General features: G+C 43.6%; 3 protein-coding genes across 6 annotated transcripts; 2 read left to right on the top strand and 1 right to left on the bottom strand.

The window, feature by feature from the left end:
• The first annotated feature begins 17,971 nt into the window (after positions 1-17,971).
• Positions 17,972-44,077, top strand: natd1 (protein NATD1). Of its 2 annotated transcripts, XM_055651334.1 has the most exons (4): positions 17,972-18,197; positions 30,706-30,824; positions 40,134-40,313; positions 43,344-44,077. In XM_055651334.1, the coding sequence occupies exons 1-3, from the start codon at positions 18,098-18,100 to the stop codon at positions 40,275-40,277; spliced, it is 363 nt and encodes a 120-aa protein (XP_055507309.1). In that variant the 5' UTR covers positions 17,972-18,097; the 3' UTR covers positions 40,278-40,313; positions 43,344-44,077. The 2 variants fall into 2 exon arrangements, with proteins under 2 accessions (XP_055507309.1, XP_055507308.1); XM_055651333.1 differs by having other exon boundaries at positions 17,973-18,197; positions 40,134-44,077.
• A 2,808-nt stretch (positions 44,078-46,885) lies between these two features.
• Positions 46,886-67,781, bottom strand: shmt1 (serine hydroxymethyltransferase 1 (soluble)). 2 transcript variants are annotated; one of them, XM_055651328.1, is made up of 12 exons: positions 67,699-67,781; positions 64,118-64,244; positions 61,789-61,934; positions 57,769-57,884; positions 56,989-57,149; positions 56,078-56,159; positions 54,690-54,902; positions 53,100-53,216; positions 50,515-50,637; positions 49,567-49,683; positions 48,400-48,510; positions 46,886-47,423 (listed from the first exon to the last, which is right to left on the bottom strand). In XM_055651328.1, the coding sequence occupies exons 2-12, from the start codon at positions 64,205-64,207 to the stop codon at positions 47,251-47,253; spliced, it is 1,449 nt and encodes a 482-aa protein (XP_055507303.1). In that variant the 5' UTR covers positions 64,208-64,244; positions 67,699-67,781; the 3' UTR covers positions 46,886-47,250. The 2 variants fall into 2 exon arrangements, with proteins under 2 accessions (XP_055507303.1, XP_055507304.1); XM_055651329.1 differs by having other exon boundaries at positions 67,602-67,744.
• A 3,015-nt stretch (positions 67,782-70,796) lies between these two features.
• On the top strand, positions 70,797-95,586 carry zfand2a (zinc finger, AN1-type domain 2A). Of its 2 annotated transcripts, XM_055651335.1 has the most exons (10): positions 70,797-70,964; positions 76,335-76,448; positions 78,286-78,380; positions 79,362-79,493; positions 81,370-81,521; positions 82,881-83,003; positions 85,880-85,928; positions 89,768-89,838; positions 92,815-92,893; positions 95,204-95,586. In XM_055651335.1, exons 2-10 carry the CDS (start codon positions 76,394-76,396, stop codon positions 95,246-95,248), a joined length of 801 nt encoding a protein of 266 aa, XP_055507310.1. In that variant the 5' UTR covers positions 70,797-70,964; positions 76,335-76,393; the 3' UTR covers positions 95,249-95,586. The 2 variants fall into 2 exon arrangements, with proteins under 2 accessions (XP_055507310.1, XP_055507311.1); XM_055651336.1 differs by lacking the exon at positions 70,797-70,964 and having other exon boundaries at positions 76,333-76,448; positions 79,362-79,488.
• The last annotated feature ends 48,593 nt before the right edge of the window (positions 95,587-144,179 follow it).

Consider the following 144,179-nt stretch of genomic DNA (forward strand, 5'->3'; position numbering starts at 1 on the left):
GATAGTCAAAACATGATTTCCTATAGTAGAGGAATCCAACACAAATGTGCATGGATGTAGAGTAAGAGGAGGTATTTGTAAAGGGGATTTGAAGGGAAAGTAGTTATTACATATAGAGTGGTTGATATCTGGAACTCGTTGCCAGAGGAGGTGGTGGATCAAATACCATCACTGCATGGCATATAGAAGGATGATGGCCTAATGTAGTCAAGTGGCATTAGTGCAGTTGGGCAAAAAGGTCAGCGTGGACGCGAGAATCAATGGAACAGAAATTGAGAGGGAGGGAGAGAGATAGGGTCCGTCTATAAAGGGTGGCAGCAAGAAATCTCAGTTCAAACCTTTCATCCAACTCAAGGTTTGTAAAAGAATAAAAGGCAGTTACATCTGGATTCCTCCGAATGCTCCACAAATATGTTTCTTCAGAGAGCCTCCAACTAAGTTTGCAAAGGAATTGAGTCACCCGTGCATACTGTGCAAGCTCCTTGTATAGGCATGCCACCTGCTGGGCAAAACACAGCCACAATTTTCATTACGTTGGGAGGTATTAGTTGCCTTTAAGTTCCAATTCTTCACTGCAAATCACCTCGCAAATTTAAATCACGTGCTATGCAATCGAACGTCTAATGCTCAAGCAGGCTTTATTGCAAAACCGTCTGCCTCTTCTACGGCATGAAGAATCAGCTAAACACATAATGCATTGATGCAGAACCAAATGCACTTCTACAACATTTTGGAGATTTTTGGTTGAAGTCCAAAAGCAAGTTAAATACTTCAAAGTTAGTGGATGGAGTAAAAAAACACATTGCCACAGATTTTACATAAATTGTGAAAGGTCAGGGTGTGGTATTATACTGGAAGCATGTGTTGCTTTACATGTAGTATCCAAAAAGCTTAAACTCATTTAGGGTCAGCGAGTTTGTATTAAGTCATGGGTTTGCAGACAGATGAGAAGAGGAATGAAGTGCGGTTTCTAAAGAACACTTATCAGAAAACACTGATGAGAACTGACAGAAGACAAAATCTGTACTTATGATCTCAGGGAATGGTAAAATACTCTACAGCCAATTAAATATGTTCTGAAGGAAACTTGGCAGTCAGTTAGAGCACAGCAGTGAAGAGAACATTTATCATCTGATCCAATAGATGGCAGCTGCAAAGTTCCCTAATTGGATCCAAATAGAGCATCAGACTGGATTTTTGTTCCTGACAATGGACCTTAAACCACCATCTTTTGGCTCAGGGGCAAGGATGCTCTCAACTGAACCAGGACGAATAGCAAGAAAACAAAGGCCGGCATGTAGAACTTTATCCAAGGGCTTGCTGATGTCCCTATAGCCCTGTCCTTATCAATGTATTTGGTTACTTCTTCAAAAAACCCAATCAATTGTGTAAGACACAATCTCCCATGCACAAAACCATACTGTCTAACTCTAATCAACCCTTGTCTTTAATGCATATGGGTATTGTAGATAAAAGTGAATATATCGCTCAGTAGTTAAACTAAACCTACATTAAATATTTGGCTTCCAACCAGATAACTGTTTCCATTTTATGAATGAGATGAGGGTATTGCACATATGGTTCAGGGTGCAGATAGAGTTAAATTAATGTTCAGGAGAGGCTGGGAGAACAGTAGAGAAACTTAATATGAGATGTGATAATGGTGTTTAAAGTTACGACTAGGTTCATTAAAATACATGGAAACTGTCCTCTTTAGTGGAGATGTAGCAAGGGTTCCGACTTCCGACCCAAAATGTCACCTGTTCCTTTTCTTCACAGATGCTGCTTGACCCGCTGAGTTACTCTGGTATTTTGTGTCTATCTTCTCTTTAGTGGAGGGTCTGATTTAAAGCAAGGAAACATTTTTTTTTATGCAGTGGATATTTAGGATTTGCATGCGCAGCCTGACAGGCTGGGAGATAGAAATGTAGTTGTAATCTTTTGAAGCAAATTGGAGTAATATATTAGAGAAGGATTAGAATTTAAAGTTTAAAGTTTAGAGATACTGTGAAAGGCCCTTTGGCCCACCGAGTCCATGCTAACCAGCTATCACCCCATACACTGGCACTATCCTACATGCTCGGGACAATTTACTATTCTACAGAGGCCAATGAAACCTGCAAACTTATACATCTTTGGAGTGTGGAAGGAAACTGGAGCACCCGGAGAAAATCATGCCATCATAGGGAGAACATACAAACTCCGTAACAGACAGGGCCCGTAGTCAGGATCGAACCCGGATCTCTGGCACTGTAACGCGGCAACTCCACCACTGAGCCACTGTGCTGCCCTATGGATGTTGCAAGGATATGGCAACTTTCAGGGGAGCGGAATTAACTGGATTGCTCTGCAAAGAGCTAGCTTTGTCTTGATGGTGCAAATGGTCACATTCCACAACTCCATGAGTGAAATATTTGTGAGTTCTAACCCCGCTCAGGGAGAGGGCCATGATCTAGGATGCATTTCAGAGTTCAAACCCTCAGCAGGTGTCCTAGGGGGAACTCCAAGTACAAGCATTCAACATGAAAAGCCCACACATGCAAATTCAGAAAATTACCCCAGGAATAGGATTATCCCAGGATTATTCCATTCCAATATCATAGAAACATAGAAACATAGAAATTAGGTGCAGGAGTAGGCCATTCGGCCCTTCGAGCATGCACCGCCATTCAATATGATCATGGCTGATCATCCAACTCAGTATCCCGTACCTGCCTTCTCTCCATACCCCCTGATCCCCTAGCCACAAGGGCCACATCTAACTCCCTCTTAAATATAGCCAATGAACTGGCCTCAACTACCCTCTGTGGCAGAGAGTTCCAGAGATTCACCACTCTCTGTGTGAAAAAAGTTCTTCTCATCTCGGTTTTAAAGGATTTCCCCCTTATCCTTAAGCTGTGACCCCTTGTCCTGGACTTCCCTAACATCGGGAACAATCTTCCTGCATCTAGCCTGTCCAACCCCTTAAGAATTTTGTAAGTTTCTATAAGATCCCCTCTCAATCTCCTAAATTCTATAGAGTATAAACCAAGTCTATCCAGTCTTTCTTCATAAGGCAGTCCTGACATCCCAGGAATCAGTCTGGTGAACCGTCTCTGCACTCCCTCTATGGCAATAATGTCCCAGGATATTGGAATGGAAAGCTGAAGTGGATAAAGAAGAACTGCAAAGGTAAATTGGCTTGGTATAATTGTAAATTGTCCCTAGAGTGTGTAGGATAGCATTAGTGTGTCGAGATTACCTGTTGACACAGACTTGTTGGGCCAAAAGGCCTGTTTCTGCACTGTATCTCCCAAAATAAACAAAACAAAATCATGGGTAGGAAGGATGCTGGTGCTGGTTTAAACCGAAGATAGACACAAAATGCTGGGGTAACTCAGCTGGACAGGCGGCATCTCTGGAGAGAAGGAATGGGTGACGTTTCGGGTCGAGACCCTTCTTCAGCCCAAATCAAATCAAGGTTATGTGACACCTTTTACACATGACTTTAGCTGTGTTGTGTGCATATAGATGCAATCGGAAAGTTATTCCTACATGTTCCATCCAACCCTATGCAAAGCGATGAAATCGCTAAACAGAATCTAACTACTTGCTGAGACACAGGAGACTGCAGATGCAAGAATGTTTTAGCAAAAGAAAAACTGCTGTTTCTTATCTTACTATCTGCTGCTGTTTCCTCAGCAGCCACCAGGTGGACCACTTCTATCAGACGGAGGAAGTGGGCCCTTTCCTAACGGAAGAACAAACTGCTACACAAATCTGGCTGAGATGGAACCACATGTTACATCTCAGTGCTGAACACCTAGTGGCAGAGCAAAAAAGGTTCCTGAAACTGAAATGCAAAGGCAATGATTTGCTTCTTATCAGGAACCTAAGCAAGGTCGTCACCCTGGCATTGCCTGTGCATATGTGATGCAGGATATTAGAACGGAATTAATTTTTGTGGCCTAAGGTAGACACAAAAAGCTGGAGTAACCCAGCGGGACAGGCACCATCTCTGGAGAGAAGGATTGGGTGACATTTCGGGTCGAGACCCTTCTTAGGAGCCTTGTGGCATCATCTTGCCAAGCAATGCCCCATTGGAATCGGTGGCATTATCTGGGCAATTACTGGAAGCTTACATAAGCTGCAAATATGTAAACCCTCGCTGCAACAGACAGTGGTGGGGGTGAATGGTACCTGTTATTGCCGATTGTCTGTTATAACCGAGTAAGGGATTATCATTGTATAAGTAGTAGATACAAAAACTGCAGATGCTGGTTAACATGCAAAAAGACACAAAGTGCTGGAGTAACTCAGCAGGTCAGACGGCATCTCTGGAAAATCTGGATAGGTTCCGTTTCGTGTCGAGACACTTCTTAAGACTCGCGGTCCGGAACTGGGTCTCGACTCCAGGCAGCCGAGCCTGGAAGAGGTTGGGGGCGCCACTGGTAACCCAGCCTGGCAGTGAAGGTCGGCAGGTCCCTCCGCTATGACCGAAATGCATGATAAACGGGTCCTTAAAAACGAGGCTTAAGAAGGGTCTCGACCCGAAACATCACCCATTCCTTCTCTCCAGGTATGCTGCCTGTCCCGCTGAGTTACTCCAGCATTTTGTGTCTATCTTCGGTTTAAACCAGCATCTGCAGTTCCTTCCCACACTTTACTGTTTTATTTCAGGTGATAATACTTCAGGAAGCCTTGACTTTGTCTTCACTCTGTGGAGCAGAGTCTGGAGTTCAAACCAAGCTCATATAATTTTCCCAGTCATTTATTTTGTCTTATTTTGCATTTACAATAAACCTACAGCAGTGGGGGGTAAGACGGACATGAAGAAAGGGCCAGTTGTGGGTTGGTAGTACTGCTCAAGGAATGGAGCACCTTAGTCGGTATGGACAAGATGGGCCGAATGGCCTGTTTCCATGCTGTCTGACTCCATGAATGGGATATGGGCTTTTGCATGTGGGTGCAAGGTTTAGTGGGACAAGCTGTGGCTGGAAGCACTAACAGGCAGCAACAACGGGAGAGGGAAGATGGCTGAGCAATGGAGCTTAACAGGGCGGCACAGTGGTACAGTTGTACAGTTGCTGCCTCACTACATCAGAGACCCATGTTCGATCCTGACTATGGGTGCTGCCTGTATGGAGTTTGTACGTTCTCCCCGTGACCGGCGAGGCTTTTCTCCGGGATCTCCGGGTTTTCTCCCACACTCCAAAGACATACAGGTTTCGAGGTTCATTGGCTCATGTAAAATTGTAAATCGTCCTTAGTGTGTCGGATAGTGCTGGTGTACAGGGATCGCTAGTCGGCGCGGACTCGGTGGGCTGAAGGGCCTGTTTCCGCTCTATATCTCTAAACTAAAACTAAACTAAACAAAGTCACATTCATGGAAAGGTTCAGCTGACAGTTCACACGGATTCCTTTCCCGATTACTGATGAGTTTGGTAAAACAAATGTGCCAGAAAGCCTGTTGGAAAAATGTCAATGGGAAAGTAGGGGAGGATTAGTTCTGCAGAAATGTGGGTGATATGGCATTTGTCTGTGAGTTTCTTTGTGTATTAAATATTAACTCACCAAAAGTTAATTGGAGCCAATACTCTGCACACAGTTATTTCAGAGCACGTGCCAGTTTTCATTGGTGGGTCGGCAGTAGAGAGAGAATTAGCAGCTCCAAATTCCTGCGTGTGAACATCTAAAATGACTTATCCTGCGCCCAGTATATGGATGTCACCATGAAGCAAGTGTCCCAGTGTCAAGCCTTTCTTCGGAGTATAAGGAAATTTGGCATGTTACCAAATACTGTAACAAACCTCTATAGATATACTGTAGAAAATATCCTAACTGGTTGCATCTTAGCCTTGTACAGCAATTACAATTCACAGGAGGTTATGGGGAGAAGGCAGGAAAATGGGGTTAGGAGGGAGAGATAGACCAGCCATGATTAAATAGCGGAATAGACTTGATGGGCCAGAGTGAGACCACACCTGGAATATTGTGTGCAGCTTTGGTCCCCCTAATTTGAGGAAGGACTTTCTTGCTATTGAGGGACTGCAGTGTAGGTTTACAAGGTTAATTCCTGGGATGGCGGGACTGTCATATGCTGAGAGAATGGAGCGGCTGGGCTTGTACTCGCTGGGGTTTAGAAGGATGAGAGGATATCTTTTTGAAACATATAAGATTGTTAGGGGTTTGGACACGCTAGAGGCAGGAAACATGTTCCCGATGTTGGGGGAGTCCAGGACCAGGGGCCACAGTTTAAGAATCAGGGGTAAGCCATTTAAAACGGAGACGAGGGAACACTTTGTGAGTCTGTGGAATTCTCTGCCTCAGAGGGTGGCGGAGGCCAGTTCTCTGGATACTTTCAAGAGAGAGCTAGATAGGGCTCTTAAAGATGGTGGAGTCAGGGGATATGGAGAGATGGCAGGAACAGGGTACTGATTGGGAATGATCAGGCATGATCACATTGAATGGCGGTGCTGTCTTGAGGGGCTGAATGGCCTACTCCTGCACCTATTGCCTATTGTCTATTATCTATTGTCTATTGTCTATTGAATGGCCTAATTCGACTATACCATATGACCTTGTGAAAGTGAATGGCTGCAGAGAGTGGTGGAGTAGCCCAGTTCATCATGGACACAGCTCTCTCCATTATCGAAAGCATCTGCATTGCCTCAAGAACTCGGCACCTATCATCAAGGATTCCCATCATACGGGTGTCATGTGCATGTGTTTCATATTGACTGGACATTGTATTCAATTCAATTCAATTCAATTCAATTGTTGATCTCATGGAGCATAAGTTTCTAAGTTCATAGGTTATAGGAGCAGAATAATGCCATTCGGCCCATCAAGTCTACTCCATCATTCAACTGATCTAACTTTCCCTCTCAACCCCACGCTCCGACCTTCTCCCCATAACCCCCGACACCCGCACTAATCAAGAAATTGTCAATCTCCGTCTTAAAAATATCCATTGGCCTGGCCTCTACAGCCTTCTGTGGAAATGAGTTTCACAGATTCGCAACTCCCTGATTAAAGAAAATCCTCCTCATCCCCTTTCTCAGATTCAGATTCAGATTCAATTTAATTGTCATTGTCAGTGTACAGTACAGAGACAACAAAATGCATTGTCACCTTCTAAAGGTGCGTCCTTTTATTCTGGGGCTGTGGTCTCTGTTCCTAGACTCTCCCACATGGTTTCAGACTGGAGAAACAGGAAAGAAGCACAGTGCTGTATTCACCTGCAGCCAGCCCAGTCAACAACGTGTGCTGACCCTTGGGCGAAAGAGACAGCTGTTCTCAAACTGGTTGAGGAGGGCTTTCACCCACTGAACGCAAGCAGCGCAAGAACTTCACCAGAGCCCTATCTTGAAACAACATCATTTCCTGTTATTCTCACAATGCACCGACAGAAATTGAACATTTGCCAGAACATGTGGTAAGTAATTTATTGTATTTTCATTCAAATTTTCAACACTGAGAAGTAAGGGGAGGTTGTTTATGCCATAAAAGCACTTGAAACTCTGTAAAAACATAACTTGAATGTACGTCCACTAAAATACAAGCTATGCAAAAATCATTCTTCTCCTTCCCCAGAGAAAATGGACGTGTTCAGTCCTGAAAGTTGTGATTATGTAGGCTGACTGCTGGGCATGATGGAAACAATGGCTGCTTTCCCTATTGCCACATCCAAGATAGTGGGCATGTTTACACCGCATAACAATAACAATGACACCACAGAGAACAACTTATTTGTTTCTATTTAGATCAGAGATGACGTAATTCAGAGATGGAGTTAAGGCAGATTATTTCACTGCCTGTGAAACTGTCCCACAATCCAGCATCAAACACTCCCAGATCAAACATAGAAATTGTTCAGTGCCCACACAATCTCACGGGACATTTTAACTTAATGTCAAATAATGTCACCAGTTATACATTCATCATGTGTGTTACCAGATGGAATATGTTTTCTCATTGCATTGTTGCTGTTGCCCAACATTAAATATCAATTTTAAAATTTTGGTTGTTCAATTGCAGCAAGGATGTGGAGGCTCTGAAGAGGGTGCAGAAGAGATTTTCCACAATGCTGCTTAGATTGGAGGGTATTCAAGATTCAAGAGAGGATGCGCCAACCAGCCATCCCCACACACTAACCCAATCCTACACACATTGGGGACACCTTACTATATTTACCAAACCAACTAGCCTACAAACCTGTACGTCTTCGGAGTGTGGGAGGAAACCAGAGCACCCGGAGAAAACCCGCGCAGGTCACGGGGAGAATGTACAAACTCCGTGCAGACAGCACCCGTAGTCAGGATCAAAACCGGGTCTCTGGCACTGTAAGGTGGCAACTCTACTGCTGTGGCACCGTGCCGCCCTGCTTGATGACAATTCCATCACGCCTGGTTGTCCAGGACACAACAAGCATCCTGGATTCCTCATGGACAGGGTGCAGGTTCAATGGAGTCGAGGAACCCTTAGAAAAAGAAGGGAAAATCCAACAACGTTCTTGTGCCTGTACTCAACACCTGATTGCTTTTCTGCTTAATGCAACTGACATTTGTTACTCTATTCATAATTTACTCTCTATATTGACATTTAGCCTTCACAACAAACGGCACACCTTCTCCCAGCTTGACCATATTGCCACCCTTGTAAACCTTTGAACTCCATTTGCCAGCAGAATCTATTGTTAGATGTACCCAAAAGCTGCAGTCAAACTGGCACAGAGCTGACCATCCGTGCAAAGAGGACTTGACTTATCTACAAATAGCTCATGATAAGTGACCATCTAATTAACTGTTGCCTGCCACCAGCAGTCAGCTGTTCGATACCAAGTAACACATTGGAGAAATCTGAAAGTTTCTAAATGCAAATTCTTTAACTGGTAATGAAATTAAATAATTCCTTTGCTAGTATCAAGATGAACCCAACTCCTGGTACTATCGCCTGGCATAAACTCCATCAACCCAGTGCCCTGTGTAACCCAGTGATGATTTTCCAGGGTTACATCTGCGCCCGGGTGGTGCTAGAGAGGGACTTTGCACTGTCCACCGGCAACCTGGGGGATTTCTGGGACGGCAGGGGGTGGAATGCATCCTTGACAAGGATGGTAACATCGCTGTTTAATACTCAGTATCGTTGATATTTAAGAATATTTGTTTTACTATGGTGGTGGGTTTATTGGTATTGTATTGTACATATTATTCTTGTAAATAATTGATTACATTTATTTTTGGTTAAAAAATAATCACCCAGTGATCAGTCCAATGAGTTTGACAGAACCTGCCCAGCTCTGACCATTGACCAGTGCTTGCAGTAGTCTGGCACAGATGACTGAGAGTTGGCATTTTCATCCTGCCACTTTTGAACAGTCTTGGCTGAAGCCAACAAGCTGTAAAAAAAATGGAAAAGTAATTTCATAATTCCTATTAATGCTTTGCACAAGGATGTTAGTGCCATGCTGAGCAAGTTTGCGGATGGCATTATAATTGGAGGTGTGGTGCACAGTGATCTATGGTTACAACACAACTTGAGGCAGCGGTAGAGCTACTGCCTTACAGTGCCAGAGTCCAGGGTTCGATCCTGAGTGCGGGTGCCTGCCTGTAAGGAGTTTGTATGTTCTCCCAGTGATCTGCATGGGTTTTCTCCGAGATCTTTGCTATCCGCCCACACTCCAAAGAAGTACAAGTTTGTAGGTTAATTGGCTCGGTATAAACGTAAAATTGTCCCTAGTATGTGTAGGGTAGTGTTAATGTGCGAGGATCGCTGGTCAGCGCAGATTTGGTGGGCCGAAGGGCCTGTTTCCACGCTGTAACTCTAAACTAAACTAAATTAAACTTGCCTAATGGGCAGAGGAATGGCAGATGGACCTAAATTCTGATGAATGCAAGGTGTTACATTTTGGCAAAACAAATCAGGGCAGGACTTACACTGTAAGTGTTTGAGTCCTGAGGAGTGTTATAGAACATAGAGACAGGTAGAGCATTGGTACTTAGAGCTTTCCATGAAGATGGTGACACAGGTGAACAAGGTGGAAAAAAAGATATTTGGCATGTGAGATTTCAAAGCTCAGGCCCTCGAGTCCTGGCAACATCCTCGTAAATCTCATCTGTAGCCGTCCCAACTTCAGAACATCTTTCCTATAACATGGTGCCCAGAACTGAACATAATACTAAAGTGCGGCCTCACCAACTTTTTTTCAAACTGCAACATGACCTCCCAACTCCTACACTCAACACTTTGACTGTTGAAGGTCAATGTGCCGAAAGCCTTTTTGGCCACCCCATCTACCTCTGATGCCACCTTCAAGGAACTGTGGTTCCTAGAGGAAGTGGTTGAGGCATACTCTCAAACTCCACTGGCAATCCTATAATATAGTAATCACTTTTCCTTGAGGATCCTTTACTTTAAAATTACTTTTTTAAATCATCTCACTACACAAGTTAATGTTTAACCAAGGTTTCATTAGTTGGGTCCAAGACATATTGTCCCCACAAAATGTTCCTAAATGCATTCAAATGAACTCATTATAAAGACTACCTTTGCAAATTTGATTTGCCTGGTTCGTATTAACGTTTATAACCCCAGGCGGCATTATTTCTTCATGTTTTAGTGAGTTTAGGGTACACAAAAATGCTGGAGAAACTCAGCGGGTGCAGCAGCATCTAGGGAGCAAAGGAAATAGGCAACATTTCAGGCCAAAACCCTTCTTCAGACTGATGGGGGGTGGCGGGGAGAAGAAAGGAAAAAGTGAGTTTAGTGAGTTTAGTTTTGTTTAGTTTCGAGATACAGCGCGGAAACAGGCCCTTCTGCCCACCTAGTCCGCACCGACCAGTGATCCCCACACAATAACACTATCCTACACACACTAGGAACAATTGACATTTATACCAAGCCAATTAACCTACAAATCGGTACGTCTTTGGTGTGTGGAAACAAAGCCCACGTGTGTCACAGGGAGCACGTACAAACTCCTTACAGACAGCACCCGTAGTCTGGATTGAACCCGGGTCTCTGGCGCTGTAATGCAGCAACTCTACTGCTGTGCCTCCGTGCCACCCTTACATGTAAGTAAGTTGCTCATGGATGGTCATGTATAACAGATGCACACCTGTGCAGTGTTATGAATGTATCGGTTACATGTGTTCTTGTTGATCATGTCTCTTTGCGTTTCTTTACATACTCTGCTCTGCTAGGGTGTCGAGTGAGTAACACATGCACACACATACACCACAAACTGGTGACAAAGGCAGAAGGTCAGCATCAAAAAAAACCTCTTCGATTGCATAGATAAGCATCAGTGAACAGCTGCTGGGGTGAGCTTGGAAACCCACAACTGTTGCTTTTACATTGAGGGAGTTGTCCAGTAGGGCTGCCTTGAAATCAGGCCCAGACATAGCACTGGGAGAGTGCAGAAATATTCCAGGGCACCCACAGTGGTGTTACAGATCACAATGCCGAGATGCGTACCAAGCCAGGTATCAAATCAACCTTCCTCCCCACTTCCCAGTAGTTGAACATTACCAATTCTGGACATTTCTGTTCAATTTAATTTCATGTTTGTGCAATATTACATACGTGCTGAGCAATAGCTGATCACTTAAATTTTAATATTATTATTATTATTATGTACTTTCAATGCCTTGTAACTGTATCTTTTGACTGGAGGCAGACCAATTTCCCGCTGGGATAAATAAAGTGGTATCGTATCACATCGTACACACTGAAGAATCTAGTGGACAAGAGTTCTATTAGTTAGAGTGGGTCAGAGGTCAAGTGACAACAAGCCAGAGAGACTGGGTAACACAGTGTACTTTGCGGGATAAGACATTTTGACTATATGGTGATTACAAGTTGGCATAGTTCTGACAGTTGACAAAGAGCAGAGCCCACTGCCTACGTCATGGGGTTGATGTTTTGAAGATGGCTGGAATCAAAGTTTTCGCCAAACCAGATCTGTCATAAACTCAGCTGAATCTGCAGAGTCAGAGATATTTGAGAATTTTTTATTACACTTGCCTTTTTCGACAGTCCTTCCAAGCAGGGTAAATACAATATAACCAAGATAAGATCACTCACTGCCCGTCCCATCAAGATCTACTGATAGTCACAAGATCCAGAGAAGAAAATATTTGCATTTTGGAGAGGAGTTCAGGCAGCTGTGCAAAGATATTGCAAAGCTCGAAAGAGTGTGAATTCACACACGAGGAAATAGTTTGTCTTGAGCTAAAAGTTGTTGTAAGTAGATTGCAACAGGTCAAAGAAAATTGTGAAAGCAAGGACACATAATAGCATTGCAGAACTGAGGTCAGAGGCACGATACAGTACTACAGCAGATGTTACTCGGTTCTCACAACATTATTGAGAAATGGAACTGGGGCAAAGGGCAGTGAACAGCCCATGACTTACATCACTAGAGACTGGGAGGTGAGTCTTTGTTTGTTCACTCCAGTAAATCGCTGGTGTGTGATGCTTTGTATTATGAACTGGGGTGTGTAATCATAGTCACATGCTGGACCATAAAACAAACTGCTGGAGGGATTTAGTGGGTCAGGCAATATCTGTGCAGGTAAAAAGATAGAAATGTTTCAGGGTAATTTGACCTTGTAGGGTCTCAGCCTGAAATATCGACTATCCCTTTCCCTCCACCGATGCTGCCTGACCTGCTGAGTTTGTCGAAGAGATTGCTTTTTGCTCCAGATTACAGCATCTGCAATGCCTTGTGCCTCCAAAACAGTTAAGAAAAAACAATTATTTTGGCATCACTAACATGGATGAATAGGGAGAGAAACCTGGCCTAAATAATGAAAGAGTCATTAGCAATTGTGTTTGGAGTGAACATTTTTCATAGATTTGGATTCGCTAGTGTGTCCTGCAGTTCCTTTAGACTTGTTGGCAGGGAGGATGTATAAATGGAGAGGCAGGGATAGATGGAATGGCCATCTTGCGAGCAGCCATTTTGAGATAACATGCTGCTATTGAGGTCAAAGTGCGGGCTTTGGTGAGTTTCAAGCTTAGTTGGGGAAGGTGAGTAGTGATCGGGTAAGGTGTTTTTTTTTCCTTCTCTTTCTGAGTACTGGGCATAATGGATAGACCATAGAACATAGAAACATAGAAAATAGGTGCAGGAGTAAGCCATTCGGCCCTTCGAGCAAGCATTCAATATGATCATGGCTGATCGTCCAAAATCAGTCCCCAGGTCCTGTTTTCTCCTCATATATCCTTGATTCCGTTTGCCCTAAGAGCTATATCTAACTCTCTCTTGAATACATCCAGTGAATCGGCCTCCATTGCCTTCTGTGGCAGAGAATTCCACAGATTCACAACTCTCTGGCTGAAAAAGTATTTCCTCAACTCAGCCCAAAATGGCCTACCCCTTACTCTTAAACTGTGACCCCTGGTCTAGACTCCCCCAAAATGGAGAACATTTTTCCTGCATCTAGCCTGTCCAATCCCTTAAGAATTTTACATGTTTCTATAAGATCCCCTCTCAACCTTCTAAATTCCAGTGAATATAAGCCCAGTCAATGTGCTGTGGTACGCTCTTCTTACTGGATGTGGGAGATTCAATGTCCCCGGTGGCTTTACCTGGAGAGAATATGTCCAGTTGTGGTTTCTGTGAGTCCACACAGAGTGGTGCAGTTGAACTCATTATGGAGCGTCTAGGGTGTGGACAATGTTGTAAATGCCACTGTTAGAGATTGGGCATTAACCTGGCCTGGGAAATTGGATGATGAAGTGATATTGGAAGTGTGGACACAAGGAGATATAGGAGACAGGATTAGAAATCTACACATAAATCCCCAAATTCCTACAAGAGTTACCGAGGGAAATTTTCAAAGCTGTATGATCAGGTTAGGTCCAATGAGGACTGTGGAAGAAATGAGGGAGGAATCTGCTGAAGTGAATCCAGGAAAATCTTGTGTAGTAAGGAACTGCAGATGCTGGTTTAAACCTAGCACTAGTCTGAAGAAGGGTCTTGACCCGAAACGTCACCCGTTCCTCCTCTCTAGAGATGCTGCCTGTCCCACTGAGTTACTCCAGCATTTTATGTCTATCTAAGGAAAACCTTCCTCAATCAACACTTCCGTTTCCGGAGATCAAAGAAACTCCTAAAACTTGTGACCGGGTTAAATCTGCAACTAATTTGGATTCATGTATAGTCTTACTTTCTCAAAAAAATAGTGATGTATAAAACAATTATAGTGTCAGGAGCGTAATGCACGATGTACATGCATGATGTTTATGCAAACATGCAGGGTAGTGACGTAACGTGATTAAACACACCAATGGCATGTTCTAGCAGGTTATCATGTTTATTCATGTCTCTTTATAATCTCACCATAGCTGGGATTTAGGGTAAGAAATACCTGCACACACATGTATGTTACAAAGTCTCCTTATTTCTGGAATAATTGTCTCTCCAACTGTGCTGATGTTAGATAGACTACCTATGACCGCGGTCTGTGCTATTTTTCCCTGCTATCTCTTACATGCACCACACAGATTCGATTTCCTATTCTTCAGGGCTGGTCTATTCCCAACTTACTCTATACCTTATCATTTTCCTTTAAATATTGTTATCCCTCTATAAGGGATCAGCTGATGTAATTTTCAAAGAAAACACCCTGACTAAAGTACAACTCAATCTATATTAATACCCAGATCACTTAAATTATCCAGGTATTCAATAAGCCCTTGTAACTCTTTAAAGCTTGCATTTAGGTAACTGTACTAGCTTGTGACTCCATGTATTAAATCCTACAACTCAAGACTTAGATACTACCCATGCAAGATGAACAGGATCAGTTCGAGAGGTCTTTACTGAGTTCCAAAGCCAGTTCCGAGTTCTGCATTGCGTCGTTCTTGATCTAATCCTCAACATTTCTTCATTTACACATTTTTACACTAATCTTTCAGAATTCTAGGGCTCCCTAACCCGCCATCAGAGACACAATAGATGGCAGATGCCAGGATCTGAAGCGATTAACAAGCCACGAGAGGAACTCAGTGGGTCAGGTAGCATTCCTTGAGGCAGAGGGATAGATGACATTTCGATACGATACAATGCGATAGAACTTTATTTATCCCAAGAAGGATATTGATCTGCAAACAGTCATAAAAACACAAAATACATGAAACATGAAATTAAAATAATGCGTGCAGAAGCTTGGGGAATGTGCAAAGATTGGTGGGGGGGGGGGGGGGCGGGGGGGGGGGGGGGGGGGGGGGGGGGGGGGGGGGGGGGGGGGGGGGGGGGGGGGGGGGGGGGGGGGGGGGGGGGAGTTAGTCTCGGTCTACTCCAACACAGAAGGGGGGGGGGGGGGGGGGGGGGGGGGTTGTAAAAATTTGACAGCCAAAGTTTTTGGGCCAACAACATGCAACAGGGCTGGGTGTAATGGGGAGATAGCAGTTTTAAGAGGTGAAGGGGTGGGATGAGGCAGGAACGGGAAGGTGTCAGGTGTTAGGTGCATCCAGGAGAAAAAGACGGCGGGCTGGTGCTGAACCAATTGGCTACAGAGGAGCATGAAATTGATTGCTTCTCTTATGATCAAGTCACCCCCAAAGAGGTCATTCACTGTTTGCACCTAGGCCTCGAGTTATAACTTATTGCCACAGTGGCAATCAGCTCTTCCACCTGCTGTCGAGGTCTTGGATATCTTGGGAGATATTTAAGTGGTTCTTATCTCACTACCAGTTGATGAAATGCAAAGGGAAAAAAGTTGCAAGGCCATAGAGAAATAAAGAGGGCAATGGGACTGGCGGGATTGCTCTGGTGGGAGTCGGCATGCTCCATGTTGTGGCTCCTTCTGTGCCACAATATGTAAAATCCAATGTGGTCGCAGCAAAACTGGTCTCCACAAACTGCATCATCTCCCGCCATGCCAATTCAGTCTTGTCCTATGCATCCAGTTATCATCCATGTCCTATGCATCCAGTTACAATCCATATTCTCGGGGTATCTAAATCTAAATTTTATCAGTTATTTATGTTATGACATCGGATGGAAGCTGCATACCAAATCTCATTGCGCTTATGTGCAATGACAATAAAATATATTATTATTATTATTATTATTATTATTCACATTTCTTCTTGCATGATATCCAATTGGCTTTTTAAAGAATGTTTATCTGTTAAAAGTTCATTGTATTCATTGCACCTTTTAAATCCAGTATAACATTTTGTTTCTCACCAACTCCTTTCGAGCGCTAAATAAAATATTCAAAACACAGAAATTATAATTTATCATACAAGGCAGCACTTCTATCACCCATCTCAAACAAATCCTCACACGACTCAAATTCCCAACGGACTCCCCGTTAAAGTAGCACCTCATGGAAGCTTGCTCTAATTAACAACTGCTGGGTATGGGTCTCTGTATGGACTTGCGTGAGGCCAGGTATGCACAAGTGTTTTATTCCTTATTCGGAATAAAAAATATATACAGAACAAAAAACACTGCAAAAACTATTCATGCGTTCTCCGTATCTATACCTCATATTCAGTATTACCTGCAGAGTCATAAAGTCATACAGTGTGGAAATGGGCCCTGGGCCAACTTGCCCACACCGACCAACATGTCCCATCGACACTAGTCCCACTTGCCTGTATTTTGCCCATATCCCACTAAACCTGTCCTATCCATGTAAAACCAAATATCCTTGTCATTTATGTGTTCTACCCGCTTATTCTACCTTACAGCGTCAGAGGCCTGGTTTTGATCCTGACCTGGGGTGCTGTCTGTGTGGAGTTTGCATGTTCTTCCTGTGACCATCCCCCTTCCCTTGCAGGTATAATTTTTTATTTCCAAAAAGAAAGTTTATTCAAATATATACAAAACAAGAACAGTACAAAAACTCCTTCTGCATTCACAGTGTTGACAAATTAATTAATGCCATATTTGATGGTGTTCGCAACTATCCTTAAACCAAGCAACCTTGCTCCCCGAGTCACCATACTAGCTTCACTGCCGTCCTGTTGAGTTTCACTGTGTATATATCTCGTTATCATCGAACCCACAGCCAACAATGGACCATTGTGTGTTCCACCCTTCCTAGATCGTTGTTGCTTTTTGCAGATCTTTCATTCCTGTTCTATCTCTCTCTAAATCACCGTTGATATCTCTTGTTTCCCTTTCACCTGTCTCGGTCTGAAGAGGGGTCGTGACATATCCCTTTTTTCCTGAGATGCTGCCTGACCCGCTGAGTTGTTCTAGCCATTAGTGTCTACCCTTGCCTGTCATGTGGCACCCCCTGGGGTAATATCCCTTCCCTTGTTTGAGGGATGTCTCCACAGACACTGCCCCTCAGTGTGTTGGTAGGTGGGTGCATCATTTGCAAGTGCATCATTTGGCTGGAGGGTCTGAGCTATAGGGAGAGATTGACTAGGCTGGGACTCAACTCCTTGGAGCGCAGGATGATGAGGGGTGATCTTATTGAGGTGTACAAAATCATGAGAGGAAAAGATCGGGTAGATGGACAGAGTCTCGTGCCCAGAGGAGGTGAATCGAGGGCCAAGGGACATGGGTTTAAGGTGAAGGGGAAAAGAGCTAATGGGAATCTGAGGGGTAACCTTTTCACACAAAGGGTGGTGGGTGTATGGAACAAGCTGGCAGAGGAGGTAGTTGAGGCCGGGACTAGCCCAACATTTAAGAAACAGCCACATGGATAGGACAGGATTGGAGGGATGTGGACCAAACACGGGCAGTTGAGACAAGTGTAGCTGGGCCATGTTGAGCGGTGTGGGCAAGGGGCAAGGGACAAGGGACAAGGGACAAGGGACAAGGGACAAGGGGCAAGGCGAGCCGAGCGGCCTGGATCCCACATTGTATCCCACACTGTATCACTCCCACACTGTATCACTCCCACACTGTATCACCCCCACACTGTATCACTCTCGGTGTGAGTGCGCCCCGGCGCTTTAAAGGGCTGGCGTGGAATGTATCCGAAACTGATTGCGGTGGAGCGATTGGGCGCCGGAGCCCCACGTGTTGTCACAGCTGATTTCCTGTGGCAATGTTTATGTCAGTTTCCCGAGGCGATCGGCGAACATGAACCCCTGAAGGAGAGCGGAGAACGGAGAGCGGCGGCGGAGGCTCGGAGCCGAGATGGCCGAACCCAGCTCGCTTGTTGTGCAGGACGAAAACAACTGCCCCATTAAAGTGGTCCACGACCGCAGGAGAAGGCAGTTCCAGGTCCGGCTGAACGGTGAGCATTGAGATCCTCCCCGAGTCGTACCTTTGTTTTCGTCCAAAAGAGAGATTATGATCCTTAAAAGGGCACACGCCTTCGCTGATAAAACCTCCTTATCCCCGGCTTCCGAGACTAAGCCCAGCGCCAAACATTTGGCTGCCTTTCCATTTACACGTATTATTGTGTGTGTATCTCTCTGTAAAGTTAAACATCTTATTTACCAAGCCATTTGTAACCGCACGGGTTGAGTCGTTAATTCTTTACTCGCCTCTTTATGGGCCATTTCCTGATTTTTCGCTCTCTGTAAGTTTTGTTTTTGTTTTGTTTTTTTCCCTCGGAGACTTGACCTCCCCACCCCCACCCTCTCCTCCCTCCCTCCCTTCTCTCCCTCTCAACAAAAGCAGAAGGGATTCGCTTCCCCGCAACTGTGGACGCAAATTGTTGACCAGCAGGCCGTGCCTTTTTGTTTGGCCTGTACTCGGTGCATTGACAAGTTGATTAAAAACATATATCTATCTATATATATATATATATATATTTTGGGGGAGTGCCTGGCCGTGTGACAATTGGGGAGTTTCCTCTGGTGGTCACAGTAAGGGAGTGGAATGGCTGCCATTTCATAGCGCCTGTCGCCGCCCTTCAAGAATGCCCCACTGCCTTTAACAGCCAATAAAGTACATTTTGGAGTACAGGACTGTCGCCACAAGCCATCACAGACAGTAGCTGGAAGGGAAACTCTTCTCCCATCATGTTCAGAAAGGGGTGAACAATAACCTGGATACCTTGATGATGCCCTTTTTGTTTGGCTATATTGTTGTAAGGTGAGTTGCATCCTGAGAGAGCATCCAGACTTATGGCAATGGTTATGGCAACCCTGGTTTAATGTAGGCACTAACAACTGCAGCTGCTGCAAGCTTGCCAAGAATACAAAGTGCTGGAGTGACACCGCAGGCCTGTAGCATTACTGGAAGACATGGATAGATCACATTTCGGATCAGGACCCATATTCAGATTTCAGCCTAAAATAGGGTCCTGACCCATATTGTTCTTGACCGTGGTTTAATGTCCAGCCTATAAAGACTCCATATTTCTACATAATGAACGCCCATTTTGCTCCACAGTGTCAATACCAGCTTGCATTCCAATAAGTTTAGTTTAGAGATTCGGTGTGGAAATGGGCCCTTCGACCCTCCAAGCCCATACTGACCAATGATTAACCGCACACTAGTTCATTCCCATACACTAGGGGCAATTTACAGAGGTCGATTAACCTACAAACCCGCACATCTTTGGAATGTGGGAGGAAATTGGAGCACCCGGATATATAAACCCGAGTGGTCACAGGGAGAAGATGTAAGCTCCGTACAGCCAGAGCCTATAGTCACAATTGAATTCAGGGTTTCTGGCTCCAAGGCAGCAATTCTACGGCTGCGCCACTGTGCTGCCCCTGCCACCGTGCCACCCCAAATTCCTCCACCATTATTTCCTGTAACCAATTCTCCCCACATTCCATCAATGCCCCATTGATTCTACCAACCGTGTACATGTCAGTGACAAGTAACAGTGATCAGTTAATCTTCCAACCCCCAAGACTTTGGGATGTGGAAGGGAAACCAGAACACACGGGGAAATCCCACGAGGAACTCCGCAATGGCAGCACCAAAGGTCAGCGTTGAACCTAGGTTTCTACATCCTGAGAGAGCATCCAGTGAACCTACATCCCAGTGGCAAAACTAACACCTGGGGAAAACCCACAAGGGACTCAACACTGACAGCACCAGAGGTCAGCATTGAACACAGATTGATGGAGCTGTAGGTTGTAGCTCTGCTAGCTGCACCACTGGGCCACTCAACAGTTGAGAACAAGACTGGTGGATAATGCAGGGAATGATGGATATCCAGGATAATGCTAATACTAAGTCGTTTTCTCACCCTGGGGAACCCTCATAGAATGGAGCTACAAACAATCTGCTCGTGGTACTCACCAGGCCAGGCAGCATCTATGGAGGGAAATGTGCAGTTGTCGTTTCTGGTCAGGACTGGTCTTCACCTGGACTGAAAGGGTAGCAGGAAGATAGCTAGTCTAAGGAAGTGGAGGGGTGGGGCAAGAACTGCCGAGGAGGCATTGATCGGCAGGTGGAGTTAGATAGGGGAGGGAAAAGTGTAAATAGCAACAGTTGGGGAGTGATTGGTGGAACCAACAAAGGCCCACTGATGATGTAATCTGATTGGAAAGGAAGCAAGGAACGATGGGAGGAAGATGGGACCAGAAGGGGAGGGGAACCAATGGGAGTTCACAAGTTATAGGCATAGAATTAGGCTATTCGGCCCCTCTGAGTCTATTCCGCCATTCAATCATGGCTGATCTCTGCCTCCTAGTCCCATTATCCTGCCTTCTCCCCATAACCTTTGACACCTGTTCTAATCAATAATTTGTTATCTCTACCTTAAAAATACCCTCTGTGGCAATGAGTTCCACAGATTAACCACCCTCTGACTAAAGAAGTTCCTTCTCACCTCCTTCCCAAAAGAGTGCCCTTTAATTCTGAGAGGAGTGTGTGGATGAGTGGTTGACGTTGGTGAAGCATGATCACAAAGATGGTATTAAGGATTGCCTTAAAGGAGGAACAGCATGGAGAGTTCTGTTGCAGGAGTTCCGATAACTTAAAGGTGCAAGAAGAAATAATGGGGGAGATGTGTGAGAGTTAGAGGCGCATGTTGTTACAAAGCTGGAGGGGGGTACAGAGATCCAATGCTGGAAGACGTGACTAGGTTGAAGAGTTCTTTCTTTTCAACGGCCCCAATGACTGCCTCATGTGTGGTACATTTTCCATGATTCTGTGAAGACTTGGTACATGGGATAATTGTAGAGACTTGAATGATCTCAGGTTTATTGAAGAGGATAAATCAGAAGGTGTGTAGGCGAGCCTAAGAATAGCTGCGTCAAAAAATCAAAAAGTGTTTGGAAAAACTCAGTGTGTAGGGAGGAACTGGTTTAAACCGAAGATAGATACAAAAAATGTGGAGCAACTCAGCTGGTCAGGCAGCATCTCTGGAGAAAAGGAATATCTGATGTTGCGGTTCGAGACTGAAGAAGGGTCTCCACCCGAAACGTCGCCTATTCCTTTTTTCCACAGATACAGCCTGACCCGTTGAGTTACTCCAGCTTTTTTTTTGTCTATCTTTGATTTGAAACACTCAGCACGTCAGTCAGTATCTGTGGAGAGATAAAGAGAACAAATGCTTCCTTTGCACAGGTGCTGCCGAGCTACTTTGTGTTTCCAGCAGTTTGTGTTTATTTCAGATTTCCAGCATGTACAGTATAGTTTGACTTTTAATTTAGTTGTGTTGATGACCTTGAGGGTCAATTACTTCAATGAGGGTTGCAGCAGCAGAAGGCGTGAGGCTGTGCCAGAGACGGCTGACGTCGCAGAGAAGGGGAGTTGGCTCACTGTGAGATGGAGAAGGAATGGGGCCTGAAGCTGACGCCAGCATTGAGAACAGTTTAGTTTGCGGAGAAGCAGTGGAAGGGAAGAGGATATGGTTTGTGACTCCATGGTTTAATTCAGCACCTGAGTTTCAAAGCCTCTGTGTCATGAAGCACTTCCCTGAAGTGACATTTTTCTGGCATTCAAACCTTTTGGTATATTTCTGAGAAAGCATCAACGTGCTACAAATACTTGTTCCTCTTAAAATGGAGTTTAGTTTAGTTTACTTTAATTTAGAGATACAGCGCGTAAACAGGCCCATCGGCCCACCGAGTCCGCACCGACCAGCGATCCCCGCACACTAACACTACCCTACACACACTAAGGAGAATGTTACATTTATATATTTACACCAAGCCAATAAACTTACAAACCTGTACGTCTTTGGAGTGTGGCAGGAAACCATAGATCTTGGAGAAAACCCACGCAGGGCACGGGGAGAACGTACAAACTCAGTCCGGGCAAGCACCCGTAGTCGGGATTAAACCCGGGTCTTTGGCGTTGTAAGGCAGTAGCTCTGCCGCTGTGCCACCCTGCTGCCCCGATGTTGCCAATAGAGTTGACAACACCTCGGCAATGGATGGAGGTGGGCGATCGTTGTGTCATGCCAGCACACAGTAATGCCCGATGGAGGTGGGCAATGTCTGGATCTTGCCAGCTCACTGTGATGCCCACTGCAAGTGTCATTGACTATATCCCTAAAAGTTTACTCATTTTAATTCATTCTCCGCATGCAGGCTTCACTGACAAGGCCATCGATTATGGTCCATCCCACGTTGTCCTAGGTGCGGGTCCAGCTTCTTGAATTGCTGCACCCAATGTTTCATTTTCAACCTCTTGTGAATTTTGCTCATTGGGTCATCTCACAGGATAACACACTAAGTCACTGACAGGATCTCCTTGCCTCCAGAGGATTAGTGAACCATTTGAGTTGTTATATCAGTCTGAGAGCACCATGGTCACCTTTTATTGCTTCCAGCTTTTTGCTCCTATATTCTTACACAGGGTTTGAAATCCTTTTGCTCCAATGGTGAAATTGGCACTGCCGTTCTCTTGATTTGTTGTGTATATCCCAAAATCTAAGCGAAGCAACTGCTGTTGTATTCGACTGCTGTGAAAAGTGACCACATGCTCTTTGGTCCTTTAGCTTTGTAAATTAACATTTAGAGGGGCAGACACAAAATTCTGGAAGGTACACAAAAATGCTGGAGAAACTCAGCGGGTGGAGCAGCATCTAGGAGCGAAGGAAATAGGCAACGTTTCGGTCCGAAACCCTACTTTAGACTCCACTGAAGAAGGATTTTGGCCCGAAACATTGCCTATTTCCTTCGCTCCTAGATGCTGCTGCATCCGCTGAGTTTTCCAGCATTTTTGTGTACCTTCGATTTTCCATCATCTGCAGTTCCTTCTTAAACACAAAATGCTGGAATCTCAGCGGGACAGGCATCTCCTCTCAAGAGAAGAAATGGGTGACATTTCAGGTCGAGACACTTCTTCAGTCTGATGTCAGGGGAGTGGGTGGTACAGAGATAAAATGTAGTCAGAGAGAGTAAGACTGGTGGGAAAACTGGGAAGGGGGAGGTGATGGAGAGAGAGGGAAATCAAGGGCTACTTGAAGTTAGAGTTCATACCGCTGTGGTGTAAGCTACCCAAGCAAAATATGAATTGCTGTTCATCCAATTTGCACTGGGCCTCACTCTGACAATGGAGGAGGCCCAGGACAGAAAGGTCAAATTGGGAGGGGGTTTTAAAATGCTGAGCAACCGGGGGATCAGGTAGGTTTAGGAAGACTGAGCGGAGGTGTTCAGTGAAACAGTCAACGAGCCTGCGCTTGGTTTCGCCGATATACAGGAGTTGACACCTGGAACAGCGGATACAGTAGATGAGGTTGGAGTTGCTTCACCCGAAAAAACTGTCGGGGTCCTTAGACGGTGTCGATTGGGGAGGTAAAGGGACAGGTGATGCATTTCCTGTGGTTGCAGGGGAAAGTACCTGGGGATGGGATGGTTTGAGTGGGAAGGGACGAGTTGACCAAAGAGTTGCGGAAGGAGAAAGGGGTGGATATTGGAAGATGTGGCCTGTAGTGGAATCCCGTTGGAGGTGGCGAAAATGTCAGAGGAGTACATGCTGTATGCGCCGGCTGATGGGGTGGAAGGTGAGGGAAAACTTTTTTCACACTGAGAGTGGTGAATCTCTGGAATTCTCTGCCGCAGAAGGTAGTTGAGGCCAGTTCATTGGCTATATTTAAGAGGGAGTTAGATGCGGCCCTTGTGGCTAAAGGGATCAGAGGGTATGGAGAGAAGGCAGGAACAGGATACTGAGTTGGATGATCAGCCATGATCATATTGAATGGCGGTGCAGGCTCGAAGGGCCGAATGGCCTACTCCTGCACCTATTTTCTATGTTTCTATGACAAGGGGGACTCTGTCCTTGTTACGAATGGGGGGAGAGGGAGCCAGAGCAGAGCTGTGGGATATTGAGGAGACCCTAATGAGAGCCTCATCTATAATGGAAGAGGGAACCCCCGTTCCCTAAAGAATGAGAACATCTCCGATGTCCTGGTATAGAAAACCTAATCCTGGGAGCAGATGCGGCGTAGACAGAGGAATTGGGAGGAGGGGATAGAGTCTTTAAAGGGTGGAAAGAAGTGTAGTCTAGATAGCTATGGGAGTCAGAGGATTTGTAATAGATATCAGTCAATAGTCTGTCTCTTGTGATGGAGATGGTGAGATCTAGATTTACTGGGGCAATTCTGTTACGCAAAGGGTGGTAGGTATATGGAATGAGCTGCCTGAAGAGGTAGTTGAGACGGGTACTATCACAATGTTTAAGAAACATTTGGAAAGGTACATTAATTGGAAAGATGTGGAGGGATATGGGCCAAGCACAAACAGGTGTGACCAGCATAGATGAGGCAAGTTAGTCGATGTGGGAACATTTGGCTGAAGGACCTTTTTCTATGCTGTATGACTATGAATGACTATAGATTTATAACATCCCAGCAAGGACTAAGTGGATCTGTGGAATCTGCAGGAACATTAAACCAGGAACAATGATTAGTACTGCACCAGGGAGACAACAAATGCAAAGATGCCACGAGTGTGTTTGGTTCATTTGGCTTACAAGATGTTTCTTTCCCACAGTTGGAATGGGTCACCAAGGGTTACTAGTTGGAGGTTGACTATCAGTTTACGCAATACTTGGAGGATGGTCATGTCGATTATAGAAGCCGGCACTGATCAGTCATCATGCTGAATATTCCTGCCTACATTCTACTGGCTGCAAGTTGCACCACTCCAAAGCAGGAGCACCAATCCTTGACAATCTGGCTAATCCGCTTCAATGCGTGCCCGCGAAACTTGGATGGGCCATGATCCAAGTTGAACGAGAAGTTTGCAGTGTCCACACAGATCCTGCAGGCATGTTCCTGCACTGATTGATGTCAAGGTTCCTGCTCTAAAGAGGAAGCTCCTTTAGGAAGTGAAAGTGCTGTCGTCGTCTGATCAGGTGTCTGGTAGGAATGTATGCCCAGAATTAAAGAACGTTCATCAGAATTCAAGGACGTTCTTTTCGGAAGGAGATGAGGAGAAATTTATTTAGTCAGAGGGTGGTGAATCTGTGGAATTCTTTACCACAGAAGGCTGGGGAGGCCAAGTCAGTGGATATTTTTAAGGCAGAGATAGATAGATTCTTGATTAGTACAGGTGTCAGAGGTTATAGGGTGAGGGCAGGAGAATGGGGCTAGGAGGGAGAGAGAGATCAGCTGTGATTGAATGGTGGCATAGACTTGATGGACTGAATGGCCTAATTTTACTCCTATCCCTTATGACCTCTAGAGAGGAAAGAGCTTTCTCCCCATCTCTCAGATAATGATCACAGAATCCTCAGAGGGGTGGAATGGAGGACTCCAAAGAAGGTGAGGTGATTATCCTCCCTGTGAAGTGCCCTGCTTCTGGGAGCAAGAAATTCCATAAATGCTTGAACACCCAGACCTGCATCTCGACAATGCTGCCTTCAAACACAACCAGCTGCAAGAGCCACATTTGGTCACAGGCCATGGTGGCATTATTCCGATTCCTCCATGGCAGCTAGTGTACTCTTGTATCACAACCTTCCCTCACAGAGGCACGGACACCCCACACTCCCACGTACACAGATACACCTCCCCTTTGTAAACGGTTTTCACCATTGTCTTCCAGACCAAAGATGTTCCCAGTAAGTAACAGAATGGAGCATCAAACAAAAAGGGAGTCCTTCCTGTCATGGGCTAAGGTTGGAGGAGTGTACTCTTCTGATGGGCTTTGGTCTCAATCAAACCACAGTCCCCATGCAGCTGAGGGGGTGATTGTTTCCCAGGGTGTAGGTTCACCAATATCTGTTGGATCTTTGCCATGTGTCCAATCATCATGTGTAAACGTACCCATGAGCGTGGGTCATATAGCATGGAAAGAGGCCCTTCGGTCCTTCCAAGTTTGTACTGACCATCAATCATCCATTTGTACCAATCTTGCATTAATCCCACATGCTCATCAACTCCCTCCCCCCACCCGCTAGAATCTGCCACTCGTTTACGCATTAGTTCCTGATTAACCCACCAACCCACATGTACCTGGGATGTGGGAAGAAACCAGAGCATCCAGAGGATGCCCACAGGAATAAGATGCAGACCGACAGCAGTTGAGGTCAGGATTGAACCTGGATCTCCAGCTCTACCAGTTGCGCCACTGTGCTGCCCCCAGGCCGCAAGTGGGTGGCATGAAGCCAAAGACACAAAGCGTTAAGGAGCCAGTTCCGGGGAAAGGGAGATCACCTGGCAGTGACGCCCTAGAGGAATTGCATGCGGACATCGGAAGGAAGACGTACATGGAAAGGATACTGCAGATACGTCTCAAACGCCTTGGCCTATGGTCCAGCCTAATAATGCTACAGACACCTGGAGGCATCTCTAGTCTCTTGCAGGATCTTGTGCAAAGTCCAGATTGCCTTCAGCACTGGTCGGCGAGCGGAGAGCCAGGAACATGAGCCGAGAGCTCATTCCAAGCAATGTTTACACTGGTTCTGTGCTGCTGAGGCTGAAGGCTCAACTGTCAGAGGGCATCCAAAGTCTTTGTACCTGTGGGCTGGCCGAACACGGGCACACAGAATTTGAATGCCCTCCAAAATTATGGTGTCCTAGTACCTGATTCCACCAGCAAGAGATGGTTCCATAGGAGCAGGGCTGCAGTTCTCGAAAAGGAGGGAGTTGACAATCAGGAACACACAGCTGCTGTCGAGAGTTGATCATTAATGTCGGCTGGAATCCTGGGACTTTTCACAGCACGTTTCCCCACCTGGATTGCATCCAATATACAGCTTGCCTGCTCAGACCCAGCAGCGTGTATTGGCATAACAAAGCATGAAACGGGCATAGTCTTCAATGATGATCAAGGAAAGGTGGAGCTCACAATGGTCCATTGTTGGCTGTGGGGTAGGTGATATAACAAGTTATACAGACAGTGAAACTTAACAGGACAACTGTGAAACTATAGGTGGGGAAGGGACGGGACAGAGAGAGTGGATGCAAAGTTACTTGAAGTTAGAGAATTGTGGGCTCCACCTTCCCCTGATCATCGTTGCTTGTTGCATATCTTTCATTCATGTGTTCTATACCTCTCGCTTCACTTTCCCGAAACGTCACCTATTCCTTTCTCCAGGGATGCTGCCTACCAGCTGAGTTACTCCAGCTTTTTGTGTCTATACTCTTCAATGGTTCAACAAGATGAACAGTGAAATTTCTGTTCTTTTGCATACAATGCTTCATTTGCATGGTGGCGCAGTGGTAGAGTTGCTGCCTCACAGTGCTTTTAGCGCCAGAGACACGGGTTCAATCCCGACTACGGGCGCTGTCTGTATGGAGTTTGTACATTCTCCCCGTGCCACATGGGTTTTCCCCGAGGTCTTCGGCCCAAAGACGAACAGGTTTGTAGGTTAATTGGCTTGGTATGAATGTAAATTGTCCCTAGTGTGTGTGTGTGTAGGGCAGTGTTAATGTGCGGTGATCGCTGGTTGGCGCAGACTTGGTGGGCCGAAGGGCCTGTTTTCGCGCTGTATCACTAAACTAAACTAAATTCAGTAAAGTATTGCCAGACCTAAGCATAACCCCCATTTTGTGCAAAGTGCATATAAATAGTCCACTGAGACCGCATGCAAGAGTCGTCAGTTTTTGGCTCCATTTTCAAAGTCCGGTCCGGTCCACACGCTCGGTCTTCTAAAGTGACGCATGATCCATCCAAGCCCCAGGCTACTGCAGGGCCTGGAGCCAGTGCTCCCATCCGGATTGTCCAGTGAACCATCGTCCTTCTCATAAAATCATCATTTAAAATTGTTTCCATCATACGTCCCATTGTATAAAATCATGAGAGGAATAGATGCACAGAGTCTCTTGCTCAGAGCAGGTGAATCAAGGACCAGAGGACATAGGTTTAAGGTGAAGGGGAAAAGATTTAATAGCAATCTGAGAGGTAACTTTTTCCCCACGAAGGGTGGGGGGTGTATGGAACAAGGTCGTTGAGGCAGGGACTTTCCCAACATTTAAGAAGCAGTTAGACAGTACTTGGATAAGACGGGTTTGGAGGGATATGAACCAAACGTGGGCAGGTGGGACTAGTGCAGCTGGGACATGTTGGTTGGTGTGGGCAAGTTGGGCCAAAGGGCCTATTTCTACACTGTATCACTCTATGACCTAGCCTCCTTCAGCCTTTGTATCCCAGGGCACCACCCGTGGGCAACCTTGAGGGCGCGGAGGGTAAGGGCCGGTTCACTCTCTTCCCGGCCCATTCCCTTGCGTCTGCCGCTCCTTCCATCTTCCTCCTCAGTTCTCCATTCCTCGGGGGAAGAGCAAGGGCTGGGCTCGGCGGCTCCCTCTACAGGCCACAGCCCGCCACCTCCTGCCTTCCTGCCACACAGTGTGTGGCCCACTGCCTCCTGCATTGGGTCATTGGCTTGTCCGCTCCCATCATGGATTCTCATCTCAGTTCCTCACCCCTCAATCTCTTGGCCAGCTACCTGGACCACGATATTTTATGGTGAGATGGTGCTGTCACCTGCTAGATCTCCCAGCGCTGGAGTTATCTGTGGATATTCATCACTGCCATCAGCAATCCAGCCACTCAACCTGGGGAACCCATCATGCTTGCTGCAGCCACACCTTGCTGGGTTGCTGAGTGTCAGTTCCTGAGATACCCTGTCTACCTCCCTCAGCAAGGAGAAGGAAATGTTGCAGGTGTAACACCAGTCATTCTAAATCTCCTCAGTCACATTGACCTCAGAAGACAGAGCTCAAACCCTGAGTCTTTCTCTAGAGACTCTGCTGCCAAAGCCAATATTGGAGCTGGACATGTGGTCCTGTTTTTTTTGTTGTTTTTTTAGATGCCCCGTGGCCCAGGACTGGGGTCTTGGCTCCTTGAAAGGCCCGGTGGTCCAGGACTGGTGGGCACAAGCCCTCCTTCCCCATTTCCTCCTATTGCTTACACTGGGTCTCCTGGTGGACCACCCAGCTTCCAGTGCCTGTGATCCACCCAATGATCCACTGCAGAAGCACCATGGTGAGGAGGTGATATGCAGTTATGGAGATAACACAATTATCATTGAGGTGGGTAGCTTTAAACTCAAGCCCCCCCCCCCTTTTTTTTTAAATAAGTTCATGTTGTACAGATCCTCCCTGGGATCATAAGTGATTGGAGTAGAATTAGGCCATTCGACCCATCAAGTCTACTCCGCCATTCAAGCAGGTTACGGGTGCCTGACTCATGAACACTCAATACAAATGAGTGAGCTTTTTGGGAGATTGGTGGGATTCATGGTGATGGGTTTTCTGGCATCAGCAAGCCTGCAGGAATCTTCTACCAAGTGGGAACAGAGCATGTCATTGTGCTTTCTCTCCCCATTCACCCCCAAAGGGGTAATTAATGCCCACATGAGAGAATAGGATTGTGTTGGGGTTCTCAATGGGCCTCTTTTTATAACTTAAAGAATTATATATGTTTCACCAGGGTTTTATGTAGGCATCACTGCTCCCATTCTCAATGACTTTTGCAACCAATGCTAACATATACCTTTCCATGGGGAAATGAACTATATCGTTATCTCCCAATAATTTTGGCTTTGGTTATGAAGCCAAGTGATAGTGGAGGGGAAATTGCAGGGAAGAATGGCTGAGAGGGACCAATGAAGGAATAGATTTATTCAGTGCCCTTCATTGCCTGAGACTTCTCAAAAGTTGAAGTGCAGTCACTTTTGTAATACCTTGGTGGTGTAAGTTGAATTTCAGCAAAAATGCATTTACCCAGGACCACAATATCCATTCATGGAAGCACCACCACACAAAGTTGCCCTTCATCGAATGCCTTCACAAGATGGATATTTGCTAATGTTTCTTTTGTGGCAGCAATGATGAGACTAGGGAATGCACAGTGGTGCAGCTGGGAGAACTGCTACCTGGGGAGAATAAACTACGCTGGGTCCAGATCTTTGGCGTGGGCATTGTGGGCTAAAGGGCCTGTTTCCATGCTGGAAATCATGTAGAATATAGACGACTACCAGATATTGGAGTGCTCTTGGGTGCTTGGGAGTCATGAAATGTGCTTTATACAAGGATGTCTACATTTCACCCTCTATTAACATCCTGCACTGAGGTGGCATCATTGCCACGCTGCATTTGGTTTGTCAGTGTAATTTTCTCGTGGGAGTGGGCCAGGTCATGTTGGCTCTGTCAATTAACACATTTATGAACTAATAGAAAAAGAATGATCACGCTGCGTCCACTTGAAATTTGAAAAATGCCTGATTGCACAATTGTAGATTGTCGCTTCTCCAAACCTGAGGCCGTGCCCTTGTAACTTGACAGAAACTAGTTCCTTTGGCAATGGAGTAATTGGAGATTGTGGATTAAGAACACGAAAGCCAATGTTAATTGAAGCCCTTGAAATTTTGACCCTCATCTAATGGGCATCCATCTACTTGCAATGGTGACCATTTCCAATGTTGTTCCCTGCCAGATTCGCATGAGCGAGCGGTGCTTTTGTATGAGTACGTGGGAAAGAAAACCATCGACCTGCAGCACACTGAAGTCCCTGATGCCTACAGAGGAAGAGGAATAGCCAAGCTGATGGCTAAGGTATGGCATACACCAGGGGACTGGTATCCAGGTATTTAAGTGATGAGTTTACTTGGACAATACTGGGAATGACACAGACGTCTGTGCATCGGAATACTGATGAAACTGCTATAAAACAATAAGGATGGAATCCTAATCATTGCAAATGGAGCCAACGAATGTCCTGCTAGGTCATTGTTTAGATTTGTCTACTCAGAACAACGTCCTTTAGGAAGGGTGTTAAAGTCCCTCTTCAGAGGTGCTGTAAATAAGTGGCATCGGAGATTGGACCATTTATGTGAAGAAATTGAATAAATTGAGGCAATTGACTTGGGACACGGGTTAAGGGAGAAGGAAAAAGTTCAAATTGTAAGAGTGGTAAAGGACAAGGTGACCCCTCTGGCGGAAAGGATGTGCAGGGAATGGCGGGATGTGGATTATGTGCAGGCAGATAAAAGTTGATCTTGGCATCATGTTCGACACAGACCTTGTGGGCCTAAGGACATGTTCTGATGCTGCACTGTTCTATGTTCTGTTTGTTTGGCTTTGGCTCAGGTGGCCTGAATCTAAATCTAATCTCTGCCATCTAGTGGGAGATATTAATTACTAATTTTATCTGAGCTTTGTTATTTATTTTCCTCCAAACCAGAGGTCACAGTTCAACTCTGATTCACTCAGTGACTCCATCTGCTGACTGTACGGTGACTAGGATAACTTCCTTATTTGTGTTTCAATGATCCTTTGATATCTTCACTGACTACCCGAAACACCAGACAGGAACTTCAACTAAACGTCTCATCTAACAGTGCAGTCTGCACTGATATGATCTGCCCGGATCTTTTTGCGCTCATGTCTCAAGGGGTCGCTCACCAAGATGTTCCTAAAGAAGCAAACATTTTCCAATTAATATTCCTATTCTGGTGAAGCAAAGCTAAAGGCAGGGGCTGTAAGGCCAAAGTCAGTAGAAATAGTTACAGTGAAAATTGTACTTGGACAAAATGATTATCTAATCTCGACATCCAAAGGGGATCATGATGTAATCCCTACTTTTTGCCGCTTTGCCAGTCTTTATTTAGAAAGCACAATATGCAAGTACTTAACATCTTATCATGACACACATGTACATTTCACAACTTTGCACATTCGTTGTATTAATTTGCAGGTATGAGTCTCATGTGAGCGATAGGTTAACAAACCATCCAGTGAAGATAGAGACAAAAAGCTGGAGTAACTCAGAGGGACAGGCAGCATCACTGGAGAGAAGGAATGGGTGACGTTTCGGGACAAGACCCTTCTTCAAGCCCTTCAGAGTTAATGACCAGTTAATAACTTCAGTGGCTGAGACTCAGTAAGGAATGATGGCAAGGATGAGAATGGCCTCCTCTGTCCATGATGATGTACAAGACCACAAGGGCGCCCGGCATTCACATTTGCAGGGAGACAAAGTTGTTAAAATGTGTTAACCGAAAGTTGCACCTTTACCACCTGCTGCATTGGGGTAATAGACTGTCCTCCGGCAGCTACTGCCCACCTCACCCACCCCGTCCTTCCTTTCAAAGGATGAGATCAGGAGCAAAACAACACCATAGTTGCACCATGAGTCATTGAATACACAGCCAGACCATGGCACACTGAATGTGAAAGGCCATCTGTACAGAGGGGAAAACAGAAGCAGAACCCAGATCCTGGTGGTGAAGGAAACAGAGAGAGAGAGAGAGAGAGAGAGACACACACAAACAGCAACTTTCATGCACCACCCAGTGCTTCTATAAGCTTTACTTTTTAAAGTTTGCACTTGAAGCGATGTTGATAGCCATTTTGTTCTCGGCAAGCTCCAATAAACAACAGTGCAGTAAATGAGCTGAGACGGCTCTTCAATTGTTTCTTTAAACCTCTATAATTCCTGCTCTTCCTTATAACATGTTCCTTAAAAGCTGCTCCTTTGATTAAATGTTAAGTTCACCCCTTGTGCCCGGAAGTCGTTTCTGTACACTGGCTGGCGTGCTTCACTTGTTGAAGGTGCTGTGGGGCTGTAATTGTGTTAGAAACCTGTTTTTGATCCAAAGCATTGGAATATGAGCACCTCTTAGCATTATTTCCCTCCATCTCCCCCCCCCCCCTCTCCCCTTGCAACAGTCTCTGATTAAATCAAAGGTAGATCCCTTGAGGTGGGGCAAAAAGCATTCTTGGTAACCACTGGACAAAGGAAAATATTCAAGTGTTTGGAAAAAGTCCAAAAATATCTCAGAAACACTTGAATAATTGAATCGGGCTCCAAATGTGCAACAGAAACTCTCAGATTTCTTGTCACACACTTGTTCAAGTTATTTGGTACACCTGGAAAATCCACACCAACTTTCCACTTGCATTTGAGGCCAAGATTTTGTTTAGTTTAGTTTGGAGATACAGCATGGTAAACAGGCCTTTCAACCCACCGAATCTGGGCTGACCAGCGATCCCCGCACACTAACACTATCCTACACACATTTGGTACAATTTACACTTATACCAACCCAATTAACATACAAGCCTGTATGTCTTTGGGGTGTGGGAGGAAACCGAAGATCTCGGAGAAAACCCACACACTCACGGGGAGAATATACAAACTCCGTACAGTCGGAATTGAACCCGGGTCTCCGGCGCTGCAAGCGCTGTAAGGCACCAACTCTACTGCTGCACCACCGTGCCGCCCTTATCGTCCACGTTCAAGATCATTCACTGAAACATGTGATTCAGTAAAGGAATGGTCCAGAAAACTGGCTTATAAAATATATATTATGTTTGGGTGTCAGTATGTGGACTGAATCCTCCTTGAAATTATCAGACTGCTTTTAAAGGAGCAATAACATGTGGAATGAGATTTAAAGAATGGCTATTAGATTGTCTTTTATTTTTTCAAAAATGTAATATTTCACAGAAATGGTTGATGGACAGAGTGGACTCTAAGATGACGGTTTACATGCTGCATCTCCCTATGGCTCTCTCACAAAGAAATGTTGGTAGATTAATTGTCTATTGAGATCCCCCCCCTCTCGGTGTAAGGAATTAACAAAGGTATCAAAGGGGAAATGGTGGGCAGAAAGAAAACAGGTTGCAGGGCTACAAGGAATTGGGAGAGGGGGAAATGGCCTGATGGGATTGCTCTGTTGGGAGCCAACATTAACTCAATGGGCCAAATGGTCTCCAGAGTCGTTATAAGCATGAAATAAGAAGTGGATGCAGTCACGCACTCTTTCCCTGTACACCTGCAATCTTTCTTCCTTGCAAGCATTTGTCTAATTCCTTTTTGCAAATCTGTCATGAATCTGCTCCCACCATCTGTTCAAGCAGTGAATTCCAGATCAACAGCTATGTGCTGTCTTCAGTGGAAATGAAAGAAGGTTTTATTTAATTTTCTAAAAGACTGTCTTAAATAATGAAAGACTAGCAATTCTAAAGTGCCTTTCACGACTTCAGCAAATTACATGTCTAAAGGCTCATCACAGTTGTGACTTGGTTTAAGCCGCAGCTAGGTTATGGATCGCAAGCTCCGAAAGCAGCAATGCTGTTTGAAATTAATGCAAAAAATGCTGTAAATACTCAGCAGGTCACGTAGCACCTGTACATACACTAGGGACGATTTACAATTTTACCAAAGCCAATTAAGCTACAAACCTGTATGTCTTTGGAGTGTGGGAGGAAACCGGAGTACTCGGAAAAAACCCACGCAGGTCAGGGGTAGAATGTACAGTCAGCACCCATGGTCAGGATCGAACCCAGTTCTCTAGTACTGTAACACTGCCACACGACCTTTCCGCCTTTAGTTTGGAATAATATCATATGATCTTAACGCGACATGAAATTGACACAGAAACCTTATGTGAGATTTTGCAGGGTACCTGATACCTGTTAAGCACTTTAAATAGTGGGAGACGCTGTAAAGGTTGCCAATAAACAGTTGCCAATAAATGTTGGCAGTTCTCTGTGGATCAGGCAGCATCATTGATGACAAGGACAGTGCTGGCCTTTTGTCAGAAGTGGGAATGGCTAGAGATATAGTTAGAGATAGCTCTTAGGGCTAACGGAATCAAGGAATATGGGGAGAAAGCAGGAACGGGGTACTGATTTTGGATGATCAGCCATGATCACATTGAATGATCATAGCTCAAAGGGCTGAATGGCCTACTCCTGCACATATTTTCAATGTTTCTCTGAACACAAGGGAAGGGAGGAGGAGATGGGGAAGAACCAACTAAGTTGATTGGGGATAAGATGAATGTCAGGAATGATTAAATAGAAAAATAGATTAAATAAGAAAACTTGTGATGGATCCAGGCAAAAAGGGATGGCAAAGACACCACAAAGGTTGCGAGTCTGGGGGAGATGCAAGTACCAGAATCTCTGTCCACAATTGATGAACGTCAGGTTGAGGTTGGAGTGCTGGAATATGTTCAGTCAGAAGGTAATATGCTGATGGTTGTGGTCGCATGGGGGGGGGACCTCCATAGAATGAGTGTATAAGGTGAGGGACAGAAAGGCCCTTGGGCGTGAGCGAGGGATTACAGCAACAGGCAATTGGGAATTCAGGTCATGCAAAGTAACCGCCCGTTCTTTCAGCAACCGGTATTCTGGACAGAGAACAGTGTCCACACTGAGAGAGCAGTACAAGTGAACTGATTCACCTGCAATGCGTGCTTTAGACCTGGAAGGTGGAAAGCGTGGGAGAGAGGATAGTGGGGATGGAGGGACCATGAGAGAGAGAGAGTGAGAGCAAAGGAGAGATAAAGTGCGGGGATAAAGAGGTAGGGGTATCTAGGAGGAGAAAGAATGGGAGTATGAGTGCGGAGAAATGGCACCCAAGGGGTGAGGGAGAGCGTGAATGGGGAGGTGGTGAAAGGCAGGAGACGGGGGGGGGGGGGGGGGGGGGGGAGGGGGGGGGAAAGAGAGAGAGAGAGGAGGAGAGTCAAGAAGATAGAGAGGGAGAGAGGGGGAGCAATGGGCAGGCAGAGTTATGTGAATGTGAAACTAAGCAGCCCTGTAGCAGGACTGATGGAAATCTGTCCTTCCAGTTGGTCTCACCATGCCCTCTCCTCATCCATCTCATCCCTCCTCTCCGAATCCACCGAATCCCATCCCTCCCCATCCTTGCTCTTCTACTTTCCCCTTCTGTCTGGCCCGCCCACTCTCCCCGTCCCTCTTGCCTCCTTCCCTGCCTCTCGGTCTGCGGGCTGTAACACTGGAGGTGCTTCAAGGTAGGGTACGGATCTAAGATGCTGACATTTTTCCGCTCTATCATTAGAGATTATTAAAACACTGGAGCTCATTCGAAAATCAAAGGCAAAGCTTCTTTCGCCCCCCCACCCCAAATTATTGTTATTAGCATTTAACAATGCGATTGGAACTGTCGTTAATCCTGGCCATTTTCTTTAATCACTCAATAGCCCTTTTAATTAATCTTATAAATAATTCAAGAGAAATGCCTTTAGCCAGAGGCTGATTGGAACGTGGATCTCGCTCCCACAGGGAGTGGTTGAACACCATTTAAAAGGAGACTGGGTATGAATGCAAGAGGTAAAGTACTTACAAATCAGACACTGTCAGTCGCTCTGATGGTACAGAGAGCCACAGAGATATACAGCCCAGATGTAGGCCCTTCAGCCTATTGAGCCCGTGCCAACCAACAAGGCCCCATTTTGTTTTTTACACACTAATCTCCCCTAAACTTTTATTATTCTCCTCGTGTTCTAATTAATTCTGCCAGATTCTACCACTAGCAGCAATGTACAGTGGCCAATTAACTAACCTACCCCTAACTAACCCACACGTCCTTGGGATGCGGGAGGTAACCGGAGCACTCGGAGTAAACGTGTGAAATTTTTTTTTTTTTTTTATTAGAAGTACAGTAAATTACAGTAATACACATCACATATATCTTATTACATTTGTTGTACCACTTCATTATTCGAGCTTTAAAAAAGGGTAGAAATAAAAGAAGTAAGGAAAGTGAGCAAGAGTCGTGAAGGTGCAGGAAAGTGTTGGGAAAAGAAAGCCCCTTAGAGAAGAAGTTAGAGAAGGAAGTAAAGAAAGGAAATAGACCCTAGAAAGAAAAGAAAAAAAAGGAGAAACAATCGCTCTATTATAACACAAAACTCTGCAAAAAAAGGATATACCAACCGTGTTTTTTTTGGGGGGTTTTTACCGCCCGTTACCAGATCCTGGTCCCATTTATTTTTTAAATTACTATTGCACCTTATGCTTGTAATAGTTCCATAAATGCAGACCACGTCTTTTGGAAGTGGTCTGCTTTGCGTGCTAGGAGGAGTCTCATCTCTTTCAGGTGTAGTGTTTCGAACATGTTTGAAATTCACATTTTTATTGTTGGTATTGGAGCATTTTTCCAAAATTTGAATAAAAGCTTTTTTCCCCATTATTAGCCCGTAATTAAGTAAGTTCTTTTGAAACACGTTTAATTCGGGGTTACCTTCCGATATTCCAAAAATGATCCATTCTGCTTTTGGTACAAGTTTTATTTTAATTAATTTTGTGAAGATTTCAAATATTTTGTTCCAGAATTTTTGGATTTTTATACAAAAAACAAAAGGTGCGCTATGGTAGCTTCTTGTGACTGACATTTATCACAAATGGGTGAGACATTGGGGAAAAGTTTATTTATTTTAGTTTTTGAATAATATAGTCTATGTAATGGTTTTGAATTGAATTAGAGTATGTCGTACGTTGATCGAGCATTTATGCACATATAGTAAGTGTTTATCCCAGCTCTCTTTTGAAATTTTTATAGCTAGTTCTTGTTCCCAGTCTCTTCTAATACCATCGGTTGGAGATATTTCTATATTTAAAATAATGTTGTATAACTATGATATTAGATTTGCTGATTCGGCCTTTGTCTTCATGGCTTCATCCAATAAGTCTGGGGGCAACCAACAAGGACTTTGAAAAGATTTCATGTGGTAGGCTGTTCTGGAAAGTCAGATGGAATGAGATCCAGGGAGAGCTAGCTAACTGGATATACTGCATAACTGGCTTAATGGTAGGATGCATAGGGTGATAGTGGAAGGTTGTCTTTCAGACTAGATTTAAGAAGCAAGTGGTGTACCTGAAGGCTTGGTAGTAGCCCTATTGTTGTTTGTCATTTATACAGTAGCAACGATTTGGGTGAGAATGTAAAAGGCATGATTAGTAAGTACGAGGTGTTACATTTTGGGAAGTCAAATCAGGGTTCATGATTTAGAGTGACTGGTAGGGCAGTGTTGTAGAACAGAGGTACCCAGGGTGCAAGTAGATACTTTCCTCAAAATATACAGGCTGGTGAAGAAGGCTTTTGGGATGCTGGCCTACATCAGTCAGGGCCTTAAATATAGAAGTGAGGCCAGAGTGAGCAACACCGGAAATTGGAGGAACAGCACCTTATATTCCGCTTGGGGAGTCTGCATCCTGCGGGCATGAACATTGAATTTTCCCAATTTTGTTAGCCCTTGCTGTCTCCTCCCATCCTTCAACCCTCGGGCTCCTCCTCCTCCTTTTTCCTTCCTTCTCCCCGCCACCCCGTATCAGTCTGACGAAGGGTTTCGGCCCGAAACGTTGCCTATTTCCTTCGCTCCATAGATGCTGCTGCACCCGCTGAATTTCCTCCAGCTTTTTTGTGTATCTTCGATTTTCCAGCATCTGCAGTTCCCTCTTGAACACATTAAATATAGAAGTTGGGAGATTATGTTACAGTTGTACAAGACATTGGTGAAGCTGCACTTGGAATATTGTGTTCAGCCTTGGCCACCAAGCAATGGGAAAGATGTCATTAAGATGAAAAGAATGCAGAAAAATACATGAGTGTATGAGGCCTAGTGATGATCTTATAGAGGCCTATCAAATCATGCAGTGCATGCATGGGTAGATGCGTGTAACGTTTTATTTTCACACTGGTTCGGGGAATCATGAACTAGAGAACATAGGTTTAAGCTGAGAGGGGAAAGATTTAATAGGAACCCGAGGGGGTACCATTTTCTATATGAAAAGTAGTATATGAAACTAGCTGTTAGAGGAAGTGGTTGAGGCAGGTACAATAACAATATTTAAAAAACACTGGCTTTGAACTTGTATTTATCTGCACTTTCTCTGTAGCTGTAACGCTATAATCTACACTCTGGATATTTTCTTTTTTGCATTCCCTATATTGCTTGTGTATGACTTGTATGCTATGATTTGCCTGGATAGCACGCAAACAAAATGTTCACTGGATCTCAGGGTATGTGACAATAATAAACCACTGTGAATACCAATTAAGCTTTATGGTCTGTGTAATGAGTGATAATGGAAAGGTAGATAACAGGTAGATAAGGTAGAAGAAGCTGTTCCTGAATCAGGTGGTACGTGCTTAGAAACGTTTGCCCGACAGAAGAGAGGAGAAGAGTGAATGACTCGAATGTAAGTTGTTCTTGATTATGTTGGCTGCTTTTCTAAGGATGTGTGTAGATGGAGTCAATTGTGGTTAGTCTGGTCTGTGTGATAGGCTGGGCTGCATCTACAATTCCACGCAATTTCTTGCAGTTTTGGGCAGAGCTGTAAAACGAGGTTGTGATGCATTCTAATAGGATACTTTCTACGGCAGCTTAGAAAAAATTGTTGAATAATTGGAGACATGCCAAATTTCCTTTTGAGGTGGTACAGGCTATGATATGTTTCTTGACTGTAGCATCAATATGGTTGGACAAAGTCAAATTATTGGTGATATTTACGCCCAAGATCTTTTGAATTGTTGAGCATTTCCATTTCAGCACATTTGATGCTGACTGGGCTGTGTACGCCACCTCAATTGTTTGTTGACTATCTCCTTCATCTTGCTGACAATGAGGAAGAGGTTATTGTGCTGACACCACGTTGCTAAGCTCTCTATCTCCTTCCTGTAGTCCGTCTCTTCATTGTTCATGATCCAGCCCAGTACGGTGGTGGCATTTGTAAACTTGTCAATGTTTAACAATGTGTTTAAAATGTCTGTGCTTTAAAAAAAAAAAAACATGGTGTAAAAGTAAAAGTTGCAAACTGCCATCATTAAGCTGTTTTGACTCGTTCTATCATTGGTATTCCCTATTTTCTATGCATCTCTTGCCCACCATCTCTCCTGTCCAAGACTAACTGGCACCTCTTTCCCAGTTCTGATGAGGGGTTGTTGACGTTTTCTCTTTCCACAGGTGCCGCCTGACCTGCTGAATTTTTCCACCATGTGTTCCTCTTTGCTGACATTCCTTCTCTCTCCCTCTGCCACCGACCCACCCACCCATCCACCTTCGCCCTGTGCACTTTTCCAAGCTCACTTCACCTGTGTTCTTCCACACATAGGCTGCCCTGGACTTCATAGTCGAGGAGGATCTACGCGCTCATCTGACCTGCTGGTACCTCCAGAAGTACGTCAAGGAAAACCCACTGCCTCATTACATGGAACGGATACAGCAGAGGGCGCCCACGGATTTTCACCTCCGCTAGAATCCCGGAGGTCCTGCCTGCAGGGATAACTGCTACGTACTTGACATTTCCTTTCTTTTATTTTTGGTGGGTGGTGGGGATAAGGGCGTTGTGGGGTGTTGTATTAGTGTTTGCCGTGTGATTAAAAATGCAAAAAAAAAAAAACTTTTGAGTGGGGAGATGCAAGTAACATTTTCTGAACCTGAGTTTCCATTGTGCAGGATGTGTCCCTTTCAATATCTGTTGGAATCTTGACCACAAACAGATTGAATTTCCTCGTGCAGCGAGATCTGTTACTGGCCAGGATTGTACTAAATTGTAGGTTCCAACGTCATTACTAAAAAGGGATTATTACTTTCCGTACCTTGCCCATTGAAGTGGTGAGGGATAGTGTGGAGGGAGGATGGGTGGACTGGGGGAGAGGAGGAGAGTGACTGAGGAATAGTGATCTGAGAGAGATGAAGTGGAGGAAAGTAGTATGGACTGGGGAGATGGAGGCAGGGTGGATGGAGGAAACTAGGTTGATAATGGAGAGAATCACTGTGGAGTAAAGGGCTTTAATATGCCTGATGGATACCAGTTACATTGGGTCTGAGTGATGGAAGCAGCCAGACAACATTTATCAAACATTACCACATTCAAAAACAATAGAAATAGAAAAACAGGAGGAAAAAAAACAGCTGATGAAAGGAAGTGAGCAATCGGAATGAAATGAGTGAGGGGAGTGACAATGGAGGAGGGTGAATTGTGGTGACAATCCCTGAGTCACACACGGACTGAAGGGAAGGCAGCCAAGAGGCACTGAGACCACCTGAACAGAGAGCTGGAGAAGGATGATGGGAGGGCACAAGTTCCTGCTCGAATCCAAAGGTCTCTAAGCCACAACAAGATAAAAGTGACCTGGACCCCAGCGAGGCAGCAGATTGGCTTTGAGAAGAATGAGAACATCAACTCTTGTGCTTGTGCTAAGACTCTAATGCACCAGAAACACCCGTGTTGCTTTAGAAGGGCAGAACAATGTCAAGTGGACTTTTGCCAACTGTTTCACTTTTCTTGGGGGGTATTTAAAGAAAGAGCTAGATTTTAAATCTAATCTTTTATGAGCTTGGAATGCTGCAGAGTACTCGCGACCAAATAATTACCTTTTTGAAGTGCAGTCAGTGTTGTAAAATTGCTACATGAAACGGCCACTTTAGACACAGCAAGCTCCCACAAGCAGCTCCAAGGTAGAAGTGAAGACCTTATCACATTGAGGGTGCACCTACACTGAGGGTGTACCTACACTGAGTGTGTACCCACACTGAGCGTAGGCCACAGTGGTGTAACCTAACTCTGACATGTAGGTCAGACGTGCTAGCCTACATGTAAGACATTAGACTGAGGCCCCCCTGCTCTCTCAAGAGCCTGTGACACTATCATGGACCCAAAGGGATTTATTCCTGGACTTCTGGCCAATATTTAACCTTTGATATGACTTTAGCAAAGCAGAAGATAGAGTCATTATCATATTCCAGTTAATGGGATCTTAGTCTGTACAAATGGACTGCCATGTTAATTGACATTCCCAGAGCAACTCCAGTTGCATTGGTTGCACAAAATTCAGATTGTGAAAGTTGCTCCAGTTAAAAATCAACTTCATGCAGAAGTTAAATTTAAAAGATATATGTATTCAACAGTTCTGGTGGCTACATGGTGATATAAGTAGTAGTGAGAAAACAGGGGGTTGCTTTCCTGTTGATGTGCAACTAGTTATTCAAAGGAACCTGGACATCATGGTTTAACAAAGACAGCTGCTCCAGCAGGGAAGCCCTTTGAACCTAAATGGAGATTTTATATTAGGGTGGTGCCAATTACCCGATTTACTCATGTACCGCCACATTGGAGAGAAAATAAATTACTGATGGTAAACTCATTCTGGGGTTTGTAATGCACCTCCTGTAACTTTATTTACCTACATAGCATCAGTTAGGGACAGATCTGGAACAAATGCGTTGGGTTCCTCTTGCCAGTGGAGCAAACAGCTGTAGGAACAAGAGCATGCCTGATGCATATTACAGTGAGTTTTTTTAAACCTTGCGAGAAAATATCATTGCCTTTTGCTTGAATGCAAACAATGACCCCATCACTTTAAATGAACACACTGAAGCTTTGGTGAGTAAAGGAGACTACTCCAACCCATGGATAATGTTATCTCTTTTAACTCTTCCTTCCACCTTATAATACCCAGGTAATAAAAGTGAACCCATAATTCATCCCGACTCTTGCATCTTTAACACTCGGCTATTTGACTGCAAGATTCTGGGCTGATAGACCAAGAGGTGACAGATGAATTACTTTAAGGAAAGGTAGACACGAAGTGCTAGAGTAACTCGGTGCATCCGTCAGCATCTCTAGAGAATAATGATGTGTGACATTTCGGGTAGAGACCCTTCTTCATGTGAAGATGGGTCCTGACCCGAAGTGCCACCCATCATTTTTCTACAGAGATGCTGCCTGATCCGCTCGGTTACTCCAGCACTTTGTGTCTATCTTCGGTATAAACCATCCTCTGCAGTTCTTTGTTTCTAAAATTACTTTTAGGAGTTTTTAAAAGTTTTCCATATGCAGGAGTCAACCCAGGTGGGAATTGGTAATCTAATGGGCTCTCAAAATTGATGCAATCTGATGCAATCGTTTTACTCCAGGAAGACCCTAAAGGATGGATAACATTTCCATAGGTGATAGAGTTTAACTCGGGATATTCCAAAGGAAGACTAATGGATGGATGACATAATGGGTGGGGACCGTTCTGAAGTCTTCATTCCACATTTTGTGTTCCTGGGGTGCAATGTTCTCCAAGATCTGCTGCATTTTCACTTCCCTCATCTGGGAGCCTCTGGACCGATTTTAGTGACGTGTTTTATCCAAGAAGTCAAAAGAATTCCCACCCAAACAGAAAATGAAGGGCTAATCCAGTTGAAGGTTTTAAAAATAGAGACCCACACACACCCAGTCAGGCAGCATCTGTAGACAGAGAAAGAGTTAATGTTTCAAGTCAATGATCTTTCATCCGAAGAACTGAACCGTTAACCGTTTCTCTCTTCACAGATGCTGCCTGGTCTGCTGAGTGTTTCCAGCACGTCTGCTTTTATTTCAGATTCCGGGCAGTTTCTTGAGTGTGTTTACCAAGTTTGAAAGAAATTGTTTTTTTTGTGGAGGAGGCTGGGGTCTGGATCAAGAGTCTTACACTTAGAGGCAGGCTGATGAGGAAGCCTTTATTACAATGTAAATCAGGAACCCTCTCCATCTCAAGAAACTGGGCAAGACAATATTCCAAACTAAAATTACGAATTGGTGGAGTCTGACGAAGGGTCCCAACCTGAAAGGTCTCCTATCCATGTTCTCCAGTGATACTGCCTGACCCGCTGAGTTATTCCTGCACTTTGAGTCTCTTTTTGTAAACCAGCATTTACAGTTCCTTCCTTCTCCATTGGCAGTTGTTGCTTTCAAAGGATGTAGAAGCAGAATGAATAGATGGGGTTAAGGAACAGCTCGGGAGATGAACCCTGAGGAGATGGCCTCCTTCCATTCCCTGCCTGCTGCCCATAGCCCACCTTTCTGAAACCTGATATCCCCAATCCCATCTTTCAACACCTACAGTCTCTCCAGTCTTGCCCACTGTGTTGATGCTATGTAACGTTCTCTGTGGTGAGATGATCTCTCCAGTGTAAACTTTTCTGAGTGTTATTTCATACCTTTTTATGTATCTTTTATGCACAGAATCCAATTATTTAGTCTTTAGTTTTACAAAGAGAGCAATAAATTTCTAGCAAATGGTATCATATTGGTTGTCCTGGACTTTATTTCACATTTGTCTGAACTTCTCCTGAACAAACATCTGAAAGGCAGTAGATGGCTCTGGGGCTTCGGAACCAGGATACACTGTCTTGTAATCCAGGGCAAGTCGTCTGGGACTTCACGTGGGATGATGGAGCTGTAGAATTCTGTACTGCAGAGATGATAGAGAAGTCACCGAGTATATTTAAGATGGTGATGGATCAATTTCCAGACAAGAATCGAGTATTATGGGGAGAAAGTGGCACTGATATAGAGGGCCAGCAATGACCTTGGCATCCCACTGCTCTAATGAACGCAAAGCACTGGAGTAACTCAGCAGGTCAGGCAGCATCTCCGGAGAAAAAGGGTGGTGTGTTACTCCAGCACTTTGTGTCTATCTTTGGTATAAACCAGCATCTGCAGTTCTTTGTTTCTACAGTTACCCTGATATCACTGGCTGGATCTGAATGCTGCTGTTTAAACTAGATGAATAAAGGGAGGGATACGGTACAGGAATAGGCTCTTCAGCCCACCGAGTATGTCCTGACCATATGAGACCCATTCACTCTAATCTCATTTGTTAAATTATCCTCACTTTCACAGCAAATCCCCTTCTGATTCTTCCACCACCTACACATTTTGTATAATTTATAATGGCCAATTAACCCAACAACCCCTCATTTATGGAATGGGGGATCAAATCACCTGCATAGTCACAGGGAGAATGTGCTCCACACGGACAGCTCTAGAGGTAAGGATTTAATCTAGGTCTCTAGTGCTGAGAGACAGGGTCTATTAGTTGTGCCAGGCTTGGCTAACTCCTGGAGTTCTGAACACATGACAGCAGATGGGACTGACTAATGGGGATGGTGGGTGGGATCTGTTGATCCCTTCTGACTGGGATCTATCACGAGACACGTGGAGCCTGGTCTCACCCCGAGTCCCCAGCTCTCAGCCTCTCTGTGCTACACAAAAGAGCGGTTTTGGGAAGGAGCCTCACTATGCAAGAAGAGACTGTAGCCTGGAGATTGGGTGCTGCAAGATTGCCTCTACCCATCAGGACCAATCCATGGGGGTAGGAAGGAGAAGGAGCAGGGAGATGGTGTATGCTGCAGACTGTTGCAACAGTAGGCAAACTACTTTGGATCAAGGGTGGCCGGGAGGCTGGAGTAAATGTGTGCTATTAAAATTATCTGGAAGCATTTCATGATGGTGGATGTCAGAGCCACTGGATAGTGGTCATTAAAGAATGTTACCGTACCTTTCTTCAACACTAGGAATAAACCCCCTGCATTGTTCCAGTCTCCCATTAATTGTCTCAAAATCATTCATTTCCATCATGTCATCTGGTAGCCCTTCATGGTACCCTGGTTATAGTGACTTAAAACGTACTGCAGGAGACAGGCCTTTCAGCCCACTGAGTCCACACTGGCCATTATACACCCATTTATTCCAATCCCCCATTTCCTTCTCATAGTCTACCATTTACCTACACATTGGAGGCAATTTAGTGACCAAATAACCCACATATCTTGCATGATGTGGGAGAAAAGCAGATCTCCTGCTGGAAAACCCATGCAGTCGCAGGACGAGCATGCAAATTTCATATGGACAGCACCCTAGATCATGATTGAACCATGGTCTCTTGTGTTTGAGGCCGCAGCTCTTCTGGGTTATGTTAAGGATTGGTACAATTGTTCCTTCTAAACCTTTCCCCCTAGATTTGTAAGATGCATTCTATTCTATTCAAAGTTCCTCTTAAAGTTGTCCCTCTTCTGTTGTCTAACTCATCAGTTCGCCAGTATCCTGGTTTCAGAACTGACCTCAATCCCCTCCAATGCTCTACCTTTTCCCAGCATCACTCCATTTCCTCCAAAACTATAGATAATCAGGACAAAAAGACCTCGCAATCCAAATCCCAGACGTTCTTGACGTTTAAATACGATGGAAGTGCCGGTATTTTCAAGGCTACTGGAGATTCAAGGTATGTGTGTGTTAGGTACAAATGATCAATGTGACAAAAACTATATGGGGTTTTTAAAAAATCTTTATTCCTTTATTTGTAACAGGCACCAAGTGTAACAACATATTCTGTAAAAGTTGCAAATTACATTTTGAAAGATATTATTGACCTCAAGGGCAGGGGAGGGAGGTCTGCCAACCTTCGGGGAAGTTCAGTTCACTCAGTTCAGTTGAAAAGAACAACACAGGAACAGTCCTTTTGCAGCTTCACCTGACAACGAAGAGCTGTTGGAATGCCAGCATCTGGTTCAGGATGATATTTACTGATTTCTTATTGCAGAAGGAAGAAAATGCACTATTATGAATGAGAGGTGGGTGGCATTAGCAAGGCCAGCAGTGACTGTCTTTGAGCCTACCCCTAATTGTCTTTGAGAATGTGGTGGGGAGATACCTTCTTGAATGCCTGCAGTCCTTCTTGAGAAGGTAGTCTTAAGGGTGATGGGGAGGGAATTTAAATCCAATGATACTGAATGACTGGCAGTATATATATATTTATTTATATATATTTATATTGGCTTGAGTTGGCCTTACCATCTGCCTGCTGCCCTTGTCCTTCTAGATAGTGTTTGAAGTGGGGACAGATAGGAAGAGGGAGGTGGTGGAGACAAAAGGTTCAGAAGACCAGGTCAGAAAGGTGAGTGCCTTGATAGAAATTGATGTTACATTATTTTATGCATTCTCGTTTCTTGACAACAACAAAAGCTGTCTTGGAAATAATAATAAACTGCGTTAATTTTTAACGAGTATGCGTTAAAAAAACCATTGTTTTTGAAAATTCTGTGGAAACAGGTAACCTCCCCACAGTAATCTGCCACCATTTTCTATTCAGAACAGTTTGTCAGTTTCACTGTGGATGGCCGTTGAAATTGATAAGTTTCATTCCTATTGACACTTGTGCAATTAATGATGCCCTACTGATCAATGTAATATTAAGCCTTTAGTCATTTTTTTTGCACTAACAATAATAAACTGCGTTAATTTTTAACGAGTATGCGTCAAAATTACTGATCACTATGGATGGAAAAATCTGTAGAAATCCTGAAGAACCGATTACTAAGAAAATGATTTAATTTATTCAGTTATCAGTGGCACTGCTTGCAATTTATGTTTTGATCTCTGTTTTTACATTTGGGTGCTTCCACACTGGACTCTCCACTTAGAGATCTGGCAATCCAGGAATTGGGAACTTGGATGCAAATGTCTCCACAGCCTCCCTCAACTGAGTGATCTTGTTTTGATAGTTCTTGTCGGTCAGCATTTTCTCCTTGAATTCTTTGAGGGGAGCTTTTGCCCCGATGTCCCTCTGGATCTCCAATGTTATCTCAATCCCTGTGGAGTCAAAAACACCACGGATTTCAGTATTCGGAACTGGCTTTGGTTCCATGTTACTGGACCGTGTAGATATTCTCAATTACACAGAGTCACAGATCATACAGCATGGATATAGCCTACCAAGTCTACACCGGACTATCGAACATCCACTTGAACCTTGCTGCATTCCCATTGGGGGAACCCAAGGAGGATACTCTGTGCACAAGATGCCAACCATGGAACGGTACGTTGCGGCACGATGGCGCAGTGGTAGAGTTACTGCCTTACAGCGCCAGAGACTCGGGTTCGATCCTGACCACGGGTGCTGTCTGAACGGAGTTTGTACGTTCTCCCCGTGACGTGCGTCTTCTGGATCTTCGGTTTCCTCCCACACTCCAAAGACGTACAGGTTTGTAGGTTAATTGGCTTTGGTAAAAATGGTAAATTGTCCCTAGTGTGTAGGATGGTGTTAGTGTACGGGGTTCACTGGTCAGCGCGGACTCAGTGGGCCAAAGGGCATATTTCCGCGCTGTATCTCTATACTAAACTAAATTAGAAGACTCCCCTTAGCAAGGACTTCAAACAAGGATCAATGTTGCTGGGATTGTTCCTGACCCCAATCCTGAGCCCCCCCCCCATCCCATCCCACCAAATCCAAATCAACTGATGGGCAACTTGACTCCAACTCCAGCTTCCCCCCAACTCCTACCGGGGGTCCACACTACCCCCATGCTTCAGCTTGGACTGACCCCGACCCTATCCCCTGGGATTGGTACATGCATTAGACAACAAGAACAGAAGCAACTCCTTTCCTGAGTTGAGCCAGTCACTGCCCAAAGAATCCCGGAAAATCTATATCATAACGGAGAATCCGTCACCCTCCAGAACATTCCAGAAAGTAGCTATTCGTGGGAGAATATGGTCGCTCTGCAGACAAACTTGGGCGTGACCTTAATGTTCCAGAATGGCCCGGTGCCGAGCAAAGGCGAGTTACCTCTGTGAATGAAAGCAGCCACTTTCTTGAAGTCGTTCTCCCGCAGGTCCCGGGAGGTGAGGGCCGGTGTCCCCAGCCGCAAGCCGCTGGGACGCAAGGCACTCTTGTCACCTGTGGGACAACAGCAGGTTAAAGCTGAGTCGCGCTCCCTCTCTCCTCACAGCCCTGCATCCATTCCATGTACCAGACCGATCATATATCTGACCCCAACTCTGCTGCGTTTATTGGTTTAGGGACAGCCAAGCACATTTTCATCCTGTTCCACAATTAAAAGAGCTCTGTTGAACTTCATCAATTGGCTTCATCACACCAGAGCCATTGCTGTATAAACATCAATCAGCCATGTCATCAGTACTTGTACACAAGCCCCAGTAACAGCTCCACATGTGCACTAGCCCATGTCCACTCAGCTGCTAACATGATACTTCAACAGCTGGCGTCTGACTTTATGAATGGGCCTACTTCTTCTGGCCAGTGGAAACTCTTCCATCTCATCGACCCCATCAACTCCTTTAATCATTTTGATCCTTTCGTCAACTCAACGAAATGGCAACTAGCAGTTCCCCTGTTCTCATCTGGATCAACTCTGGAGCCTGCTTTTGTTTCTTTACTCTTCCTCATAGCCTTGCACTCCCACCCTTCCTTTTGCCTTTGCTGTTGGGTCATGTAACCTCTCTTGCCTTCAATGTGATCCCAGGATCCCCTCCCCTGTCCTCAAACCTCTCAAATTTCTTGGAGGTCTAATAAAAGGAAGAGAGCGTTAAAATCAAGATGTGACGAGGCCAGGATTCAATGAAGGATATATCCGAAATGATCAGGGCATACTATTCAAACCCACAGGGTCCCCCTTCTCCCCTTCATCAACCTGTTAAGTCCTCGTATTCAAAACTCTCCATCGCATCAGCTCTCCCCATCTCTACATTCCCCACCACCCCAAAAATGTCAATTTCACACGCACTCAATTCTAATCCATGTAGCTGCTTATGCATTAGCTCTAGAAACCCCCCACTGAAGCGACCCTTCTCTCTGCCTTCCTTAAGACACTTGATGAAGACTAGAGCATAGTCAGACACCTTGACCATGTCCCAGTGCATGGCGCTGCTGCTGATTGCTCTCCCGCCACTTGCTTCCTGATGCTCTACCACGGTAACACAAGTAGCAGCCTACCTGGACAAGTGTTCTTGTTGCAAGCAATGGCGCACAGTTCCAGAACCTTCTCAGCTCTGCCTCCATCAGTTCCTTGTTTACGTAAATCGACCAGGATTAGGTGATTATCAGAACCGTCTGCACGAGGATGACAAAGCGGAGTGCATAATGATTTCACACAACAGTCTGGAACAGCTTCAAGCTTGCCAGTGTGTACCACAAGGATAGAGGCGCTTACGGGCTCAAGGTGAGTAACTGGAGAGAACACTTTGTGATCATGGCACCAGATACTCAGGGGAATGTGAGGATTTAGTTTACACTGGCCACTTTGAAGACCTTACCATTGAGTGGGGAAACCCTCAATCCCATGATAAAGTCTACAACTACAACTATAGCTTTGCATTTAGTCAAACACAGATTAATCCAAATCCTTTGATTAAAAACAAGATCATGGCAAATATTTTCAATTCTTGATTTACTAAAATTTCACTGGCAAGGTTATATTAACATTCTCAATTGAATGAATGTCAAAAAAAAGACTGTAGATGTTGGAAACCTGAAATTAAAAACAGAAAGTGTTGAAAACACTCAGCAAGTCAGGCAGCATCTCTGGAGAGAGAAGCAGAATATTCAACCACTCAACCCTCAAACATTACCCCTGTTTCTCTTTCTACAGATGCTGTCTGGCCTGCGGCGTGATTCCAGCAATTTCACTTTCTAATTTAAGGGCCTGTCCCACTTGGGCATTATTTACGGGTCACGACGAACGACGCGCATGGTGACGTAGGCAGTCGCGTGCGGCACCCCAGGATTTTGGGATTCACAAAATCTTCGCGTGCCACTTGTGTGACGTGCAAATGCGCCTTTTAGAATCTAGTTTACTACATGAACCCATTTGATTTCACCTTCACAATGAGCCTCTGTTTCTGGCAATCCTTGCCCCTCCTTATTTCTCCTCAGTGCACTCACCGGTAACAACCTTGTATCCCAGGTCCATCATCGCTGTCGAAAGAGCCTTGCAGTTAGACACAACCTGCTTCTGGTAGACCTTGAACTCCACAGTCATTGCCTGTTTGAGTGCCACAGCAACCCCTGGCCAGACACACATGTGGAACATTTTAGTTACAACAGCACGAAGACAAAAACCCCAATGATGCAGAATCTATCTGCAGCACAAAACACAGCAGCATCCAGCTTATAATAGCAGAGGGGAAGGGAAGCAAATGAAGAGGGAGTAAACGGGGAACAAACCGAGAGCAACGTCATGTAAACAAGCGGGCATTGAAGTACGATTAAAATCAGTAAACTACAGGAAATCTGAAATAAAACCAGAACTTGCTGAAAACACTCAGCAGCTCAGGCAGTATCTGTGGATGGAATAATAGAGTTAATATTACAGGTTACATACCCTTCGTCACACATTATGTTTCCTCTGAGTGCTTCCAGTACTTTGTGCTTAAATTTATTTCACTATCTCAGGGTATCCCAAAATAGTTGAGTCATCAGTACTTTTTAAGGCCAGTTACAGTTTGTATCCGTTGAGACGCAAACTCCAATTTGGCAATTGCTGATAATCAGCTTTGGCAATTTATGTCCCAGTTGAGGGATACCAATTTCACACAAAAGGTGGTGGGTGTATGGAACAAGCTGCCAGAGGAGGTAGTTGAGGCTGGGACTATCCCAAAGAAACGGTTAGACAGGTACATGATTACGCCAGGTTTGGAGGGATATGGACCAAAGGCAGGCAGGTGGGACTAGTGTAGCTGGGACATGTTGGCCGGTGTGGGCAAGTTGGGCCGAAGGGCCTATTGCCACACTGTATCACTCTATGACTATGGCCTGGGCATGGTGTGGATCTCTCGTGTTGTGGGTCCTGCCTATGAGAGGTCACAGTTTCACAGGGAAGAGCCAACAACTTCACAGCCAGTCTCAAGAAGGAACAGATAATTTTTTTAAATCACAAAGCCATATCAGTTTAAAACCAAGTCATGGTCACTGGCTTTATATTTGCCTAGTCGGCTATAACTTCCCTTTGTCCTGGAACCTGTCACAATCCCCCCCCCCCCCCTGTAACTCATAGACCCAAATCCAGGCTAGTGCAGATATGTCACCCAGCGAGTCTGACCTGGAACCCGAACAGAGGATTGACTGTCTTTATACCTCAGCAGCAAAGCTATATTCTCACACCAGACACCATTAATGACAAGCCACTGGGTCTTCACAGGACAAGGGGTGACACAGTGGCACAGACAGCAGTGCCGCTGGCTTGTAACACCAGAGGCTTAGATTCAACCCTGACCTTAGGTGCTGAGTTTGCAGATTTTCCTTGTGACTGTGTGGGTTTCCTTCAGGTGCTCTAATTTCCTCACATCCCAAAGACATGCAAATGGTAGGCTGACTGGCCATTGTAAATTCGCCCCCTAGTGTGTGGTTGCATGGTAACCACAACATGGCAACAGCTAAAGGGCCTGTTGCCAAGTTGTATCTCTTCTTCTCCAATAGGACACAAGTAACTTGCAAGGAATTACTGGGAATCACGACTCAAATGAAAAGGATGAATTGACGGAAATCAGTTTAAAAAGTACTGGAGAAATCAAAGGGATGAAAGCTAATACATTTGTTTGGGCTGACAATGCATTCGAGAGTAGAAAACATTGGATGCATTGGTTACCATTTTCCAGAGTTCAATGGAATATTTGGATTTATTTTAAGGGTGTAAATGATAAAATGGATAACCAATTCATTTTGTGTATTTGGGTTTTCAGAAGACTGTTAAGGAAATCCCACTAGACATTTGTGTGCAAAATAGAAGCACATGGGATGGAGGTCATATACTGCTATGGACTGAAAATTGACAATAATGGCTTCTCGAAGACTACGGGGTTCCATGGTTAACACTGCTGTGGTGGTTCGCAGGGTTGGACTTGTCTACTTTATAATAATAATAACTTTATTTGTTAAGCACCTTAAAAACAACCAAAGCTGACCAAAGTGCTGTACAGAAAAAAGAAAACAAGCAAGACATCATAAAACAGGCAGAACAACAGAACATACAACTAACATGAGGCGCATAAATTACATACGAAAATCCAAACAATAAATTAAAAAACATAAAACACGAGTACGAACAACGCAGCAAAACCAAGCAAATAAAGTTAATAAACAATTCAACACCTCACTGGTCTACAAAGGCCACGGAGAATAGATATGTCTTCAGGAGTGACTTAAAAACAGCTAGAGAAGGGGCCTGTTTAACGTGCAGAGGCAATTCATTCCACAATCTCGGAGCCGACACAGCAAAGGCACGGTCCCCTCTGAGCTTCCGCTTATACTGAACCTTGTTCACTTTCCCCATGAGATGGCGAGATTAAAGTTGACCCCAATGCTCTACTCTTTTAGAATTAATTGAACGGTTTCTGAACTTGGACCAAATTTGGAGGAAATTCTCACTCCCACCTCTCACATGGAGATTCCAGTGCACAAATGAAGCACTTTTGAGTATTTTTGAGTGTATGTCTCCTATCAACCAAAACAAAACCAATTTTGTGGCTTACCTGCGATGGCATGGTTGTGTGGTCCACCTTGCAGCCCCGGGAAGACTGCCTGGTTGATGGGACCTTCCAAGTTGTACATAACCTCCTTGCCTGTCTTTGGGTCGACTCTGCGGATTCCTGAAGAGGAAGCAAAGCAGAACCAAACAATGGCATTTAATAATCTATCTTTGAAGAGTTTTGGTGCAAAAATTAATTTATAAGTGTCACTGCCAACACTGTATTCAGTCCCCATGGCTAGCTGCCCCAAGGTAAGAAATTGATGAACCAGACTCTTGAGGTAACAAAGATTCCTACCATTGGAAACTACCATGCAAGAACCAGAAGGAAGGAGACAGGGAAAGTCATTAGGAGCTTCCAATTCTCAAAAAAATGTACCATTCTGTGGTATATATTTTTAACTCGTGTCTCTTTATGGTCTGGTTCTGATACAATATCATTTCTTCTATGTTGACCACTCTCCAATATCTCTCATCAAGATGCAAGGATATCCAGCCTCCATTAACACTCAGGGACAAAGCATCCCTGTTAATCACTACCTGTCCACCACCCGATTTATTCCACCACCAATGCACACTGACTGCTGTATTCACCATCTACAAAATGCATTATTATTTGTCCAGGTTACTCCCTAGTAGTGGCCAAACCTGCAAATGTTAGTACCAAGAAGGACTAGGGAAGGCAGGTATATGTGAACACCATTTATTGTTGGTTCTGCAAAAAATCACAAACATCCTTTCTTGGAAATATATTGCTGTTCCTTCACTGGCACTGGTTTCAATCCTGGAACTCCCTTTCCAATGCCAGGGAAGTACTTCCAGCAAGTTGGGAAGGCAGCAGTTCAGGGAGGCAGCTCCTCATCACAAAATGAGTTCTCAAGGGAGTTAGGGTTGAGCAATAAATGCAGCCTTTGCCAGTCCTGCCCACATTTCACAAATGAACAGGTAAAATGAAATATGGCTTGCTTTAAAAAAAAAAACAAGTGTCAACTTCAGAGATCCCTCTGCAAAGTTTCTAACAGGACATGAATGACAGGACAGTTTGATCTGACACTGATAACTGAGCAAGTGTCCCATTGATCAAACTCAGTGATTGCTAATTCCATGAATGTAATATGTGTAAATTACAACCTCAGGCCTGGCACGCTACTTGAGAGGTGTGTCTGGGATATTCTTCAGACAAATATTTTATCCTTTGATAGAGACAAAATGCTGGAGTAACTCAGCGGGAGAGGCAGCATCTCTGGAGAGAAGGAATGGGTGGCGTTTCGGGTCGAGACCCTTCTTCAGACTGACTCGGGGGAAAGGGAAATGAGAAATATGGTCGGTGATGTAGAGAGATATGGAACAGAATAATGGAGGATGAGCAAAAACGTAACGATTATAATGGAAACAGGCCATTGTTAGCTGTTTGCTAGGTGAGAACGAGAACTTGGTGCGACTTTGGTGGGGGGAGGGATAGAGAGAAAGGGAATGCAGGGGTTACTTGAAGTTAGAGAAATCAATATTCAAAACTCCAGCATTTTGTGTCTTTCTTCAGTTTAAACCAGCATCTGCAGTTCCTTCCTACACACACCGCAAATTTTATCCGTACCTTTTCGATAGAAGATCATGCCAGACCTGCAGCCACGGAGTGTCTTGTGTGTTGTGGTGGAGACCACATCACTGTACTCGAAGGGGGACGGAACTACCCCGGCTGCCACCAGGCCGCTGATGTGTGCCATGTCCGCCATCAGGTAGGCACTGTTCTCATCCGCAATCTGCCGCATCCTGGCATAATCCAGATTCCGGGAATAGCAACTAACACCTGGGAACACCAACAGAGCAGATCAGCCCACTGAGTAAATGCAAAATCAGAACAAAAACTGCAGATGTTGGAAATCTTAAACAAAGAACAAAAAAAATGCAGGAAACATTCAGCAGGTTCGGCAGCATCTGTGGAGAGAAACAGAGTTGATTTTTCAGGTCCCAGACAGATCTCTTCTGTCAGGAAGAGATATCCCCTACCTCTGTGCCCTGTACCAACTTCAGAGGTACCTCTGTAAAGTCACTCATTCTCTTTGCCTCAAAGCTTATCTGGCTTGAGGTCTATTTTATACTTTAGAAAGGAGACGCGGAAGAATTTATTTAGACAGAGGGTGGTGAATCTGTTGTATTCATTGCCTCAGGCGGCTGTGGAGGCCAAGTCATTGGATATTTTTATGGGCGGAGATGAATAAATTCTTGGTTGGCATGGTATCAAACATTATGGGGAAGTGGCAGGAGAATGGGGTTGTGGGAAAGAAAGATAAGCCATGATTGAATGGCAGAGTGGACTTGATGGGTCAAATGGTCTACTTCTGATCCTAGGAAGTTAAGTGAGAGCCTTCTTTGGATTCACAACTGTTTTAAGCCCCCTCTGCCTCTATGGTCTAAAACTCCTTATCCCTAGTTTCTTCATTGTAGGGTCACAGAGAGATATAGCATGGAAACAGACCCTTCAGCCCAGCACGTCTTCACCGACCACCAACCACCCAGTTTCACTAATCTCAGATTTTTCTACTCTCCACATTCTTATCAACTACTCCCATCCCGTCAAATCCACAACTCACGTACACACTCGTGCCAATGTACAGTGGCAACTAACCTAGTAACCTGGACGTCTTTAGGATGATAAAGTATACCAGTGCACTCAAACTCCACACAGACACCAACTGAGGTCAGGATTGAACCTGGATCTCTGGCATTGTGAGACAGCTACTCTACAAGCTGTGCCACTGTGTCTCCCATGCATTCGAACCCAAGTGCAAAGGTGGGTTTGAAACTCTGGGTGAAACACGGCTCCTTCGACAGCTGCTGGCCTTCACTTTCAGCACGCTTTAAGCTGGGAACCGTCAGTAAGGACGCGGTCCGACAACATTTTTCTTAGAGCCCCCTTCCCCCCCCTCCCCAGAGCCAAACTGGCTGTGGATGCTACAGACCTGGACCAAAGAGGACTGTTACCTGCAATGATGAGTTTCGGGTGGAAGAGACAGGCGTTTTCTGCTAGTCGGTCATAGTCAATGTAGCCGGTCTCAGGGTTTACCTAGAGAAAATGAACAACCTGTTACCCATGTGTGACAACACTTGAATCGATTCATCTCAGGGAAAAGGGAAAGGGTATTTTCATTTAGACAGCATGTAGCAGGACCCAAAAGACTTCACAGGCAACCCAGAACAGATGACTTGTCGTCTCTGTTGTAATGTACAAAATGGCAGTTATCTTACTGGTCTAACAAGGTTGCATTCTCATCCCCATACCATACTCCATATTTACTCGTGATTGTGCAGCCAGAATCTACTGCAACTCCATCTACATGTTTGCAGATGACACTGCTGTAGAGGGCTGCATCGCAAACAATTACAAGATGGAGAACAGGAAGGAGATAGAGCGCTTGGTCGCATGGTGTCTGGACAACAGCCTCTCCCTCAATGTCAGCAAAGCGAAGGAGCTGGTGATCAACTTCAGGAAGTGGGGTGGAGTGCACAACCCCAGTCTGTATCAATGGTACTGATGCGGAGATAGTCGAGAACTTCAATTTCGAAGGTGTAAATATTGTCAACAATTGGCCTGGTCCAACCACACTTATGCTATGGCCATAAAACACACCAATGCCTCTACTTCCTCAGAAGGCGAAGGAAATTCATCAGATCTCCAATTACTCTTACTAATTTCATTAGATAGAAAGCATTCTATTGTTTGGCAACCGCAACCGAACCTAAACTTCAAGAAATTGCAGAGTTTTGAACACAGAGTTTATTCCAAGTTCCTCCTTCCTTTCTGCCCTTCTGCAAGATGTCTTTCAAGTTCAAAACAAAATGCAGAGGTGTTGACTACCAATTCAGTGATGAGAGACCTTTCCGAAGGTTCTTACCTTGTATGGCATGGACTCGAAAAAGATGGAGGTGGCAGAGATTTTCTTCTTCTCTGTCATGAAGCCATGTGTCAGATGTCCACCATCAGGAAGGTCCAATCCCATGATCCTCCCATGTGGCTCTACCAGAGCTGTGTACACGGCAAAGTTTGCTGGTGAGCCTAGAGGGGGCGGAGAAAGACACTGATTAAGACACACCATTACAAATGTCCAATTACATTACAAAACAATCGGGAGATTGTCCTGAAGTCTGGGCAGCCCTTCCAAAGCACTGCCTGCACCGGAGAAATTCCACCACCAGCCACAGGTATGCAGCTGTCTGTCCACCTCTAAGCAGATGTGAGCAGTCCACCTGTAGGGGGGCAAAGCCCAATTGCCATATAGAGCAATACTGGGGCCAATGAAGGAAGGAGCTACAGGGAGAAGGCAGGAGAGTGGGGTTGAGAGAGAAAAAAGATCAAATGATGGAGCAGACTCGATGGGCCGAACGGCCTAATTCTGCTCCTACGTATTATGATCCTGTACTCGGGGTTTGAAAAGTCTGTATAACCTTGGGATTCGTTAGAGGAAGAAAAGATGGAACAGAAATTGAGGTGCAGACACAAGGTCAGCTGAATACGGAACAAAAAACAAACTATTGGAAGAACTAAGAGGTCAAGCGGCAGTTGTGGAAACAAACGTGTTGGGTCAAGCCCCTGCGTCAGGGCTGAGGATGTAGAGGAACGATAGCTTGTCCGATCAAAGTGGGAAAGAGGTGGTGGATGACAGGTGCAATGTTACCTGAATATGGCTGGACATTAACCCCCCATTTCTCTGGATCGAGGGAATACAGATCCAATGCTCGTTTCTGGCACAGTCGCTCCATCTCATCCACAAACTCTGTGCCGCCATAATATCTAGAGAGACAAGACATGTTGCATTAGAAGCAGCTGGGTAACCAACAAATAAAGAAGGGTCTCGGCCCAAAACGTCACCCATTCCTTCTCTCCATAGATGCTGCCTGTCCCGCTGAGTTACTCCAGCATTTTGTGTCTATCTTCGACTTAAACCAGCATCTGCAGTTCTTTCCTACACAACCAACAAATAAGTCAAGTCTTCTTCAGGGCGAGACCAATTGCAAATTGGAGGAACAACACCTCATATTTTGCTTGGGCAGCTTACAACCCAGTGGTATGAATATTTCCCCTAACTCTCAGTCTGAAGAAGGGTCTTGACCCAAATAGTCACATATTCCTTTTCTCCAGAGATACTATCTCACCCGCTGAGTTACTCCAGATTTTTGTGTCTATCGTAAGATAAATAGGTGCAGGAGGCCATTCAACCCTTCGAGCCAGCACCGCCATTCAATGTGATCATGGCTGATCATCCACAATCAGTGTCCCATGCCTGCCTTCTCCCCATATCCCTTGATTCCGCTAACCCTAAGAGCTCCTAACTCTCTTTTGAATTCATCCAGTGAATCGGCTGCCACTGCCTTCTGAGGCAGAGAATTTCACAAATTCACAACTCTGGGTGAAAAAGTTTTTTCTCATCTCAGTTCTAAATTACTGGGTGGCGCCAACAGCAGTGGCCGCCTCGCCAACAGTCTGTCTGTCCTTTCTTCTTTTGGTCATTTTTAGTATGTGTTAAAAAGTATGTTTTAGTGTTCCTTGGTTTGTTTTATGTGGGGGGTGGGGGGAATTTTTTTTTCCAATCTCTTACTTCGATGGAGATACAATTTTTTTCCATATCGTATCTCCGTCCCCACTGCGGCCTAACATGGAGACCGACCCGGCGCTCCAAGCCGTAGGGGTCTGCGGGCCTTTAACATTGTGGAGCTTGCGATCGCTTTACCAGGGATCGAAGCTCCAATCGCCGAGAGTTTCAATGCGGGAGTTTCGATCACCCCAAAGGGGGCTTTGATTGTCAGCTGTGGGGGCTTTGATCGCCTCGATTGCGAATGGTTTCACCGCCCCGACCGCAGAAGAACAAGAGGAAGAAGATTGAACTTTATTGCCTTCCATCACAGTGAGGAATGTAATGGCCACTGTGATGGATGTTTATGCTAACTTTTATGTGGTTGTGTGTCTTGTTGCTTTTCACTTGGTATGGTTGTATGGTAGCTCAAATTTCACTGTACCCTAATTGGTACATGTGACAATAAACTGACCTAGAAACCTTAAATGGCCTACCCCTTATTCTTAAACTGTGGCCCCTGGTTCTGGACTCCCCCAACATCAAGAACATGTTTCCTGCATCTAGCGTGTACAATCCCGTAATCATTTTATATGTTTCTATCAGATCCTCTCTCATCCTTCTAAATTCCAGTGAATACAAGCCCAGTCGTTCCATTCTTTCATCATATGACAGTCCTGCCATCCCAGGAATTAACCTTGAGAAGCTACTCTGCACTCCAATAGCAAGAATGTCCTTCCTCAAATTAAGAGACCAAAACTGCACACAATACTCCAGGTGTGGTCTCACTAGCGCCCTGTACAACTGCAGGAGGACCTCTTTGCTCCAATCTCAAATTCTCTTGTTATGAAGGTCAACATGCCATTAGCTTTCTTCACTGCCTGCTGTACCTTCATGCTTACTTTCAGTGAAAGATGTACAAGGTTTCACCCAGGTTTCATTGCACTTCCCCTTTCCTAATCTTATGTTTATTGTAATATGCAGAAGTGTGGTAAGGGGTTGATACTTTGGAAGTTTTCACCTCGGTCTACTGCAAGCCTTTTCATATGCCTGTAGTCCTGGGCATGCATCTTCAAGGGTTTTTTTAGGTGCTCGTGTCAGTTCCAGCATTCCCTTCTGCCATATTCAATGAAGCAGAGTTATCTCCATGGCTTCTTGCTAACAGTGGAGCCGGGATAAGCTGGGTTACGAGGATACAGATGGCGGTGAACATTTCTGCTACTGCACCTACTTCACCGCATGGTTTTGTGCCAGCAGAAATGTTTCAGAGCTTTTGCCGTTTAGAACGACTGTAGTGCCACACCACACAATTAGAGGGAGTCCTTGGTGTGAAGACGAAACCTTGTCTCCACAAGTACTGCGCGATGTTTACTCCACAAACGCTCTCATGCAAAGAGTCATCTGACACAGGTAAAGTAATAAAGTAATTAGGAAGGAGTAAGATAAACGGCTCTCAGAGACACTGAGCTGCTGTCGCAGCTCTGCTGAACGGGCAGATCACTGAGAGTGGTGCTGTCGCTGCCTTTGACCCGAATTTAAGTAGTTGTACAGTAAGGGGATCAGAGGGTATGGAGAGGAGGCAGGTCGTTGATAAGCCATGACCATAGGGGGCAGGCTCGAATGGTGTCCATGGCCTATTGTCGATATTTTCACTATAACCAAGACCAAGTAAGGGATTACCCATGATAAGAGAATATCATTATACAAGTAATAGAAACAAAGAACTGCGGATGCTGGTTACACAAAAAGACACAAAGTGCTGGAGTAATTCAGCAGGCCAGACAGCATCTCTGGAGAACATGGATAGATGATGTTTTGGGTCGGGATCCTTCTTCAAAACTATATGCAGGAATGAATGTTCCTTCATATCTGTATCATTGCTGCTGTGCAGGACCTTTCACAGGTGCGGACACACCTAAGAGTGCACACCATTGCAGCCTGTTCTTCACGTCCGCCAGCTCAGACCATGGGATTTTGCCAAGTGCAGGCATGGTTTAATGGTGAGCTCTGCACACAGTGACACACTCAGTAAGAGTAGTCCAGCCCGGTCAAGGTTGCCCTAGAGCCCCAAGTTGGCTCACGAGTTCAACTTCAGGAGACAGACCTTGGACTAAGGCGAGGAAGAACACAGCTTACACCTGTGATTACAAACGGTTCACTTGTGGTGTTGGGAATTCATGAAGGATCCATGAGCATTCGTTGAACAATGAGTCAATTATGCTGGATTGGAGAACTTCAGTTCCGGGGAGATTGGATAGGCTTGCCTTATTTTCCCTGGGACAAGGGAGGTTGAGGCCTGACCTGACAAGAGATACAAGAGACACAAAGTTCCCCCGTTCATTGTTTATATTCTAACACTTGGGAGATGCACAACTTTAAAGACACTTTATACATAAATAAATATCCATATTATACAGTAAAACTCTGATAAACTGGCACCCTTGGGACTGTGACGATGCCAGGCCATTGGATGTTAATGCCCAAACACACTTCTATTTCAGTTTTTTCCACATGATACACAGTGGTATCACAAATGTTTCATAAACACTGTGGAACACACCAGCATTCCAGATCCATTCTCCACTCCTGAACCCAACCCTGTTCCTCATTCCTGGAATGCACAGCTCATAAATCTACTCATGAATGAGCCAGCTCAAGAAGACCAGGATTCCAAACCATCAGGTGATCGGAATTTATCATGCTGTACTTATGGACATATGGGAGAGTTGACGGTTTTCATCTTAACTTTTATTCTGCAGCCTCTTTTCCCATCTTTAACTCATTTTCATGCAGTAATGTTTGAGGACAATATTGTCTACTGTCTCGACCCAAAAGGTCACTAATTCTTTCTCTCCATAGATGCTGCCTCATCTGCTGAGTTACTCCAGCATTTTGTGTCTACCTTTGATTTACCAGCACCTGCAGTTCTTTCTTAAACATTGTCTATTGTCTATGACAACTGTTCCGCCCTTTCTCTTACATTCCTCCTCCCTTCCCCTCATTCCTCCATCCTTTCTCCCTTCCCCCTTCCCAACTTCCCTGTCTCTTCCACCCCCCTTTCACCCATTCATCTCAACCATTTCCCTGCTCACCCTCACCCCCACCAATTGCCTGCTGAACCCATACCTCTGGCCAGGGTAACCTTCTGAATATTTGTTATTCAAGCAAGAGCCCAGAGCCTCCAGCACTGCTCGGCTCGCAAAGTTTTCCGAGGCGATGAGTTCCAACCCCAGCCTCTGGCGACTCTTCTCCTTCTTAATAATCTCGTACACCTGGCGGAGAGCAGAACAACAAGCCGCGTGAATGCCCTTTTTTTAGCAAAGATCCAAAGGTCAAGAACCATTCCCACAGAGCAATAACAAGCCCATCTAGTCCACGATGATGTTCCTGCCGTGTTGCTTATGTTTCTCAGAGACGCTTCCCACGAATCAACATGTCTTTTCTCCCTCATGTTTTGTTTAGTTTAGTTTAGTTATACAGCACGGAAACAGGCCCTCTGGCCCACCGACTCCATGCCGACCAGTGATCACTGCACACTAAAACTATCCTCCACACACTAGGAACAATTTATAATTTACCAGCCCAATGAATCTACAAACCTGTACGTTTGTCCTTATCTATGACCTGCATCTGAACTACTATATTTGATGGTGAGTTACATATTTCCACAACTCTGGATAATAACCATATAACCAATTACAGCACGGAAACAGGCCATCTCGGCCCTACAAGTCCGTCCCGAACAACTTTTTTTCCCTTAGTCCCACCTGCCTGCACTCATACCCTAACCCTCCATTCCCTTCTCATCCATATGCCTATCCAATTTATTTTTAAATGATACCAACGAACCTGCCTCCACCACTTCCACTGGACGCTCATTCCACACCGCTACCACTCTCTGAGTAAAGAAGTTCCCCCTCATATTACCCTAAACTTCTGTCCCTTAATTCTGAAGTCATGTCCTCTTGTTTGAATCTTCCCTATTCTCAAAGGGAAAAGCTTGTCCACATCAACTCTGTCTATCCCTCTCATCATTTTAAAGACCTCTATCAAATCCCCCCTTAACCTTCTGCACTCCAGAGAATAAAGACCTAACTTATTCAACCTTTCTCTGTAACTTAGTTGTTGAAACCCAGGCAACATTCTAGTAAATCGCCTCTGTACTCTCTCTATTTTGTTGACATCCTTCCTATAATTGGGCGACCAAAATTGTACACCATACTCCAGATTTGGTCTCACCAATGCCTTGTACAATTTTAACATTACATCCCAGCTTCTATACTCACATCCCAGCTTCTATACTCTATACTTCTATAATGTGGTTCTCAATTAATATTATTTTTAATGCTCAACCTTATATTTATAGCAACACATATTTATGTATCAGATTTCACCAATTTAGACCTTTTTGTCTTCCCCGTGTAAGAAAACAGCCTACAACCTTGGAGATAACCTTGGTCATCTCCATACTTGACCCATCTGCTAATCAACCCCACCTTGCCTTGATCCACTTGCCAGCTTTTGTCCCACTCCTTCCCCTTATTTTTCCACCAGCTACCTCCCCTCTACTCCATCAGTCTAAAGAACGGTCCTAAACCAGTCTGAAGAAGGGTCCATTTCCATCCACCAATGCTGCCTGACCCGCCGAGTTCCTACAGCATTTTTATTTTTTTGCTTATATTTATCGTCCTCCAGTTTTGGACTTACTCACAGCTGCATTGACCCAGTTCAATCCTGACCTCCGGGGCAACCTGTATGGAATTTGCACCTTCCCTTGGATTTCCCCCAATCCCAAAGGCATTACAGTACGTTATCTGACTATTACAAATTGCTTCTGGTGAAGATGACTGGTAAAATAATCAGGGGAAAATTTCATGGGCATGCGAGAGAGAATAGTTTGCAGGGAACAAGTCAGGGAATAAGTCTAAAGGGATTGCTCTGAGATCTGGTATGAACTTGATTGTTTGAATGACCTGCCATGCTTCTGGTAAATTTGAAAATATAATCTTCAAGACCTCATTAAGCAATCCCTGTCTAAAAAAACCACAGATAACAGTTTTTTGTGGTATTAATACCCCAGTTCTAACATCCAAATCTTCAGATTATGTCCAAATATAAACTGCTGGAGGGATTTGGCAGCTCAGGTAGTATTTGCGGAGGGAAATGAGCAGATGACGTTCTGCGTCAGGAACCTTCTTCAAGCAAATTGCTGGAGGGATTCAGCAAGTGAGGCAGCATTGGAACCCATCTTCAATCATTTCCATCCACAGATGCTGCTTGACCCACTGAGTTCCTCCAGCATTCTGGTGTTTTTTGCTCAAGATTCCACTATCGGCACACTTCTGTCGTCAGATCAGAATGTTTGGATTCCTCTACAACAGTGGGACACATGTTCAAAAATAAATCATGTCCTTGGAAATAAATATTTTAGTCAACAAAGTTTTGCTTTAGTTACCTCTGGGTCGTTGGTGCAAAGAGGTTCCACCATCTGTGCATTGTGGGATTCCCAGATATCCACACACTCATCAACCGCAATGTCTGCCATGGTCAAATGCCCTGTTCTCCTCGGAATTTCCGTGAAACTAAATATAAAAACATCACAAAATGAACACGGTTGGAGTCTACTTTGTTACAGGGCACCCACAGAAATGTTTAATCCCACTGTAACCAGTATTTGAACAATCCTTGGTAATCATTCACAGGGCAGTTTGCACTTTGGTATTGCAATCCTTGGGCACAAACCAGATGAAAACCCTTTCCATCATAAATATCTCTGGAACACCTCCCCAAATCCTCAGGTTTAAAAGCACGTGACCATTTGGCACATTCATCATAGGGGCCCTGCTCCAGAGAAGCTTAGAGTCATAGTCATAGAGTGTGGAAACAGGCTCTTCGGCCCAGCTTGCCCACACCTACCAATATGTCTCATCTGCATTGGTCCCACTTGCTTGTGTTTGCCCCCTATCCCTCTAAACCTGTCCTATCCATGTACCTGTCTAATTACTTCTTAAACATTGCGATAGTCCCTGCCTCAGCTACCCCCTCCAGCAGCTCTTTCTATACACCCACCACACATTTCGTGTAAACGTTACCTCTCAGATTCCTTTAAAATCTGTCCATCTTCACCTTAAACCTATGCCCTCAGGTTCTCGATTCCCCCACTCTGGGCAAGAGACGCTGCGTGTCCACCCAATCTATTCACCTCAAAGCTATGCCCTCTAGTATTTGATTTTTCGATCCTGGGAATAAGATTCTGACTATATACGCCTCCCATAATTTTATATATTTCTATCAGTTACTCCCTGTTAGCTCTGGCCCTTCAGAGAAAACAATCCAACCTCTCCTTACAGCCAATACCCCCTAATCCTGGTAAACATCCTCTACACCCTTTCCAAAGCCTGCACACCTCCTTCTTGTAATGGACGACAAGAACTGCACAATGTTCTAAATGTAGTCAAACCAGTCTTATATAGCATGTCATATGCCTAAGGTAATGCTTCTGAGAGCTGCTTTTAAACTGGTATACTGTACATATGACTTCAAATCCCAAATAATTCATCCTCAAGCCTCTTTGGCTTTATCCTCTGATTGATACCTACCTCTCTAAGGTGACATTTGCTCAAACATCTCTCTCTGTGCCATGGTGTTACATTTTTGTTTGATAATTCTTCCATATACCATTTTAATTGTTTCACAGTATTAAAGATGCTACATTCATGCAAGATGTTATGCAGACACAAGATTTCATTGGACAGCAGTTGAGGTTGAAACCAGCATAAAAGAAGCATTTTTCCACCAGTACAGATACAGCAATGGAATCAATGAGTTAAGCCCAAGACACAACTATAGGAGGGCCATCAGACATATATTCAGAGCAAAAGTCCTGTCAGCAGATACAATGTTAATCAGAGAAGATCAACAGTGCACAGATCACATATCAACTGGCACTCCTTTTGTTTGTGAAAGTTGAGTCTTCCCCAAGGACAGGATTGCACAAGGAATGGGTAAATTATTTTACCTTGTTACTGATAATACAACAGTGCTTTTTACCCTCACATGCAATGTACTTTTCACCCTATGATAACCTGTCCTTAAATAGCAATTGCTACCCGATAAGGTGACCTTGCAAGCGTTTCAGGAGACCAGTCAAGCAAAGGAAAAATGTGAGCCACAAAACAAATATTTGGAAGGACAACCAAGAACTTGTTAGCTGTTTTCTCATTTGTTACACAAGTTTTTTTTCTCGATGTGATTTGCACTAATATCTTGTTTCTTTTAAACTGTCTTTTTCCTTTCACGGTCTTGGTGAATTAGTTCTATCATTTATGTTTTTGAGTGTTGCATGAGTCTACATGCCTGTAATGCTGCTGCAAGCAACATTTGTATTTGCCACTCAACCTCATCATGCTTGTTTAGTTCATAAGTGATCGGAGCAGAATTAGGCCATTCGGCCCATCAAGTCTACTCTGCCATTCAATCATGGCTGACCTATCTCTCCCTCCTGCCATCACTCCTGACCCCCACATATTAATCAAGAATATATCTCTGCCGTAAAAAAATATCCATTGACCACCTCCACAGCCTTGAACGTCAATGAATGCCACCAAATCACCAACCTCTGACTAGATTTTAGTTTAGGTTATTGTCAAATAAACCAAGGTACAACGTTTTATTGCTTGCTAACCAGTCAGCGGAAAGACAATAAAATATATGGCTGCTACAATGGCAGTAAACAGGACTTGACTGGTTACCCCCAGTAACCAAGTCAAATACCTAATCTTCGTTGGTGATCTATACAAATGGTGGATTTATGGCATATTCTCAAAATGCGTTTTCAAATGCTTCAAACGATACCGTGACTACTAAGGACAGAAAATGCTCGAGTAACTCAGCAGGTTAGGCAGCATCTCCGGAGAATATGGATCCTCAAGCAGCATATTTGGAGAACATTCAGACCTGAAACGTCACCTATCCATGTTATCCAGAGATGCTGTCTGACCTGCTGAGTTACTCCAGCACATTGCGTCCTTTTGTGTCTTAACTACCATCTGCAGTTCTTCGTTTCGCCGCAAGCATTAAGGTTCCGCTAATCAGCAAACGGATTCTATCTCTAATAGAATCTGGATTTTCAGGTTTGTCGCCGCTCCCAGAACAGGAGAACACCTGCTTTGGACCAAAGATCCGAGATCTTTGTTTTGGACTGTGTCTTGCAAGCTGTAGTGGAAGCGTACGGCACATTGCGTTGGAGCTCGTTATCCAGATTTTGGGTCTTCAACTATCCAAAAGTTTCGGAAACACGATACAGCCCCAAGTCCCAGTAAATTATTCAGCACGGCCTTTAATAATAAACGCCAAACTCAGCTTCCCCGCCCTGCCTACCATTTGCAACTAACTGGTTTAAGGTCAGCTTGGATCCTAGCCTGCAAGAGAATATCTAGATCGATTCCAAATGCTAGAATGACTCCGCGGGACGGGCAGCATCTATGGATATAAGGGATGGGTGAAATCACCCACTCATTTTCTCCAGAGATACTGCCCGTCCCGCTGAGTTTACTCCAGCATTTTGTGTCTTTCTTCAGTTTAAACCCAAAGATAGACCCAAAGATCTCCCTTGAAGATAGACACAAAAACCTGGAGTAACTCAACCGGCCAGGCAGCATCTGTGGATAAAATGAATGGGTGACGCTTGGGGTCGAGACCCTTCTGTCTCACTTCACCCATTCCTTCTCTCCAGAGATACACGCTGAGTTACTCCAGCATGTTTGCATCTATCTTCGTTTTAAACCAGCATCTGCAGTTCCTTCCTACACAGAATATCTAGAGAGGCAGGGTCATGCAAGGGACTTGGCCTGCAGCCCCGGGGGCTTCTCCTCCTTCTCCCTGCCCAACTTAGAAACAGTTAATACAATGCAATGCAATGACGGTCGGTGCAGATTTACTTTCCTCTCCTCCCAGCAAAAACGTTATGGGCACGGAGTTGGGCTGCAACTGCAGACCGTTTGTGCAGGAGGGAACCGCTCTCCGCCGCCAACTTACCCGCGTCCGCCGAGCCCTGGAGCGGTAGCTGGCGCGCTCCGGCCAATCACGGCGCCGCTGCCGTCTGCCCAATGGTAGGAGGGAGATCCTCCCACCGCGCAGCCAATCGCAGTACGGGTTCCGCTTCCGCGTACCAATCAGCGAAGGGCAGGGCGGGTTCCTGGGGCACTGCAGCCAATCACGAGTCAGCCTCGGAAGGAACGTGCAACTTTCCAGAAGAATTTAGTTCAACAAAGAAACTGACAAGTTACTAAAGAACTTTTTGTGTCTATCATCGGTTTAAACCAGTATCTGCAGTCCCTTCTTACACAAGTCATAGACAATAGACAACAGGTGCAGGAGTAGGCCATTCGGCCCTTCGAGCCAACACGGCCATTCAATGCGATCATGGCTGATCATCCCCAATCAGTACCCCGTTCCTGCCTTCTACCCGTATCCCCTGACTCTTTAAGAGCCCTATCTAGCTCTCTGGTGACACCATGGCGCCACCAAAGAACTACAGAGCGCATGGTGACCAGCTCTTCTGATTCAGTGCTGTTAATTGAGGGGTAACCTCTGTGCCGTTTAAAGAAAACGTAACAAGGGATCCCTTCATCCTGAAAGAGCAGACAGGTCCACTTTGGAAAGATACAAGTAGCTTGTTTCAACAGTTTAGCGCATATCATCAAATTGGGCAGAGATAGACAAGTTCTTAGCAAAAGATTCATAGCAAAAGGGTTTGAGTATAGGAGCAGGATGGTTCTACTGCAGTTGTACAGGGACTTGGTGAGACCACACTTGGAGTATTGCGTAGAGTTTTGGTCTCCAAATCTGAGGAAAGACATTCTTGCCATAGAGGGAGTACAGAGAAGGTTCACCAGGCTGATTCCTGGGATGTCAGGACTTTCATATGAAGAAAGACTGGATAGACTTGGCTTGTACTCGCTAGAATTTAGGAGATTGAGGGGGGATCTTATAGAAACTTACAAAATTCTTAAAGGGTTGGACAGGCTAGATGCAGGAAGATTGTTCCCGATGTTGGGGAAGTCCAGGACAAGGGGTCACAGTTTGAGGATAGAGGGGAAATCCTTTAGGACTGAGAGGAGAAAAACATTTTTCACACAGAGAGTGGTGAATCTCTGGAACTCTCTGCCACAGAAGGTGGTTGAGGCCAGTTCATTGGCTATATTTAAGAGGGAGTTAGATGTGGCCCTTGTGGTTAAAGGGATCAGGGGGTATGGAGAGAAGGCCAGTACAGGATACTGAGTTGGATGATCATATTGAATGGCAGTGCAGGCTCGAAGGGCCGAATGGCCTACTCCTGCACCTATTTTCTATGTTTCTCTGTTTCTTGATTAGAACGGGTGTCAAGGGTTATTGGGAGAAGGCAGGAAAATAGGATTAGGTGGCAGAGATCAGCCACGATTGAATGGCGGAGTAGATTCGATGCGCCGAATGGCTTCATCCTACTCCTATAACTTGTGAAATTGAACTAGACTCTTGAGCGATATCCGGTTTAGCTGTTGCCCACACCTCCAGGGACTTGGGTTTGATCCTGACCTTGCAACCTGTTAGTGTGAAGCTTACATGCTCTCCCCACGATCAAATAAGTTTTGTATGGGATCTCAGTTTTCCACTCCTATCCCAAAGACACGTAGGTGTGTTTATGTTATCTTAAGTGTAGATGGGTAGAAGTGAATCAGAGTGAATTTGAGTTTGAGTTGATGAGCATGCAAGAGAGAGAAGGTTACATGAAAATAAGTGGGAGAAGTCAGCTCATGGGATAAATCTGAGAGCCAACATAGACTAAATGATCTGAATGCCTAATGTGGATTAGGACAATGGTGGTCATGCCATCATGCTGAAGTTTGAGTGCAACCGCAACCAAGGTGCATAGGATAATGCACAGAGTTGTGCAAAAACCCAGCAGGTCAGAGAGTATTGGATGGAAATGGACATTTCAGATTGGGATCTTTCTTGGGACCATCGAGATTCCAGTATATAGTCAATAATTCCTACACCACAGAGGCAGGCTTTGTGATCCCAGCTACAAAGACAGATGTGTACAGCAATTCGTTCTTCCCCCGCACAATTAAAGCATTGAATAATCTCCACCCAACTATAGTTACCCAACCAGATGCAACTAAATTTAAAGTAGCTCTTTCTTCCCAATACCCCTTTCTGGCTTAAGTCCTCCCTCCACCACATCCAGTTTAAATTCCATTTTGAATATTTTGGAGGACCAAGAAACCAAGAACCAAGAACCAGGCCCTGCAGCCCCACTCATTAATGCTGACCAAAATGCCCAATCTAAGCTTGTCCCATTTGCCCACATTTGGTCCATATTCCTCTAAATCTTTCCTGTCCATGTACCTATCCAACAGTCTTTTAATACTTATAATATCTGCCTCAACCACCTCTTCTGGCAGCTCATTCCATTCATCCATGGCCCTCAAAAGTTGCCCCTTAGTTTCTTATTCAATCTTGCACCTCGCACATTAAACCTATGCTCTCTGGTTCTTGATTTCCCTAACCATTGGTAAAAGACTGTGCATCTACCCTATCTATTCCCCACATGATTTGATATACCTCTATAAGATCACCCCTCAGCCTCCTGTGCTCCAAGGAATGGCAACAGTGACAGTGCATTTTATGCAAGAACAACAGTGACAGTGCAATTTATTCAATGGCGAGTGACTGTGCATTGTGGACAGGAATGTTAGTTAATGCGCATAATAATGAATAATGAGTGACGTGCATTTTACAATGGTAAGACAGCAATGCTGGATTGTATTGAATAATGAGTGAAGGTGGACACAAAATGCTGGAGTAAGTCAGCGGGTCAGGCAGCATCTTTGGAGAGAAAGAATGAGTGAGGGTGCATTTAAAGCGGGACTGGACGCAGGAACCCCCGGGCTCTGGGGATTCCCCCGTTGCCCACAGCTGGACGGTGACGTCACCGGTGCGTAAGGGCAGGACTGACGTCGGGCGTCGTCTGATGTCATCGGAGGCGCCGGGCGCGATGACGCGACCTCTGCCAAATAACCATGACTGCTGATGCGATTGGACGCTGCGCGGCGGGTGGGCGGGGAGAGGCCAGCTGGCCAGGCCCAACGATCCTATAGCAAGCCAGGCCCGCGGCCGGAGGCGGACACCCCACACCCCACACCCCCACCGAGGCGGAGGCGGAGGCTGCCATCAACAGCCAGGCCGGGCCCTCGGCGTCTATCGTCATTACAGCGCGTCCGGGTGTGGGTGGAGGAGTGTTCGAGGCGACGGCGGTGCAGGTAGGAGCCGAGGGGGGGAGAGGGGAGTGGGGGGAGAGGAGGGGAGAGAGAGGGAGGAGAGGGTGGGGAGCAGTGAGGAGGGGGGAGAGATTAGTGGGGAGAGGGAGAGAGGGGAGGGAGGAGGTGGGGAGGGGGGGGGGGAATGGGAGCTGGCGATCGGGAGAGAGAGAGTGTTTTGGTCTGTGAGGAGAAGAGGAAGATATGGGACTGGGGGACTGGAGAGGAGGGTGGAGGGGTGGGGCTTTGAAGAGGGGGGGGGGGGGGGAGACGGAAGATCGTAGACCCCTGGGGACGGGAGTGAGAGGACGAAGCTGGTGGAGATGAGGGTTTTGGAGGATCAGGAGGTTTGTGGGAAGGGGGAAGATAGAGAGGAAGAGGGAAGGCGTGGCGTGGGCTTTGATGAGGAGGTGGGTTGGGGAGGTTTGGGGGTGGGAGGAGGTAGTATAGATCGGAGACCAGGGACGGAAGGGAGGGGGGGGGGGTGGAAGATGGAGGCGAGGGGGGCTTGGAGGAGGAGGAGGGGGGATGGGGGGGGGGGGGGAAAGACGGGGTAGGGGGGGGGGGGGGGGGGGTGGAACGGAGGCGAGAAAAGCCTGGGGTTTGAGAAATAGGAGGTGGATTAGGAAGTGCGAGAAGGAATAGGAAATTGGATCGTGGTGGGGTGGGGGAGTTTCAGATCGTGTGTATCAAGATATGGGAAGGGGGTGTTGGTGTTTGGTCATGTGAGTTGATGACGGTGAAATGCTGGAGGGGAGGGAATGAAGGAAATGATGAGGTTAGTACTGGCTCTATCCTTTGACTCGGCAGTGGGGTGCCAGGAGCTGGTAATTTTGGGCGGTGGGTAAATGGATTGTGCAGTTGAAGGTTGTGGGGGGCAAGGAGGGGGGTTCGGGGAGCTGGCAGAAAGGACTATGGCCAGGGAGCTGAGTCAGATGGCATTTACTAAGCCACGTGAAGTGGTTGGTGAAGTCTGGCGAGTCAGTGAAAAGTTGAAATGCTGGAAAGGTTGGGGAGAGAGGAAATAATGAGGTTAGTGGTGGCTGTTTCCTGCGACTAGCAGTGCATTAATAGCTGCAACATCTGTCAACTGGAACTCCAGTGGTGCAGCTGTAAATGAATCACTGAACTATACTTGCATCAAACTATAGGAAGTTAATGAGTAGCTGAGAACTCGTGCTGGTGCCTCGTCCCTCCCTACTTACCATTTCCCTCCTTTCTTAAATAACTTTATTTGCTGCCTTCCAAAATGTGATTATTCCTGAATCCAGGAAATTTTGAAAGATCATCAGTAAAATAGAGAATTTTATGTTAGCCCCAGCATTGTTGGACAACATGTCTATTATGTGACAAAAATGGGAAATGCTCCTACATCTCAGCAGGCCAGGCAGCAACTGTGAAAAAAGAAGTCAATGTTTCTGGTCTGCGGCTTTCAATCTGACTGCGTTTCTTTTCACGGATACTGCCTACCCTGCTGGTGTTTCCAGCATTTTCTGATTTTGTTGCACACATCCAGCAACTGCAGTTTTGAATTTTATTTTCATATTCTGTATTTTGCAAGTTATTTTTTAATAAAGCCTTGAATAGAGCGGATGACCATCCAGCCTACTCTTGTCAAGAAAAGTTGTCAATTGACAACTGCTGAAGATGACACGTCAGTCTTACTATCTGGATGCCATGGCCTCTTATTGATTGCTAGAAAAATAAACAATTCAATCTAGAATTGGATGTCCCCTCTAATTTCAGTGATGAAACGGGGTGTTTCTCGGGGTGCTCCGTTTTCTTCCCACACTCCAAAAATGTTAAGCTTTGTAGGTTAATTGGCTTCTTTAAATTGTCCCTAGTGTGTAAGATGCAGTGGGATAACACAGAACTAGTGTACGGGTGATCATTGACTCGGTGGGCCAAAGGGCCTGTTGCCATGCTATATCTCTGAACTAAAATGTAAAGTTGATGTTTGCTCCAAACTCTTAATGCAAATTCTGAAGATTTAAGAAATGACATTCAAGGTTCATGTGTGAGTTTACTCCTAATATTATAAATGTCCTGTCATCATTTTGAAGTAGTGCACTTGCTGGGATGCCAGATTCACCAAGTGCTGTGCAAAACAAAAGCAGGCCCTTGCTGATTTGATAATGAATTTGCTTATGAAATTGTTATCAATGAACATTTGTCTTTTCACCTCTGTTACAGCATTTGGCTTTGCAACATTAAAATAGCTTTGTATTAATTTAGACTATATCACATCTGGGTTGCTTTGGTTATCACATTACCTGTTGCAAGTGCAGTTTGTTTGAATCACATTTAATCATTCTAGTTGCAAATAACATGGCCTATATGGATAGAATGGTTGAATTACTTTATAACAGAATATTTTTCTCACTTGTTACTGGTTTATGCTCTGAAATTTCCATAATGCTTGTTTTTTAGACAGTCGGTTCTGATTTTTTTTTAATGCCTATCAATTGACGTGGGCATTGCCCCAATTCTGCCATCTTTCACATTGGTATCGTAATGTTAAGGCAAATTAAAAAAACTCACTAATGACCACACACCTGAAATAACTGTCTTGCTTAGCATTTGAAATAAGAAGTCCTGGTTATTTGTGATAATCAGGGTGCCTTATTTCAGATGCTAGGCAAGGCGATTATTTCAGGTGTGTGATCATTAGTTATTTTGGTGCGAGCAGTGGAGTTTATGCATATTTTTAAGATGGAGTGAAATATGCGTTGGTTTGGTGAAAACTGACATCAGCACAGGAGAGATGAAATGAGTATTAAAAGTAAATACAAGCCTGAATGTTCATCCGTACTGCTCGATCAGTTTTAGTTCTAAGGTCGACACAAAATGCTGAAGTAACTCAACGGGACAGGCAGTATCTCTGGAGAGAAGGAATGGGTGACGTTTCGGGTCGAGACTCTTCTTATCAGTCAGACCCTAAAGAAGGGTCTTGATCTGAAACATCACCCGTTCCTTCTCTCCAGAGATGCTGAAGAAGGGTCTTGACCCAAAACGTTACCCATTCCTTCTCTCCAGTGATGCTGCCTGGACCGCTGAATTACTCCTGCATTTTGTGTCAACCTTCGATTTAAACCAGCATCTGCAGTTCTTTCCTACACAGTTTTAGTTCTAATATTCAGTAAACACGTGCTTTTATTCCCATGGGTACTTCCAGCACCACTAGCATTTATCTATGGGACTGTTGAAAACATGTTTGTTAAAATTGAGATGTTACTGTTGCTGGTCTGATGAGTACACAAAGTAAACATCTAAAGTGTTGTCTGCTGATGCTGAGTCACTTGGCTGAGAGGGCCGTGGTTGCCTTTGCTGATACAAAGAGCTATAGAACACTAACACTAGGTGTGGTCTGAAGACAAAATAATTGTTATACAGGACAAAGTTGTTATTCCTATCATGACCATTTTTATGATGAGCCTTGAAATGTTTGGGACAAGGAAACTGCCCTAATGCCCTGGCTCAATCTCTTTGACCACATTTTGTCAAACTGCTTGCTGTTGATAATGCAGAACCTATACATAATGGGGGAAGAGGGTATCCGTTATTGCCGATAGTCTGTTATAAACAAATAAGGGAGTTCATATGTACTGTACTAATGGGAAAACGGCCAATAAACATACACTAAACAATAAATGGAAAAGGAGATAACATTTCCAATACTTTGGGACGGCACAGTGGCACTGGGTAATGTTGATTCCATACTACCTGACAGCGCCAGAGACTCAAGTTCGATCTTGACCTCGGGTGTTCCCTGTGGCAGCGTGGGTTCACGCTTGGTGCTCGGGTTTCCTCCTTCATTGCCGAGACGTGTAGGTTTGTGGTTTGGTTGACTTCCGTGTAGGTGATGTCGGTTGCGGGTGGAGACATTGTCTCGCGGCACCGATGGGCCAAGTTTCATCCCGATTTTGGCCTCGCGTGCGTGCTCCTTATGGCCGCGCGGGTTTCCTCTGGTGCACTGGTTCTATCCGACACATTGCGGGTTGTCCCTTGTGTGTGGGGTGGAGCTGTTGTGCCAGGACTCCCGGTTTGGGGTCCATGCAGTCGTGATGGGATCTCAGGAACAGGGTCGGTCGGGCATGGGTCTCTGGCACTGAGCAGTTTGTGGAGAGCAGTTGGGCTGCAGGCCTGCACGTCTCTGTGGTGTGGCAAGGTGATGTGGGGGATCCCACGGTGTCAAAACGTCTGTCTTTTTGCAATGTGCTAGAAAAGATAGAACCACTACAGTAGTTATGTCGGAGAAACTATAGAATCACTGCTGTAGTTCTAATCTTCACACTACGGACAATTCACAGTATGATGGATAAAACCAGTGTACGTGTTTCCATGCTGTTTCCCCAAACTAAACTTAGTTAAAATGGTTCAAAAACATGATTCAAAATGTGTAATTCTCCAAAGTATTCAAAACGCTTTTATTAGTATAGTAGTAAGGATTGTAGAATAAACGGAACAACAGTATCTCTAACAGTAAACTAAAGAAGAATCGCTCATCCACCTAGTGGTCATTCCTTGAAACAACAAACTGTCCACAACAAACTTGGTCCACTGTAACCAAATCCATTATAGAGAGGGCCATTAAGAGGAGGGTTTACTCTATATTTACTATCAACTATTCCACTTTTCGCTTATTGTTTGAAGTAGTAAATGGCGTCAATTCTGTCAATAAATTAAAACTCCAATCAGTTGATCTTATTTACTAATAAGCTGAATAATTGACTATTTATGAAGATGCCTAAACTTTAGGCTTTTCTCTCCAACATTGTCTAGTTTTGCCCTCACCCTCGATGGGTGGTCCTGATCCTTTCATCAATACAATGCTTGGGGGGATTCATCTCTGAACTCCTGCAGCTAGCGCTGGGGACTATTTCTTTACAAACGGCTTCCAATCGGAGACATTTTTAACCCCTCACCATGTTATTATTCCTGACCAGTTTGTTAATAATATTTAATATTTAAACATTTTGGGATTGGCTTCATTGTTAATTGTTCTCTGTTTTTATAATGGCAGGCCAATTGTATTTTTTTTTTAGTTTTCAATTTCCATATCCAATCAATATGGAAGAGAGAATTTTTGAAAGTTCCTTAGTTATTTCTTGCATCACATTCTACCTGTGTAAGTTCTCTTGCGTATCTCACCCCAAACAACTTTGGATTTCCCTTCAACAAGGTTTTAGCTTGCCTCTGCTAAATCTCATGCAAAATACTTGGTGTCCTGCCTTTTCCCCTCTAGCTTCTGGTAATTTTGCTTTTAAAGTTGCTCTATTTAATCCAACTGATCTGTTTTGTCTCTGCCACTGTGTTACAATCTACACCAATGTAGATATTTATCATAATAATTAGTCTCATGCATTATTATAGGTAACACTTTTGGAGGCACCAGTACAGAGGAATTATACCGAACGCGTACATGTCTGAAAATGGAATTTCCTGACCTGGGAGAACACTGTTCTGAAAGTTCCTGCAAACGGCTGGGTAAGGGTAAAATTTGTATCATTTATGCTCCATCTATCACATTTGTGAAGCACCATTTGTGCTTTTTAGGACAGGGATGATAAAAAATGTAAGCAGAGGGTGTGTGTGCGTGTACAAAGAAAATGTCTGACAGATGCCTGTAAAGTGAGGGGTGGTGTGTCAGACAGATGCCTTGGAAAGAATGTGGACATGCAGAATTGTAGGTGGTACTAACACATTTTGTCTCTACCACTTCTAAATTATTACAAAGAAAGCCATGCTAGTTAAAGTTGATAAACTAAAATGCCCAACTCTCCTTGTGTTTTTTGCATTTTTAGAAACGTACATGCACATTTGATTGCCTATTTTCTGCTAAAACATAGTGGGCTGATAGTTCACTCCTACTAATGTGATCCTGTTTTGTTTTTTAGTTAAGCTAATATTGCTTTATCAATAAATCGTAAGCATCTTATGCTGATAAATGTTAGATTTAAATATTTGTACATTACTTATTTATCTGTAGGAAAGAACTGCAGATGCTGGTTTAAATCGAAGATGGACACAAAATACTGGATTAACTCAGCAGGATAGGCAGCATCTCTGGAGAGAATGAATGGGTGACGTTTTGGGTCGAGACCCTTTTCCTTCTGAAGAAGGCTCTCGACCTGAAACGTCACCCAATCCTTCTCTCCAGAGATGCTGCCTGTCCTGCTGAGTCTCTCCAACATTTTGTCTCTATCTTTGACTTATTTATCTACTGTTTTTCTCTTGGTAAATACTGTCTTTAATTGGGAATGTTCTGCTGCCACACTTTCCTTTCTTTCTCACACAATCATGCTTGCACGTGCCTATTTGTGCCTTGCATCAAGGAATAAACAATGAAGCCTTGTCAAAAAAACTTTATTCCCCAGGTTTTATTTCCCCAGCATTTCAAATGCATGCCTTTGTCAATTGTGACCACCACCTCCTTTCCATCTCTTTATCGGTTTCTGCCTCCCTTACCCCTCACACAACCTAGTCATCTCCTGGACTCTCTTCCCCAGCCTCAGTTGTCAATCCAACTCTCCTGTCTTCCACTCATGTTCCTTCCTTCCTGATTTTTTTAATTTATTTTTTTGCTTTTCGTTCTCTCTTTCTCTTCCCCTTCCTGTCAAAATTACCATCCCGCCCCATGTTGTATCTCTGATCCTCTCCTCTTCCCTGTATGATGCTGGCATAAGATTAGGAACGAAAGGGCCTTTTAAATTGATTGCCTCAACTCCCCCAATTACTGAACATTTGCGCAGTTTTTTTTTATTTTTATTTTTTATTTTATTTTATTAGAAGTAAGCACAGTCATATGGCACCAAAGTGCCTAATATATATTTTCATAATACATTTTATGTACAACTTCTTTATTTTTTGTTACATTGAAAAAAGATGAGAATAAGAAAAAGAGGTTAGATAGTAAAGGATAGAAAAATGTGAAATATATAGTGTGTGAAGAAAGAAAACGAGTAAATGAAGAAAGTTGAGAGAGAAAATAGTGAAAAGAAAAGGAGATCATTATTTATAGTCTTGACCAACCCTCGTCCAGTCCTGAAACAGTTATTTTTTACAATAGTTGAGGCAATCTTTCAGCTGTTTGAGCTCTATATTCTGGTATTCCCTCATTAAACCTTTCTTCCTCCTGTATACTTTTAAACTGTTCTCCAAAACCTGGTTATGGCTTTTATTTGCATAATGTCACTTTGTGCATGGTGTTGCTTTTACTTTACTGGGTTACAATCATAATATTGAAAAGGAAGATTTCCATAATGCCATCAGATGCTAAATCATATTTTGCTTGTCTTGTTAAGATCACCCTTGTCTCTTTCAGATTTCCTTCCTATGAAGTGTGATGCCTGTGCACAGATCTTCTGCAAAGACCACATCAGCTATGTGCATCATCAGTGCACCTCCTCTTATAAGAAGGTTTTTGTGCCCTTCTAAAATATGTACACATCTATAAAGAGGATCTTTGTTTAATTTTGAATTAAATTGTTTTGTTGTCTGATATTTTCCTTCTGACTTACCTTTCTAAAATCAGTAGAATTATGAATATTAAACAAATCACGATTAGCTACAATCGTATTGAATGGCACAGGCAGAAGGGGCCAAATGGCTTCTGCTTCTGTTTATTTATTTTCTTCCTCTGGAATAAGTCTAGGAAACTGCAGCCTGTATTTTTTTATTTTTTTTTAATGATTTTAATTTGTCGGGACCCATCTTCAGACTGAGTCAGGCAGGGGGGAGATACGGAGATATGAAGGGTAAAGTGTGAAAACAAGACATAAAAGGAAAATTTAGAATAGATCATTGTTCGCTAATATAAGGTGACAAAATACAGAGATAAAATGTAATCGGGGACAGTCAGACAGTCAGAATGGTCAGAGACTGGGGGGTGGGGGGGGGGGGGGGGGGGGGGTAGACAGAGGGAAAGCAAGGGTTACTTGAAGTTAGAGAAGTCAATATTCATCCTGTTGGGGTGTAAGCTGCCCAAGCCCTTAGTCACCTTGACCGGCAACAATTGGCAGAGGCATTGAAACAGCTACTTCCTGCCAGCTTTGAACTAGATTATTTAATTGGCTGGAGCATTGTAACCACATCCAAGTTTATCATTAGTTTGCATTCAAGATAAGAATTAAACGTCTCTAATGGACCTATGTTCAAATTGTATTTGAGATGGTCTTCATTTGAGGCACATATTATGTCTTACATTTGAAAAAACGTTTAAGGTGTTGAAATTCTTGCAGATGAAACAAGGAAAACCATGACTTTGTTTTGTTTTAGTATCTTGTTTGCTTAAGTCTTTGTTGGAGAAGTTGGTGATGATTCTCTCACTGATGGTGGTATCAGTGATTTAAAGGGAACCATTAACTGGACTGTTTTTAATATATACTCGATTCATTTCAGGATGTACAGGTACCCATGTGCCCTCTGTGTAGCATGCCTGTTCCTGTCAAAAGGGGAGAAATGCCAGACATTCGTGTTAGCGAGCACATCGACAGGGAATGTAAATCCGATCCTGCCCAGAAAAAGCGTAAGGTGCGGCCATTATTTACAATTCATATTCATTAGATTGTAAATCTCATAATTATTTTCCACCACTCTGAAATAAACTGCATTGGTATTGGTTGTCATCTTTAAATTGGTATTAGTTTATTTTTGTCATGTGTACTGAGATATAGTGAAAACCTTTATTTCCTTGCTATCCAGTCAAATCATATATACACGAGAACAATCACGCCATGCAGGTGGTGCAAAGAGGAAATGCCAGGGTGAAGAATATATTGTTACAGCATCGTAGCATTATAGGAATGGAGAAAATGCAGCTAAAAATAAATGCAAGGTCTGCAATGAGGTAGTTTGGAAGATTGGGATTACACCTTAGTTTATGGGAGGACCATTCAGTAGTCTGATAACTGGGGAAGAAGCTGTCCCTGAAGCTGATGGTGTGTGCTATGGGAGAAGAGGGAATGACTGGGGTGAAAGTCGCCTTCAATTATATTGACTGCGTTCAAACGTGAAGTGTTGATGCAGTCAATTTGGGGGAGGTGGGAGGGCAGTGGGAAGCTGGTTTGTGCAATGGACCGGGCACATCTATAATTCTCTACTATAATTTGGGGTTTGGGCACAACTATAATTCTTTACAATTCATCCCGATAGGATACTTTCTGTTGCCCTTCTACAGAAGTTGGTAATGGTCGCTGAACCTATGCTTAGCTTCCATTGTCTTTAGTTTAGTTTACATTGGGAAACGGGTCCTTTGGTCCACCTAGTCCACACCATTGGAGCTCAGGCTTTTATTCTCCAATCTACAGTAAGAGATTCCACTGTCTTTTATTCAACAGGCTGGCTTTAGATAGTAGTTGATATGGTCCATTTTAGTGCTAAGGAACACCAAGCCATCATGTAGCAGCAATCATGATCATACAGACATGTGAATCGTTGCGAGGATTGGTCACTTGGTTCCTTGAGCTTGTTTTGTCACATAACAAGATCATGACAGATCTATATTTCTGCCTTGCTGTAGTAACATTTCATCCCGTTATTTATGTTTCTGTCTCTGCTTTAAAAATATTCAAATAATCTAGGAGAGGAAAGAATTGTCTCATCTGTCTTAACTGAGACTCCCTTGCGTTCTAAACATTATCCCACTAGTTCCGGATTCTCACATATGAGGAAACATTCTTTCTATCCTGTCCAGACCTCTCAGGACCTTGTATGTTTCAAGCTACCACTCACTCTTCTAAATTTTACTGCTAGCCTCCCCTGTGTAGGCTAAAGCTGTGAATCATGCAGTTTGACACCCTAATCTCTCCACATAGCAGAGTCAGCAATCACATGAATCATTTTTTTATTTTCATGCCATCTTGCCATAAGTTTCCAACATTAAACTCCAACATTCTCTACTGTATTGGTTGAAATACACTGAATCTCTTTGACGTTTCCTTCTGCCTTTTCAGACCTTCTTTTCCTACCCATTTCATGTGACGATAAAATTTAGGATCCATACCATTGGAGCCCTAATACAAGTCTCTTTTATTAATTGTAAAATTGAACCCCCTGCTCTGATTCTTGGAGCACACAATTTGTTGCATCATAACAGAAAAATACATATTTCTGCCTGCGGTTCCTGTTAGCCAGCCATTCTTCTCTGCATACCAAAATAATCCCTTCTGCACCATGAGCTTTTATTGCCTCCAATAACCTATCATTAGCACCTTATATGCCGTCTGCAAATGTTAGTACATTGACTGTCAATTCTTTATCTACAACATATGTAACTTCAATTGGTAAAAAAATGTTTTGTGAAAGGGAAATACATGCTGACTGATTTATTATCTTGTGTCTGCAATTGAGATGGAAGCACAAGTTATTTATTTTGGAGTGTGATCAAATTGAAATAAATGTGTTTCAGATCTTTACGAACAAGTGCTCGAGTCCTGGGTGCAAACAGAAAGAGATGATCAAAGTGACATGTGACCAATGTCACTTAAATTTCTGCTTAAAGCACAGGCACCCCTTGGATCATGTGTGTGCAGCTGATGGAAAGCCTCTCTCCAAACCAGGGTAAGAAGCGAGAGACAAACAAACTTTTGCCATTATTAGGCTAGTGGATAAAGGCATCAAATGGGGGAGAGAGTAATCTCATGAGGTAGGATTTCTCGTGTGAACCAATACACGGTATGACTGTATGGAAAATCAAATTCCTCGTATGATTTACATACTTGTTTTGTTTTCATACTTGGCTAATACATTTTTTTTAAATCAACTACAAGTACAATTACCTCCACAGTTTCTGCTGCCTGGGTTAATATCTGCCATGGTCGGGTATTCGGCGACTAACCCGTCTCTTCCACCTGATTTGCCAGGTGAGGAGGGGACTGTGGACCCCCCAGCAGGACCAAAAACAAGACCTGTCAAAGGGCGGATGAGCTTCTAGCGAGCCAACGGCCATCCACACTTCAGTAGAAGTTGCGATCACTATCGTACATAGCATTGTAAGGAATGATGATAAAGCACACACACACATCAACATCCTCTACTTCCAGCGGCAGAAGTCCGCAGGAATGGAGGACAGAGATGTGTGGAGTGTCCGTCACCGTTCCTGTTGGAAACCAGCACCACTGCATAGCTAATGTTTTCAACGATGATGAATGTGATATCTTGGATTAAGAGGCTGATGTAGTTTTGCTGAGTTCACTAGAAAGTGTAATGTTAGTAGCTGGAGATCAGCTGATCTACTTAACACTTGTAAGCAATACACCAATGGCCTACTAGTCGGGATATGTAACTTTGTTCAACTTGCTTAGGCACCTTTAGATTTCCTCTATTAATTTGAACAAAACTTTCCTCTTGGGTATTCATACTTGATGACTAGTTGATTCTGTTATTTATTTGGTAGATTGCCTTGAAAATTAGTTGTGGTGGGGCAGAAACATTGCCTGGGTTAATATCATGCTTTCTTTGCCTTCAAGTTTATTTTGTAATGTTCACAATGATTTGTGCAACATCCAAAATAGCTTTCAAAAAGATACCGACAACAAGTATTAGCAATCAGCACTGAAAACTGAAAAAGTGGTTTCCTATAAAATTATCCCCCAATAGAGCTGTTGAAAAGCACACAACTGAAATATGCTTGAAGGCTTTAATTTTATCGGTGAAGGAAATTAGTTCCATTTGTGAACTTGTAGCAATCTAAAATTCTGGGAACTCTTTCGTAATCTACAGTGCTTTTAGTGTTACACAGTTGAGGAAATGGCAGCAGATTCTACTGTTACATGAGCTGTGCAGGACAAATCTGTCCTCTCTGTGGTGATGATTACCAAGGATCCAGGCTATAACTAAAGCAAAACGTGCGATAGCTAACTACAATGTTGTGTGAAATTATTCAACCAAATTTTAATAGATTTTTTTTCTTTCTGAAAGTAATGCCGCTGTTATAAGGGCTCGGGGAAATCCAAAACCCAGCGCAACGCCATCTACAAGCAAAGATACATCGAGCAGTCGACCAAATAGACTGAATACATCAGCAGCCCCACTCTATAAAAGGTAGACTTTCACTGATATTACTGAATATCAATAAAGTCAATAATGGTTATTAATTGATATGAAATGGATGCAGAGTGGGCAGCTGAGTGGGTACATTTGTCTTCCAGTTGCATTGCCCTTCCATCAATACACAGCTCCTCTATTTTTAAGATCTGTTAAAGACCACCAATTGACCACGAATACATGCTTTAATACTGCGGCTGCTATAGCAGATCAGAAGCTGTGGACCCTGCAATGAGCAACCGGATGCCTTAAAGCCTTCCCACCGTCTATAGGGCATTGGTTAGGAGTGCAATTGAGTACTGTGCAGTTACCTGAATGAGTGCAGCGCTTAATAAGAGCTTGGAAGCTCAACACTATCCAGGAAACTTGATTCTCTGCAGGGGAAAAAGCAACTTGTTTGATATCCTATCCGCCATAATAAATATTAATTTGTTTCACCAGTGTACTGGGGCAGTGTGTGCCATGTGTAGAATGCATTGCACTTACAATATCCATTCTAACATAATGCACAAAGAAGGACAAAGTCTACCAGAGTATAGTAACACCGCTACCTGACAGTTCTGCTCCAAGGCGTGCACAATCTGACTGGGAAATATATTACTGTTCTATTGATGGTGTTAGATCCAAATCCTGGAATTCCCAACCCAGCAGTGTTTCCAATCCAAAGCAGCCTCCCACCACCACCATCTTGTGGCCACTTAGGGGTGGGCAGAGCCCTGCAACGCCCACATCCTGAAAAATTAATAAAATACTTGGGTTTCAATTTTGTTTGATAATGCTTTAAAGTACGCGGCTTTACGATGTGTTGTCGTCTGAAGGTTGTTCTACATAATATTGTGGCGAACAATTTGTGCTTTCCCCCATTCCATAGGCATTGTATAGAAATGTCACAAAATTTTGAGATTTTAAAAATCAAGCCTGTAATTTATCCCATTAGTTAAAGCATACAAAGAACTTTAATTTGATACCTAATTCACTTTCATATCGTCAGTATTAAAAATAATTATGGCCATTTTCATACTCGGAAATTAGCATCTTGTTCCCTATTTAAAAATAAGGAGCAAGCCATTTAGAACGGAGACAAGGAAACGCTTGTTCTCACAGAGAGTGGTTGAGTCAGGAATTCTCAGCCTCGGAGGGCGGTGGAGGCAGGTTCTCTGGATGCTTTCAAGAGAGAGCTAGATAGGGCTCTTAGAAATAGCGGAATCCGGGGATATGGGGAGAAGGCAGGAACGGGGTACTGATTGGGGATGATCAACCATGATCACATTGAATGGTGGTGCTGGCTCGAAGGGCCGAATGGCCTACTCTTGCACCTATTGTCCATTGTCTATTGTTCTGTTGCTTTTCCATTGACTTAACACAAAAGCTGTGATAGAGGGCAGTCAAAAGCCCATAACTTTCTTAAAAATTAAGAGAACTGAATGAAATTTTCAGTTATTATAGATTGAAGCATTCTGAAACAAATATAAAACATCTTACTTGGATGACCTGAAATTAAAGCATTTAATTAGTTAGTTACCTAATTGTAACTAATTACAAAATTGTGACGGAAATAGTAATAAACACCCAGACTGCCTTGACAATTGAAAAATGTGATATTCTCAAGATCAGAACTTTAATATTATTGTATTAAATGCTGTAAGTCCATAACAGGTAGGTAAATAAATTACAATTTCTAGCAATAGACCAAGTCTTTATGGAGAAGATTAGTTGTTAGCTGGTACATTGGCATATCATAATCAGTAGCATCATACTCCTCAGATTGTAACCATTAAGCAACTGTACACCTTGTTCTTCCTCAACTGTTCAATTTTGGCATTGTAAACTACAGGTTTTTGCTCTTCAAACCACGCATGACATGCCATTCTGCCCACTACTTTCCCATTAAGAATGTCCTGTAGATCATCACATTTGGAGTAGTCCAAATTCGGATAATCTCTGTGAATGCTGTCTAAATCAGTCACTTTTGCTGGGCATTTGGATTGACAATTTTGGATCTCTTCTTCAGAGACATCTGTTTAAAATGTAAATGGAAAAAAAACACTGAGCAGCATTAACAGCAACAAGTTATTATTTGTAGTTTTAGAACAAAGGTAGAAATGATAAAGTTAAATGTGAAAACAAATAGTAAATACCCAACAAAAAAATCATATTCATCAGTTTCATCAAATCAATTAAATTCATCCAATTCATCTAAATTCAATTACCAGATCTAAACATCTATCCATTTCTTAAGAAAAGGCTAACATTTTTAAATAGCCTAAGTATACAAATAACAAACTGATCCCACTCACACAAGAATTCACAATATAATATGATTTTTAAATCTCACTGTCATGAACTTATATGCCAAATGGAAGGAATTTAATGTTTAATTCCCATAAATTAACCTATAAACATCCATTCTCAATATAATCAAAATTATTATTTTTTGCACAATACATGTGACTAAAACTGTTGTGGATATTTAGTATAAAAATATTGATTATGGATAGACAATAACACAAAATATAGATGTTAGATGCTCTTATGACATGATTGTCCAAAAAAAAAGAGAATTTAAATTCGTATGGGGCCTAAATAACATTTTCGCATCATAAGATTTGTTAGACATCATTAATTTGTCCTCCGCAGCCTTGTGTGGCAATGAATTCTGCAGGATCACCACCTCTGACCAAAGGAATTCCTCCTCAATTCACTCCTGCCCTTAATCATAGGTCAACCTTTGAGACTGTCCCAGTTTGCCTGATTTTGTATTGCAATTGACTGTAACCACTGGAATGTTGCCTGATTTGGCAGTTGTCACACTTTGGCAGTTCATATGTCAATAAGATCAGTAAATAATACTGACCTTTTTGTTTTGTTGACAGTGACCTGCCAAGAAGCATCCCTACGTCTGCATCTCTGCAAGCAGGATTGGTGAGTTCAATAATTTCTGACATACGATGATTTTGCAGTTTAGTGTGTTGTTCTGAAATGGTCATTGTTGCCAGGTCCCTGTTTTGTAAAGGGAATATTGAGGATCGAGATGTACTGAAAACATTGGAAAGTTTCTCACTTCACATTACCTCTAATTCTATATGGTGACTTGTTACATTGCCTTCCAATGTGGCAAAATATGATTGTTGTATAATATGCCTTTACTGTGAAAATATGCAGTGCCTTGGCAGCTTCAATTATCAGTTCACTCATTGTGCATTCATATATAAGCAAATCTGGTGACGTATTCACATCAATGTTAAGTGTGTTGGGGAAATAAGTGTGGGAATGATATTCAATGACTTCATCTTGTAAAATCATGTAAGCTTGATGAAAGACTGCCTGGGCTGTATCAGTCTGTCATTCCAATGTGCTAAATAGCCACAGAGTGTCTCTTAGTGCTTTCACATGTGTAATGTATGTTCATTGATTTACAATATAGAAATAGACCATACCGTATTTCCCGGGGAAAAAGACGCACCTGCGTCGAAGATGCACCCCCATTTTGAGTTGCTAAATTTTGAAACAAAACGGCTGGCGGGACAGGATCAAGGGTTTGGTTCAAGGAGGCAATGAGGACCAGGGAGCCCCCATCTTCGTCTGTCCCACAATGCGCTGTGTGGTTCAGGACTGAGGGACGGGGACGTCCTGGCTCAGGGTGATCAGATAATGGAAAGAGAGAGAGCCTGGGATGGAGCAGCCAGCCTTCCGCCAAATAGCCACCCGCCAAATAGCCACCCGCCAACCACCACCTCCAACGGCTGAGCCTGCGCCGAAGGACACCGTGGCTGGCTGGCGGGCGGGCCGGCAGAAGGAGCTGATGTGGCGGCCGGTTCCGCTGTATGATCCCGGTGGCCACTCGCAGCCACCCGGGGCCATCATTCTTGCTGTTGCTGTACTGAGGGAAGCCAAGTCTATCTATCATGGCTAACAACCTAACCTTCCGCCTCCAAGACCCAGGTAAATTTTCGGGCCTTATTTTACGGTAAAAAATAGCCTCTTCTTCACCGGGAAATATGGTATGCAAAATATTGCCAGCCAGGATATCTTAAATATAAACAAATGCTGAAAATAGTTAGCAGGTTGAACAGCATCTGTGGAGAGAGTTACTGAGTTACTGCTTCAGGTTAGGATGAGCAAAATGAAGTACAGAAAAAGAGGGGAAAAAAGGATGGCTTTTGTTAGCATGAAAGGCAGCATGGATTAAAAGGGGTAATTAAGTAAGGTGAAAGGAAATAATACTAGGGAACAAATGGTATTTTGAAGAAGAGTAACTGTAGAATTATCTGATATTTCAAGAAGAATGTAGGATGAATTAAATACTAGCAATAATATTTACCTGAAATTTTGACTAGAGTAAGTCATAATATACCAAGTAAAAGAGGTGCTAAATGTTGAACGTTTGAAGTTTATTAGTAAAATTTAGAAGTTAAAATGGGTGTGAGATGGAGAATTAAACTGGTAGGTGCTCGGAAGACATATGTGATTGCAAGCCACAAGTTCCTACTCCCCGTCTCCCAATAATAATAGGCATGTTGACAAATGGAGGTATTCTCAAAGTCCTTCCACTCTACATTTGTTCTCCGTCTCTCCAATATACAAAGTGACCATATTGTGAGCAGCAAGTACAGCTCACTACATTGACAATAGAAAATCACTGAAAGAAGTAGGGTTGTGGATAGAGGGAATGTAGATGGTGAAAGGGAAGGAATTGAATACCCTGCTGTTGTATGTGCTGTGGAGAAGGTATTGATATTGAAGATGGAAGAGTGAACCAGACCATCCTAAAGAGTATGGATTCTGGTGTGTTGGAAGGAGAGACGAGGTGACATTGTACTAAGTGGGAGCATTATGTTCGAGATATCCAAAATTGTGGAATGCGATTGATCAGATGTGAAGTTCAGACATTGCCTGAAACCTTTTGATCCTGGATGTCCCTGTTTCATTTCAACCCACCATTCTCTTCCTCCATGTATCCAAACATGACATGGGTTTTGGGGTCCTTCTCTGCTTATTTGAACAGAAGTCTAACCAGAATCGGTACCTAAAACTATTTAGTTTGGTTTAGTTTATTGTCACGTGTACCGAGGTACAGTGAAAAGCTTTTTGTTGCGTGCTAAACAGTCAGCTGAAAGACAATACATGATTTACAATCAATCCATTTACAGTGCATAGATACATGATAAGGGAATAATGTTAAGTGCAAGGTAAAGCCAGCAAAGTCTGGTCAAAGATAGTCCGAAGGACATCAAAGAGGTAGATAGTAGTTCAGCACTTCTCTCTGGTTGTGGTAGGATGATTCGGTTGTCTGAATCTTTTATTGAAAAACAAATTGAAAAAATCCTGTGCAGTGTATAAAGGCAGATATGACTGGGATAGTCAACATTCCAGCTGTCATATTTCAGGGCACTGGATTGGATTAAATTGAAACTAGAGCTCAAACTATGCCACCCAATGTTGTAAATACACAAAGTCAGTGGCTGGGAATTTAACCTTCCCTGGGACTGCTGAATGCCTGTGCCTCAATCAATATTTTCTCTTCCTCCCCGAGATGCTGATGTGCACATTTGATCTGTTGGTTACGTGAAACCAGCAATTTAAATCACAATGGTCATGGATCTGATTGTTGGTGAAATTTTCAATTTCTAGGATGTAATGGGATTTTCCTTTTAAAATGCCTGTAAATGGGGCAGTAGAAACTGCCTAAGCTGTTTCCATCTGGACAGGAAATGACCTGCTTCTGTTCTCTGCCTTGTAATTTAATGGCATGATTTGTATTTCAGCCTGTTGATGGGACCTTAGAAATGAGCATATTGGGAAGAGCCGGCCAAAGCGAGCTGCTGCAACCTCAAATTCCCCTGTAATTGTGGCTGCTGAAGTGTATAACCATTTTATGAGTACACAATCCCCTGGGTCAGGGCTGGAAAGTTACTAGTTAAAATTCATTCCCCGTAAAGGCACGGGCAATTGTGATATAGGCGCCGTTGATATCTGGTTGGGAAGGGTGATAAAAAGCAGAAAATGCTCAGTGGATCAGGCTGTACCTGTGGAAAAAGGAAAGGCGTTTACATTTTAAAGTGACTTTTCATCACAATTGGGGGGGGGGGGGGGGCCATTATCTGGCGAAGAATTTTTTTTTTTAGAAGGAAGAAAATAGTTGAATCCTCCTGCCATGTGTAGAATTTTAATTTTGTGAAGAAAACATACCCCTGCAGTTGCAGAATAGATCCTTGAAATTAGTAAATCTTGTACGTTTCCACTTATCTTGTGTAGTTTTACTCTGATAACAAGACTACGGTTCATCAGCTGCAGGTTTTGGCACTGTGTGGATATTTGCTGTCTGTGGTCTAATTGTGGCAGGCTGATTAGCCCATCAGTACAGGCAATGCTGCACCTTTATTATTGATAATGTCTGACTATTCCCCAGTCGTTCACTGTGATTGCAGCCAGATTGCCACGTTTATAGTAGCTGTGTGTTCATAATGTGGAAAGGCCCCAGAGTTTAACATCAATTGAGAAATATAGTGACTTTGAAGTAAGTTTAGAATTCAAATAGGATTGAAAATTGCCAAATGGAACTGTAATTTAAGAACACTTTTTGAAAGGAAGCTTGGTGTTTTACAAATTACTGTTCTGATTCAGTTATATTAAATTGTAGCTGTAGACATTGTATCACCGTAAAGAGGCAAATTAATGTGTAATTAATCAGATTGTTGAGCTGGGTTTATTTCCTACCATTGATTTCTAGTGTAAGTGCCTATGTTTGATTTTATTTCAAGACTGAAGAGCAAGCGCTGCAGAGTGCTTTGGAGAGATCACTGGCCGAATCTTCCAGAAATACAGCTCCCAGGTAAAGTTCTGCCAGCAGCTTGTCACATTCGCTCATGTTCCTTCCACCCATTCCTCATAGTTTTTAAGATTATGTCGCATGAAGAGTTATTGGCATTATCTGCCATTGATACCTGGGCATGTGTGGTACCTGATATTTCCTTTGTTCTTCCTTCCTCTTCCTCCATTGAGGTAGAAGTATTGATGGTATTTTTGAAATCATGACCTAAGACCAGTTCTTGCTGATCCCTTTACTAGGTTTCAAGTGAAGTAGGCCAGTCACAGGCTGAGACGTTAAGGGTGCCCCATTTTATTTTCATAGCCTAGCATGACGCCTGCATTTTATCTTCAACCTGAAACAGTTTGGTAGTGAGCATCATTGGATAAAATATGGCCCTAATTGCTAATTTAAAAATATTGCATCGACATTTGCAGTCCAGCTGCTCCTCGACCTACGATGGGGTTATGTTCCGATAAACCCATCGTGAATTAAACATATCACAAGTCGAAAACGCATTTAATACAATGCGATCACGTGACGGGATGTGACATGCGACCCGCTGCTGTTGCCGAACGTGTGCACCATTGTAAAGTCGAAATATCGTAAGATGAAGCATCGTAAATCGGGGAGCATCTGTACTCTTTTTTTCGGCCACTTACTATGTAATTAAGATAGACAAAATTGCTGGAGAAACTCAGCGGGTGAGGCAGCATCTATGGATCCAAGGAATAGGTGACGTTTCGGGTCGAGACCCTTCTTCAGATGATGTGGGGGTGGGGGCGGGAAGGATCAGCAGTTACAACTGTTAATAAGTTCAACTTGCTGGTATTCAGATTCAGATTCAATTTTAATTGTCATTGTCAGTGTACAGTACAGAGACAACGAAATGCATTATAATGCAGTATAAAATGTGTATTATATGGCATGGGGATAATTGTGGCCCAGTATCTTTTGTCGATAAGCAAACAATGTTTTTCTGGGTACTGATACATTTAACTGTTTCCACTTTCCCATTATCAAGTCGGGCAGAACTGGAAGGCTATTAATGGTATGCTCTGCCAGTCCCTGTTGAGATGTGTAAAGGATCTATGGATTCAAGAGCTATTAGGCCTTTAGTCTTTTCAGCTGCCTCATGCATTTGAAATCAGATCCCAGTGCAGATTTAGATCCATTCCACACTGCTCCAGTGACTTCAAATGTATCGTGAACAGAATGTCGTTTAGGATTATGGATTGAAGCAAGATGCAATTGTGAAGCAAAGCTGACTTTATCCTGTGTAGTGGAAGAGAGTACCCGTTTGAGCAAAGACGTGGAAACTGTTTCAACAAGTGTAGAGCATTCTAGGCTGGCAGTGGCACAAAGATGATTAAACACAAATGTAAAACTCCATTTTCAGTGTGGTGTAGTCTCATTCCGCAAGGCATAAGTGAACAAAGTATACCAAGGCCATATGTAGCTTCCCTTGTGTTTCCTGGATGCTGTGTTGCTGTAAGTTGACTCTGTACATGGAACTTGGTCTGATGAGAGGTAAAAGGAAAGGCATTGTATGTTCTAAGTTTCACACCGCAGAAGTGAGCTGACACAAGAATCAGGGGAGAGGTAATAAAAATGTGTTGGAAGGAACTCCAGATGCCGATTTACATCAAAGATAGACACATAGAAACATAGAAAATAGGTGCAGGAGTAGGCCATTCGGCCCTTCGAGCCTACACCACCATTCAATATGATCATGGCTGATCATCCAACTCGGTATCCAGTACCTGCCTTCTCTCCATACCCCCTGATCCCTTTAGCCACAAGGGCCACATCTAACTCCCTCTTAAATATAGTCAATGAACTGGCCTCGACTACTTTCTGTGGCAGAGAATTCCACAGATTCACCACTCTCTGTGTAAAAAATGTTTTTCTCATCTCAGTCCTAAAAGATTTCCCCTTTATCCTTAAACTGTGACACAAAATGCTAGAGTAACAGCGGGACAAGCAGCGTCTCTGGAGAAAAGGAATGGGTGACCTTTTGGGTCGAGATCCTCTTCTGACAGAGTCAGGGGAGAGGGAAACGAGAGGTATGAAAAGGTACAGAACGTATCGGACCCAGCTCTGATTTGTTCTGTAGCTTTTCGTACCTCTAGTTTCCCTCTCCCCTGACTCTCAGTCTGAAGAAGGGTCTCGACCCGAAATGTCACCTATTCCTTTTCTCCAGTGATGCTGCCTGACCTGCTGAGATACTCAAGCATTTTGTGTCTATCTATGAAAGGTAGTAAATCTGACTTAACTCCGTTCTAGCCTTCAGGTAGACTTCACTTCTAAACTACATTCTAATTGTGCTTAATTGGAACGGAAGGAGAGAGAACGACAGACTATTTCTTCCTTTTGCATTTTTGATTGACCACTGGGATGAAACACCTTGAGGATAGCTACTCCATCTGTCTTAAACCCAGGCTATGTACCTCCTGCTGCCTCCTTTTTAATGGAGTCAGTGGCCTACCTGCCTTATTCTCCCAGCTGGAGCAGATTCATATGGAGGAATGTGACTGAAGTTAGTTGGCGAGGCAGCTTTCCTCTCTACCAACGACCACAATTTATTTTTGTCCCAGTTTAGATTTCTCTCTTAGCTTGTACAAGACATTTTGAAGGCTAAAAGCTCGCCTTGTAAAGCTGCCTGTGGAGCCTCAGTAGCATTTTGCTTGGGGCTACATGTTATAATTATGTGACTCCACTGTCTGTCTAATTCAAATGCTCTTCATGTGCTTAATCAGACGATAATTAATATGTAATAATGTGACTTGTATATACATAGACTATAAACAGCTCCAAGTGGCCTGCTTCACTGCTATAAACTCAGCAGTTTATATTGCACCTATTTTTAGTAGCACTACCTAGTTTGGTATGTTGTACCCAATGTTTGGACTGGACCTGTATGATTGTGATGCTTCCTTTCTCATAATAAAGTTGCACTTTTCTGTCTCCCACTCCTTATCTTGTATATCCTGTATTTAGCCGCCAAGAGCAAGAAGATTTGGCTTTGGCTCAGGCTATTGCTGCAAGTGAAGAAGAATTTCGTCGACAACAGCAGCAGGTAATTATGATACGAGGAACTGCATAGTAACTTTGCCAATGGCCCGTGAGCCATGCAGGATGTTCCCTCTATTGCTTTTGGGATGAAAAGATTTCTGCCTTTAGTTTAGTCTATGAAAATAATTTTTCTCCTCGATATTTTTTAATTAAAATTATAGGCACAGTGTGCGATTGTCGGAACTAAATTAGAGTTGCCCCGCATTTATAGCTGTTAAATTTGTTTGGCTATGTGTGCTGTGCTACTAAAACACTCGAATGGTCATCTTAATGACAAGATCAGGCCCCTGCCACAATTGGACTTTTTAATTCCAACCCCATTTGCCTATTATGTAATTGGTAACCACGGTTTAAACAAAATAATCCAAAGCAAAGCAAATCTTGAAGTTAATTACTTTTTAAAAGGCTCTGATTGAAAATCGGGCCACATTTAAAAATGCAGAAGAGAGGAAGGAGGGGTCAGAAGATGAAGGCTCTTTCTTTTTATGTGTGTAAATCATGAACGATTCCCTGCTAAGCTGCCCCAGCTGCCTGTCAACTACGTCTGATAATTCTCCAACATCAGTGAAATTCACTGAAGCGTTAAATTAATAAAATCAAGGCGTCTAGTTTGAATTTCAGATGACTTCAGGAGCAGGCAAATTTTAACTTAAATTCTTCTCTCATTTTCCATGTATTATGGGCAATCAAAAGCTTAGAGAGCGAAGTTTTGGCAGTACATTGTAATGATTTGACTTTGTTTTGTACTTTACCTCGTGCTCTATCTGTACGAGACCAAACATTGAAATGCCGTGAGCTGCTATCATTCGAATCTTAAACCTATTCATTCCATAGAGCATGTGCATTGCAGATCCATCCACACAAATCTAGTATTCAAAAATCTAACCCTTCTCATGTCGACATCGAGGAACTTGAGGGATTAGGGGGTTAGTGCAGGAAAGTGGTACTGAGGTAAAAGATCCATTTGGACTGTTAAATGACAGACAGAAGGGCCGACTGCCCATTCTACTTGTATTTTGATAATTAATGTAAAATTATATTCAAGCATATTGCTTTTCATGCAGACATTTTCTTGGTATCTGTATGAAGCTAGCAGAAAATACTAGTCGTAAATCTAGTTCTTAGCTGGAACATGTCTGCAAAATGGGACCTGACGTAGTGGTACTCCATCCCAGGGTCTGCACACCATGAATTCTTGAGCCGGTGACCTGAGCACGTCATCTCAGCTGAAGCCTGCATGCCACAAACAGGAAGGCAGTGCTTCATTAGACGAAGCGTTTGACAAAACACAGTGTTGGTCTTCACGTAACGTCACAAAAACATTGATTATTCCATGCTGATTTTGTCGAACTTAATATTGGATTTGTTAACGGGCTTCGTTACGCTAAGAACATATCTTGTGGTCGAGAAAGATACTTTAATATCACAAATGGCTATCGTGCAATCAAAGTATGTTTGAGCTGAAGTGACTGTCGTAGCTTAAGTAGACAAGGACAGCAAATTTGGTAACAGCAAAATCCCAAGCACATTTTCTGTTTCTTGCGAAGGTACTGTCATGCTAGGAGCAGGGGTTCCCAAGTTTTTTCGTCCCGTTTACCCCGGCAACTTTAATAGCACATAACAATGTTATTTCACTTATTTATGAACAACTAATGATGAACAGATACCGGTATATCGGAACCAAACACAGTCAGTCAATGAGAAAAAATATGTAGAAATCCAGAATCAACAAATTTACCCCCTGGGTAGTGTGAAATTTACCCCCCTGGAGGTATATTTACCCCAGGCTGGGAACCCATGTGCTAGGGTAATGTGTAAGTGACCCTTCTATACCTTGTCCACACTTGGGAAATGAACTCATGTTTAGCTGTGAATGGCTTCCACGTTCTACTCCCAATACAATCATTTTCTACCAAATTAAAAGGGCAAAACAAAAATGCTTTCATGTATCCGTCCCCAACTAAGAGGGTTGGTTCAATTTATACTGTTGTTGCAAAGGGTTACAGACTGGACTGATACAGGCTTGGTGTACGAGGGTCAGTATCCAACACTACACTTTATACTTGAAACCCTAACATAGCTGGGACAAAATGGCTGCATGTATTGCCTTGGTGAGGGAAGGATATTTCAAAACATAAGAGATTAGTTACCAGATATTATTAAATATAAAACGGAGCGAAAAATTGACAAATTGAAAGTAGTTGATTTTCCCGTGTTGTACAGCAGCATTCCTTGGGGTAATGGGAAGATTTCAATGATGAGCACACTCATTTTCTCACACCCCTGCTGATTATTATTTATTTTATTGTTTCAGACGCAGCATCGAAGCTCCAGGTCCTTGCCCTGTAAACTTTCCTGACCTTTAAGTTCCAACTCTGCAGCATTACCTTACCGTTGATACTTTTAATCGGTGTCAATGGAGCCCGGGGCTCACAAACAAAAATAGGGCTTTTTGGTTTAGAAAAATAAATGGCCTCTGCTAAGTGAATTGCCCTATAACTATGATTGTTTGATTCTATTGATAAATCTATTTCCTAAGAGTTTTTGCATTGAATTCCTATATAAATTTATATATTATTGAATAATTAAAAAAAATATGTATAGCAACAGAGTGCACAAGCTACAGTTATAATATTTAATCGTATATGTATTGTATTGATTTCTAAAGAATAAAGTGTTTTAAAATTGGTGCATTAAGTAATTCAAGTGATCAGTCGAATGTTTTGTGCATCTGCTACAGACTCATTTCACACCCGGTACCTTTAACTTGGTATGGTGCTGCATTCAGGATTATTTGCATTTGCGGTTTTTTCTGACAGCACTATTGAATATTTCAGATTAAAAGTAATACATTGTGCATGAAAGAAATGACTCAAAGTCCCTAGATTGATTTAACCAATTAACATTATCAGTAAAATTGCATATGAAACCTATTCAAATTGGGTTATCGGCATATCCACACTTGCCATCTCTAATCTTGACAAGCGAAATTGTTTGGATTTTTATGAATGTTAAATTGAAATTGTTTAACTCTATTATCCAAGGCAATGACTTTTTTGACTGCGTTTATTTAAGGAGACATTTCTGTATTTGTGACAGCAATGTCTTCAGTCGTACTCTGGATATTTAAACTTGTATTGCAGTAACCTCCAAATTCTGGACTATTTTTAAGTGCCAGCCACCCTTGCGCTAAGTTTCTTTCTGTTTGCCAGGTGTTATTATCAATATGTTGTATAATTAACCTGAACAAAACACAAACTTAATACGCTGTGATACAGTTTTATTTATCCAAGGGGGGAAATTGATCTGCCAACAGACATAAAGCACAGGATACATGAAACATGAAATGAAAGGGGCGAGTCGAAAGGATTGGGGAGGAGGGAGGTTGGGGAGAGGGGGGGGGGGGGAAGTGGACTGTCAGGATTTGGGGAATTGTTTGGAGAGGGGAGCGAAGTTGCCACCCAAATGTTGATAGGTTACTAATAAGAAAAAGATGGGAGAAGGGCAAACACCCATCCTTGATACCCTTTGCTGGGCTTGTTCAGGAGACACATGAAGTATACCTATTGGAAAGACAAACATCAGATTACTTTTTATTGCAAGGATGTTGATGCACATGAAACATTTTGTGCTTATTAGACCTCATGATTCATTGTGTGCTAATTTGCCTTCATGTCAGGAGAGCGATATAACCTTTGGGTTAGTACAGCACATTAAAGAGTTGATTTTGGAAGTGAGGAGTTGCCGTCGGAGAAGAAATTTGACCAAAACATAATGTTCATTAGGGGTGTTTACTTTGAGAGGTGCATCATCTTGAGAGGACTGGAGTGTTAAGTGGTAAGATTGTTTCTTTATGCCAAATGATCTAATACCAAAGTGTTTGAAAGAATTTGAACCGTGCCATTTGGAAGAAAGGTGATAAATTTATTTTCTTGGAGGGTAGTAAGGCCTTTGGTATTCTCTTGCCTCGGTGCTAGATGAACTGTTTCTGAGGTTGGTTAGGCAGGGTTATTTGCTTTGAAATCAAGTAGTCTGGAGTCAAGGTTGAATCTGTATATAAATAACATTGAGGGGGCAATGCAAACAAAGTAGAATTTCCCTTTGGATAGAATGCTTGGATTTGGGCTAAAAGATGTTAGGCTAAGAAGGGAGTTGCAGAAAATATTTTCACCCAAGGAGAAATGTGGATGTGGAGTGTGTTGCCTGAGGGTGGAGGCAGAAAGACTATAACCCTTGATCCATAATCTATGGGGCTGCAGAGAGAGGACTGGGAAGTGTGAATAGGCTATATCTTTTGCCCAGCATGGATACGTTGAGTCGAATGCTAGGCCTCTATGACAAACTTCTTAAACAACTAAACTGACAGCACAGAAATCAGGCCTTTCTATGAGGAGAGAGGAACGTCTCTCCTCATAGCTCTATCAAATACTTTGCCTGGGATGTCAGCTCTTTAATTTGATGATTTTTAAACTTGCTTTTCTACTGGGCCTTTTTAATAACCGCTAGATTTCCCAAAACATATTGCACCCGGCAGCCAGATTGTGAGCAGCAAACGCCTACCAACAGCAGTGTGAGAAGGGTCGAATGATGTGTCTTATTGGTGGGACTTGCTGATATTGGCCCAGAATCCAGGGTAAACTCCATTACTCATCAAAGCATCACGTAAGCTTCTCCTGAGGGAACAGTGAGCTTGCTTCATTTAATCCAAAACTGCCGGTGCAGTACTCTGCTGGTATAAATTTTCTAACTTTGCTGTGGGATTTCAATACACAACCTCCTCCACTTGAGAGATGAGTGCTGCCAAATGATACCTGTTAAAATCACAGGCTGCTCATAGATTCAAGTAGCTAAATGCAATTGTCCTTTTAACCTCCCTATTCAAGTATATAATCTCAAACTTAAAAGAATCTGTCTGTTGTGATCTTGAATTATAGTTTACATTTGGCTGTTACTCTGTCAGTGTTCACAATAAATGTTCTGTGATGTTTGTAATTGATGTTCTCAAATCAACGTTCTGATATCTGGATTTAATTTTGGATCTCAACAGATACACAAAGGCTAGTTTTTCTAAGTCAAAAGCGCGATAATACCTGGTGCCTGGAGGTGTCCTCGGCAATCTGCAATACTCTTACTCGGGAACAGGCAATATACCTGCAGGGGGTTAATGGTGGTAGTCATGGTAACGGCTATTAACAATCGTAAATTAATTATAGAACAAATGTGCACTGAAAACAAGGTGAAAAATGATCAGTATAGAAGGTAACATGCACCAACCAGCATTATTAACTCTGAGCTTCACTGGAGAAATACTATTAAACCTCCACACGGCACATTCATCCACACTTAGTGTCACTGGCTGTATTTATTCCAGTTCAATTTATACTAATATTGAATCGAATGAAAAACGTAATGTTGCAATATATTCAAGTGTTCAGGTGGTATCTAGTTTTATGTTCCATCTTGATCTTCCATCATATCATCAGTATGAATTTATCTTTTATTAAGCCAGCAAAAGTAACATGGAGCTAATGAAATATCACCAGTTACTATACTGAAACTTATCAACTGGTTGTTTTGGGAGCACAATGATCAGGTATTGATTAAAGCGTTTGTGTATTGACAGGAGAAAGAGGGTGCTTCAGCAAACTGATACAGATACACTCACTCATCGATCCTTAGTAGCTAACGCCAAACTACCACAGTTGTAATAACACACTGAATAATAACTGGAATGGAATTGCAAGCTTGTTGTCTTTGAGAAATGTATATGGTGGAACTTTGGAGGTGCATTTAAAGCCATATCATCCATTTCTATCATGTATCAGTCAAGTCATGTTAATGATGTTGCTTCTAAGTCAGAATATTAGGTTTAATTTGAACTGTGTCATTTTCTGACAATGTTATCCTGAGAGTCTTGTAAAAATACTTTTTTGGGATTTGGCTGTTACAGGCCAGGTTCACATCGATCACTCATTGCTGATTGCCTTTAGAGCTGGTGGTGAGCTATCCACCTTGAAGTGCTTCTGGTGCAGGGCCTCACACAGAACTGTTGGAGAGACAGTTTCAGAAAGTATCTGAAAGTAGCACCACCACCTCATGTTCTGCTTTTCGTACAATCTTCAAGCAAGACTCCATCATCCCAGTGCTGTTTAACGAATTATACTTGCTGACCAACGTCTATTCAACTCGCAGCACCATCAAAACCAGAGGAAACCACTAGTTATCTCCATTGTTTTGTTATTTTAGTTAACGTTGTAACACTTACTCTGCTTCAAAGTGTGCTGGAATATCCTGTGGAAGTGAAGTGTGGATGGTACGGTGGTGCATGTGTTAGTGCTGCTACCTCACAACTCCAGGGACCCAGGATTTATCATGACCCTGTATGTGGAGTTTGCACGTTTCCCTTTGTATTCACACGGGCTCTCTCTCACATTCCCAAGACTATGGGTAACAAGGGTGCTGTAAATTACCTGCAGTGGCAAAAAGGACAAAAGGGGAATTGCTTGGAAAATGGGAGAGAATAAGTTGTAGGACCAGTGGAGTGGGATTACTCTACTGCCTGCTGACGTAGACCTGATGTGCTGAATGACCTCTGATGCTGTGAAACAGAATGCAGTAAATGAAAAAATGATTTTGATCTCCAGCTGTTCACCTAATATAGTTTGGTAGACACAAAATGGTGGAGTAATAACTCAGCGGGACAAGCAGCATCTCTAGAGAGAAGGAATGGGTGAAGAAGGGTCTCGACCCGAAACGTCACCCAATCCTTCTCTCCAGAGATGCTGCTTGTCCCGCTGCGTTACTCCAGCATTTTGTGTCTACCATCGATTTAAACCAGCATCTGCATTTATACCAGCATCTGCAGTTCTTTCCTAATACAGTTTAGCATTTGGAGCTAGGAAATATCCAAGAGCTGTCCGCGATGCCAGGTCTGAACTGCTTGGAGGAATGAGAGGTCAATGGCGTTTTGGAAGGATCACAACTGTGAAAGGTGCAGTAATGTTGTAAACCTTCAGGCGGCAGCACTGACCTGCGATCCTGCAGACTGGTTAGCACAATTCTAACGGAGCCAGACTATTCCCTAGCACTGGCTGCTTGATAGTTTACTGTCACATCATTACAGTTTGATGAAAGATTTTTCAATTAATTACATTGCAAAAGCAAATATATATTCATCATGCTTCACGTGCTTAATAATACAGCTCCTGTTCAATTTGGGGCCAAACATCAGATGGCAGTAGAAAATGTCAATGTGCATCAATCAACAGGAACTGTGAAGGATATAAAATAAAAGCAGAACATGCTGGAAATACTCAGCAAGTCAGGCTACATCTGTGGGAAGAGAAACAGACCTATCAAATGCAAAGGGGTATTAGTGGTAATTGTGTGCTTTTTGATGCACTGGTGTGTAATATTTGGCAATGTATTACAGGCAATTATATTAATCAGGAATAGGCCATTTGGCCCCTTGAGCCTGCCCTGCTGTTTAATAAAATCATTGCTGATCTGTTTATAACCTCACCCCCACATTCCAGTAAACCACTGGTAACCTTTCACCCCTTGTTTATCAAATATACATCTGCTTTAGAAATATTAAAAAACCTCTGCCTATATTGCCCTTTTAGAAATAGAATTTCAACGACTCATGGCCTCCTCTGTCTTAAATGGGCAATCCCTTATTTTTAAACGTTTAAATATACGTATTTACAAGATACAAAGAGTTGGACAACGCATATAAGCATCATTTATACATCTATAATAATAATAATAATAATATATTTTATTGTCATTGCACATAAGTGCAACGAGATTTGGTATGCAGCTTCTAACCGGTGTCATAACATAAATAACTAATAACATTTGGATTTAGATACCCCGAGAACGTGGATTGTAAAAAGAACAGTACTATGATTTCTGGGGGTACTGGGGTTTCTAGGGGTTCTCGGGGTTCTGAGGTTTTTGAATACCTTATTTTCACAGCTGCTTTCGGTACCGGGCTGCTCCGAATTGACTCGGACTTGGGAGCGCAAAGCCGCTGCGTCTGAACGCGCCGCCATCTTCACCGTCATTCTCTCACGGGAGGTTCTCGGTTCTCACACGAGGAAGCATCTTCTCCACATCCACATCGTTTTGACCTCTCAGGATCTTCCATAAAATTATAATGATCAGCTCTGCTGGCAATGAATGCAAAGGGTTGATGGACTAAGTCTAAAACGGGTTTGTGCCATGGATAAAGGGGTGGATACTAGTTGAAGGGTGCATAATGGATGAGGATCTTCAGAAGCAAAGGTAGGCAGAATGTACAGATATTTGTATGATGGATGATAGTGTATACAACATGGAAGAAATGAGTGAATGCGCGTTTAACAGGTGAAGATACATATATAAGAGAGACAGATTTGGTAGGGGGTAGTACGTGTTGAAAGAAAGAAAAGGAGGATATGTGTTAATGAATGAGTGGTGCAAGAAAAGATATGTATGATGGATGAATTGGTGTGAATAACGAGAGAGGGAGTGTTGCAAGTGCTTATTCATAAGATGTGCAAAAAGCAAATGGGAATATATGAGGATTGAGCTTCATAGTAAGCGAGGATGTCTCTGGTGGGTGAGTAGTTGTGTATAACTGATGAGGGTGAACATTACGGATGAGACAGTGAGTGGCTCAGTGAAGGAGTACCCAACAGGTGAGCAGTGAATAGGCACAAAGGTCTCTAACAAGTGAGTAACCAAGTGTAAACAAGTAGAAGTTCAGCAGATGAAGGAATGTATAATTTCAGGAGTTGCAAAACAGCTGGCAGAGGTTGGTATTATGGAGAGAAAAAAAGCATTTCTTCCATTTACATAGGTCTGGTCTTCTGCCAAGAACGTAGTTGGGAGCAAATTCTGAGCCTTCTGCTTTGGGCACTCGTGGCTCCACTGATCCAAAGACTCATCCACAAACAGCATGGAATTATCATAGTTAAAGAACAAATGGAAATCCAGTGTCAAAAGGTCAGGAAAGGGTGGGATTGATTGAGTATGGGGGAAAAAAAACTCGGACAACACACAAAAACAATAAAAATTGCACAAATTCTACAGGACAGTGAAAAGAAAATGTGGAAATATACAAGACATTAGCGCCAAATGCAATCAGAAAACAAGTCCATGGTAGTGTGTGAGGTGGTTGTCGTGTGCCGTGACCAAGCTAGGATTAGGGTTGTGCAGGTTGGGTCGGGGATCTGATGATCATTGGAAAGTAGCTGTTCCTGACAGTAGAGATCCTTGATGATAGACGCTGCCTTCTTGAGGTAGCGCCTCATGTCGATGTTTTTGATGGTGGAGAGGGAGAACCGTAGAGAGGACAGGAATATCTGTGATAGGTTGTTGGCCAGATAATACAGAAGCTCTCGGTGCTATCCAAAAGGATCCTCAGGATATGTAGTCTGAAGAAGGGTTTCGGCCCGAAACATTACCTATTTCCTTCGCTCCATAGATGGTGCTGCACCCGCTGAGTTTCTCCTGCATTTTTATGTACCTCAAGATATGTAGGTCAGCTTCTTGCATCATTGCCTTATAGACCACGGTGGGATCTCCTGGCAGCCAACCATTTGTACTCCTCTTCCCATCCCCATACTGTCGTTTCTGTCCTGGGTCTTCTCCATAGCCAGAGTGAAGCCACATGCAAATTGGGTACCACCCTGCCTGAAGTCATTTGTTGCCAGCCCTGATTGGTCTTGGTCTTTTCTCGCCTTGACCTCTTCACACTATGGCACTGTGGTGCAGCTGGTGCACTCGGGTTCAATCCTTTAGGCTTGGATAGAGTGGATGTGGAGAAGATGTTTCCACTAGTGGGAGAGTCTACGACTAGAGGTCATAGCGTCAGAATTAAAGGACGCTCTTTGAGGAAGGAGATGAGGAAGTATTTCTGTAGTCCGAGGGTGGTGAATCTTTGGAATTAATTGCCACAGAAGGCTGTGCAGGCAAAGTCAGTGGATATAATTTAAGGCACAGATAGTTAGATGGAGCGAAGGAACTAGGCAACGTTTCGGGTTGAAACCCTTCTTCAGACCCGAAACGTTGCCTAGTTCCTTCGCTCCATAGATGCTGCCTTACCCGCTGAGTTTCTCCAGCATTTTTGTCCACCTTCGATTTTCCAGCATCTGCAGTTCCTTCTTAAACGATAGATAGATTCGTCATTAGTACGGGTGTCAGAGGTTATGGGGAGAAGGCAGGAGAATGGGGTCAGGAGGGAGAGATAGATCAGCCATGATTGAATGTCTGTGTAGACTTGATGGGCCAAATGGCCTAATTCTGCTCCTATTACTTATGATCTTATGAATCCTAACCCCGGGTCTGTCTGTGTGTAGTTTGATGTTGTCCCTGTGACTGCATGGGTTTCCTAAAGATGTGCAGGCTTTTAAATGAATTGGTCCTCTATATAATTGCCCTTGTGTGTAGGGAATGTATGGGAAATTGGGGATAACATAGAACAAGCGTGAATGGGTGATCGATGGTCAGCGTGGACTTGGTGGGCCGAAGGGCCTGTTTCTATGCTGTGTCTAAAATAAACTAAAAACACATAACCAACAAGTTAGTTGGAGTGAACATCAGTCTGGAGAAAGCAAAACCTGTGTACTCTGTTAGAGGGAGGATTGTCATGTGTTCGTTGTCGTTTGTTGCAATGTTATGGATGAATGCAATGGCCCCTCCTCCTGTAAACCATGTGCATTTCCCCATTGATCTACAGCAGGTGGCAACAGAAAAATGAGGAGTAACATTTCCTGGGGTTGCTTGAAGTTCTTGCAGAGGCCACATGGCGTCGCCATGGTATAGTCCTTTCCACTTGTGGCCAGTCACACGGAGCAGCACTGGCCCAAGAATGCTCCCTGTCTCTTCATTTCTTTTGGGAACCTCTGAGGACTGCTTGAGTTTAGAGAAAATGGCACAATACAAAGCAATGGGAACAGCACCTCATATTCCGCTTGGGGAGTCTGCATCCTGCGGGCATGAACATTGAATTCTCCCAATTTTGTTAGCCCTTGCTGTCTCCTCCCCTTCCTCAGCCCTCGAGCTCCTCCTCCTCCTTTTATCCTTCCTTCTCCCCGCCACCCCCTACCAGTCTGAAGAAGGGTTTAGGCCCGAAACGTTGCCCATTTCCTTCGCTCCATAGATGCTGCTGCACCCGCTGAGTTTCTCCAACATCTTGTGTACCTTCGATTTTCCAGCATCTGCAGTTCCTTCTTGAACACAATACAAAGCCTCACTGCTGGATAGAAACAGGTCCTTCGGCCCATCAAGTCCACAGCAACCATCCTTTTTAAATGAATCCTACAGTAATCCTGTTCTGTCCTGAAGAGTCCTGACCCAAAATATTGTCTATCCATTTTCCTCCACATATGCGGCCTGATCCACTAGACTTCCTCCAGCAGTTTATTTTTTACTCCGGATTTAAACATCTGTAGTCTCTTGTCTCTCCTCCTGTATTTGGCCATAACCTGTATCAGACCCTACCCTTTTCTGAATCTTCTGTGCACCAGTCCTCTATGAGGGAAGCAGTAGTCTGGGAGGGACTACAGCTCGGATTAACCAGCTCTCCCAGCGTTAAGGCATGATCACACCAACCAAGATTTCAAGATTATGAATGAGAAGTAATCAGTTCGATGAAAACCGCTGGTTCTGCTGATTGAACAATCCATGTCTAGGGGTGTACTCTACAAATTAAAGACAAGCCTTTCGGAGTGAAGTTAGGAAATAAGCAAAAACGAGGGAGAAATTGCCAATTCTCTTCTGCAAACAGTAATTATTGGTAGGTCGACAGTTAATTTTAAATAGACTTTGATAGTATTTTGTTAACTAATAATATTGATGGATAAGGAGAAATAATTGGTTTGTAGACTTTGGTCACAGATCAGTCGGTCTCATTTAGCATCAAACCAACTCATGAGGTTAAAAATCCTTGCTATTTTCTTGTGTTCGAGTTTGCTCGGTTTGGGACATTTAACAGCATCTGTCTGTTTAATAGTGAATGATTTCTCCAAATGTCCACAACCTTTGAGTAACTTTTCTTTTTGAAAGGCCAGAAGAATGCATTTCTATTTCACAAAATGAAATCATCTGGATGTTATAACCAGTCGGATAATGAACAATATGAAATGATTTGGGAGAAGATGGCTTGTCGAGCATTTTGGCAAACAGTTTTTTTGCATTTGAAAGCACTAGTATAATCAGGTGCAGGTTGACCCAATCGAGTGGTCTGCTCTGATATAGGGGAACAGATTTCAATTTTAATTTTAATAAGCCCAGCCAACACACACAAACAAAGGGGGGTCAGCTGGCACAGGTTACACAGGCCGTGTGGGGGAGGGCTGGAATGGAGATTAAGCAACTCAGGTGGAGGTGAGAGGCAGATGAAGAAATTGGAACGTTAAGTGAAAATAAATTTCCTTTTCATTAATTCAATCAAATTTAATTGGCAATTTGTATAAGCAAGTGACCAGTATAGCTATAGCAAAAACTATTAGAGGAAATTGGGGTTGGTATTGAAAGTCCTGCTTAGCTAATTATTGGCTGTACTGTGGCAGATGAGATGCTAAGATTTACTATCTACAAAGAGAGGAGCAGCAGACAATTCATTAAGCAGACGGCTTGTAAATTAGAGCTAAGTTAACCTGATTTCCCTTAATTAAAACATCTTTTCTCGTTTACGATGTGGATATAAGTAGATCTCAAGGGTTTTGAATTTCCTACAACAGCAGATGGTCAGGGGTAGTCGCAGATAATGGTTAACGCATTCATAGGACGTGCACAGTCAATCCACCAGCGGATTAACTTCACAACATAAGGAATTAACACCATCGAGACTGCAGGGAGAGGGAGCGCAAGACCAGGCTGAGGTAGGAGAGCGTGCCAGTTCAAGATGGCCCTGCTCATGCTAGAGAAAAAGAGTGCATGTAATTATGAATTCACCACTACTCCCACACTCATACACTCTGTGTGAGTGCATGATTACACATGAGAGAACTGAGCGTGAACATGTGTGTGTGTGTATGTATATATATATATATATATATATATATATATATATATATATATATATACACACACACACAGGATTTAGAATTTGTGTGAGTACATATTAGTGTTCAGTATGGTGTTACATGTGAGAGTGTAAATGCATATGTGTGTGATATTGCATTTTTGTGTGTGAACATATTTTACAGAGTGCCTGTGGGTCTATAATAGGTGTGTGGAGGTTTAATTGTGAATAAGCATGAATGTGCATTTGTGAAACAAACAAGACTGCAAGCTTGGGTTTGAATGTACTTGGGCAATTGTGCAAACATCTCTGCACTTACATAAGTGACAGGTTGTTTTCTCAGAAGAATCTTATTCCATCCACCTACCTCCAGAATCCAGACAACACCCTTGCTACTGTTTATTAATTGCCCAGGAAGCAAAAGGGATTTGACATAATATTATCCTTCGCTCAAATCTGGGCAAAAATATTTTGGTATCTCATTGGCATCTGTTCAATTAAGTCGCCTGTTATATCTCCTCCACACACACACTCTCACCTGTACCCACACGCCTACACCACAACACTCCTCCTCGTATGCCTACAAACATAGGGAGAAAACCTGTAAGATTTGTGTCAAATGAACTCAAATTGGATCGATGTGTGGGAATAAGATAATAGTAAATCGGAAAGTAAGATAGTGACAGTGGCGGACTGGGTCTAAAAATATTGGTTGCCAGGAGACAAAGGGGGCCAACCCACAACTACAATGCTATCATTTAACAGGGGCCCACTTGACATCACTTGCTATCACTTCATCAGGGGCCCACTTGCCATCTGATACCCTGGCCAGTCTGCCACTGGAAAGTGATGGTCTGTGGTGGACATTACTAATGGAGATACAGTGAAGGAAAAGTTCAGGTATGGAATTCCAAAGTGCAAGCATCCAAGTGTAGAGAGGGGAGGGAGGGAAGGGGGCAGGGAGAAAGGACGTGAGTTAGAGAATGAAAAATTTGGGAGAAATTGGGAAGCAATTTGTGGCAAATACAAGATGAGAGATTTTTTAAAATTAAAATGAAAAGAAGATTATAAACTTGTACAACAGAGGAATAAAGACCTAAACCATGCATGGATTAAACATCATCACCCACTACTATAAACATCTTTAATATACTCAGAGTAACACTGTCACAATCATTTCACCTACATTAATTTAAATACTGTACTTGCACACTAATATCAATCTTTTTTCAAAGGATATCAAAGCAAGTGTTTGATAAACACCTTCATGCGTCGAATGGAAAACAATTAGAAGCACTGACATAAAATATACGCACTGCCTGTTATATGGCAAAGAGCAACACAAACATTTTCAATAAAGAAATGAATTCAGAAATAAAAGCAAATGCCTTCCATTACTTGGTCAGAAATGATGGGGATCAAACAGAACGTGCTATAAATACCCAGATCAAGCAACATCTGTGGAGCAAGGAACTCAGATTAACCTCTTAGCATATCTGGGAATAGTTACAGATGGAACAAGTAACGAGATGCTCAGACAAGTGGAAGGGGAAGGGGAGTGCAGGTAAATATCTACTTTACATAGAAAGAATGGTTGGCTTTAGACACTAGGAAAGAAAGGGGTAAAATGGCAGGCGTTTCATGGGATTATGGTGAGGGCTGGGAAGTGTATGTTTCCATACAGACTGCATTTAGGGGGGGGGGGGGGGGGGGGGGGGGGGGGGGGGGAGAACAATGGGAGGACCCGGCGTGGGGGAGATGGGAGGAGAGGGGGGGGGGGGGGGCAAAGGACAATGGGGACCTGGCGTTTGGGGAACTGCTGTTTGGGGGTGGGGGGGAGAGAACAAAAGGAGGAGCCGGCGTGCTTTGTAGCTTCATCACACCGTAGGTGGCCGCTATTTGTATACATTGTGTAGACTCAGAATAAAAGGGCGTAATTTTAGAAAGGAGATGAGGAGGAGTTTATTTTGACAGAGGGTGAATCTGTAGAGTTCACTGCCACAGACTGCTGTGGAGGCCAAGTCAATCGATATTTTTTTAGGTGGAGATTGTAAGATTCTTGATTAGTACGAGTGTCAGGGGTTGAGGGAAGAAGGCAGAAGAATGGGGTTGAGAGGGAAAGATAGATCAGCCATAATTGAATGGCAGAGTAGACTTGGGCCAAATGATCTAATTCTAATCCAATAATTCATGAATTTACAGTGGTGGCCTTGGAAGAGTGAAGCCAAGGTTCATCGAGGGAACAGTCCGTATGGAATGCCAAAACAAGGCAAATGGGAAGGTGTGTCTGGTGATGGCATCACATTGGAGGGTCTGGGAGTGTCAGAAATGCAGATGCCGATGGTCGAACAAGAAGGTTTTCAGGAATTATTTTGGGTAGCATTAGAAGCATTTGGATGTGATGTGTAGGATAGTGTGAACATTGCCCTGCACACAAAATGGAGGTTCTTTAATTTTGCATGTGATCTTTCTCTTCTTGTTTGAATGCACATTACTTTCCTGGGGAGGTTGAAACCAGTAGGTTTTATTGGTAAAAGATGTGAACTTCACATTTTGGTAACTCATTGCCAATGTTGTCGAACATTGACATAAATATCCTCATTCACAAATATTCACATAGCACATACCTGCATGTAAAAACTGAAAGCAACTGCCTCTCAGCTCCTCATTAACACAGCATGCACATATTAAAATATTAAAAAACACACTGAAAATTCTCTGTGGCTGTAACTCTATATTCTATACTGTTTGTTTTCGCTTCTGCACAATCTGGCATACTCATGTTTAGTATGCAAACAGGCCCTTCAGACCACAGAGTTCTTGTTGACCATCGATCACCTGTTCACACTAGTTCTATGTTATCCCACCTTCTCATCCACTCCCTGCACATTAGAGTGACCAATTAACCTATGTCTTTGGATGAGGGAGGAAACTGGAGCACCCAAAGGATGCACATGTGGTCAAAGGGAAGGGCCACAAACTACATAGAGACAGCACCCAAGGTCAGTGGTGAACCTCGGCATCTAGCACTGTGTATGGTATGGTTTGTATGACATGACTTGCCTGAATAGCACACACAACTACGTTTTCCACTGTATCTCAGTACACGTGACAATAATAAACCAATATCAACTTTGGTTTCACAGAAACAAATACTCTTGAACACAATAATTTAAGTACCTTTGCAGACAAATCTAACCACCTTAATACTGGATTAAACAGCCTCACACATTGATGCAAATATTTTAACAGAGAGATATAAATATCTTAACACTGATATAAATATTTAACGCAATCCTATAAATATCGTAAGAAACTGATGTGAACACTTTAACACACTGATATAAACATTTAAAAAAGTGATTATCGGATCGTAACCCCAGGACATCACTGCAGGAGCTTCTCAGGGGAGTGATTTCATCTCAACCATCTTTAGCTGTTTCATCAATGACTTTCTTTCCATCGTAAGGTCAGAAGTGGGCATGCTTCCTAATTTCTTCTGTAACTTTTAATTTCCATTCACAATGCTTTTGAGTTGGATGATCAGCCATGATCATATTGAATGGCGGTGCAGGCTCGAAGGGCCGAATGGCCTACTCCTGCACCTATTTTCTATGTTTCTATGTTTTGATAATGAAGCAGACCACACCTGCAGAAAGACTTGGAAGTAGGGTCTCAACGTCACCGATTCCTTCTCTCCAGGGATGCTGCTTGTCCCGCTGAGTTACTCCAGCTTTTAGTGTATCTTAGACTTTGATAATATCAGGCTTGAGCTGTAGGTGTCAAATAACACATTGGTCACGCACGTGTTAGGCAACGATCTTCTCCAGCAATAGAGAATCCAACCAGCCCTCAAAATCTTCAGCACTAATGTGGATAGAAATGTAGAGTGGCAGAGCAGATTGAAATGGACTATTCCTGCTCCCAGGTACTTTTATCAAATTGCTCACTGTAAATATCCCAAGGGTCAATATTGATCAGAATTTGACCAGCCCTGCAGATGTTGCGAATACCAGCTGGCATTCCCTGCCTCTCCAAAGCCTTGTCACCATTCATAAGATACAGTTCAAGGATGCAAAGGAATAGTCTCCACTTGCCCCCAAGAAGCCTGACACAAAATAGCTCACTTAATAGCATCCCATCCATCACCAGAACCAAGGTTTCTCCAAAAAGCAGTGGCCAAACTCACACCTCTACAATCCCGAGGAAAAGTAGCAGAATGTCACCACTTCCAAGTTCTCCTCACTTTGTTGTGGAAATACTTTTCCATTCGTCCATCCTTGTTGGGTCAGACAGGTGGAATTTCCTACCTAGCGGGATGGCTCTTCAACACCTGAGCCCAATGGTCACCATCTTTCACCTTCTCATCCAAGTGATGTTGACCATGATGGTAATATAGCCTTCCCCAATTGCCCTTGAAAGGTGAGAATGAACCTCCTTCTTGAACTGCTCAATGTTGTGTAGAGAATTGCATCTACCCAGGTATATGGGGAGAATTCTACCACACTCGTGACTCGTGACTCGTGACTTGTGGAGAGTGGAAAAGGTGTCAGATGGTGCATCACTTGCCACAGGATTGTTTCTAAAATAAATTTAATTCATAAGTATAAATACAGGAAATACAAAACATACAGTACATGTCTTTAATTACATTAATTGGTTCAACAGATCAATACATTAATTGAATGAGAGGCTGTTACACTGGACATAGCCAACGTAACATGCCAGTTGATATTGTCTGTGATCTTATATCAGCATGTTTGAGAAGTCATATCAATGTGTTTTGGCAGTAATATAGCAGTACCCACGAGTGTAGATATCAGTACATAGCAGTATCACATCAGTGCACACAAACACATGGGACTAGATCGGTAGTAAGGAAGGCAAATTCAATGCAAGCATTTATATCAAGAGGACAGGAATACAAAAACAGAGATGTAATGCTTAGACTCTATAACGCATTGGTTAGGCCTCATTTGGAATACTGTGAGCAAAATTGGGCCCCATATCTGAGGAAGGATGTGCTGGCTCTAGAGAGGGTCCAGAGGAGGTTTACAAGAATGATTCCAGGAATGAGTGGGTTAGCATTTGATGAGCGTTTGACAGCACTGGGCCTCTACTCGCTGGAGTTTAGAAGGTTGAGGGGGGACCTAATTGAAACTTACAGAATAATGAAAGGCATAGATAGAGTGGATGTGGAAAGGATGTTTCCACTGGTGGGAGAGTGTAGGACCAGAGGTCATAGCCTCAGAATTAAAGGGCGCTCTTCTAAAAAGGTGAGGAGGAACTTCTTCAGTCAGAGGGTAGTTAATCTGTGGAAGTCATTGCCACAGAGGCCAAGTCAGTGGATATTTTTAAGGCAGAGAAAGATAAGTTCTTGATTAGAATGGGTGTCAAGGGATATGGGGAGAAGGCAGGAAAATGGGATTCGGTGGCAGGGATCAGCCATAATTGAATGACGAGTAGACTCGATGGGCCGAATGGCCTAATTCTACTCCTATAACTTGTGAACTTATATCAGCATGGTGTATACTGTACACATGTATGCATTTTTAATCAGTTTGTACAAGTCTGAAGGAATATCAGTGTGCGTGTTTGTGCAATGTAACTTTTTTGTTGGCTGGCATGGATGAAATTGGCTGATCGATAGACACAAAGTGGTGGAGTGACTCGGGGTCAGGCAGCATCTCTGGAGAAAAAGAATGGGTGACGTTTCGGGTCGGGGCCCTTCTTCAGGCTGAAAGTAGAGGGGAGGGAACTGGAGATAGGAAACGGGCTAATAGATCCGTTTCTCTCTGACTCAAATTGGATTTAAATGTAGGATGATTTATGATTCAGTTGTATAAGGCATTAGTGAGACCATATCTGGAGTACTGTGTGTAGTACTGGTTTCCTTATATAGAGAGGCCGGAATAAAATGACTGCTTGGAGAAGCAAGAATGGAATTCGTGGAGCCTCTGTCAGTCATTTTTCAGTCCTCTTGGTCTCAAGGTGCTAATGTGGTGCCATCCTTTAAACATTGAAAAGTATAAGAAGCAGAATCTTCCCATCCCTTCTACACAAACAGAGCTCCACTGCTATTGACTGTAAGGCAGAGGACGGAGCTGTGACTAAATAGTTATATGGAGATCATCTGCTTTATATTCTACAGATCCTATTAAAGTCTGTACCTCATTTCAAAACACTTGTCCTATCTGCACATCATTTAAGCAACTATCAACTTACAAATCCCTGAGAGCTGCTGTGTAAGTGCGTTTCTCAGGTAAGCAGTGTAGGCTGAACATATCTTTGTGAGTCAATGGAATACATTGAAAGGACGTTCAGCCCATGCTGACTATTTCAAGAATGCTCATTCATACAGCAATTTCCCCTCTACTTGCATACCCATTAATGATCTCTACGACCGATCCCCACAAACTGGCTTCACCCAAGTCCCGTTGTCCTATCCACTCCCCTCCCACCTCCTCTGTTTCCCTGCTTCCCCAGTCTGGCAAAGGATCTTCCATCCGAGAAGTTAACAGTGTTTCTCTTTTCAAAGATGCTGCCTGACATGTGTTTTAGCATTTTCATTTGGCATTTATCAATGTTTGTAAATCTTTTTTTTTTTGTTAAAGGGACCAAAAAATGACTCAATACTTGTGTTGCAATATCAAAATGACCCCATGTAATTGCAGTAAATTTGAAAATATGTAATCTCAAAATTTGCCTTCCCTAATGAAGATATGTTCTCCCCTTAGATTAACAGTTAGAATTATTTTTCTGCTATTTCCCATGTAACGATGATTTTGGATCTTGAGGTCAACTTTGTGCAGGTTTTAAGAGTTGAAAAGCAGTGTTAAGGAACAATCTTGTTGTAATCCCACTTGCACTTTGTCAGTTGAATTGCTGCCAGTGTGGGTAATCATGCAGAGCAGTTAACCCTTTCCACTGACAAGTTATTTAATTTTAAATGGGTACTTTTTTTTAATAGTCACATATTAAATCTCTTGTGCTTTCAAAAGGAGCCACAATAGACTCTATTGTTTTTTTTCTTCTTTTCAAACCGGTGATGGCTTTCAACCCATAAGAAGTGCAGCATGAAATCCAACAGTTTTTGAGAAGTTCTCTGCAAAGATCAGAAGCTGCAATGGAACAATTTGTATGAAGGACTTTGCCTGTTAAAACTCTTTTAACTTAATACATTCTGGGTTGTTTGCTATTTTCTGGATCAAAGCGCAGAAGCAGAAATTTAAGAGAATGTTACAACTAAAGCGGATGGGATAAAGTTTTACTTAGATTATATAATGGAGAACTTTGACAAAACGTGTCTGCCCAACTGCAGTTTTTTTTTAGAAACCAGAATATTTGGCAATGGGATCATGTATATGGATATTTCTGGACATATCTGGGATTTAAATAATCACTGTGCTCATACACTAATTTATATTTTAGAGGAGTTATGGAAATACTATATTAGGCAGTAACATCTTCTGAGAGCACACGAGTAAGATAAAGTGGTAATTTCAATTGTGGATCCTCAATCAGAGAGAAATTACACTGTCAAATGGAAATTGCTTCTGAATTGGATCAAATTACCTGAACATAATTCACCAACAGATATCAGTCTGGTTTTAAATTTTAAGTCAGGAAATGTGTGGTTAAGAACGGGTTAATTAATTACTTTCTCTTGGAGAAGTCCTTAGTTTTAAGAACACTACCTTTGGAGACTGATCACTTGGGACATAGAGAGAGTGGATGTGGAAAGGATGTTTCCACTGGTGGGAGAGTGTAGGACCAGAGGTCATAGCCTCAGAATTAAAGGGCACTCTTCTAAAAAGGTGAGGAGGAACTTCTTTAGTCAGAGTGTAGTTAATCTGTGGAACATTGCTACAGAGGCCAAGTCAATGGATATTTTTAAGGCAGAGAAAGATAAGTTCTTGATTAGAACGGCAGTCAAGGGTTATGGGGAAAAGGCAGGGAAATGGGAATAGGTGGCAGAGATCAGCCACAATTGAATGGTGGAGTATACTCAATGGGCCGAATGGCCTAATTCTACTCCTATTACTTGTGAACTTATGCCAGCATGGTCAGTATACTGTACATATGTATGTATTTAAAATCAGTTTGTACAAGGCTGAAGGAATATCAGTGTGCGTGTTTGTGCAATGTAACTTTTCTGTTGGATAGCATGGATGAGATTGGCTGATAGAAAGACACAAAGTGATGGAGTGACTCAGAGGGTCAGGCAGCAACTCTAGAGAAAAAGGATGGGTGACATTTCGGGTCGGGGCCCTTCTTCAGGCTGAAAGTAGAGGGGAGGGATCTGGAGGTAGGAAAATGGCTAATAGGTCTGTTTCCCTATTACATAAATCTCTGTCTCAAATTGAATTTAAAAGTAGGATGATTTATGATTCAGTTGTATAATGCATCAATGAGACCATATCTGGAGTACTGTATATAGTATTGGGTTCCTTATATAGGGCCTGAATAAAATGACTGGCTGGAGAAGCAAGAATGGAATTCATGGAGGCTCTGTTCAGTCCTCTTGGTCTCAAGGTGCTAATGTGGTGCCATCATTTAAAGAGTGCAAAGTATAAGAAGCAGTGTCTTATCCCTTCTACCCAAACAGAGTCAAGCCAAGATCACTGTTCTTAAGATCAACTGAAAGTCATAGGATAGTCTGCATGAAATGCCACGGAATGACTGGGATACTGCTGGGACAGGCTGTGAGTGAAGCAAAGGATAATCGGAAGAGCATGGTGAATTATAATGAGGACTGGGTCTCAGACAAGCACAGTGATGTCATATCACATTGTGATTTGGTCGGTGCAGCTGAGGAGGGGAAGGGGGAGAGAGAGTACAATGCAAGCACCTGATCAATCATCTAGGCACCGACCAAAACTCCAAAGAGAAGCCAACAGCAAAACAAGCTAATCAACCCCAAAATATATGAGTGAGACAAAATCACAATTAGGAGATTCACTATTAGAAGACACATAGATTTTTAAAAGGGAGAGCTGAAGGCCAAGGAGAGGTGATACTTTGTAATAAAAGTCCACAAGATGCAGAACATTAAAAAATAAATGAAAATATGGTCTTCTACCCTCTTTAGACTTTTTCATATCACAGCTTTTCCAAAAAACCAGCTCCCCCCCCATCTCTACTTTTAGTCTGAAGAAGGGTTCCAGCCCAAAACGTCACCTGTCCTTTTTCTCCAGAGATGCTGCATGACCTCCAGCACTTTGTGCCTATCTTTGAAATTTCTATTATTTCCACACTTACAGGGAGGCGCTGTGACTTGTTTTAACTAAGTATCATTTCAGTCATTTACTTAAGTATCATTTCAGTCATTTACTTAACTTGGGCGGCATGGCAGCACAGCGGTCGAGTTTCTGCCCTACAGTGCCAGAGACCTGACTTCGCCACAGCCATCAGGCTATTAAACACAACGAATAAGCTAAGAGCTCTGAACTGCAAAAGACTATATTATTATTTGTTATTTGCACTACATTTGTTATTTATTGAACTTTTTCTTTTTTTCTCCCCATTATATATAATGTTTACATATTCACATATTCTGTTGCAAGTAAGAATTTCATTGTCCCATCTGGGACATATGACAATAAAACACTCTTGACTCGACTCTTGACTCCCTGTGACCTGTGTGGGTATTCTCCGAGATCTTTGGTTTCCCCACACACTCCAAAGACATACAGGTAGGTATGTAGTTAAATTGGCTTGGTAAAACGTAAAAATTGTCCCTAGTGTGTGTAGGACAGCGTTAATATGCTGGGATTGCTGGTCGGCGCGGACCCAGTGGGACCAAGGGTCAGTTTCCGCGCTGCATCTCAAAACAAAACTAAAATCTATTTAATAGCCCAATGGCTGTAGGGAAGAAGCTATTCCTGAACTTGGACCTTTTTCAGTTTTCAGGATCCTGTGCTTCTAGATTGAGGTATAACCTCTCGATTGCTTCCAGTGCCATCAGCTCACAAGTATAGAAGGCTTGTCAGATGAATGTTTGGCTGCTGGAGGAGGATGGGCTTTAGGATCTTGGTTCATTTGGAGCATATCTGGGGAAGGTGGGACCTGCAACTGAGTGGGCCCAGAGTGGGCCCAACATTTCTTGCTGGGAGGTTTGCTAGTGCTGTTGGATTGGTTTAAACTGAGTTGCAGGGGAGGGAGGCTGAGACCAACTGTCCCTATGGAGAGGTAAAATCACCAAAAGGAAAAAACGTTAGGACGTCCATTCAGCAGAACGAGCAAGTAAGTGATCAGTAAGGGAATTTAAAGTTAAATTGCATCTGCTTCAAATGCATGGAGTGATAATCAAGTCAAGTCAAGTTTATTCGTCACATACACATACGAGATGTGCAGTGAAATGAAAAGTGGCAATGCTTGCGGACTTTGTGCAAAAAGACAAACAAATAAACAACCAAACAAACTACAAACAGAATGGAAAAATCACATATTTTTTTACATATTAAATATTGTGGGCGGAAGGCAAAAGGGGAAAAAAACAGCAATTAAAAAAAAAAAGCAGTAGAGTGATACAGTAAAAGTTAGTCCCTGGTGAGATAGGAGTTTACAGTCCTAATGGTCTCTGGGAAGATAGTATAATAGTATGTCAAAGCTTTAATTTACACAGAAATCTCCAAAAACATTACCATCACTTGAAACAAGGTTGAAGGATAGGCTGAAGAAGGGTCTCGACCCGAGACGTCACCCATTCGTCTCCAGAGATGCTGCCTGTCCCGCTGAGTTACTCCAGCTTTTGGTGTCTCTCTGAAGGATATGCGAGACTGGCAACTTGATATCCTACAGATGGAGAAGTAAAAAGGGAAGAGATATTGCACCGTTGGTCAAAAATTGCATTATTCATTATTGAGAAAGGATATCCTTGAAGGTTCCTCAGGGGCGAAGGGAGAGTAAAATGTTAGGGAAGTATAAATGTTGTGAAATACAGCAGTCGGATATCTCACACTCTGTTTATCGCTCTCCAGTTGCTGCCATTAACCCATCCACCCGACTGGACTATTGCAACTCACTTCTCCTTGGCATCAGCTCCACCTACATCAACCGACTCCAACTGGTCCAGAACGCAGCCGCCCGACTCATCACCCACACCAAATCCTGGCATCACATCACTCCAGTCCTCAAACAACTTCACTGGCTTCCCATCTCCCACCGGATCACCTACAAAATCCTGATCCTCACCTACAAAGGCCTCCACCATCTGCCCCCCCAATATCTCACTGACCTCCTCTCCCCCTACCAACCCTCACGGTCTCTCAGATCCACATCAGCCGGTCTCCTCTCCATCCACAAGTCCAACCTCCACAGTTTTGGGGACAGAGCCTTCTCCAGGGCAGCTCCCAGGCTCTGGAACTCCCTCCCCCAACTGATCCGCAATTTCGTGTCCCTCACCATCTTCCAGTCCCGCCTCAAGACCCATCTCTTCACCTCTGCCTATCCTTAGCCCCACATCCCCCTCCCTTTTCATCTGTGCATTAATTGCCTCATATTGTGTTTTGAATTGTATTCTGTCTTTACTTTGTGTACTAGTCATGTCTCTACTATTTATTTCATTCCCCTTACATGCTTTTCCTCTACCTGCTAAATTTTTTTTAACATTTTTATTATTAGTACGATAAATTACAATACTACACAACACATTTGTCTTAATACATTTTCTGTACCGCTTCATTTTTTGAGCTTTAAGAAAAAGATAGAAGTAAAGAAAGTAAAGAAAGTGCGCAAGAGTCGTGAAGGTGCAGGAGAATGTTGAGAAAAGAAAGCCCCTTAGAAAAGAAGTTAGAGAAGGAAGTAAAGAAAGAATGAAGACCCTAGAAAAGCAGGAAAAAGAAAGGAGAAACAATCGCTCTATTATAACATTAAACTCCGCAGAAAGGGGACTACCAACCAAGTCTGTTTTTGTTGTTTTGTTTTTTTTTTTTTTTTTTACCCCCCAGATCCTGGAACCTTTTATTTATTTATTTATTTATTTATTTTTAAAATTACTTTTGCACCTTATGCTTGTAATAGTTCCAAAAACGTAGACCACATCTTTTGGAAGTGGTCTGGTTTGCCTGCTAAGAGGAATCTGCTAAATTTTTGTAAGGTGTCCTTGAGACTCTTGAAAGGCGCCCATAAATAAAATATATTATTATTATTATTATTATAAATATATCACGAGCAAGAGTGTAATCAGTGAAACAATGTACCCTCTGAGAGATCAAAGGGGTGGTCCATGTTTGGAACCAGGTGACATAACCAAGGTCCTAAACAAATCCTTCCCATCTGTATTTGCCAGGGAGACGGATATGAGAGATAGTGAGTACAAGGAGGGTTAAGTGGATAATCTGGAGCTGGAAAGTATTAAGAAGGAGGAGGATAGACACAAAAAGCTGGAGTAACTCAGGGGGACAGGCAGCATCTCTGGAGGGAAGGAATGGGTGACGTTTCAGGTTGAGACCGTTCTTCAGAAGGAGGAAGGTTGGAGGAAGGAGGAGGAGGTGTTGGGGGTGATGGGAAGCATCAAGGTTAATAAATATCCCATAGATGGATGAAATCTATCCCAGGATACTCGGGAAAACAAGGGAGGAGGTAACAGGGCCCTGACAGAGGTTTTGCTATCTTTGTTAGCCACATGCGAGGAAGCCAGAATACTGGAAAAGTGATAATATTGTTCCTTAATTTAGAAAGGGCAGCAGGGATAAGACAGGTAACCACAAAGAGGTGATCCTTATGTCAGTGGTAAGGACATTATTGGAGAAAATCCGAAGAGAAAGGAATTATGTTCATTTGGAATGGCAGGCGCTTATCAGAGTTAATCAGCCTGGTTTTGTGCGAGAGAAATGCTGCCTCACTCATTTGACTGAGCTTTTTGTAAAGGCAAATATGAAGACTAATGAAGGCAGGGTGGTAAACATCTGCCTGAACTTTAGCAAAGTATTTGACAAGGTCATGTAAGCTGGTCCAGAAGATCAAGGCACATGGGATCCAAGGTGAGCTAACAAATTGGTGATAGGAGGCAGACGGTGGTGGAGGAAGTATCAGTGGACAGTGGTATACTATAGAGATCAGTGCTGGGACCCTTGATGTTTGTGATATATATTAGCAATTTGGATGTTAATGTAGGAGGTAAGATTAGTAAATCTGGGGATGACATGAAAATTGGTGGTATTGTGGATAGTGAGGAAGATTGTCAAAGGTGACAGCAGGATATAGATCGCTTGGAAAATTGGTAAGAAGCATTTGGAGATGTAATTTAATCTCAACAAGTGCAAGGCAATGCATTTTGCATTAGAGGCAGTATCTATGGAGGCAAAGAGATAATCACCATTTCATGACTGATGCAGGATCTTGACTAAAAATAACAACCATCCTTTTGCCTCCGCAGATGCTGCTTGACTCACTGGGTTCTTCCAGTAGTTTGTTTCTTTCTTGTTTTCCACAGCTTGACATGCTCGATACAGGGTATTTCCCTGGCTGATGAGTCTAGAAACATTGGTAGACATGTCACAGTCTAGAACCATAGGTCAGTTTCAGATCATTTAGACCTAAAATGAGGAGACATTTCTTCACCGAGTCTTTGGATTTATCTTGCCCGGAGGAGACTCAATCTTTGGAATCCTTCAAAGCAATACATTTATTAATGAAATCGAGGGATATAGGATAGTGCAGGAAAATGCAAAAGATATGGCACAATCCTATTGAAGTCAAGTCAAGTGGGTTTATTGTCATGTTTATTGTCATTCAAATCCAGTGTTAAAACACATTTGTACTCCCTGGCTTTTGACCATGCCTGAGACTTTGCTTCTGTTTTTATTGTTTTTAATGTTTCTTTATTTTACATGTCTTTTCCTACTATTTCTTTTGATTGTTATTATTGGTGTGTATTAACTTTTTTGTCAATGATTAGTGATGTACAGCACTTTGTTGCAACTATGATTGTTTTTAAAGTGCTCTATAAATAAAATTATTATTATTATTATTATGTGTCCCAGATAGGACAATAAAATTCTTGCTTGCTTCAACACATAATACAGTAAGCATAAATGCAGAACAGTTCAGTGTCTCTATATAGCATAGACCATATATATATATATATATATATAAGGTGCAATAGGCTGCTTTAGTTCGGAGTTTGTTTGATGGCGAGTTTAATAGCCTGATGGTTGTGGGGAAGAAGCTGTTCATGAATCTGGATGTAACAGATTTCAGGCTCCTGCACCTTCTACCTGATGGCAGCGGAATAGTACAAATTGAAAGATTACATGGCCTACTTTTGATTCTATTTCTTATGTTCGGTAGCAACCACATTCAGGGAGAAGTACAGGTTGTATGATTCACCTCAGTTTCCTCCTGAGCTTCCCATTATCTTCAGCCAATTTGCTCCTGGGGTAGTATCAAGAGACAGTTGGGATCACTGGATGACCACGATGCCCCATCTAAACTAGACCGATCTGCCTGTGTTGGGCCCATATCTCTCTAAACCTTTCCTATCCATGTACCTGTCTAAATATTGTTATAGTACGTGCCTCAACTATCTCCTCTGGCAGCTTGTTCCATAAACCCGTCATCTTCTGTTAAAAAAAGTTGCTCCTGAAGTTCCTATTACATTTTTCTCCTATCACCTTAAATCCGTGTCCTCCAGTTCCTGAAACCCTTACTCTGGGTAAAAGACTGTGCATCTAACCTATCTATTCCCCTTATGAACTTCAGCACCTCTATAAGACCATACCTCATCATGAACACTGAGGAATAAAGTCCTAGCCTGTTCAACCTCCCACTAAAGCTCAGGCCCTCTAATCCTTGCAAATCTTATCTACACTCTCTTTCCAGCTTAACAACATCTTTCCAATAGCAGGGTAACCAAAACTGAACACAATACTACAAATATGGCCTCACCAATGTTTTGTACAACTGTACCTGTGGTATTGACACCTATATTCCAGAGCTAGCTGTGTCAAAGTCCAAGCTGTTCCAGTACAGTACAACATTGACACCCACCCATCAGTGTGGAAAATTGCCCAGGTATTTCCTGCCATCATTTCAATCCAACTAAGTAACCAACTGCAAAATGATGGGAATTGTCACCATTGGTTACTCTTTGAGAAACCTGGTCAATGATATGCAATTTGGAATCAATCAGATGCTCTCAGCTCCAGATCTTACCACAGCCTCGGTTCAATGATAGATCGAGGAGTTGAATTTCAAAGCAGAGGTGAACATAATAGCTTGTGACATCAAGGCAGACAAAATGTGGCAACAAGGAGCTGGTCCATGGAAACAGGAAGTGAAATCAAACCTTACACAAATCAAGATGGCTGTGTTATTTGGAGGCCAATCACCCTACCCCGAGGACATACTACAGGAGTTGTTTGTGGCAGTGCATTCAGCCCAGCCATCGTCAGTGCTTCATTACTCTTTCCATCATAACATCAGAAGTAGATATCTTCACTGATGATTACACAAATCCTCAGCAAATGAAGCAGCTCACGTCTATTTGGGGCAAGATCCAGATAAATCTCAGGCATGGGCAAATAAGTGACCTATAACATTCATGTGAAGTAAGTGACATGTAACATTCATCTGCAATAAGAAAGAGTTCAACCAATTTAATATTTTCAATGACATCTATATCTATTCACCAGTATTTCAACGGACCAGCTACATAAAAGCGATAGGAGGCTAGTGGTCGAGTAAATTGTGCCAAGTTCCTCAGTTACTAACATATTAGAGCCCTTCTATCATCTACAAGACTCAGGTCAGGAATATAATGGAACGCTTTCCATTTGCCTGGATGAGTTCAACTCTCACAACTCTCAAGAAGGTCATAAGGGGTAGGAGTACCATTAGGCCTTTCAGCCCATCAAGTCTACTCTGCCATTCAATCAGGCTGATTTATCTCTCCCTCCTAACCCCATTCTCCTACTTTCTCCCCATAACTTCTGACACCTGTACTAATCAAGAACCTATCCATCTCTGCCTTAAAACTCCATTCATGACATAGTAATCCACTTGACTGGTGCTTTTCTACATCATCTTAAACATTCATTCCTTCCCACACCACTGTGCAGTGCTAGCAGTGTGTACCATCAGCTCTGCAATTACTCACTTATGCCCCTGTCCCACTTAGGAAACCTGAATGGAAACCTCTGGAGACTTTGCGCCCCACCCAAGGTTTCCGTGCGGTTTTTGTCAGTCTCTCTACATGCTTCCACCACCTGCAACCTCCGGGAACCGCACGGAAACCTTGGGTGGGGCGCAAAGTCTCCAGAGGTTTCAGTTCAGGTTTCCTAAGTGCGACAGTGGCATAAGGCTACCTCAGAAAGGTCTAGGGCAGCAGTTGAGTGGGAAGACAACACATGATGGTTCCCTTTCAAGTTACAGATTCTCTTGATGAGGACTCCTTGTCCAACAGGCCCAAACAAACACCTTCATCAGAGGGAGTGCAGTCGCTCCAGGAGATTGCTTGCCACCACCTTCTCGAGGGCAGTTGGAATGGGGAAATACATGTTGCCAACATATCCCAAAAAAATGAAGAAGGAATGCACACATACATTAATCCATACTTGTGTACACTGATATAAGTAAGCTGTGCTTGTTTAGTTCTTGCACCTGTGATGAATGATATAGACTCACTGCTGACCAGAATATAGCACAATGTTTGCTTACACACCTGAGACATTTGGATTTCAGAGCTATATATAATCTCCAAAAGTAAATCCATAGAGTGCTCTGAAAAAGGAAATGTGCTAACATAGCATAAGGGCAAGATAAGAATTCTTCATTTCTGTCTTGGTGCAGAGCAGAAGGATCATATATATAGTGATGAACATGTTTATACTCACTGATGGATGAACACACCCAGTGATATTTATTATTGTGAACACTGATGTAACATTACATGGAAACAGATAAACCACCCCACCATGATATCCATGCTCAGACATGACGCTCTGAACCTTGCCCCTCAAAACCCTGTCCTTAACGTCTGCACTCTGAATTCTCACCTCAACTCTCATTGTATACTCTCTGCCCTCTTGCTGTCTTTATTCTCTGTCCTCTCCATTAGAACTCTGTGACTTCACCTCAAACCCCTGGTTCTCCAAACATTTCTAATGCTCTATGAGTGCTTTGTGAAGTGGGTGTGATACCAGAACTCAGAACGTTATCAGAAGGTTATCCACAATGGAAACAGGCCCTTCTGCCCAACTCATCGATGCTGACATAGTTCCTAGCCTGAGCTGGTCCCATTTGTCAGCATTTAGTCGCTGTTCCTTGAAAGCTTTCCTATCTATATACCTATCCAGTGAGATTATAGAACATTATCATTAAAAATTAGTTAATTTCAGTTTAATTGTCATAAATATTTAATTGTCTGCCGCTTTGGTGGTGGATGTTTTGTTACAGTTTGACATATTAAAATTGGCGATTTGTAAATACATTGTTATAGTTGAATAAACCTTATTTTGCAAAAGAAGGATGTCAACATTACTGCACTCTGATATCAAACATTCTGTGCTCTGATTTTAAATATTTTCCACTCTGATATCAAACACTGTATACTTTTATATTAAACACTTAGGACTGCATGGCAACGCTGCAGCAGAGTTGCTGCCTTACAGAGCCAGAGACTCGGGTTCGATTCTGGCAATGGGTGCTGTCTGTATGGTGTTTGTAAGTTTTCCCCATGACCTGCGTAGGTTTTCTCTGAGATCCTCGGTTTCCTCCCACATTTTAAAATCATACAGATTTGTGGGTTTATGGACCAGTAATAAAGATTGTAAATTGTTTCTAGTGTGTGTAGGATAGTGTTATATGTGGGGATCGCTGGTCAGTGCGGACTCGATGGGCCAAAGGACCTGTTTCCGCGCTGTATCTCTAAACTAAACTACACTTAAACTCTGTTTTCTGATAACAAACATTTAGTACTGTATTCCAATATCCAGCCCTTTGCAATTTGATGTCAAACCCTCTTTGCTCTGATACAATACCACTGTGTTCCAAAAACAAACTCTCTCGACTCCAGCAACCATATGCTGTCTGCCTGATTTCAATCACACTGTGCTCCAGTATCAAACCCTCTGTAAAAGCTAAACCTCTGTGCCCTGATAGCCAAATGCTGTCAGCTCCAAAGTCAAATCCTCTGTACTCCAATCCAAACACTTTGCACACCGATAATAATTCCTTTGCATTCTGAGATCAACTCTCCTTGTTCTGACATGAATTTCTTTGAGCTCTAATATGAAACCAACTGCACTCTGATAACAAACTTTATGTGCTGTGATATAAAACCCTCTTTGTTCCAATATCAAATCCTCTGAAATCTGATATCAATAATAATGCTCTGATTTCCCAAACCCAGCTCTTTGCATTCCAATATCAACGTCTTGGTGGTAAAATGTCAAACAATCTGCACTCCTATAACAATCCATCTTATGTTCTGATATCAATCACTCTATCTCAATCAATGTTCTAAGGTCAAATATTTTGCTCTCAGATATCAAGACCCTGCATTCCGATAGCAGACCTTCAGTGCTGCACTTCCAAATATGTATCGCTTTGAAACTGCTTTGAAACCGCATTGATACCTAGATGATCTCTGCACCAATATCAAACCCTCTGCACTCCAATATCCAACTCTGTGCTCTGATATCAACCTATCTGCATTCCAAGATCAATTTCTCCTCAATTGGATATCAAACCATTTGAACTTCAATATCAAACTAACGACATCCCAATATCAACAATTCTGCACTCTATTACAAATAGTCCTTCTGTAAGGTCAGGGTTAGATGTTATCACTCTGCAGGGTACCAAACCTATATAAAGCATGGCCACTGACATGCAAAATATTTCATATTAGCGTGGAAAATATTGATGTCCAAGTACAGGGAATTTGCTGTCAAAAACAGTATTAATATTATAGTGCAGATCATTGAATACTTAATATTCCTTCTAGAATGGAAATATTGCCAATCAAGGACACGTTTAGGTCCTACAGCAATATTTCCATTCTCAATAAGGAATATCGTAGAAGGAATGGCGAGCCAGCACCGCCGAAATCAAAATGATCATGGCTGATCATCCCAAAAGGGCTATCAGTACCCAGGACCGTTCCATGCCTTCCTCAAACTCCTCACTGCAGTCTGATATAAACCCTCTCCACTCTGTTACCATCCCCTGACTCTGCTATCTTTACTCTGAGCCCCCATCTAGCTCTCTCTTGAAAGTATCCAGAGAACCGCCTCCCTCTGCCATCTGAGGCAGAGAATTCACACAGACTCACAACTCTCTGTGAGAAAAAGTTTCCTGGCTGTCTCCGTTCTCAATGCCTTCTTACCTCTTATTCTCTTTAAACTGTGGCCCCTGGTTCTGGACCGGCCCCCCAACCATCGGGCAACATGTTTCCTGCCTCTAGCGTGTTTCCAAATGGCCCTATTCTTAACAATCCCCCATAAATGTTCCTCAATAAGAACCCCCTCTCATCCTTCTATTCTAAGCCAAGCCGCTCCATTCTCTCAGCATATGACAGTCCCGCCATCCAGGGAATTAACCTTTTAAACCTACGATGCACTCCCTCAATAGCAAGAATGTCCTTCCTCAAATTAGGGGACCAAAACTACACACAATACTCCAGGTGTGGTCTCTCTGGGGCTCTGTACAACTGCAGAAGAACGTCTTTGCTCCTATACTCTACTCCTCCTGTTATAAAGTCCAACAAGCCATTCGCTTTCTTCACTGCCTGCATGTACCTGCATGCTTACTTTCATAGACTGATGAACAAGGACGCCCAGATCCCGTTGTACATCCCCTTTTCCCCACTTGACGCCATTTAGATAGTAATCTGCCTTCCTGTTTTTTATACCAAAGTGGATAACCTCATATTTATCCACATTAAACTTCATCTGCTATGCATCTGCCCACTCCCCCAACCCGTCCAAGTCACTCTGCATTCTCATAGCATCCTCCTCACAGTTCACACTGCCACCGAGCTTTGTGTCATCTGCAAATTTGCTGATGTTACATTGAATCCCATCATCCAAATCATTGATGTATATTGTAAATAGTTGTGGTCCCAGCACCGAACCTTTCGGTACCCCATTAGTCACTGGGGTACCCCATTTCATCTTGCCGAGTGTCATCTTCCCTGTGCTCTGATATGAAACTTCCTGCACCCCAATTTCAAAATGACTGTCTTGATACTATAATCCCTGTGCCCAAAAATGAAACCATCTGTGCTCATATCAAATCCTCTGCACTGACAGCAGACAAATTGTGCTCCCAATAACAATATCAAACCCTTTGTACTCCCACTGCAAAAATCTGTTGTGCGAGCGTGGTCTTTATTCCAACTGCAAGATTCGAGTACTCCAATATCGAATATTCAGTGCTCTGATATTAGGCGGTGGCCTGACCCCCGGTAGTGACATTCTGCGCTCCGGTTGTGAGCCGCCCGGTGCACTAACAGCTACACTCCGCTTTCCAGTATCCACGCACTGTGGGTTGATATCAGCAATCTTTGAGTCGGCAGAGAAACGCTCTGTGCTCCAATATTAAGAATCTGCATTGTGTTAGCAGTTGCACTGTGGGCTATCAGTAACCTGTGTATCAATACGAAACTCCCTGCATCCTGATAACAGACGGGATAGCTGAGATAGCTACTTGCTTCAACCCAATACAATCTGACAGTGCATTGTGTACCAAACACGAACTAGGCAGGTATCAGCCCGCTTGTGCAAGTTGCACTCACAACCCAAATCCCCTGCGCTCTCGTTCCAAAAGTTTTTCGACATCTGACATTTCATTTGGTTGGGGGACGTCGGCGCAGTCAGCGCACTACTCAATGGCCTGTGTTCTAATACCATGACCACAAAGCTCCGATACGCTCTGTGCGCCGATATCGATGATCAGACAGCAACACTGCCTACTCCGTGTCTCCGCGCTCTGAGTCCAAACGCGCTGCGCTCCTTGACAGTGTCGTTCATTCCAATGGAACCACAAGTTACAGCAGCTATCTGTGGCTCTCATACCATGTGTACTGCTAGCATACATTGTGTGGATAGGAGACGTTATCCGCGTCGACTTCAAGTCTCTGTGCTCTGGTTCAAATGCACTGCAGTTCGGTACCAATCAAGGCAAAACAAGGCAGTACGACAGTAATTAATACCATGATGGAAACACAAGTTCGATTCATATCAACGTCCTTGTGAACTTTACAGTGTTATATCAAACCTTCTCAAATATCAAACGCTCCGAGCTTTTCTAACCAACAACTGCACTCTGCGCTCCAGAAACGTTTCTGGTTAAAATAAAATAGCGAGTGTGGTATTAGCACTCTGTCACAGGTACTCTTTCATATCAAATACTAGGTGCTCCGACTGCACTTCTCGGCGTCCCGATATCAAACGCTCCGCACTCCACCAGAACAGTCAATTGACATATTACCAGAACCCCGCACCGCTACTCTCCACTCTCCAAACCAATGCTCTGTGCGCCGAGAATGTACACTTTGTGGTCAGATACCAACTCACTCTGCTCTTATCCCAAATTTCCACTCTGATTCCAACTAGATTCAGGAAGATGTAGACACAAGGTACTGCAGATGCTGGAATCTTCAGCAAAACACTCCTCCCAAAGCAAATGCACTGCACGATAACAATACAAGTCTGTGGGCATTATGTGCGCCATTAGCAACAATCTGCGTGCCGATATCAAAGGTTCTTAACAATGATACCAGCAATTTGTGGAGTGATGAAGAAATACCCTGCAATACCATGTCAAACACTATACAATTTGGAATATGATATTTACACTGTATGTACTGTAATCCAATATCAAACTCTCCAATCTCTGTTAACAAATCCCTCCATATCATATTTTAAACTCTCTATGCTATAAAGTGAAACTCTTTCCCATGTAGTATTAAACCCTCCGCGGGCATTATTCTGCGCTCCCCGCGCCTAATGATCTGCGCCCTGATATGCAAGGACCGATCTGATCCATGCGTCAAGACCCAACAATCTTCGCTCCAATGCGTGTTGTGTTGTGCATCAATCCACAATCATCTGTACTCCAAAACCCAACTATATGTTCCTACACGCTGATATGTGCTCCGTGTGGATTTCAATCACTCGTGAGTTAGGCATTGATAGACAATAGACAATAGGTGCAGGAGTAGGCCATTCGGCCATTCGAGCCAGCTCCGCCATTCAATGTGATCATGGCTGATCATTCCCAACCAGTACCCCGTTCCTGCCTTCTCCCCATATCCCCCGACTCCGCTATCTTTAAGAGCCCTATCTAGATCTCTCTTGAAAGCATCCAGAGAAACTGCCTCCACCGCCCTCTGAGGCAGAGAATTCCACAGACTCACAACTGTGAGAAAAAGTGTTTCCTCGTCTCCGTTCTAAATGGCTTACTCCTTATTCCTAAACTGTGGACCATGGTTCTGGACTCCCCCAACATCGGGAGCATGTTTTCTGCCTCTAGCGTGTCCACCCCTTAACAATCTTATACGTTTCAATAAGATACCCTCTCATCCTTCTAAACTCCAGAGTGTACAAGCCCAGCCGCTCCAATTTCTACCCAATAGACGCTTTTACCAAAACCCAGGAATTACACTCTGGCATCAACTATCCGCAATCCAACACTAAATGCTCTACGCTCCGACCTCCCATGGTCTGCTCTCTGACACCTGGCGATCTGAGTTGCTATACCCAGTGATCTGCACCGCAATACTCAAGGTTTACACCGATACCCAGCGATCTCCGCACTCCAATACCAAATGACCCGTGCACCAAAGCCCAGCAATCCGCTTTCCAGTGCAGAAAGAACTGCGGTGCGCAATATCCACCCATCTGCAATTCAACACCCAACCCAGACACACAACGATCTGTACTCTGACACCCAATACCCATGCATCAAGGCCCAAAAATCGGCGCTCCAATGCCCATTGATCCGTGCTACAGTTCCCAACAATGTGCGCGCTAATATGCAACAACCTGTGCTCCCGCCCGCACCCATAAACCTGCGGTCCCACATCAACGAGCTGCAGCACTTCTATGCCTAACCACCGCTCCAACACCCAATGATCTGCTCTCCGACAACCATTACCCCATGCATCAAGGCCCAACAATCTGTGCTCCAATCTGCGATTGAACTGTGCTTCATTGCCTATTTGCAAACAAGCGGTATTCCGACACACAACGTTGTGTATTCCAACACCCAACCCTCTGCCCTCCAACACTCTGTTCTCCAACACCCAACCCTCTGCCCTCCAACACTCTGTTCTCCAACACTCTGTTCTCCAACACCCAACCCCTGCTCTACAAAACCTAACGCTCTGCCCTCCAACACCCAACATTTGCCCTGCAACACCCATCTATTACCAATAGCAGAGTGACACAGTGGCACAGTTGGTGGTGGCTCTCCGTTACCAATTTTTTTGACTTCGCCTAGCAACATAGAGCAATCTGATATCACATGCTTTGCGGTTCGAGAGCAACGCTCTGTGTTCCAATAATCAGTGGACGACACGATGTCACCACACCATGATTTGTTTTTTTCTTCCAAGGACTTTATTCAATAATTGCATATTACAGTGTACCAGAAGGTACAAAACCATTCAAATATCACATTGCACCAGGCAATCATTATAATACAATAGTGGTATCTGTATCTACAATGTACTCGACCCCCCGCAGCGACCAGCGTTGACGGAAGGCCTCTAGAGTCCCCGTGGACTCCGCGTGTTCCCTCTCCAGGGACACATGAGCACAGATGTAGGAAGAGGGGCAGGAAGCCGACTCTGGTATGACCATTGACACCCGCTGCCTGGACTCGCGAATAGCCACTTTGACCAGTCCCAGGAGCAAACTGACTGGGAGATCCCACCCTCCCGATCGACCCTCCCTGCTCCCTGCCTTGTGCCCAAATACCAGAACCGCCGAACTAAACTGCAACCAAAACGTGAGGAGCAGAAGTTACAGGCGGCTGGAGAGTCCATGAAGGGCTCAAATATTTATTACACACCACACACCTCTGTGCAACACTCTCCACCCCAAGGTCCCTGATGTAGAGGGGGAGGACTCCCTTGTAGAGAAACCTCCACTGGGGACCGCTCCCGCGTCAGGTGGTAACCAGGGCGTGCCTGGACGGATGACCTTGGTGAGGAAGTGTAGAGTGTGCAAGAGCAACCTGTACAGCAAAGTATCTCCGCGTCACGGAACGACATGCTGGACATCCCGGAGAGGTGGCTCATGTTGGGTAGGGCTGGCTCCGGGAAAGATTCCATGGCCTGGGCCCAATGAGCAATTCCGATGGAGCGGGGTTGAGCTCGGTCGGGATGGTTTTAAGCCTCTCCTCGCCACCCACCGTGACAGGGTGAGGACCGGCCACCCTCGCAGTTACAACACCTGTCTCCCCCCGAGGAGCAGGGCGCTGGCTGAAGGTGACTAGATTCCTAACTCTTAAAACATCACGGTAGAACCACTCCATGCACTGTGTGGGAACACGCTGCGCCCCGCTACCAAGTGCTCTCTAACATCACTCTGCCCTCTGATATCAGTGCATTTCCTGATGACCCCAGATACTCTACACTCCAAGATCAGCAATCTTGTGGGAAGATTACAGCGCTCGGCGCACGCAACCTTCCCAGTACTTCTCGCTCTTCGTTGCGCCAATGTTAAAACCCAGGTACAGCGATATCAAACAGCCAGGCTTCGATAGTGGACCTTCCACTCGGGCCGAAAAGCCCTGTGAAGATAACGTCGCCATTCTGCATTCTGACTGGGTTCCGATGACAATGCGCTGTGTGCCGATATGAAACACTCTGAAGTTAGACACCAACAATCTCAGCTCTGAACACAACTCTCCACCTGTTCTAGTGCTCTGCGCTCTGATATCAAGGCTTTGCCTTCCAATAACAACGCTCCTCATACTGACACCCAACACTCTGAACTCTGATGGACAGGCTCTGTAAGCTCTCAGCATTCTCTTGCATCGATGTGGTAACACTGCGCACGACAATATCAAGCGCTCTGAACGCTGGCTGCCATCCATCAAGCGCTCTGCTCTCTGAGAGCGAACACGTTCCAATCGCTGCGCTCGATTATCTGTTGTCATCTCCCGCGTATTCCAACAGAAACACTAGCTGGCATGATCTCGACACTATGAACCACTGTTGTGTAACGTTAGTACCTCCACAAATGTAAAGCACTTTGGTCAACGAGAGTTGTTTTTTTAATGTGCTATAGAAATAAAGTGATTTGACGTGAATGTGCCCTCTCATACACAACCTCTTGCGGTATGAATATCTCCAATATCAGGCGCTGCGTGCGCGCACCACTCAATATGATACTCGTGTTTTGCAACGTTCCGTGCGCCCATAGCAACATTCAGTGGCATTATATCTGTACCCAATCCGCCGACAACTGTACTCTACAGCCCATTCGAAAGAGACTCTACTCTGATGCACCTCGCGTTCCAGCAACAACACTCCATTTTTGATAGGGAGATCCCAGTGGCGTGCGGGCTCCAATGGCAACTGTGTGAACGGTGATACGACGCACTGCAATTTGACCTTTGCAGTTTTGCGCACTGACATTCATACTCCGCATCATGATACCCACACGTGATGTCCACAGATTCAAGTGGTATGAGGCTTGGGCAACATTATAAGCACGCCGGTGATGTGTCAAGTGCACAGATATCACATATCAGACGAGTCTGAAGAAGGGTTCCGACCCCAAACGTCACCGTTTCCTTCTCTCAAGAGATACTGCCTGACCCGCTGAGTTACTACACTTTTAGTATCAATCACAGAGGGGAGTCGTGTTAATGAGGCGGTTGCACCCTGATGCAAGGTTTCAGAGCATACCCCCGACAATGCTGTCTGTTGATACCAAGGTGCAGTCCATCAAATCAACCTCCAGTATATTTGTACTGCGTGCCGCCAGTTTAGACCCGAGTAATGGAGTTGATAGCTGTTTCAAGACTGTTCATAAGAAGTAGGAGTAGAATAGTAAGATTAAACGAGTACTCACCAGTACGAAGTTTGATCTGTATTTTATGAGGAGTTACGATAAGGGATTACGTGAAGAACCCACCCAGCGCGCAGGCGCGGCATACTTCCAAGCAGCGGTGTGGAATCACAGATAGACACTGGTTGAAGTAAAGATAGTAAAGACCAACGAGACATTAGTCCGAATTTGATCTATATCATGAGGGTGGGAGCGGAGGGCACGTAATCCCTCATCGTAACTCCTCATAAAATACAGATCAAACTGTACGACCAGAATGCCAGAGGCTGAGTCTGCCTGAATTTTCTGGAGTACCCGACTGATGAGGCAGAAGGGAGGGAAAGCATAGAAAAAGAAATTTCCCCAATCCAGCGTGAAGGCATCTACCGCTGCTGCCTCTGGGTCTGGTTCCCAAGCCACATACATGGGTAGTTGGTGATTTAACCTAGATGCAAACAAATCTATATCTGGCGTACCATATTGCTTGACAATCTTAGCAAATAATTTTGGGTCCAACATCCATTCGATGTTGTCATTGAATTTTCGTGACCTGGTGTCCGCCACTAAATTTAGCTTGCCTGGTAAATAGGCAGCTGATAGCCAAATATGTCTCTCGACACACCATTGCCAGATAATAGCAGTTAATTTGTCGCATGATACTGATTTTATGCCACCCATGTGCTGGATATAAGATACTGCCGTAGTGTTGTCGATCATAATTCTAACATGCACGTGCCGCATATCAGATGCATATGCTTTTAGCCCATAAAAGGCCGCGAGCATTTCCAAAAAATTAATGCCCAGTGATTGTAGTAGCGATGCCTCTGAGTTAGTCCATCTGCCACCTGTGCTGTCTATGGAGTTAGTAGCTCCCCAGCCTAAAGCACTGGCATCCGTTGTAATGATTATGTTAGGATTGGTTACGGCGATAGGACTGTGACTGTGCCAGATATTTTCAACCCACCACTGAAGTTCTGATTTAGCTTCAGTGGGTAATTCCATTTTGCGGTCATAATGTCCCCTATTAAGACGTAATGCATGAGTCCTTGCTCTTTGTAAATTTTGATAATGCAAGGGCCCATGTTGGGCAGCCGGGAATGCTGCTACGATAGAGCCAATAACTCTGGCTACATGCCGTATCCTAGGTTGCGGTGTAGCAATCAAATGGTTACAAGCTTCGATGAGTGAAACTTTTTTGTCTCTGGGCAGAGTGACAGTCATATGAATAGTGTCAATAGTGAAGCCTAGGTAGTCCATGTTAGTAGTAGGCTCCAATATTGATTTATCTGGGTGAATGATGAATCCCAAAGCTTCAAGGAGTTGCTTAGTGGCTAAAACTCCTGCGACAGCTTGTTCCCTTGTTCTTCCTAATATGAGAACATCGTCCAGATAGGCCACGACTAAATGTTTTAGTTCTCTCAATTTCCTCATGGCCACTTTAAGAATTTTCGTAAATAGTCTGGGAGCTGTCGTTAACCCATTGGGCAAGGCTAGGTACTGCCATAGCCGGCCCATCCAGATAAATTTCAGATATTTATAATAATTTTTATGAATGGGTACCAAATAGTAAGCATCTTTGATATCTATGCTTGCCATGTAGTATCCCTTGGAGATCAGTTGTCTGGCAGTGACAAATGTCTCCATTTTGAAATGTTGATACTCACAGTCTGATTAAGTGACGTCAGATCATAATTCAACCATCCACCATCTTTTTTGGATTTGAGAAAATGTAAAAATATTGTTGGATACAAATTCTTGCGGCTCGTGTGAGGAAAAATATTGTAATGACAATTTCTTGCGGCTGATGCCTTTTCAAGATGCCTTTAGCACGAGCCGATCAAGTTCAGCTTGTCCTTCTACCTTCTCAATGCTGAGGGAAGGAATACCCTTTGGGGCATGTGCTGAACTGGCGGTTCTACGCCTGGTTTGAACTCAATTTTGTATCCACTAATACTGTTGAGTATAAACTTATTATTAGTAAGGGAGCACCAAACCTGCTTGAAAAACCTCAAACGTCCTCCTGTTAATATTACACCCTTTGTCTGTGTATGTTGACAGGAACCAGACCCACCTACCTCCATGTTTACTTGTGGGGTCGTTTTCGGTGGGTTTGGCCCAAGGTTGTCCGTGTTGGTGCTGCGGTGGGGCGGCGCATCTTCCCACGGCTCCGCCCTGGGCCCCGCTCTGAAAAAAGAGCTCTGAGGGTAGTGGGAGGCGGTCACCAGGCTTTCACCAGCTCGGTACCTGCTGGTGGCTGCCGAGGCGTGCTGCCAACTGGGTGTCTTCACCCTGCTCGGTCCTGGCCCTGCCCTCATGAGGCCTACAGGTTTAGCCGCCTCTTCCAGCTCCTTCAGCCTTTTGGCCAGGTCTGCGCCAAATAGCAGCGCCTCCCGTTCGGGCGCTGGAGCATTGCAGAGGCCCGCGTATGTTGGGTTGAGGGCCGGCCTGATGTTGTCGCGCCGTAGGTTGTTTAACTCGTAGGTGGTGCTGCACATCAGTGCGAGGGCATCCTGTTGGGGTATGGTCAGGTCTTCATTCCCAACGGACCGAGCAAAGGCGGTGACGGCTGCTGAATGGAGCTTCAGGACTCGCTGCATTTTGACTTCCTGAGCCCTGATCTGCTGCCCCAGGTGGTTCCAGATCTGCCCATTGACCGTCTTGACCCTCAGCACCTCACAGTTTTCTGGCGCTGTGTATGTGTCAAGGGCCTGCTGGACGGCTTTGTCCTGCAGCGGGTTGTTGGACAGCCTGTTTATGCTGGCCGCCAGTCTGGGTGGCAACACCATCCCAGTTGTTGGGGGCGCTGCATATCGCCCCACTACACCCAGTAGCTCTTCTTCCACGCCCGGCATGCTGACGGTATCCTCCGCCTGCCCTTGAGATAGGCCAGCCCAGTCCTGGCCTCCCTTACTGCCCTCGAACATAGAGGGTACAGAAGGGTGTGGAGAGGAGGAGGCCAAAGCCCGTCCTCCTGGGAGATGCGTAGCCTGCATCTCCTCGTTGATTATTCGCTCAAGGAGCTGCCTCATGCAGCTTATCCGAGCGTCTCCCCTTTTCGGTGGGGGAGAGAGTTCCCGTTCCTCCGATTTATCGGAGGACACCGGCCGGTCGGTCTTATGAGTCGCCTTCCTCCCAGTGCGGGGCGTTGATATCTGCAGCACTGGGGGCGGCTCGGTGTCGGGAGAGCGGGAGCGTTGAAACGACTCCTCCGCTGCGAGAGGCTGCCGCCCAGCTATGGACCCCTCCTCGGGTGGAGTTGGGCAGGCAGTCCTTCTGGCTGGTCGCTTCCTAGAGGCCATTATTTCCCTGGAGCGACTCTGTAACAAAAAAGGCACTTACCTGAGGTCTTGTCTTTATGCTGCAGCTGGAGAGCCTGGCTCCAGCTGCTGCCGCTGTTGCACTGCTGACGTAATGCCGCACCTGCGCGCTGGGTGGGTTCTTCACGTAGTCACTCACGTGACTCCGAAGTAAAATTAGGCCATTCGGCCCATCAAGTCTACTTCGCCATTCAATCATGGCTGATCTATCTCCCTCCTAACCCAATTACCCTGCCTTCTCCACATACACCCATACTAATCAAAAATCTTTCTATCTCTGCTTTAAATATATCCACTGACTTTGCCTCCACAGCTTTCTGTGGCAAAAAAATCCCCAGATTCACCACCTTCTGACTAAAGAAATTCCTCTTCATCTCCTTCCTAAAATAACGTTCTTTAATTCTGACGCCATGACCTCTATTCCTAGACTCTCCCCCCTCATGGAAAACATCCTCTCCACATCCACTGTATCCAAGCCGGTTGATATTGCAGAATAATGTGCTGATATCATTGGGCTTATATATCAGCATGCTGGATGGTATCACCAGACTGCAAAATGTTGATATAATGGTGAAGAGTTAGTTTGATATAAAGAAATCTCACGCTGCTCCTTAACACCAAGATTCACCACCTCAATATCAATGTTGCTTCCTGATATCACAAATCGGTATCAGCACACTGCAGACAGCAGGAAGCACTCTGAAACCTGGTACAAATAGACCGCAACCTGACATGATGACTGCAGTCTGATACCCAAGTTTTGACATCAACACTGCATGTCAATATTTGTGCCTCTATGTCAATACTTGGCAGCCTGATATCCACACAGTTGATCGTATGGTGTAGTGTTGTATTCACAGTGTACAGAATAGCCATCAATTGGCAGTGGGTTGATGCCACTCTACACCCTGACAGTGCACTGTTGCAGAACACTCAAGGTGTGGTACTGTTTGTTGCCATCAAGGTGTAGTCCCTTCCATCATACAGTGTGGTTACACTGGAGTGGAGTTGGTATATGGGTGTAGATTGTCGAGAGCTATTGTGTTTCAGTGATTAGGGTTCAGTGCAGTGTGGAGTGTGGAGAGGCTGACATTATTCATCTGCACTCTAATATTAACACACTGCAGCAACATGGATCTAAACACAATATGTTCCAGATGTAAAAATAATGCATCCCAGATGTAAATACAATTTGCCCCAGAATGGCCCAAAAATAAAGCGTACCAGTCATAAACACCGTGTGTCAGACATTAGCACAATATGTTCCATATGTAAACCTGGTGTGAGTGACCTAAACTAATATAAATTGTGTTCTAGACATAGAGACAATATGACCATTATACTCTCTAGAATTTGGAAGATTGAGAGGGGATCTTATAGAAACTTACAAAATTCTTAAGGGGTTGGACAGGCTAGATGCAGGAAGATTGTTCCCGATGTTAGGGAAGTCCAGGACAAGGGGTCACAGCTTAAGGATAAATGGGAAATCCTTTAAAACCGAGATGAGAAGAACTTTTTTCACGCAGAGAGTGGTGAATCTCTGGAACTCTCTGCCACAGAGGGTAGTTGAGGCCAGTTCATTGGCTATATTTAAGAGGGAGTTAGATGTGGCCCTTGTGGCTAAGGGGATCAGGGGGTATGGAGAGAAGGCAGGTACGGGATACTGAGTTGGATGATCAGCCATGATCATATTGAATGGCGGTGCAGGCTCGAAGGGCCGAATGGCCTACTCCTGCACCTAATTTCTATGTTTCTATGTTTCTATGACCAAGACCTATACTCAGTGCATCCCAGACTTAAACACAATGCTTCCCAGATATAAGCCTAATGCCTCAAAGACTTAGAGACATTGTGTTGCAGATGTATACACAGTGTGTCCCACATGTATACAGTGTATCTCTGAGGTACATACACATAATTAGCCAGACATATACACAGTGTGTCCCAGATGAATACAGAATACCTCTGAAGTGTATACACATCATTCCCCAGGGATATACACAATGTGTTGCAGATGTATACTAGGTGCATCGCAGATGTATACACAATGCATTCCGGATAGATACTCTACATAGTTTCATAGAGTCATAGAGTTATGGAATCATCCAATATGGAAACTGATCCTTTGGCCTAATCCACCCATGTCGAGCAAGATACCTACTTGAGTTAGTCCAGTTTACCTGTGTATGGCCCACTGTCCTGGTTAATCTCAATCCTTTTGCAACCTGGGCTAACCTTCTTCACTGTCCATGCCATTAATCCTGCCACCTTCATTTATATTCAAATCATGAATGTATGGCCAACAATGGGGACCCAGCATTGATCCCTAAATCTTTCATATCCAAAAATCCAATACAAATGCCTTTTGAATATTGTAATTGTAACTATCTTTACAACTTTCTCTGGCAGCTTATTCTACATACCCACCATCCTCTGTGTGCCCCTCAGGTCCCCTTTAAATGTTCCCCAATGACCTTAAACCTATGCCCTTTGGTTTTAGACTCACCTACCCCGAGAAAAATAAACTGTGATCATCCACATTATCTACATCCATCATGATTTTATAAACTTCTATAAGGTCACCTCTCAAACTCTTTTACTCCAGGGAAAACCCCTATAACTCAAGACCTTCAGTTCTGGCAACATGTGGTCTCATCAGTGCACTTAACAATTCATAAGTTCATACATTCTGGGAGCAGAACTGGGCCATTCGGCTCATCAAGTCTATTCTGACATTCAATCATGGCTGGTCTATCTTTCCCTCTCAAACCTGCCTTCTCCTGCCTTCTCCCCATAACCCCTGGCACCTACACTAATCAACAGTTGTAACCCAACATTGAAACATTTGTACTCAATACCCTGACTGAAGAAGGCAAGAATGTCATATGCCTTCTTTACCTCTCTCTCACTTTTAGGGAACCATGTATTTGTACCACTCAGTCTCCCTGTTCTACAACACCCCCCAAGTGCCCTACCATTCACTGTGTACGCGCTGCCCTGGTTTAACACTCCAAAATGCATCATTTCACATTTGTCAGAGTTAAATCCCATCAGCTATTTCTCTGGGTGAAAGATGGTCAACAATATAAACACTCATCTCCTATCTCCTATTTGCTAATCTCTCTCTTGCTCCTTTTTCTTTCTTCTCTTCCTCATTATCTCTTTCTTTTTTTTATACACATTACACGTTTTTCTACTCTCTATTATCTCTTTCTTTCTCATTTCTTTCTTTAAACATTTTTTTTTAATGAAGTTGTACAGAGAATGTATCATGTCGACATATATTTGGCACCTGAAAAAAGGTACCACTGTATTGTACTTACTTCTAATAAATAAAATTTAAAAAATAAAGAAATAAATATAGCCAATGAACTGGCCTCAACTACCAGAAAAAAAAGCAATTTCTTTGCCCATTATCCTGGTTAATCTAGATAATTTTGCAACCTTGTCTAACCTTCTGCACTGTTCATGCCACAAATCGTATCACCTTAATTTACAATCAAATTATGAATGCATGACAAACAACAGGGGACCCAGCACTGATGCCTGCAATACTGCACTGATCACAGGCCACCAATGTGTAAAACATTCCTCCACTACCATTCATTGACTCCTTCAACCAGGCCAATTTTGTATTCATTTGGCTACCATACCCTGGATCCTATGTGATCAAACCTTCCAAAAAAGCCTACCTTGCAGGACCTTGTCAAAAGACTTGTGAATGTCCATATGTACAATGGCTATCACTCTTCCTTCCTCACCAAGCACTTGCTTGTCCCTGCAGCAGTTCTGTAGAAAAAAATCACAACATTGGCCATTTTCCAGCCTTCAGATACCTCACCCACACATAATGGAGATTAAAATATTCTCTGCTAGGTCCCCAGCATTTTCTTCCCTTGCTTCCCACAACATCCTAGGATAGACTGGGCCAGCCCCTGAGATTTATCCACCATCATTCACCTATGGAATAGCAACACCTACTCATTTGTAATGTCAAATTGTTTCAGGATATTGAACCCATTAGCTTCATGACCTTCCCCATGAGCTTACTGAATCTGCTGGCAATATTTCCTGCAAGATGTTGGAAGTCGGGGTTATTGCCCCTGAGGACTACACCTGCAGTAAGTGTATTCAGCTACAGCTCCTTACGAACTGCGTTAAGGAACTGGATCTGCAGCTGGATAATCTCACCTGTGGTTTCCAGCCTGTAGTGTTGGGCCTGGCTTTGAGGCACAGCAGGGAAGGGAAAAGTCAGACAGAGACATAGTGATGGGTGATATGCTAGTTAGAGGCACAGACAGGAGATTCTGTGACAGCAAACAAGACTCCAGGATGGTGAGTTGCATCCAAATTGCCAGGGTACAGGATATCTCAGAATGGTTGCAGAACATTCTCAAGGGGAAGGGCAAGTAGCTGGATGTCATTGCGCACCTTGGCACAAATGTAGGTAAAGGAATGAGGTCTTGCAAAGTTAATATAGGAAGTCAGGCAGAAGATGGAAAAGCAGGACCCCAAGGTTAGTCATCTCTGGATTAATCTAGTGCCATGTGCGAGTGAGAGTTGAAATGGGAAGATAGGACAGATGAATGTGTGACTCAGGTGTTGGTGCATGGGGCAACAATTCAGATTTTTAGACCATTAGGATCTCTTTTGTGGCAGAGGTGACCTGTACAAGAGGGATGGGTTGCATCTGAACTTAAAGGTGACCAGTATCCTTGCAGAGATGCTTGCTATTGTTACGCAGGAGTGTTTAAACTAGAGGCAGGGGGCTGAGAACCAGAGCTGTAGGTCAGAAATTGCAAGTAGAGATGGGAAAGTAGAGATTAGGACCAGTAAGTCTCAAAGGGGGGACAGATAGAGTGAGGTGAAGGTATATGGTGACTCTGATGGGCTGAAGTGTGTTTATTTCAATGCCTGGATTGATGCTTGGGATTATGACGTTGAGGCCATTGCGGGAGGGACATGACTGACGGTTCAATATTCCGGGATTTCAATGTTTCAGATGTGATTGAGAAGGAGGGAAAAGAGAATGGAGCTACTGGTGAGGGAGATTGTCACGGTGGCACTTAGGGAGGATGCACTGGAGGGTTTGTCCGCTGAGGCAGTATGGGTGAAGCTTAGAATGAAGAAATGTGCAAGCACTCTAATGGAATTATACTGCAGGCCCCTCAATAACAAGCAGAAGATAGAGGAACAGATATGTTTCAATAGACTACCAAATTATGCCAAAGCACAGGGCTATCTTAGTGTAGAAAGTAACTGCAGATGCTGCAGAAGATCGACACAAAATGCCGGAGTATCTCAGCAGGTCAGGCATCATCTCTGGAAAAAGAAATAGGTGTTGTTTTGGGTCAAGGACCCTCTTCAAACTGAGAGTCAGGGGAGAAGGAACTAGAGGTATTAAAAGGTCTGAGTGGGTGATTTTAACTTTCCCAATATTGACTGGGACTTGCTCAGTGCCAAAGGCTTAAACTGAGCAGAATATTTGAGGGGCATTCAAGAAGGTTTCTTGAAACTTTATGTGGACAGTCTAACCCGAGAAGGGAACATACTGGATCTTGTATTGGGAAATGAGCCTGGTCTGGTGTTTCAGTGGAAGAGCATTATGGGGATAAGGGGATTTCCGCGAGCATTGCCACTCTTCATTTCACTGCACATCTTGTATGTGTATGTGACGAATAAACTTGACTTGACTTGACTTGGATCACAACCCAATGACTTTTAAGATTTGAATAGGGATAAGATTGGACCTTGTGGGAAGATACTAAATTGGAGTAAGGCAAACTTCTAATGTTATTAGGCAGGAGCTCAGGAGGGTACCCTGGGAGCAATTGTTATTGGGTAAGTCCACATCTGACATGTGGGAGTTGCTTAAAGACGATTACTGCTCATGTTCCAGTAAGGAGGATGGATAAGGATGGCAAAGGGATGACCAAAGAGGGTGTAAATTTAGTAAAGAAGTAAAAGGAAGCACATGCAAGGTGTAGGAAGTTTGAATCAGACAGGGCCTCTGGGGAATATAGAGAAAGGAGGTAAGAACTTAAGCTGGTGATTAGAAGGGCCTAAAGGGGCCACAAAATGGCTTTGGTGAGTCCGATTAAATACAATCCTTAAGCTTTTTATACAGGCATCTATATTAAAAAAATAAGAGGATAACCTGGAAGAAGGCAAGACCACTGAAGGATAAAGGAGGGAATTTGTGCTTTGAGCCTGGGGATGCAGGTGAGGTACTAAACGAGTACTTTGTATCTGTTTTCAGAAGGACAGTGAGATCAGCATGGAGAATGCTGATGCAAGGGCAGTCTGACTCTGAGGCGGAGGAGGGGTTGGGGCTCCAGAAGAGCACTAGGGTGGATAAATCCCCAGGATCTGATGGGATTTATCCCAGGTTATTGGGAGAGGCAGGAGAGGGGATTGTGGCAGCCGTGACAAAAATCTTTGTGCCTTCTCTAGCCACAGGTGGTCCTAGAGGACTGGAGAGTAGCTAATATTTAAGAAGGGAAGTAGAGAGAATCCAGGGAACCAAAGGCCAATGAGCCTCATATCATTAGTAGGGAAACTATTGGAGAGGATTCATCAGGGTAGGATTTGCTCCCATTTGGAAGAGAATGAGGAAATTAGTGACAGTCTGCATAGCTTCGTACATGTCGCATCTATTAACTTGATTGTTTTGTTTGAGGAGGTGTCAAAGATGATCATTGGGGTAGGGCAGTGGGTGTTGTCTCGACGGAGTTTAGTCAGGCATTAGATAATGTTCCCATGGGAGGCTGATCCAGAAGATTAAGATTTACAGGGTTAATAGTGACTTGGTCATAAGGATTCAGAACTGGAGACAGAGGGTTGTGTTGGATGGACAATATTCACCATGGAGGTCTGTGACCTGTGGAGTTCCACAGGGATCTGTTCTGGGACCGCTGCTGTTTGTGATATATGTAAATGACTTGGACGTAAACAAAGACAGGTTGGTTAGTAAGATTACAGATGACACCAAAATCGATGGGGGTCACCTTCCGTGAGGAAGGCTGTCAAAGTATCAATTCAGCTACAGAAAAGGTGGAATGGAAATATCTCGCTATCTGATGGATATACATAGAGGAAAAAAAAGAAGGGATTATTGTAGGATTCGTGCATATGTGTGCTTGATGGCCAGTGTGGACTTGTTGTGTCAAAGAGCCTGTTTCTGTGCAATCACTCGCTTACACAAAGATACTCTAACCTTTTTGTAAAAACTCTGCACTCTGATATAAACAATGATCACTTGGTTATACAGTCCACACAAAACAAACTAAAAATCAACCAAAGATAGACACCAATGCTGGAGAAGGGTCTCAACCCGGAACGTCACCCATTCCTTCGCTCCAGAAATACTGCCTGTCCTGCTGTTACTCCAGCATTTTGTGTCTACCTTCGATTTAAACCAGCATCTGCAGTACTTTCCTACACAAAAAATATCAACTAACTCTGATACAAACACACTTACACATTGACTGAATACTCACACCCAATATAACCATGCTGTTACATGATAGAATCCCATTCACACCCTGATAAATCAAACTCATATGAACACACTGAATCCTGGTGCAAACACACTCATATCCTGATATTGATTAGAACAATCTAATGTAACCGCCCACGCAGCTTGATGCAAACATTGCGCCCTGATAGAATACCTTTTAATGTCATTATAAATGTATTCACAATTATAAGACCAAGCTGATTCAACAGATGCCAAGCATCATCGCACCCTGATCTAAACACTCTCAACACCCTGATATAAACACCCTCACATGCTGATATCACTATGCTAACAGATTCATAACATGAGATAAACACTTGCACATCGATATTGACATGCCAACAGATTCAACACATGCTGCACCAATCACAAAATAAAATATCCCCTCATTAGATAAACATGCTGAAAATTCAAAACTTAATATAAACACCATCACAAATCAGTACATGCTCACTGCAAGAAGCAACACAAGGAACTGCAGATGCTGGAGCGTTGAGCAAAAAACAAAGTGCTGGAGGAAATTAACGGTTCAGGCAGCATCTGCGGAAGAAATGGACAGACGATGTTTCGGATCAAGACCCTTCTTCAGACCGACCATAGTGTGGGGTGAAATCTGAAAATGAGATGAGTGGTGGGTAAAGCCAGGGATGTGATAGGTGGACACCACCAGGTGTCAGAGGTTATGGGAAGAAGGCATTAGAATAGGGTTAGGAGGGAAAGATAGATCAGCCATTATTGAATGACAGGGTAGACTTGATGGGCCAAATGGCCTAATTCTACTCTTCCTTATGACTTTACAACCTTATAATACAGGTGAGGGGATTTGATAGACAGATGGGTGGTGACAAAGGGAAGAGGTGAAAAGGAGACAAAATGGTATCAGATAAGTAAAGAAAGGAGTGAAATGGACAGCTCGGAGGAAGGATGGGCATGGGATTTGAGGGAGTGGGAGAGGGTAGCGGGAGAAATGGGCATACATCAGGGTGGGGAGCACAGGAAAGAGAGAGGGGAAATTGGGAGCGTGACTTAAAAATTGAGAATTCATCATTTATACCGTTGGGCTGTAAGTTACCCAAGCAGAATACAAGGTGCTGTTCCTCTAGTTTGAATGTGACCTCATTCTGGCAATGAAGGGAGCCAAGAGCAGAAAGGTTGGTGTGGGAATGGGAGTTAAAATGATTAGCAACCGAGATATCCAGTAGGTCTTGTTGGACTGAGCACAGCGATCACCTTAACTACGCTTGGTCATTCTATTGTGAAGGAATTCATAGTGTGAACTCCAAAGGCAGTAGAGAGGTTTGATGAGGTCCACGTGAACTTCTTCCTCATCTGGAAGAGCTGCTGGGGTCCCTAGATAGAGGTGAGGGAGGAAGTGTAGGGGCAGCTGTTACATCCCCTGCCATTTCAGGGGAAAGTACCTAGGTAGG

Source organism: Leucoraja erinacea, chromosome 20, assembly GCF_028641065.1.
Source record: "Leucoraja erinacea ecotype New England chromosome 20, Leri_hhj_1, whole genome shotgun sequence".
Lineage (NCBI taxonomy): Eukaryota > Metazoa > Chordata > Chondrichthyes > Rajiformes > Rajidae > Leucoraja > Leucoraja erinaceus.

Coding starts and splice junctions, on each gene's coding strand:
- natd1 (XM_055651334.1), top strand. CDS start 18,098: ATGGCCGAACCCAGCTCGCTTGTTGTGCAGGACGAAAACAACTGCCCC. Junction 18,198..30,705: donor GTTCCAGGTCCGGCTGAACG/GTGAGCATTGAG, acceptor GTTCCCTGCCAG/ATTCGCATGAGCGAGCGGTG. Junction 30,825..40,133: donor TAGCCAAGCTGATGGCTAAG/GTATGGCATACA, acceptor TTCCACACATAG/GCTGCCCTGGACTTCATAGT.
- shmt1 (XM_055651328.1), bottom strand. CDS start 64,207: ATGGCAGACATTGCGGTTGATGAGTGTGTGGATATCTGGGAATCCCAC. Junction 57,150..57,768: donor TAATGTCCAGCCATATTCAG/GTAACATTGCAC, acceptor CGCCCCCTCTAG/GCTCACCAGCAAACTTTGCC. Junction 48,511..49,566: donor CAACAAGAACACTTGTCCAG/GTAGGCTGCTAC, acceptor GTTGTCCCACAG/GTGACAAGAGTGCCTTGCGT.
- zfand2a (XM_055651335.1), top strand. CDS start 76,394: ATGGAATTTCCTGACCTGGGAGAACACTGTTCTGAAAGTTCCTGCAAA. Junction 78,381..79,361: donor GCACCTCCTCTTATAAGAAG/GTTTTTGTGCCC, acceptor GATTCATTTCAG/GATGTACAGGTACCCATGTG. Junction 81,522..82,880: donor AAGCCTCTCTCCAAACCAGG/GTAAGAAGCGAG, acceptor TCTTTCTGAAAG/TAATGCCGCTGTTATAAGGG.